The 109,653-nt window shown below is 40.6% G+C and overlaps 6 protein-coding genes and 1 long non-coding RNA gene across 12 annotated transcripts; 3 read left to right on the top strand and 4 right to left on the bottom strand.

The window, feature by feature from the left end:
• Positions 1-20,058: 20,058 nt before the first annotated feature.
• On the bottom strand, positions 20,059-54,479 carry slc27a6 (solute carrier family 27 member 6). The gene is made up of 10 exons (XM_082540118.1): positions 53,855-54,479; positions 50,587-50,796; positions 35,311-35,469; positions 33,565-33,689; positions 31,197-31,391; positions 23,395-23,485; positions 23,098-23,296; positions 20,919-21,016; positions 20,580-20,710; positions 20,059-20,506 (listed from the first exon to the last, which is right to left on the bottom strand). The coding sequence occupies exons 1-10, from the start codon at positions 54,339-54,341 to the stop codon at positions 20,330-20,332; spliced, it is 1,872 nt and encodes a 623-aa protein (XP_082396244.1). The 5' UTR covers positions 54,342-54,479; the 3' UTR covers positions 20,059-20,329.
• On the bottom strand, positions 35,558-40,200 carry LOC309710541. The gene is made up of 2 exons (XR_014277733.1): positions 37,356-40,200; positions 35,558-37,188 (listed from the first exon to the last, which is right to left on the bottom strand). It is a non-coding gene; the product is annotated as an uncharacterized lncRNA (long non-coding RNA).
• A 545-nt stretch (positions 54,480-55,024) lies between the features above and the next one.
• Positions 55,025-80,457, top strand: prrc1 (proline-rich coiled-coil 1). Of its 3 annotated transcripts, none has more exons than XM_082539596.1 (9): positions 55,025-55,600; positions 71,988-72,120; positions 73,620-74,003; positions 75,532-75,677; positions 75,893-75,995; positions 76,086-76,249; positions 76,827-76,930; positions 77,302-77,404; positions 78,907-80,457. In XM_082539596.1, the coding sequence occupies exons 2-9, from the start codon at positions 72,027-72,029 to the stop codon at positions 79,120-79,122; spliced, it is 1,314 nt and encodes a 437-aa protein (XP_082395722.1). In that variant the 5' UTR covers positions 55,025-55,600; positions 71,988-72,026; the 3' UTR covers positions 79,123-80,457. The 3 variants fall into 3 exon arrangements, with proteins under 3 accessions (XP_082395722.1, XP_082395721.1, XP_082395723.1); XM_082539595.1 differs by lacking the exon at positions 55,025-55,600 and adding an exon at positions 69,617-69,721; XM_082539597.1 differs by lacking the exon at positions 55,025-55,600 and adding an exon at positions 69,779-69,862.
• Positions 80,458-81,852: 1,395 nt separating this feature from the next.
• On the top strand, positions 81,853-85,267 carry lage3 (L antigen family member 3). Its single transcript, XM_082541488.1, has 3 exons — positions 81,853-81,935; positions 84,442-84,570; positions 84,667-85,267. Exons 1-3 carry the CDS (start codon positions 81,889-81,891, stop codon positions 84,779-84,781), a joined length of 291 nt encoding a protein of 96 aa, XP_082397614.1. The 5' UTR covers positions 81,853-81,888; the 3' UTR covers positions 84,782-85,267.
• A 1,138-nt stretch (positions 85,268-86,405) lies between these two features.
• Positions 86,406-91,932, bottom strand: wdr45 (WD repeat domain 45). Its single transcript, XM_082539604.1, has 12 exons — positions 91,908-91,932; positions 91,655-91,799; positions 91,393-91,479; positions 90,042-90,116; positions 89,614-89,718; positions 89,336-89,441; positions 89,163-89,257; positions 89,001-89,080; positions 88,701-88,909; positions 87,929-88,030; positions 87,680-87,825; positions 86,406-86,812 (listed from the first exon to the last, which is right to left on the bottom strand). Exons 3-12 carry the CDS (start codon positions 91,439-91,441, stop codon positions 86,703-86,705), a joined length of 1,077 nt encoding a protein of 358 aa, XP_082395730.1. The 5' UTR covers positions 91,442-91,479; positions 91,655-91,799; positions 91,908-91,932; the 3' UTR covers positions 86,406-86,702.
• Positions 91,933-92,196: 264 nt separating this feature from the next.
• LOC309710286 (hatching enzyme 1.2) lies at positions 92,197-97,936 on the bottom strand. 2 transcript variants are annotated; one of them, XM_082539606.1, is made up of 10 exons: positions 97,796-97,936; positions 97,668-97,700; positions 97,502-97,567; positions 97,033-97,082; positions 96,509-96,578; positions 96,327-96,441; positions 95,612-95,784; positions 95,237-95,318; positions 95,029-95,150; positions 92,197-92,527 (listed from the first exon to the last, which is right to left on the bottom strand). In XM_082539606.1, exons 1-10 carry the CDS (start codon positions 97,845-97,847, stop codon positions 92,478-92,480), a joined length of 813 nt encoding a protein of 270 aa, XP_082395732.1. In that variant the 5' UTR covers positions 97,848-97,936; the 3' UTR covers positions 92,197-92,477. The 2 variants fall into 2 exon arrangements, with proteins under 2 accessions (XP_082395732.1, XP_082395733.1); XM_082539607.1 differs by having other exon boundaries at positions 97,789-97,863.
• Positions 97,937-98,427: 491 nt separating this feature from the next.
• Positions 98,428-103,594, top strand: zcchc9 (zinc finger, CCHC domain containing 9). 3 transcript variants are annotated; one of them, XM_082539427.1, is made up of 6 exons: positions 98,428-98,492; positions 99,817-100,231; positions 101,925-102,075; positions 102,161-102,253; positions 102,667-102,735; positions 103,005-103,594. In XM_082539427.1, exons 2-6 carry the CDS (start codon positions 99,833-99,835, stop codon positions 103,115-103,117), a joined length of 825 nt encoding a protein of 274 aa, XP_082395553.1. In that variant the 5' UTR covers positions 98,428-98,492; positions 99,817-99,832; the 3' UTR covers positions 103,118-103,594. The 3 variants fall into 3 exon arrangements, with proteins under 3 accessions (XP_082395553.1, XP_082395552.1, XP_082395551.1); XM_082539426.1 differs by lacking the exon at positions 98,428-98,492 and adding an exon at positions 98,531-98,568; XM_082539425.1 differs by lacking the exon at positions 98,428-98,492 and adding an exon at positions 98,578-99,006.
• The last annotated feature ends 6,059 nt before the right edge of the window (positions 103,595-109,653 follow it).

The following is a 109,653-nucleotide window of genomic DNA, read 5'->3' as shown; positions in this document are numbered from 1 at the left end:
GTATGTTAAAAATGGATTCGATTAAAATGATTATCCCCTCCATGAATTGCTACCGTTTTTGTGATGAAGGGATTTGTGTGTCCCAGGGATCCTAAATTCATCCTGGGTGAGGGACCAGACAAAGAGTGATTCAGAAGATAAACATGAGTGTAACATCAGGGGAGCACGTCATCCTGCCTGGGATAGGGTTACTGGGGCCCAGCCCTGGATCCAGACCTTGCTCCATCGTGCCCAAGGAAGAGCGCCTGGTGGCCAGGCCCCATGGGTTACCTGAGCACTCAAAGCGCTTTATACAACTTGCCCCATTAATACACCCATTAATATAAGCATTTGTGAACACATAGGGACTCACACAGTGATCTGATTGCTTTTTCTTTAGTGTTTATGCACACAGTGCTTCTGATTCGGCACTGATGTTCTCCAAGCGTCCTCAGCTTTCCAGCTGACTGCCCTCACCTGTCGGGCAGATTTTGCTCCATGGTAGGATCTCTCATGCCAAATTGGTCCTGAGTGAGGGACTAGAGTAAGTATTTCAGAAGACCCTTATGAGTACAAGACCAAGGGAACAGTTCACCCTGCCCAGGATAGGGTTACCAGGGCCCCGTCCTAGAGCCAGGCCCGGGGAGGGCGGCCAGTGAGCACCTGATGGCCATGTCTTAGGCCATGGGGCCTGGCTGGGCACACCCTCCTGTAGGCTCACCAGCCGCCAGAGGCACCGAAGCGCTTAGGTGCAGCGTTTGCTGGGTGGCAGCCAAAGACAGAGACCTTTTCAAACCGATCCCTGGTTACCAAGACTGACAACTGCTACATTGAACATCACCTTTCTGCACCTTTTGGTCAGGGAAGGGGTCCTCACTGTCATCTGCGCTTATGCACAGAATGACAGTTCAGGGTACCTGGCCTTCTTGGAATCTCTGAGATTCTTTTAGAGATTTTAACAAAAATCCTTTTTGTAATGTCAAGTTAAGTAACATTTTTTGTAGCTTCTTATATTTGACTTAAAAAAGAAAAGAAAAGAAACAAAAGTGTATAGATACTGTTACAGTTATGTAGAACTTGTCCCTTTCAAGACAACATTAATTAATTAAAAAAAAAGTCACCTGTAACCTCAGGTAGCTAAAGATAGAACAAACAATACTAACCAGTACTTCATTACCTGTGATCTGTCTGCTGAGTGGTTTGTAGTGATTTAATTAATCACAAATAGTTAAAAACCAGGCAGCCTAAGGCTGTTTTTACTGAGTTTGAGCTTGTGACTGTCTCCAATTTAGAGGATGTGATTCGCCATATTAAGCCTGCAGGTTCCCCCCGGGATCCTATCCCTCCACAATTTTTAAAAGAAATTTTTCCTAGTATAGGGCATTCTGCCCCTGCCATTATTAACAGTAGTCTGTCCTCTTGTGTGGTTCCTGCAACCTTGAAACATGCAGTAGTGCAGCCACTGCTTAAGAAACCTGGTCTTGTTCACACAGTTTTAGCTAATTATAGGCCTATTTCCAAGCTACCTTTACTTTCCAAGGTTTTAGAGAAAACTGTTTTTTGTCAGCTGAAAGATTTTCTAGATAATAATGGCATCCTTAAGATTTTTCAGTCAGGTTTAAAAACACTTCATAGCACAGAATCTGCATTATTAAGGGTCTTTAATGACATCCTTCTGGCATGTGAGTCTGATAACCACATTGTTCTGGTCTTGCTTGACCTAACTGCTGCCTTTGACACAGTAGACCACAGCATCTAATATCTCGATTAGATGATCTAGTGGATATTGGTGGCACTGCATTTAATTGGTTTAGGTCTTATGTGGCAAATAGAACTTTCTCTGATAGCCTTCTCAGTTCCGAATCATCTAATTCTTCAATTTTAGGGCCACTGCTCTTTTTACTGTATTTATTGTCTCTGGGCTCCATCCTTAGAAGGCGTGGGATCTCTTTTCATTGTTATGCTGATGACTGCCAAATGTATTTGCCACTAAAGCAGAAGGTTGGCATCTCCATAAGACCTCTCTTGACATGTCTAGACATTAAAGCTTGGTTGGCTTTAAACCTTTTTAATTTTAATGAAAAGAAAACAGAGGTCTTGGTGTTTAGACCTGATGGTCCCTGTGAGTCCTCCTCTGTTGACTTGGGACCCCTGGAAGTTTATTTTAAACCTGTTATTACTGACCTTGGTTTTAAATTGACAGTGATTTTTAATTGGAAAGAAAATTAGAGCAGTGCAGAAGTCCAGCTTTTATCATTTAAAGCGTCTGGCAAGAGTGAATTCCTTTCTTTCCAGGGAGCACTTTGAAACAGTGGTCCATGCTTTTATTTCTTCCCGTCTGGACTACTGTAACTCACTTTATGTGGGGTTAGTCAGTTGTTGCTCTCACGTCTGCAGCAGGTTAAAAGCAGGTTGTAAAAGAGAGCATATAACCTCTGTGCTGGCCGGCTGCACTGACTACCTATGTCTTTTAGAGTTTTTCTTTTTTTTCTTCTTTTTTTAAATTTTTTATGTTTGTTTTTGAATGCTTTCACAATCTTGCCGAGCCTTACCTGTCTGAGCTTCTTCTAAATTATGGAATAACTTGCCCTTGCGCATTAGAGAGGCCCCTTCATTGCCCACTTTTAAAACACGTCTTAAGACCCATTTTTATTCTTTGGCTTTTGTGAGTCATAATAAGTTATTTCATCACAATTACACAGAAACTAACAAACTAATTAATTATTTTATATTTTATATTTATATCTTATGTAATTTTATTATTTAGTTCCAATGTACAGCACTTTGAGTCAGCTGTGGTTGTTTTAAAGTGCTTTATAAATAAAGATGATGATGATAATGATGATGATGATGAACATTTGACATCACAATGGGAACACACAGTGTTATTTAGTATGTAAATAATTCTTATTTGTGTAACAACAAACATCTCCTCTCTGGTTAAGGAGCTGTTGTTTCTGTTACAGAGAGGACTGAGGGCAAGTCTGCCGTCACCTTACTTAGTAGCTACTCATGAGTGAGCATTATTTTTACATCAACAATCCACAAGCAGCCTATTCTGACGTGGGTGTGGGCAGTGACACAACTTGTAATTAAAAAAAGTGTTGCAACTTAGTCTCAGTAATATACTTTCAGTGAAATATAAATCAAGAGAATGAACCAACAGCTTGTGATAATTAATAGTAAAATAATGAGCCATTTCATGTCAGTTATAGACTTATGTTACTTATGTATTCTATGATTGTACATATGTGTGTGTGGGTGGCTGTGTATCTGAGCACTCGTCTACAGGCACCTTCAGGCCTGGTGGGTGTGGCCCTGCTAGGGGACTGGCCACACCCGAAACCACACACCTGCTGCTGATCAGGGCTCGTCGGAGGAGCTAATTGAGAGTGTGGTGAGACATTGCATGAGACTCCACGAGAGGTGTGGAGTGCCAGACAGCACCCAGCACGGGGAGTGCTGAGACACGGGAGCGGAGAGCACAAACACTGGGAGAAGACACAACACGGGAGTTTGGGGAAAGAACAAGATTCTCTTCATATTATGTCCAAAATGTGTGATGGCGTTTTCTCTAATTTTGTCCAATACATAATTTATGAAATAGTTGTAAGCAGAGCAAAAATGTCCTAATTTAGCAGCTCACTAACGCAGATATCTAATCAGCCAATCACATAATAGCAGTATTTAGGTATGTAGACATAGTTCAGAGTGTTAGATTGAGTTATAAGTAGGAGATGGATGGATAGAATAACTCCAGTAAAACATGCCAATGAAGGTTATTTAAGCAAAGAAATAAAAGCATATACAAGACACTGTTCTAGGGTTCAGCCTGACCTTGTTGTAAGCACTAGGAACACTGCAGTTTAGAGGGTCTGCCTGGAGGCCAGTAGCAGAAGCAAAGCAAGTCGGGAGGCTGGCTGGGTGGCCAGCGATGGAAACAAACCAAATCACGGAGCCAGCTGGGAGGCCATCCGGGAGGCTATGGACAGAACTGCCCTGGAGTGGCCAGGAGTTTGAAGGTAAATATGTTGCAAAGTGTGAGAGCTCGTAGAATAAAAAATGAGAATGTGAATAACAATTTGAACTTGTATTTTGAAATTTCCACTTGTAAAAATGTTTCCTTTCATTTTTTTGCTGTTTCCTGTTTTGTTGTGGTAGTTGTTAAGTACTCATTTCCTGTTTTGTTTTACTAAATTCTAATAAAACATTTTACTAAATCTGTCTGTTCATCATTATTTGTATTTATGATGTCTTTCTGTGTCTCTAATCATTTCTTTTCTTTAAAGCCACACCCTGGTGTTCAAACATTATTTTACAAGAAGAAACAAGAAATGTAATACTTGAAGAGTAATTTGTTTATTTCATCTACACTGTTTGATGGATGAGTAATGTTACCATAACTTTCAAGCTGGAGTGGTGGAGTATAATATATCATCAGTGTTTGGTTTATTTTGTCTATATTTGTGGCCTTTCAGTTAACAGGGTAGTGTGACGTTCAGTGAGGACAGCCTTACTTTATATGCCAAACACACTCAACTTATTCATGGAAAGGTGACTGTTAAGCCCCGTCATGTATGTTTATGTGGAGGGAAATAAATGTCAACATTCTATATGAACATGACATTTTTAAAAATGTCCACAGACTAATGTCATTGTCATGTTAAGTGTAAAATGTCATGTCTAGAGTACATTTTTAGTCTGTTTAGTAGACTAATGTCAACAGACATTTCATGTTTAACATAAATACATGCAATATTTAACTTTTGTAATGTGGGACGTATCATGTCAATAATTTACAGGTTTGAAATGAATGTAGTTCTAGCTGTGGTTAATTAAGTTAGAGCTGGAAATATATTGCGTGGATGGTGAGATAAGTGTAAGCGTGTTTGTATTTGTGTTTGAAATTATTAAACAACAGTTCAAGCTGGCTTGTATTTTGCAAACTCGTGTGATATTAGTTAGACATAAACAAAGGAACTTGGAAAGAAAGACACTTGACTTTTTCATTTCTTAAACCTAAAGGTGGAGAGCACCAGGTAATTAAACCCTGGGGGGGGGGGGGGATCCTTTAAGAGGGTTGTTGATGCACCATCAATCATGTGTGTCAACACATGAGCCAAAGTGTGAAAAGAGGTTTTTTGTAAAACCACTGTAATACCTTGCCTCACTCTATTGAGGTCCCCTCTTGCAAGATGTGAGTGGGGGTTGAGGCGCCTGGGAAGAGATCTAAAAACTCCATTGTAGGTGGCTGATAGCTGGTGTCGTAAGCCACCACCTCTGTCCAATAATGTTTATTTGTAATGGCCTCTTTTACTCCTCTTTCAAACTATCTATCTTTTGGTCCAAAAATGTGACCACTGACATCCTTTAACAAGTGACCTTTATCCTTCAGTTGCAGGATTCACCAATAACGTCTGCAAACTTACGTTGAATCCAGATGAAAGAATAGGGTCATTTCATGTGGTCTCACTCTTTACTTTTATCCCATCAACTAAGGCAGTTTAGAATGTCAGAAATTGACTACAATGTTAGAACTCGGTCTTATCCCCAAGTATTTTACAGCAAGGATTTCTACAGACAAAAGGTATGGAACGCCAGGACTGCCATAATGAATTAATTAAATACACCATTAAATAATTAATTAAATGTGGCAATAATTAATTAAAATTGGAATTAATTAATTAAATAAATAGTTATGACACATGTAATTAATTAATTATTGACACATTTAATTAATTATTTATGTATTTCACATTTTAATTAATTATTGACACATTTAATTAATTAATTATTGACACATTTAATTAATTATTTATGTATTTCACATTTTAATTAATTATTGACACATTTAATTAATTATTGACACATTTAATTAATTATTTAATGATATATTTATTTATTTCATTTTGGCAGTCCTGACGCCTGGCTCTCGTCATGAAATAATTTTATCTGTCAGCCTCACCCATCAAACTCAGGGGGCGGGGTTAACGCTGCCCATGCAGCTTCTCTAACATTTGATTGGTTGCCGTGCAAAGTAAGTCAAAACAGGTCGATCCTAGATAATCGATTGCTTGTGCAGACTTGGGGCAGCCAGTTATCCCAGAATGCAGATCAAATCACAGGCCGTTTTTCTGTCACCAGCTACACTTTTAACAGTGTTTTAGCCGCGAATGTCGCGCCGTATGTCTGGTCAGGTTGTCAACATAGAACATGTTTGCAAAAGTGCTCAGATGTTTTCAGAGATTTCACTAGCTCTGCTAACAGTTAGCATGCAGAGTGCACCGAGGGGGTTACGTTAACCGGTTTGTTTACATATTCCACTCTCCGTGTTCCACATGTTGCATTCGCAGATTCTCATTTTCACCGAACGATCGTCTCTTTCCGCCTGGTCTTGTGTCTCTGTGCTTCTGTAACATAAAGAACGAGCTGACATTTTTCTCACGAAACCAGCGATCAGCTCAGCAGACCCTCAGTTTACCTGCATGCATCCTCCTCCTCATCTGTCAGCTGTTTAACACCTGCTGCTAATTCAAGAAACACGCCTAGTTACCTGGTGATAGTCACAGTTTAACTGCACAAGATAAGTAAATATAGTATTTTCCCCGAGCGCAGAGCTGCTGGAGCTCGTTTCCTTACAGAGCACTTTATAGGCGAACAGCTTTATCAGCGGCTGATGTCCAATCACCAGCACACAGCTTTCAAACCTCAGCTGAGTTTTAGCTCTCAGTGGTTAAACGCTGGACTTCATTCACTCAGGTTCTGTCTGTCGGGTCACGTTTACTTCGCTGTTTTATTTACAACTGAGCAAATCGGTTTGGCTGAGGTTAAAGTTACGTTTCATAACTGCATAGTTTCACAGACGTTTAATGGTTCACTGGCACATGTGTTAGACTGAACTATCATCTAAATATCATCTGTTTTTAAATAGTTATTCAACTGTATTCTAAGCACCAGCTGTCTGTTAGAATGTGATTTTTTTTCTCTCTCTGTTGGCAGAGGTATAAAAATGCGCAGGAAAATCTGACATGCATGGCGAACTTCACCGACGATATTTAGGGAGGAATAAACACACATCAAACATAAATGAACCATTTGCCTGTCTCCATAATTGAGAGCATTTTCTCTTCTTATGTCAACACTCTCTCTCTCTCTCTCTCTTTTTTTTTTTTTTTTGCTTGCTTTTTCGGTCATGTTATGTTTACCTGTCAAAGGCTTGTTACAAACTATGAAACACATTGTGCAGACTTCTGGATGTTAGAAGAAAACGAATACTGCTCATGAATGAGACTAAAGGCAGGAAGGTGTCCTTTAAAACTAAACATGTTAATAGGACCTCCCTGTTTATATCATAGTTTATGATATAGCACGTGTATTTCAGTAATAGCCTGCTGAGGCCACTATACGTGCTGGCCTCATATCAAATGTGAAGGCAGACTGAGTCTATGTTTGACGTTTGTTTATATCTAATCTTCCTTTTCAAACATTTAAACAGCAGCGAGTCTGCAGCTGAGGGAATACAAATTCAAATTGTCGGAACAGGTTTGCTCGTTTCTTGGATTCATTTGGTGATTTATTAAATGTATAACTGTGTGGTGGGGCGTGGTCTGCGGTGCCGTGCAGGGAGGGCGGACGCACCTGCACGGCATCCTTAATCACGCCCGCCTAGTTAAAAACACGGGGACTGAGGGGTTTGGGGGTGTTGTGGTGTGGTGAGATGTAAATAAAGATGACTCTGAACGTTGCTCCGTGGTTCCGCCGTGTCTTATTCACGCCACATTGGTGCCGAAACCCAGGAGGCAGCACGGCGGGTCCATATCGGAGCCAGGGAATGGAGGAGCTGGCCCAGAGGGTGGCCGAAATGGCGGCCGCCCAGCGGGAGCAGGCGGCGGAGGTGCGTCGCCAGCAGGAAGAGCTGCAGGACCAGTCCGAGCGGCACCTGGAAAGGATTGGGGAGCTGGCGGCGCTGCTCTGGGCCTGGGCGCCACCCCCACAGGTGTGTCCCGAGGACAGTGAAGCGGTGGAGGAGCCGCGTGAGGCACCTCAGCAGCCGGAGGTGGCAGACGAGGCGCGCGGGGATCTGCGCCTGCCGGAGGAGGGGGAACAGCCAGGTGAAGGGCTGCTCCTGCCGGGAGTGGTGGATGAGCAATGGCGTGTCCAGCGGGGTGGCCTGGGGGGGCACAGGCCACCCCCCAAACCAGACTGGCCACCCCAGGTGCCACCCCAAAGGCAAAACAATAAAATTCAATCAAATATCAAATGTCCGATTATGTTTTCACGGTGACGCTCAGATATCCGAGTGTAAGTGAATGCAGCATCGCTTCTGCGCTATGCGCATCACGTTAGCAAAGGTAGGAGAGCCAAGCGCGAAAGACGGCACTGCAGGAAACAATTTTTCGGTGAAAGAAAATGAGGACAGAATAAATGTCCCGGTAAGTAATATTAAGTTTGTTGAGTTTAGTAAACTTCGGTGAAATTAGAATACCAAGGAAAAAAATAACACTTAAAGAATTATTGCAGCTGTGGAATATTTCAGACAGTATGCTACTGAGGGCAGCTAACATAAGAGTTATGCGTTATAAGATATCATCTAAGTCGTAACATTGCTGTATGGAGCTGCAGATTTGGTTGCAGGTTAACATAGCTGGACTGGCCATCGGGCATACCGGGCATATCCCCAGTGACTTATTTTTTATTTTTTTTGTAATGGCATGAACAATGAGAGGTGGTGGATTGGCCAGATGCAGGTCGATGTGTAGAAATAACTCCGTTGTTTGGTGGTGACTATGACGGGGCTTCCACAGAGGCAACAGGTGGATGAGGGAAGGGGAGGCAGGAGGAGAGACCCGAAGCAGCCACCAGTCCGAGTGTCAGGTGAACTGAACTTCAGGTAAGAAGTTATGACCTGCAGTCTATCTGGGTCAGATATGAACCAAGTTTAGGTGGAGTTTATTTTCATGTTGCTGACTTTTTACTGTCAGTTGCAATAACTCATACTGCGTTCTAGCCAGTTTGACGGAGTTTTTATACAGCTGGGTGGTGCTATGATGTTACTGATAGTGAACTTTATTTTATTCATAAGGTTAGTAGAGTTGCCAACGGCTCCTTAAAAAATGGAATGGTCCCTCATTCAGAGAAAATATTACGCGTTTCGTATTGAGCTGAGAAGAGACGCAGTTTGTCCCGGACTTTAGCTAGAATGGAAAAAAGGCACAAAGCTGGATTTATTCTGTCTTTATGCTGCACAGCTGCCTCTTCTTCTCTCATTCTCTCCCCCTCCCTCTCCTGTTGCTACTTCAATCATGAAACTGATCAATGATCAGCTGATCGGCTTTTCTCTCTTGTTTATCGCCCACTTTGCGCCAGAAAGAGGAAACCAGCAGATGTTGCGCTAAACAACAGCAGCACGTTTAAGCTTGATCAGCTGTTGTTAGAATGTATTTAATATTAATTTCTAGTATCAGCTGATGTTTGCTGGAGCCACAGCTGTAAAGCTGCTGGTCATGATGTCTGTTTAGATATGTGGTGAGAGGGAAACATGAAGATGAAACCAGGAGATGTCCTTACTGAACCATCAGAGCTGAACAGGTGATGGAGAAACAGGTTTACCTTTTAGGTGACATGAATGAGTTGAAGGGAAGTTATGAACTGTTTCTGAGAGACAAATAACACCAGGATCCTTTTTTATGTAGCAGACAGCTGGTAACTGTGCAGGGGCGGGTCTAGCAAAGTTTTGCCAGGGGGCCAGGTAGGGCATTAACAGGGAAAGGTGGGCACAAAGAAATACTTTTCTTTCTTATTCTCATTTAAAATACCTAGTTTTTATTAAATAATTATCTAAATCTTACAACCAAAGTTTTTATCTGACGTAAAATGTATAGAAATCATACATATACCAACAAGACTGTACATCACTGTCACAACAGCATTTGTTTTCAGTCAAAGTCTTTATGGCTTTACTACCTGGTGGGTCGGTCTGTAGTAAAAATGCCCAATTTTTTTGTCCCAGTCCAGCCCTGCAGGTTAATACTGGCAGTGTCACCATGCCAGCTGACTGTATTTTATCATCAGCCAGTGTTGTTCTTTATCAATATTACCAAAGTTTACGATAAGGCAGCATAGAAAGTATTTACTTGCTTTCAGGTTTCATTCAAATGTTAGTCTTTTCAGTTGTTTCCCCACTTTTTTCCTGTTTCAAAATCAAACACCAGTTTGTGAGAAGATTATCTTCTTTTTTTAACAGGCAGATAAAGTTTTGCATTGGCATTGGCTAATTTGTCAATTGTTTGTTACAAATGTTCGTATTTTAATTTTCAAAAATGTTTTTGCCCAAAACATATGTGCACTATATGTCAGTAAAAATACTATGCAAATATTGATGTCCTTGAATGCTGAGTAAACACTGACAAAGCACTGATTGTATCTCTTGTACTTTATCAACGCAGTATCTAAAAACTTTGCACCGTAGTGGTTAAAATCTCATTCTAATAAGAGTTAAAAGTGCATTTGGTTATTAGGTTTATAGGATTATTGAATTATGGTTAAGGGTTGGTAGAATTTTTTTTTAAAACATTATCTGCCAATTAAATCTGCCACCCTTCTCCAAATCTGTGCCCCTACCTGGCCCCCCCAACAAAAATTTTCTAGACACGCCACTGTGGATGAGCCGCTCCAACCGGAGGCGGCAGACGAGGTGCGCGAGGGTCTGCGCCGGTTGGAGAAAGAGGAGCTGCACGAGGGGCTGCTCGAGCCGGGAGTGGCGGCGGAGGGAGCAGTAGTGACGGAGGAGTCGCGCTATGGGCTGCTCCAGCAGGGAGCGACAGCGGTGACGGAGGGGCCGCGCAAGGAGCTGGAGGTCCCAGTGCCAGGGGAGCTTGCTCGAGTGGAACTGGCGAGCGAGGCGGGCGCCACGCTTGAGATCGCCGTGCTCGCCAGACCGGCCTCACCACCACCAGAGGCCTGTACACGCCACACCTCTGCCCAGCCACCTGTGAGCTGGGGCTCACGCTTGTGCCGGCCGCGCCGGGTGCACCTGTCACGTGTCCGACTTCCGAACCAGCTTTGCCTGCGCCGCTGGATTCGCGGGCGGCCGCCTGAACTCGCACCTCCCCGTCGCTTGGCCGGGGCCTGGGGGTGCCAGCTGTCCGGGCTGATTCCCTCTCCCACTGGCGGTGGGGGAGTAGGTTCGGCCGGATGGCTCCCCGGCCTCAATCGGGCGATGGGGGTATGTGGTGGGGCGTGGTCTGCGGTGCCGTGCAGGGAGGGCGGACGCACCTGCACGGCATCCTTAATCACGCCCGCCTAGTTAAAAACACGGGGACTGAGGGGTTTGGGGGTGTTGTGGTGTGGTGAGATGTAAATAAAGATGACTCTGAACGTTGCTCCGTGGTCCCGCCGTGTCTTATTCACGCCACAAACTGTTATTCTAATCTGCTGCTGAGTCTCTTACACTTTTCTTTATGCTGTATATTTTCACGTCTCTGGAATAGTTGGCAGTTAGTCAGCTGGGAAACTTTGTGTTAACTCATGGAGCTGAGGATATCGTGGATATGCTGACCTCGCTGCGTGGTGTACAGAGCGAGGTCAGCATGATTAATATTCACAATAAAAATATTAGCCGAACATCATGAAGTCTGTATGTGTTTCATAGTGTCGAACAACCTTTGTACAGTTAAAGCCAGCAGTTACTACATGACGGAAACACCAACGTTATCTCTTTTATGTGTTTATACACAGGTCACGCTGATTACTGAACAAAAACCCAAAGATCAGATGTTAAACAGATTTATTTGCTCTCTCTCCTCCTTAAACATGTTTTTAATGTTAGTTATAATTCAGAATTGGCGACTGAAACACGTAGGACACATAAGAACATCAGGAAATAAAACACCGATAAATATAACCTCAGTAAAAGAAGTCAGCGGGGGTTACTACAGCTGTGTACCGGGGCCTGCGCTTTGTCGGTGGGATTGCTTGCGAGGCGAGCGGGTCTATCCCACGCTTTGCCGTGAGACTGGGACGACATCTCCGAAATCATCGAAACACTTTTGCAAAGAGGCTGTATCTTGACAAACCGACCAGACACATGAAGATTAAACCACTACATTCTCGGCTAAAAAAATATTAAAACGGTATTTGGTAACACACAAACAGGGTTTTTCAAAGCTCAGTTCTGTTAGCTTCCACATGCCGGTTGTTGTGTGCTAGAAACAATGGCCACCAGGCCAAAGCAATGGTTTTGACTCGATCAGCGTTAACCCCGCCCCCTGAGTTTGATGGGTGAGGCTGACAGATAAAATTATTTCATGATGAGAGCCAGGCGTCAGGACTGCCAAAATGAAATAAATAAATATATCATTAAATAATTAATTAAATGTGTCAATAATTAATTAAATGTGTCAATAATTAATTAAAATGTGAAATACATAAATAATTAATTAAATATGTCAATAATTAATTAATTAAATGTGTCAATAATTAATTAAAACGTGAAATACATAAATAATTAATTAAATGTGTCAATAATTAATTAATTACATGTGTCATAACTATTTATTTAATTAATTAATTCCAATTTTAATTAATTATTGCCACATTTAATTAATTATTTAATGGTGTATTTAATTAATTCATTATGGCAGTCCTGGCGTTCCATAAAAAGGATGGCTGTGTCATGTTATCTCCAGAATTAACCATTATAGCCAAGTAAAACTCTTAGCTCTTTCAGAGGGGTAGCACTTAGTCCTTGTTACAGATGTGTGAATAGCACCTGCATCAAAATCACTACAAACCAGTGTTAAAACCTCCCAATTCTTTCGATCTTTGGGCTGAAGGAAGGACAATACTCGGTGTATAAATGCTCAATCAACTATCATTTATTCCATACAATTCAACACTTTATGAGCATAAACCATCCAGATGGGGAGACATGCATGCAGAGGGACACAGCAAATCTCCAACTGGTGGAGGGTTACTCAAGCTCTTGTAGCCTCTAGTGGCCCCCACCTAGTAGGGCTGAACGATATATCGCATTTGCGATAATATCGCGACATGATCAAGTGCAATTTTCTAACCGCAAAGGCTGCGATTATACTCTGGACATGTCCAAATTCATGGGCTGCATCCTCCTGAGGCCGCATTTGTAGACCGATTACGTCACAGCGACGCGCCGAAGGCTGTCCAAATTACTACCATATCCCAGAATTCATAGCGCGGCCCAGCCAAACTCCAGTTTCCAGCAATGGCGGCCGCTACTAAGTTTTAAAATTACTCATACTAATCTTTCTGGGTCACAAAATAAACTTTTAACATATTTTCAGGCGAGAAAGTAGTTGTGTAAACATCAAATATCTGCTCGGTTTATCAAGATATCCCATATTTGCAAAAGTGCTTCGACGTTTTCAGAGGCGTCTGCTACCCACCAGCTCGACAGCTAGCCGGGAGCTCGAGGGTTACTGATGCGGCCGAGAACGGCACAACTCCCGGCACATCATTTTCAGATCACCGCGGAGTTTCGCTGCTCGGGTTAAACGTAATATATAAGTCACTTAGACAACCTAAAAATGTTATTGTTGGGCTTTTTTCAGTGAGTTTCAGTTTGTTCGTGAGTAAATCGGTTTGGCTGAGATTAAAGTTATTAGATTAGATAAAATAAAACTTTATTAATCCCCCGGGTGGGTTCCTCCTTGGTTTTCACACAGCTGACTAAACGTCAAACAGAAAACTTATTAAACAGAAGTATGAGACAGTCGAGAATTTACACCAGTGTCTGGTTATATTTTAGATAGCAAGAAGCAGACGGCCGAGTTTATTAAACTCCACCGAGACAGCGGTGACGCTAATCAGAACTAGACCGTCCAATTTCACGCCTTTAAACTTTAAAGGCGTGTTTGTGTGTGTGTTTATACAATTGCTATTATGTTTGCACTTTATGTGTAATGTTACTGACTGCAGAGATCAGTAAGATGTGTGTATTTTTTATTTATTAGTTTTATTTATTTAATATTATTTTTTAATTTAATGACTGTATAGTAGTTCACAGATGTTGAAAAACTGAGTGTGGTAAAGCCACTGATTTTTTTTATGTATATTTCTGCAATCTGCACATTGTACTGACTTTCATTTTAATGTTTACACCAGGGTTCCTTGTCAGCACTTTATGCTCAGATGTTTGTAAGCTAAAAATAAACTATTGTGTATGTTCAAATATACTGTTGTGATTGAAGAAGTTAAATAAAAATGTCAGTCATCAATTCATGCATCACCTCATGTCATCATAACAGAGGTCTGTCTTCCAGGAAAGAACAGTTTAAAATTAATGTAATATAGTATTGGCCATACTATATGATGTATTGCTTGTCTTTGTTTAATAATACAGAAGACAAAGACCTTAAAAAATAATCGCATCGCAATCGCAATATTGGGGCAAAAAATCGCAATTAGATTATTTTCCATAATCGTTCAGCCCTACCACCTAGTCATAAAAAGCCTAAACTTACGTACCCTCTAACTCTCAGTGAGCCTGTGTTATGACCTTGGCTCCCTGCCTATCTGCTTCCAACAAGGGGGTGAAGCTCCTGTTGAATGTGCTTTGTGCTCTCTGCACACAGTATTCTCTTCTTAACTCAGCAGTATGAAATGTCATGAAACAGTGTAACTCACTCACAGTAAATCAACAGTATAGGATAATACAAACCTATCTAATGAATCTAATGATTTTCACATTCTTTTGTAATTCAGAAGCATAATGCAAACTAGAACTACAGCTACAAACTAATACTCTCTATAATAAGGAGTATGGTGTGGCTTACAGCAGTATAATGATTCACTCATTTCGATTATAGACATAGGATAGGATAATCTCACAATTCCCCCTTTGATCTCTTTTTAAAGAGATCACCAGTAAATCAGAACTACGCTAAACATGAGACAATGTGACCGGTAACATAGAAATACTAAGGGGTTTAATATGCAGGATGACGAGAGGATGGGCAACAGGTGGAAACGCAGCTGGAACAAATCTGTCTAATGAAACAGGGGAAGCAAAACTAAACATCTACACAGGGTAAGAGACTATCACAATAAAACAGGAAACAGACATCGACGACTCAGGTACCATCACAACTATAGTAAAAAACAAAACAAAGCATTAATAACATTAACACTTCAATGGAAAGTCAGAATTTAAGCCCCGTCCCCCAAATGAATAAATAAATAAAATAAAAAAATCGGGTCACGATAGCTGGGGTTTGTTAGTGAAGAAGGTCGAAAAGTTAGGAGTGAGAGTCATTTGGACTGGAACTGGAATTTAGAGTTCCAATTCCAAAAATGCAAATAAAACAAGTGTTGAACGCAACACAACAAATCTCAAAAAAAGTTGAGACAGGATTGTGTTTATGAGTGTTTATCATCCCCTCTTCTTTTAATAACACTCCTTAAATGTCTCATAAATGAAGAGGCAAGTCGCTAAACTGTTGATCAAGGAATGCTGTCTGATGTAGGATTCATTCTGCTTTTCTGTATTTCTCTTAAATCAGATTGAGCGGATCGGGGATGATGTGATCAACAGTACAAAAAAATGAGATGCAGAAGTTTTGGACTTACTTTATTGTAGTTTTAACTATATGGCCAATCGGGATGCAGTTTGGAGCATGGAGAAATTATTTTAAACATGAGTTGTTTTAGGACTTTATTCTAAAATTTTTTTATTCATAATAAAAAAAAACCATTGATTTTTATTTTGGAACAATCTACAAGACTCTTTGATCATCCTTCAAGAAAATGGCACACTGTGTTTCTCTGATATCTAATTAACAAATTCAGCTGCTATTGAGTTTTACCTCTCGCTTTCTGCCCAGATGCTCTGCTACACAAAAAACAAGTGGGTTGCCATTACAAACATCATGCAGGTGAAAATATTTTTCTATACACACTCTGAGCAGATGTAAAACCCAGCATTTAACAGCATTACTAACAAGTAACATATCAGAGCTCACTGCATCAACCTGATGGGAAGAACGTGAAAATTTATGATGGAAAAAAAGTGTTTTTTCTAACAGTGACTATTTCAAAATGAATAAAATATATATATTTATAATATATTTATACATACATGCTGGTATTGACAGCAGCCATCGCTAGTGATTTTTAATCTGTATTTTTAGCACCTTATTTTGCCCCCCCCCCCCCCCAAACAAAAAAACAAAACAAAAAACAAATACAAAAACAACCCCTTGTCATTCAAGAGCATAAGACAAACTATAGTTGTACAAAACACCGGAATACAGTAATGAAGTGCAATACTAAGAGTGGTTTTCAGTGTCGGGGTGGAAGAAAACCTGGGCATTAAGTGTCAGTGTGACCTCTCAAAGCGGTGTCAGACTATTAGCACATAGCTGGTCTCTGGAGCCACGGCACCAACCGCCTTCAAGTCATTCAGTTGTGAAATTTAATAAGTAACACAGTTCAAACAACACATTTTTATCAAAGGATGCCAATGCCTCCATCCTGCACTTCACACTGACACATCTGGATAAAACTAAAGTTCTGGACACTACTCTCTGAACGCTGTTTGTGGACTTCTCATCGTTGTACCATCCAAGCTGATGGCCACACATCTGGGCATCAGCACTTCACTTTGCAACTTAACTCTGGGATTTCCAACCAACAGACTCCAGTCTGTTAGGTTAGATAGCCACATTTCCTCTGCCTTGATGTTTAGTATGAGGGTACCACAAGGCTGCATAGTCAATTCACTCCTCTAGTCACTGTTCATTTACAACTACATGAATCAAATAAATTGTGAAGTTTTCAAATGACATCAAGGCTTACAGGAAAGAAGTGGAAAATCTAGATTCTTGTTGGGGGACAAAAGAATCTGACCCTTAACAGCAGAAAGATGAAGGAGCTCATTGAATGAAGCTCACTCGTGTGAGTCTCAGTACCGTACTTCTGTATGATTAGTTTTGGTGATAAGCCATGTCTTGCAGACTTCTGACAGTCCACATTGAATATAGTCCGGTTGGTCATGAAGTCATGAAGTTGTTCAAAAGTCTGCACTGGTCACACTTGTATTGTTCTAGTGAGTGGTTTAACCATGTTAATAACTTGTCTGTATGTTGGAATAAAAAACAGAGATCTGTTCAAATAGTCCGAGATGGGAGAGAGGTGAAGCCTTGAAACCAGTGTTACTATTATTGTGGTCAAGTGTGTTGTTTCCTTGATGGATATGCTAATAAAATTTGGGCAAGGGAGTTTTAAAAAAATGACTCTTTTGTCATCACCCATTACAAAAACTGTCGGGATCGGCCCTCTGTTGTTTACTAATAGTATGTCTGTGAAGGTTCTCAGTCATCCAGGTCATTGTAGTCAAAGGAGCTAGCAAAGAAAAGCGTCTGGACTTCTTTAAGTTGCTTGAAGACGTTTCACCTCTCATCCGAGAAGCTTCTTCAGTTCTAAGGTCAAATGGTGGAGAGTCCCAGATATAAACCTAGTGGGAGTAACCCCCCACAGAGGGACAAAAGGACCCCCTGATGATCCTCTAATCGCCTGAGCCAAGGTGTGAAACTGGGTGTGGGTCCCAATCAGCCAGAGTTTCGGGTGTGTTCATTGTGAAACCTGGCCCCACCTTATCATGCGAATTCCTGAGGTCAGATTCACATTTTGGACAGAGAGGACAGATGGTTTGAAAGAGGAGTGAAAGAAGCCATCTATGTCCACTGTGAGCGACCATCTTTGAACAGAGGCGGGGGTTTACGACACCAACTCTCTGCCATCTATAATCCAGTTTTGAGATCCCTTCCCAGACGCCTTAACGCCCACTCACATCCTGGGCCATCTGATCTCAGGAATTCGCATGATAAGGTGGGGCCAGGTTTCACAACGAACACACCCGAAACTCTGGCTGATTGGGACCCACACCCAGTTTCACACCTTGGCTCAGGCGATTAGAGGATCATCAGGGGGTCCTTTTGTCCCTCTGTGGGGGGTTACTCCCACTAGGTTTATATCTGGGACTCTCCACCATTTGACCTTAGAACTGAAGAAGCTTCCCGGATGAGAGGTGAAACGTCTTCAAGTAATTTAAAGAAGTCCAGACGCTTTTCTTTGCAAGCTCCTTTGACTTTACTAATAGTATTTAGCAAGTAGTCCAAAGCTGCTGTGATGTTAGCATCCAGGGTTAAGTAAGAACAGGAGCCTTTATGACAACTGTAAACTCTCATTGCAGATAGAACTGGCAACACTTAACTGTTACATACTCCAGTGACACCAGTTGTTTTTAATATAAACACAGAGCTCCCCTCCTCTGCTCTTACCGGTGTCCATCACCCTGTCCACTCATTTATGTGCGCTGCACTTGCTGTAACACTGCTTTAGACAGTTAAAAATATTTACTGTACCAAAACTATTCATGAACTAAAAGCTATGTTTAGTGTTGGTTTTCTAGGTTCCTCCAGGTTCATGCATCCCCCGTGTTTTGCAGTCAAGTCACATCTCCATGTCTCAGTTTCAAGTCTGTCTTTGTGAATGTCTCGTTTCCTGTTTTACTTTGATAGTCTTGTGTCCTTTGCTAATGTTTCCAGTTTTGCTTCCTTCCCGTCTCACTATGTGTAATTTCTCCCAGCTGTGCTCTCCTCTTGTGTCTCATTCCCTTGTTTTCCATCTGTGTATTTAAGCCTTTTTGTCTTCCTCTGTTTGTTGCCGGATTATCTGTGCATCACTTGCTGCATTTTTCCGTGTTCCATGTCTCTACTGTTGGCCAAATGGCGCTTTCTGAAGCACTGAAGCTTGTATTGAAAAACGGTTCATTACGCAAAGCTTTTCAAAAGTCATCTTTGGTGACATCTGGTGGCCAAAAATATGAAGCGCAGCTCAAATCTACAACTTAGAATGAACTGCTTCATTATGATTGCCCACACTGAAGAGCTGAATTGACAGCTTCTGTTTGATATCATGTGACAGTTTTTTCTGATATCGTGTTTTAAAGTTTTTTCCAGTTTAGGTTTTTCTAGTTTAGTCATTCTGTTCTTTGCATTTGTTTGTATTTTTCTTGGCCGTCATAAATGCTCACTTTCATTTTAAGTCTGTCACCATCTGTATTTGGGTCCACACTCTCTCCACTCTGCCCAGTTCAACTGAGCCCTTGTCTCATGCCTGCCACAAATATTCAAAATATTACCCAGAAGTTACAATAAACCATATTAAATTGTTGCATTATCTAATTTAGAGAGCTGCTAACTCTCTTAGAGTGGACCAGCTTCCATGAAGGTCTTTCTGTGAGTCATGCAATGTGCTGACATCCAGTGGCTATGACATGAACTGCATCACAAAAAGAAAATGTGAAAGAGCTTATTTGATTGTTTATGCGATCACTTTGCTGAGGTAAGGGAGTGACAGGCTCAGGTTATCACTGCTACACTGTTGTCTAATGAGATCGAAGACAAACAACAATGCTCCACCAGCTTGTAGAGTGTTATTAACTCACTATAATTAAGCATTTCTTTTCGCACATGAACTGCAGCCCTGGTAAGAAAAACATAAATTGACTGTTCATGTTCAGGCCATGACCAGGGACATCTACAGGTTGATCTATACAGAAATGCAGAAGAAATGTGTATGGGCATAGACATAGAGAGACAGGTAACTTCATTGTGTTGATTCTGGAATATTCTGGATTACTGCAATAGGACGGGGCTGCACAGCGTCAACGTGTTAGCACGGTTAGCTCGTTAACACGTTGACGCTGTCCAGCCCCATGCACGGGGCCATCTGCCGGTAACTCGTTAACGGAGGTTTGCTGAGTTAATGCAGTTATGGCGTTAACATCATTTTAACAAGATTAACGCTGACAGCACTAACTAAAATCAACCAACTGGCAAAACAAGAGCTGAGGAAATCTAGTATATTTGTCAGTGAGCTTAAAAATCCTATCCATCAAAAAAAATGTGCTTCCAAAACAATGACAGTAGTCATTTTATACATTTTCTGACAGAAAATCCGGTTGAGGAGTTCCATGAAAAAGAGGGTGCAGGCACAGTGAGATATGATTGGGGAAAAATCTGACCAGAATTACACACAGAATGATGTAAAAAGGTATAATTTATTGTCTGAATTCTTCCAAAATTGCATTTATTATTACTACTAATATCTACAGTGTCATCAAATCCAAAAGATCTGAAGATCTTTTCTAGTTTTCCATTTGAAGTATTTCATTAGGCTTAGTCATTGGATTGCTGTGACATAGTAACACATTCAGGTTCATATTATGTGTCAGATGTTTAATATTCATTAAACATTTTCAAACTCTTGTGCACTATTTAAAACTGTATAGTCACACTCATACTTGTGAGTTCTATAGCTTGTGCTCTCCAGCACTGATGCTCTGGTAGATCGTGTCTGTCAGAGGAATGTAGCTCTTTTGCTTGTAGTCCAACACATAGAGAGGATCAACGACTTTTGAGGGGTTGAAACCACTCTGCACCAGATGGAACTTTTGCTGTTTGAAGGTACTTGTCGTTTCCATGACCTCCTGAGAGGAAAAAACAATCTGAGTTACTTCAGAGTAGCAGGATGTTTAAACTGATTTTAGTAACATATTTTACCTGAAGCCTTATGAAAAGTGGACGAGCGTATCCTGGTAGATCCCTCACTACATGCTCAAACAGCTTCTTTCCATCAAATATGAAGCCCGGTCTTACAATGATTGATGCCATTCCTCCTCTGCCCTCGTGTCCTGTGAACAACATGGATCAATGTTAAGGGATACTGTTTTTCACTGATGCCACATGGACATCCTGCTTGTGTTTAATTGGCTAAGGACAGCAAAAATGTAGCACTTGGCGAAGTAGATATTGTGGATATTTAAAAAAAGAAAACATCTATACTGCAAGTTCTCACAGTCTTAGTAACTGCATTAATAATTAAGCATGGCGACATGATACCTGGTACTTGCACTCCATACACGTTGACTTCTTGGATAAAATCTACCAGCCCAAGAATCTCTGTCACCTCTGTCGTGGATACATTTTCACCCTTCCACCTGAAATTGGGGGGGAAAAAATTAATTGGTAGAAGCATAGTCTGTGTCAGACCAGGCTTTACACTCGTATGGTAACAACCTGTGTTACTGCTGGCATCTGTCCTTTTTAATTTTTTTATTTTTTGTTTAATCCTTATTCAGTGTGGGCCTTTGGCAAGTCTTTCCCAAGGGTAAACTGATCTCTTGTTTTTCCTTGCTTCGTAGGAGTTGCCAGGGCCTTGTCACTGATTCTGTTCATATTTTTTTAAAAGCTAAAGGTAGCCAAATAGTGGATGATTTACACTCTGTTGTTCTCAAGATCTCACATCTGCTTTTTTCTCATAATGTGGTTCAGGTGGCTTCATCAAATGACCTACAGCTTGCCTTCAAGTCTTAACTAGAAAAGAAGTGGACTGACCACACTGGCCAATGACAAGTTACTGCCCCAAGCAGAGGAGTTCAAGTTCACGAGTGAACAAGAAAACCAAGCCTACCTCATCATAGAAGCAAGAGAGAGAGATAACTAAAGCCATAGTGGCTCAGACGTCACCTGGATTGATAAGGTCCGTGTCACAAATTGAGGAACCAGGACACACAGATAAGTAGTGGGCTACTGGAAAAAGCAGGTACAAGTGAGCAAGGGATGAGAACAGGGCCTGTTAAATGGACTTCTTATATAGCTCTTATCTACTCTAAGCACTCAAAGCTTTTTACACAACTTACCTCATTCACTAATTCACACAAGCACTTTTTTTCTAAGCTGTTGGAACGCTACTATGCAAGTAACCCCAGCAAAAGTGGTTACATGAAGAGGATGTGGGACCTATGGAATCCTCAATACCCAACATCTAGACTGACGGCAAAACAACTGGTAGCTCAGTGTTCCGACATTCAGAAGCAACTGGTATCACAACTGGACAATGATGAGGTACGACACAAATGCTATGGGAAGAGGGAGCCAGGACATTTCTTTTGGCTGTAGTACTCACGATTGGGCACCAAGCCCAAAAGTACACCTGGTGTGTTGAAGGCACTGAGTGTAAGAACAGCTGACCTGAGCAATAGGATCATGGCTAAGCTGGAAAACTGAACCCCTAGTGGCCAAATACCAGAACTATGTGAAGAACCCTTCGAAGGTCTACTAGAAGATGTGCATGCAGCATCCAACAGTCCCTGCTGCGACGATCACTGAAAGCAGCAGCTGATCTACTGACTGCAGTCACTGAGCATCTGGCTAACTGAAGGCCGGACTGTCCTGTTCGAGGACATCATCAGATAGACCAAGTGGCTGACATCCAGAAATCCTACCAGTGGCTGGACAAAGCTGGACTGAAAGACACTAATCGTGGCAGCGCAGGAACAAGCTCTGAGCACACGATCCATACAGGCTGGGGTCTACCACACCCGGGAAGACTGCAGTTGCAAGCTGTGCAAAGATGCCACTGATGCCACAATCTAGCACCTAACAGCAGGGTGCAAGATGCTAGCAGACAGGGCATACATGGAATGCCATAACCAGGTGGCTTGCATAATACACAGGAACATCTGCGCCTAGTAACTCCCAAGGCTAAATGGGACATGCCCCCATTCAGAATGACTGAGCTAAGATCCTGTGGGACTTCCAGACAGACAAACTGATGATGACTAACCAATATTGAAACGGTGGAGGAAGATGGCTGTAGTGATAGATGTAGCTATACAGAGTAATAAGCTAACTACACTTTCGAGAGGCGCAAGAAGTGTCAAGGGCTGAGAGAGAAACTCAAGAAGAGGTGGAGCGTAAAGGCCACTGTGGCAATCAGAGCACTTATGGCAATGAAGCCTAAGCTGGGCAAGTGGCTTCAACAGATCCCAGGACCAACATCCAAGATCTCTGTCCAGAAGAGCGTAGTCGTAGAAGCAACAAAGATACTGTACAGGACTCTCAAGCTCCTAGGCCTCTGGTAGAAGACCCGAGCTCGAAGGACATGAGCTTGAAGGATCAAGAGCATATGGTCTTGATCCTTCAAGCTCAGGTCTTTTACCAGAGGCTACATAGAAGTCTATATAGAAAATGTATGCAAATCAAATCTAAGAACATCGTAAACATCTTATCTAAGTACCTGAATGTGTCTCCGACTCGGTCTCTAAAGAAAATGAAGCCCTCATGGTCTTCCGCCATGAGATCGCCTGTGTTAAAGTAGGCATCACCCTTGACAAACACATTTCTCATCAGCTTCTTTTCAGTCAGTTCCTTGCTTCCAGCGTAGCCAAAGAATGGGCTAATAGCGCTGACCTTGGAAAGTAAAAGCCCCATCTCACCTAAGAATAACAGAAGTTCAAAATCAATACAAATACTTGTTCAAAACGTTCAAGTTTAAAAGGGAAGAATAAGAAATGAATTTGTATTCCAACCTTACCCTTGTCCACTCGCCGGCAGAAACCATACTGATCTTTCACTGGTTCATCTTTCACAATGTCATACTTCACCAAATCATACTTAAACAGGAGCTACACAAAATGTCAAAAGGAAATAGTGTTATGGTGGGTAACTGATGAACAGAGTAATCAACTATGAGGATTGGAACACCATGTGGATTGAGAGAAGTATCTAAGCAGCTTTAAAGTCCTGAAAAAAAAATCAATACCTTTTGTAGTCACTGTCAAAAAAACAAAACAAAAAAAACTTTATACATAATTTCTACATCTTAGCAGATGGCATTAACTCACTGTAGACATTAAAATGTGCTAGTTTCAATAAGAATAGCTAATTAGCCCACAGATCTGCTTAATGCTAAATGTCTTTAAGGGCATTTAAACATATACATTTGCATTAATATGTAAAGCCAGCACACACCACTTCTAAACAATAGTGCAACAGTGGAAATGGTCTGTAGCACCAAGTTCCTGGAAGTACAGAAAACAGACACTCAGTGATGCAGATCAGAGCTCTTCCTAAGACAGTTCTGCATCGCCTGCACTTCTTTGCAGCGGTTGAGGAGAGCTCACCCACCCTCTCCTATCCTTAACACTTTCTATGTGCATATCTGTTTGCTTGGGAGCTCGCAGTGCCACAAACTGGAAATCTGTAGAGAGGGTGGGGACAGCAGAGAAGATCAATGTGTGTTCACTTTCCCCCATCCAGGACATTCTGCAGAAACGCTATCTGACCAGAGCAAACAAAATCCTACAGAAACCCTCTCATCCCCAACATGGTCTGTTCTCTCTCCTGACATCTCGGAAGAGGTTCTGCAGCATTCGTACCAGAACAGCAAGATTCTGCAGCTTGTACCTTTCCTGCTGTATTCAGAGCCAGGCAGGTATTTTTGTTGTAATGTACAGTGTTGGTGTATAGAAGGAATGACAAAAGTCAGTCAGTCAGTCAAGCTTTTGTTAACCAATAGGTAATGAAACTAAATGCTAAATAATTAATGGATTGGTTCTTACAATTTAGCCCAATGATTTTCACAACTACAGAGGAAATGCTCACATACAAATTATAAACAATATGGAAAACTAGATACAATGAAACTATGAAAACTGTATGAATAAACCCTTGTTTCTTCATATGTTGTTTTTAAGGAGCCAGACTAACTTAGCCAGACTATTCTTCCCTTGGTTCTGAAGGACAAGCTGGAGAACTCTGGAGTGGACCATCACCTCACTACCTGGATCCTGGACTACCTCACCGACCGACCACAGTATGTGAGGACTCAGGGCTGTGTGTCGGACAGGGTCGTCTGCAGTACGGGGGCCCCACAGGGAACGGTTCTGGCTCCGTTCCTCTTCACCATCTACACTGCAGACTTCTCCCACAATTCCACCCAGTGCTTCCTGCAGAAGTTCTCTGATGACTCTGCAATAGTCGGCCTCATCACTGATGGGGACGACAAGGAGTACAGAGGTCTGACCCAAGACTTTGTGGACTGGTGCCAGCTGAACTACCTCCAGATCAACGCCAGTAAAACCAAGGAGCTGGTGGTAGACTTCCGCAGGCACAAGCATTCTCCACTGCAACCACTGAACATCCAGGGTATGGACATTGAGGCTGTGGACAGCTACAGGTACCTTGGTGTTCATCTGAACAATAGACTGGACTGGACTCATAACTCAGACGCCCTCTACAGGAAAGGGCAGAGCAGGCTGTACCTGCTGTGGAGACTCAGGTCGTTTGGAGTGGAGGGCCCACTCCTGAAGAAATTCTATGACTCTGTGGTGGCTTCTGCTATCTTTTATGGTGTGGTCTGCTGGGGCGGCAGCATCTCTGCTGGGGACAGGAAGAGACTGAACAGGGTGATCCGAAGGGCCAGCTCTGTTCTAGGATGCCCTCTGGACCCAGTGGAGGTGGTGAGTGACAGGAGAACGGCGGCTAAGCTGTCATCCCTGATGGACAACATCTCCCACCCCATGCAGCAGACTGTGACAGCACTGAGCAGCTCCTTCAGTGGGAGACTGCGGCACCCACGGTGTGGGACGGAGAGATTTCGCAGGTCTTTCCTCCCCACTGCTGTCAGACTCCATAATAAAGACTTTAACTGATCAAGCACACACATCCATACATATGCAATAATACTAAGTGCAATAATCCTTTCTGTCATCGTTGTATTTTTACTCAGTTGTATATAGTATTTGTATTTGTATTCTATTTTTATCTTATTGTATATTTATTTTTATTTTATTCTACTGTATATAGTATTTTATTCTATTCTGTACAGTTGTGTACTGTATTTATTCTTATTGTATTCTAATTTTTGCGTCATAACTTTTGCACTGTCCACTTCCTGCTGTGACAAAACAAATTTCCCACGTGTGGGACTAATAAAGGTTATCTTATCTTATCTTATCTTATCTTAACATATAACAACCAGTGTTGTGTCTACACTTACACATCCTCAAGAGTAATTAGCTGAAAATTTGAAAACTATTAAAAGAAATTTCAAGAAAGCTTGCCTAAGAGATTTCAGATGTGTTGACGAACAATAGTGTTGATGCCGACTATTGACCTTCAGGTCCATTAGAATTGTAAAAACTCTGCTTTGCTTTGTACATTGTATTTACATGTTTGTATATGTTTCAGTTGACAGCTGGACACATTTAGCATTTTCCTAGCAAAATATAAAGAAACTAGAGAATGCATTTACTAAAGAAAATGCAGTGTAAATTGCTAAAAGCTGAATGACTTGAGCTGAATTGTTGAAATATTTGGGAAAATTGTTGAAGCTGCTAAAACACAATTTTCCTGAAAGCCAAAGTGCAGAACTGTTGAAAGCTGAATCACACAACAATGCAGAAGTGTCACATTTAATCTGCATTTCATGGGAAAAACACAAACAGTACATTGCTAAATATGAAAAATGCCAGCAAAGCATGATGACGTACATGCTCAGCCGAAAGATTAAGGAGAATGATAATACGGAATGTTTTAGGACAAATTAAAATGCGTGTAAAACATTTTGAGTATCTATTAAATAAACATTAGAAACAAAATGACTGATATAAGAAAAGCAGATTTATGGTCAGAAGAATTCAGAATAAATAACAAAGCTCACATACTCTGAATCACTTCAAGACCTCAATCATGTTTTTAAATGTCTAAACTCAAGAATATCACATCAAAAGGTTTAATATTTACTGAGCAAATGTAAGCTGCTCTGTGTGTGTGTGTGTGTGTGTGTGTGTGTGTGTGTGTGTGTGTGTGTGTGTGTGTGTGTGTGTGTGTGTGTGTGTGTCAGGGAGGGTGAGGATGCAACAGAAAATGATGACTGACTATTGAATTGACCTCAAATGTATCTAAATGTATCTAAATGTATTGAATTGGAATTAACAGATTTTCATATTCTGCTTTTGCATTTGTTCTCTGTATTAATTAGCCTTAAGGTTTGTGTTTTCTAGCGCTATCTTGTTTGTCCTAGTTTCTCACTAATAAAAAGTGGCTTCAGGCTTTGCACAGAACAGGTATGATACATAAATATGTAAACTACTCCCCACTTTTAGACAAATAACTGAAGGTACTATTAATAATTTCAATAGAATATTTACTTTTATAGATGGGTCTAAAAGTACATGAGTCTTTGTTTTTGTTTAATACAAGACATTTGATTGACAAGTTATGTGATCAGATGGACATCTATGCCACCTACAAAGACTTACTTTCAAGACTTATATTTTTCAAAGTATATTAAATTAATAAAAAAACAAATATGGTTATTTTCCTTTTATATATACTCATAATACAGCCACTTTATTAGATACATCTGTTCAGCTGCTTATTAACACACATACAGTATGTTAAATGGACAAGTTCCTAGGATAGTGCTTTTCTATCCCACCTGAGAACTCAAAGTGCTTATCTAATCAGCCAATCACACGCCAACAACTCAGTGCATTTATGTTTTTAGGTATAATCAAGATGACAAACTAAAGCTGAAATTGAGCACCAGAATAGTTAAGAAAGGGGATTTAAGTCACTTTTAATGTAGCATAGTTGTTAGTGCCAACAACACAAAAGAGACAACTCGTCAGGCCAGGACTCTACAGTCCATCTACACCTACAGTGTACTCTTACAACGATGAGGATGTACACATGGGACAGGGAGGGAAGCTGGTTTGAGCGGGGACAGATGAAAAGGGAAAGACCATCTCTCAATCTCTGAATGGAAGCGGGAGTCATCTTTCAACATCTTACAATGCTGTGATTGCAGCCATTCCCCAACCTTCTGTGAATGGTACTCATGGCCTTGATCAATGGTCAAGGTAATTCGCATTTTAGTGATCTAGAAACTGAATGTAATTAGGGCAGTTATAAAATGTATAAAGAAGGTCCAATCTAATACACTTTATATTAATAGACACTCATTATTCCATAACGTTTTCATAATTGTAGACCAACAAAAGAAATCTAAACAATACATTTTAACTGCATGTTACAGAACTGACACTACTTTTAACCATATGTTTTATAACTTCACTTTTACAACTTCTTTTATAACATTGTGGGTCAAATGAAAAGTCACCTGGACACATCTAAGAATAGCTGAAGTCAGAGATTAGAGCCAAATACATGGATCCACTCTTATGTAAGTCCACTGATTAACAACAGCCAGCATTAATACCTACCAAAGCCACAGTAAAGCAACTTCACTACTCATTCTTCTCCACAGTCACAACAGACTTACAGTACATGTATAACTATGTAAGAAGTTGTTTAATAATCTGACATTAGTATTACATGTATGACATATTCAATGTATGACAAGTTTTTAGTTTGTGTAATATCACCTTGATGAGGGTGCTGTGTATTCTACTGGGTTGAGATGATGCGACAGACTTGACACTGAATAATATCCCATATCCTAAATATATCCTTGGGCTACCTTTGCAATACAGTGTTGGTCATTATTTATTAGCACTGTGAAGTGCTGTCCAATCAGTTTTGAATCTGAACCTGAGCAGGTTCTAAACTACTTGCACAAAGGCGGTTGTTTGATTGTTGGGTTTTTCTCTTTATTATTGTAGTCTTTCCTTTATAATATGACTTTGTAAATAAAGCTGAACTGAATCAGTAAATACTAGCGGCAGTCATGGGTAATCCAGTATGTTAAAGATCATGAAGGAGTTCTCTCCATGCCCGTACTTTTATGTTCCTCTCAATTTGTTAAGTTCATCTTGGTTTCATCAGGCCTTGAGAGAGGACTTTCAGACCTTGAAAATTTATCTTTTCAAGAGTTCTTGAGTTAGATGGTGCAAAGCTGCTTTTCTTAATCACAGAAATAATTATACCATCATGCACTTTAGATTTAGACTGACATTTTGCACTGGAATAATAGTGGCAATTGATTCAGTGAGCTGTTAAAAATGACCATCAACTGTGCCAGGGGTGGTGGGCATTCAGTTCAATTTAGTTTTACTTACATAGCTCCAACTGTAGATGGGGCTGATGAAACTACCTGTGAGCCCATTATCTACATTTTTGAACCTCTGAAAATGTATGTAAATGGCTGTGACTCCTAAAAAGTTAATGCAGTACTTCTGTAAAACTCCTTGAATGAAAGCTGTCTGAACATTAATCCCGTATTGACTGTTTGCTTTAAAATCCATCTGCAGTGGTTTAGAAAGGCAATATTATTAAAATGATCTTTGCCCAACAAATAATAGACCCAACTGTATTCATGGATGGGCAGAAGTGTAGTAAAGCAACAGGGTTATGTGAAGAACATTGTTAAGAAATGTCAACATCCGCTCGCTTACGAAAAAGGGACATTTCGTCCAGAATCTCCTCACAGACCATAAGTTTGACTTTTTCTGTTTGACTGAGACGTGGCAACAGCCCAATGACTTTTCGCAGCTCAACAACTCCACTCCTGGGTTTGTTTACACCTGCCAGCCTCGTGAGTCCGGCCGTGGTGGAGGTATCACGGTAATCTATCGCAAGATCTTTCTTTCAATGTCAAAATAACCTTTTCTATGCCCAAGAACCCTTGTACCATTTCTTTTCAGAATTTTAAGAAAACCCATCCTGACACCCTTTCTTTTGCTTTCTCTACTTATTTGCATTTTCATAACCTGCTCACCCAAGAGGACTTGGTTTCCTATTATAACTCTAGTCTCAATAATATTCTAAACTCTGTTGCCACACTCTAAACCAAACCTGTATCATTCCCTCAGTCAGCACCCTGCTGAGAGAGTTTACAGCTGAACTCAGGCTTCTGAAAGCAAAAGGCCGACGGCTTGAACGCCTCTATAATAAGAAAACTGGTCTTACTATTCATAAGGAAATGTTTAATAATCATGTTTTGTATTATAAAGAGTGTATTAATCAAACAATATCTGCTTATTACTCCACCATGGTCTGTGCAAATGATGATTCAACCAAGACACCGTTTTCACTGTTCAACTCTTCTTTCAGGTCACCAGATTTTTACCTGCTCATCCAAGACCTGGTTTGTTCCACGTAGCGCTTCCTTTGCATTTCCACTCCCATCACACTCTTTTTCTGCTTTCCAACTTCCCTCTGTCACTGATATTTCAGAACTCATCTGTAAGTCAAAACCTGGTCAAGGCCTGTTTACCCTCTTTGCTTCCCCTCATATCTGCTATCATTTATTCTTCACTTACTACTGGAACTGTTCCTGCTTCCTTCAAAGTTGCTGCCATCGCCCCAATATTGAAAACAAAAACAAAACGCAAAACAAAGCAAAACAAAACAAAGTCTAGATCCCAATAACTTTGATAATTTTTGTCTTATTTCCAATCTACCATTCCTCTCAAAAATTCTTGAGAAGATAGTTGCCACACAACTCCACTCATACTTAACTAATAATAATCTGTATGAACAGTTCCAGTCTGGTTTTCGCCCCTCCCATAGCACTGAAACAGCGCTTATAAAAATAACCAGTGATCTTCTTATGGCAGCTGACTACAGTTTACTTTCCATTCTTATTCTCCTCGATCTGAGTGCTGCTTTTGACACCATCTCTCACTCCATTCTCCTTAGTAGGTTAGTCTCCATCGGTCTCTCCCATACTCCACTAGCCTGGTTGTGGAGTATGTCTCATCGCACTCCGTTTATTCGACTCAAATCCTTCACCTCTCAGCCCTTTCGTCTGGTCACTGGCATATCAAAGCAACCTGGAATCGTCAGTTTTTACCTCCTCGAGCCATTGCTCGTTGATGCAGTAATTCATTTTATATTTGTAATATTTATATTTAATTTCATATTTGCCTTGAGGCTTAACAACACAAAAAATTAGATTTACTGAGGTTCGACTTAGGGCACTACATGCAATAGTTACTATGACAATAATAACATGAATAATAAAACTCACATGTTTTACACAAGAATTGTGGACAAATTCCAAAGCAGAATCTGTCTTTAGTCTTGTATTAAACAAAAATGTTTTTAATCATTTTATTTGATGTTTCAGTGTTTTAAGACCAGCAAGTAAGACTTTAGACTTATTTAAGAGCTTGATGTCATTAGAAATGCAGCTTCCCTTAATGAGCATTCCTTATAAAGAAATTATTTTGTTATGATGGTGAAGTGAATCTGTGCAGTTCTACTGACATGTCAAATTACTTGACATTATAACATGATTTATTATAATCATTTACTTTTGTCTACCTTCTCTTATGAAAGCACACACCAAGGTAGTGCTCGTTTACTAGAGAGTAGCGTGTAGGCTTGGTCACACACACATGGAATAGCTTATTTCCATGCACTTACCCTGTAAAAGAAGTTGGAGCGGCCTACTGATCCAATCTTGCCAATGTGGTTCATGAAACACAGATTTCCTTCAGTGGAGCCATATACTTCACACATTTTGATTTTCCCAAAGCGACTTTGGAACTCCTGCCACACATCCTGATGCAGCCCATTTCCCACTCCCATCCGCACCTTATGAACTTTATCAAGCTCTGTCTGATGGAGAGAAAAATACAAATACATCAGCACAAGATTTCTGAAAAGTATTACGAAATCATTTATTTAAAAAACTGTTAAGTGGGAAATAATTTCCACTTAATAAATGTCTCTGATTATTACACTGACAGGGTGGCATATAAATAGGAAAAGGCTATGTTATGTAATGTGTTTTAAAGAAATGTTTAAGTGCATGTTCAGTTTATTTCATTTTATTTATACAGCGCCAAATCACAACAACAGTGGGAAGGAAAAACACCCTTTTAACAGGAAGAAACCTCAGGGAGAACCAGATTCTGGGGAGGGGCAGCCATCTGCCCATCTGCCCAGGGAATCTCCCAGCAGCCGACACCTATTGCAGCATAACTAAGGGAGGATTCAGGATCACCTGATCCAGCCCTAACTACATGCTTTAGCAAGAAGGAATGTTTTAAGCCTAATTTTAAAAGTAGAGATAGCGTCTGTCTCCTGAATCCAAACTGGAAGCTGGTTCCACAGAAGAGGGGCCTGAAATCTCAAGGTTCCCCCTCCCATTCTACTTTTAAATACTCGAGGAACAACAAGCCCGCAGTGCGAGAGTGAAGTGCTCTAATGGGGTGATGTGGTACTATAAGGTCATTAAGATAAGACGGGGCCTGATTATTGATATATGAAGGGAAACCAATACAGGAGAAATATGCTCTCTCGTTCTAGTCTCTGTCAGGACTCTTGCTGCAGCATTTTGGATTAACTAAAGGTTTTTCAGGGAGTTTTTAGGACAACCTAATAATAATGAATTACAATAGTCCAGCCTAGAAGTAATAAATCCATGAACTAGTTTTTCCAGCCACTCTGAGACAGGATATTTCTAATTGTAGAGATATTGCACAAATGGAAGAAAGCAGTCCTACATATATTTTAAGGAGGAAGTAATTACTGAGGTTAACTCAGAAAGCTCAATTGAAGAAAAAGACTAAATGCATTTCAATGGTACTGAAAGCAGCTGTAGATAATGGTCTAATAATGATGGTGCATATGTTCCAGGTACTCATGTTTTAGGGGACTATATCTATTAACTTTGTCCTCCTTACTTAGAATGTGCATTTCTAGGGCATGTTGCAAGGTTTATAATTTACACTGTGTAGAAACACAGTATAAGTGTCACAAATATGACCGCCATAAATAATTAAGAATTGTATAAAGAGGATATACAAATAGGGATATCCTTTGTAGACTAGCTACAGTTAGCTAACTGGTCCTAGTCTAGAGTCCTAGTCTCTATGGAATTTGGAGCCAAATATCCAGTGCGATATGAAGACATCTATGGTATTTGCTTAGCTGGTGGTATTTGCTTTGCATAATCAAAGTGCAGAACAGGACATTGAGTAATTAGTATCCATCCTTGTCAGCACATATTTTGTGAAAAGGTTCTTGTGTCTTGTGTACGTTTCATTTACCAATCACTGGCGGCCAACCTTTCACCCACACAGCCAAATGACACAGAACATGGACAAAGAGGACTTTGAATTCATGAATGGATGAGCTTGGCCCTGACACTGTGTGTGCGTGCATTTCTACATGATGTAAGGAGGGCAGGAACAGTAAACAATGGTCCTGCTTATTTTTCTGTCACAGTTGTGAACAGTATTACTTGAATGACTCAGTGGAGCAGTTACAATGACAACTTCCATTAAAAATAATAAAAGAAAAATACTTATTGACATAAACTCTAACAATAACATAGTAATATTATAAGAACATCTAACAGAACATTTTAGGTACATCTATAATTTTGTCTGCTTCTCCTTATTTAGTCCCTTTGCTCTGTCAACCATTACTATATGCAGATTATCTGGACCCTTTTCTAACCTCATGGTTTAGTAACATATTTAGACGGATGAAAATTGTGATGAGATATTAACAGAAAAAAATGTCTGTGTCATTTCCAGCTGAGCCTAGGTGAGAAGAGCAAGTAATTGTTGCATGCACTTTCTGTATGTCACCCCACGCCAAAGCCAAACATATTGCCAGGAGTGAGAATGCATCTGACACAACATCTGTCCTGCCCTGATCTACTTATATTATCTAGAGCTGTTAAAAAGTTTGAATTTCAAATGACGATGGTTTTACACCATAATGTAACAAGAATAAACTAATTTAGGGTAGTGAGTGGGTCCAGCCAGCAACAGGTTACCTTTGTCTGGTTGCAGAGGTACCTGCAGAGTTCACCAATATACTGGAAAATAGTAACATCATGTTTTCTGCAGTCATTCCAGAACTGAGAGGCTGAGAACTTCTTCTTCAAGACTAAGGTTGCACCTATGGTAGAATAGACAACAATGCAGTTAATAACACTGTTATGGGATGAAATTAGAATTATTCCTCTTTTTAATACATCTGTTAAGCTCTGTTTTATTATACTGGCCCACAGAAAGACAAGTACAAAACATAATGCAGTAGTGACATGCAAACTGGGAGCTGCCTGAGAGCTGAAGTCTCTGCATTCCATTGTACTATCCACAAGAAAGCCTACATCATGACAGTCAAGTGCTCAGTGGGTATAATATGATACTATGAGGTTTTTAAAATAACAGAGTTCGTGATCGTTCTTGATTGGATTTAACATGGAGGCGGCTAAGAGAAGCTAACGTAAGAGACATTAAAGTTCTATTTCTAGTCCCTGTTAGTATTCTCATAGCATTTTGGACCCTCTGAAGGTTGGTACTAGAGGCCAAGGTAATGCCATCAAGATTAAGGATATACTAACCTGATTTTTGGATTGGCTATAGGCCCAACCCTTACCCCCCAAAAATCAGATATCACTGTCAATTCTTTCCTTGGTTAGAAAAAACCCCAAAAACAAACACAACAACAAAAAAAACCCAGCCTTCGCAACATCTAGCCAACCCAATAACACTTTTGAGGACTTCAGTATAAAAGTCTACAATCAACAGACCCCATCATAATTGATTTTTAAGAAAGTTTGCAAATGGTGCAAACCACTGATTCCACTCAATAACAGAAAAACCAGATCAGATTTTGCCCTATAATTTCCTTCTTTTAAATTCAGATAACACTGAGGTCATTTGTACTTGGCCCTAAAAATCTTAGACATATGGGATCTAACCCAATGCTTAGTCTGCATGGCATTGATTTTGATCAGGATATGTGCATATTAACTATCAGGGCATTAGCTTTACCAAGGATTGTTTTCAGAACTTGTCAAGATGTTGATCTCAGAATGTGAAGGATTCAGCATCACTAACTTTGGCATAGATGGAACAGATCCGCAAAGCAGTTAATCATCAATACTATGAAACAACAAACAAAAACTCCTCGAAATTACTCCATAAGCAGAAGAGAATGAACCGACTGATGAATTCAAAAACATACGAGATTACTTTTATGTTCAAACTGCAGAAACAGTTTTCAGTGTACTTAACAACAATAATATTCCCATCTGAGAATCTTGCAGCATAAAATAAAGCTGCTTGTTAAAGTGAAACATGAGATCTTCAAAGAGGTTTGGTAGTTACATTGTGCTGAGTAGACAATGTCTGCAGCTCTGAAAAACAGCCAATATTCAATATTCAATGCCAATAGAACCAACTCTCTGAAGCATGGAACTTAAATCATAAAAGCAGCAAAAGCAAGTTGCTGGGTGTCATAAGAACACGTCTCTGTGTAATCTTATCATCTTGAATTATAAAACAGTCCAAGATAAATCTTGCTTACATCCTTAAACAATAATGTCAATAGGGCTCATTTACTAATATTTGCATGGAAACATCTTAACCTGTGCAAAAAGTTCACATGCAAAATTACCATCGATTACCATATCTTTTTTTTCTCACAGCTATACTTACTACAGCAAGTATAGCTATACTGTCAGACCCTAATCGTGAAGGGATTAGCAATGCAGAGATATTTGTAGACCTACCTAGCTCTATAGTTCCACCTACACCAATCAGGGATGCTGCGCTGTGATAGAGTGGCAAGGTGACATAAATTACATCATCTTCAGTTGCCCCAAATGCCCAAAAACCTGCTGCTGCCTTCAGGCTCTGGAGGTGAGAGATCACTGCAGCCTTAGGAAGACCTGTGGGGAAATAACCGCATAACGTTATATTTGGGACGTGTTACGTCTGGTTCGGTTTGGGTAAGACGGAAAAACAGCCGAGTCCGTGTAGGTGACAAACATAGTGATTTTATTGCACACTTCTAAGACAGAAGCATGGGAAGACAAGCGTACAGCCACAGATCTCCAAAGAGTGGACCGCTCCCCATCCTTATATAACCCATGATCCCATGATGACGTAACACAGTCAGACCTTACTGGAAATGATAACAGTTTTGGGCCTGTTCAGAGAGTTTACCTAATATGGACATCAACTGCTAGTTGTTAGAGAAAACAAGTGTGTATTACATTCGTGCCTTTTGTGAAAGTATATCTGTCAGAAAACTGTCCTCAGACAACCCTCCTATTCTTACTAAGGGTGTGTGTACACATTCATGTGTTGTATAAGAGCGTGCATGTACTTTCAAGGCCTGTGTACGTGCAGAACGGAACATGGAACCAAGGCAGGGTCCAGCAGGCCCCACAGGCTTCTGAGTAATTACAGAACTGTGAAACAGCTTTAAGCAAATAACATGAATAGTACAGAACAACAATAGACTGATTAGAGTACTGATAATCTGTGTAGATTAATGTTAACCTAGATATGGTTCAAAGATTATTCTGTCAACTGGTTCAACAATGGTAAATGATTAATGATCGATACTTCTGATTATAACCGTGATCATAAGAATACAAAATGAAATATCTCCTGGTCACATTCCTCCTCTTTGGGCTGGCTTGCCAGCCCAACTCACACCAGGATTTATTTCCAAACCAAACAAACACATTATGACACTTATCAATCCCAACACCTCCGTTGTTTTCCAATTTTCCCACAACCCAGCTGTTCTTTTAGCTTCAGACTCGAGTTTCAGCCTGACACGCTTCAGGCCCCTTTACCACCTCCTCTTGGAGTGAAGAAACGCCCTCGGATTCTTCTTTCTTTGACTTCCGGGGTTAGACCACCCTTCAGTCGCTACACAGATCTGTGTGTTTGTTGTCCGTTGTGACCGCCGTGTCCCCCTTTTTGCCAAAAGCCTCTCGAACCACGTTGGTCTCTGGTGTTCCTAGGTTTCGCCAACCCCTTCCTGGTTATCGCTTGTGGTTATGGGATCCATCTTATCAAGGAGCCCCAAGGCCATGACACTTGACCCCAGTTGCTGTGAAGGGTCCCCATATCTCCGTGTCCCCGTCTGGTGTCTGTTCCCTTCTCTGCAAGAGACAGAAAGCCAACACCTCTCCTGCGCTGGCTCTCCTAACCTAATGTTGTTGACTTTGTTTATTCCAATCCTATGCCATGCTTATGTGTGTAAGCGTGCATGCATTTAACCCTCTGCACGTGAAGTCAATAGCTCCAATATATCAATCCGATCCGTTGTCGGATGAAGCTTTTGACCTTCCCAGACTACGTGCCAGCTCCTTATAAGCACATTTGCAAGGTGTGTATAAAAACGAACAACAGACCTCAAACAAATTGGGCATTCTCAATTCTAACATGAGTGTAGTACTCAGTTTCTGATCATCTAATTATGCTTCTCACTCGTTCCCTAAATTGTCTAGAAACCTTTAATTTTGCCATACCTAAATTATTAAAACACAGACCAAATGATAGACCCCCTATATAGCTTTTGGCCTTTATGAGCACACTTCAATAATGAGCAACAACCTGCAATCTGTACCAAAAAATCTTCATGGTCCCACCTGCAATTAAAGATCAGATGCATTTTATACCTGTTTTAATTCCTCCTTATATAGAACCTCCTCAGTTTCAGGTTAGTAGCGATTAGTCTCAATCAATCGTTCTAGTTGTATTTTGCAATTCAGCTAAAAAGCAAACCTGTTAAAGTAAACAGCTTATTTACAACCACCTGCAAATCATAAGAGTAATAAACGGTTCAGCACAACAGACAAGTATCATGTTCAGGTTTCCCCAATCATTAAACCACTATTATTGCCAGAATTTGCTTTATTCACCCTTTGGGCAATGTTATTCCAAGAGAGAGAGCCCCTAATGGCCAGTTAGTGGGCTCTAGGTCAAACTGTCCCCAAATTTGTTATTTGTTATTATTACTTGTTTTCATGTCACTTGTCTGTTTTCTACTGCACCCTTCTCACCAAAGCAAAGCAAACATTAGCAGCACATTGACCGTAGTCAGGCATCCTCATCCCATAGGTGCTATAAAACATTTCCTGTAAAAGAATCACAGTTTTCAAGACAGGGTGTGTCTCCCCCAACACTCTCACCAGAATACAGTGTAATAGCATCCCCCACTCCTAACCCATAAACACCGTTTCTTCACACATCCGCCCAGAAATCCTGTAATAGAAAAACATTAAAACTGTAACCCTGTAGGGAAGAAAATGTAAATGGTCACGCTGCGCAGTTACCTCTGTAAACAACACAAGACACAAAAATGGCATTTAAAGGTTCACTCATCCTCGAATATTTTGTCATCCTTCTACTCCTGTAAAAGAAACACACATAAATTCATCCACCCTTTTATCCTATCTAGGTGGAGGTGGTTAACCTTGAGTCATGGTCAAGTCTTGTCATCTTTTACCAGTCAGTCCGTTTGTTTTTGTTTCCAGTCTTTCATCCATTCATCCATTCTTTGCTGATAGTGAAACCTGTCGTCGCATTTAGTTTCCACACTCAGCAAAATGACGTCATCTCAAAAAGAAACAAGAACTTGAGTTTGGATTACCTCGCTGAATCCTTTTTTAAACAGGGACTCTCGTTTCTAATTGTCCCCACAAGTGTTTCCTCCAGAACCCATTTCAATGCGGAGAAACTCACTTACAACAATTTTCTCGCCGACGTGTAATGCTTGTAATTTCCGATATGCAGATCTGCTTAAAGAAAAGATTCACAAACAAAAATCAGTAAATATAAAACAAAATAAAATGAAAAATAACAAAAACAAAATGCAGACGCCCGGGTCTTAGGACTTGTCACTGAATATTCTTCCCATCAATAAAAATACCAACCTAAACCTACACAGAGTCAAATCAACACCACCTCAACCTTTTCATATTCATAAACCTATATGTTTTGCGTTCGTGAAACAAAATTGAACCATTAAGTAAGTTGAGCTCTTGAAATGTTTTAATTCTCTTAATTCTGCCAGTTTATTTCAACACTTATTCAATGACTTTTATTCAACTGCTACTTGGTCACTCGACTTTTACCTGTTCAAATTGCCTAGGGTTCAACAAAGTCTAGATCCCCGTTATCATGAAACTTGAACGGTGTACGATGATTTACTTTCAGTAATTTAGAATCATCACTCAACCTAGCTCTACTACTGGCACTGCGTGACTTTTCTCACACTGGAAACCAGAATTTAGTACAGAACTTTAATGCCTCAGGCAATCGTGCTCAAAGGCTGTCCCCCTTCTCTTCTTCTTTGTCCGTGTGTTCCTCCTTTATTAAATCTCCATCACAATGACGTGGCGCTCTGAAATAAAACTCACACTGTTAGTTCCTCGTTTTCACTCTGCACCACTGCTCAGAGGGTTTTCTTTTCTTTTTAGTGTACAGTAAACAATTAAGTCGAGGCCTTAAGCCCCAGATATCTCGCACGGGCATCGTTTTCATAACCAAACCGCTCCGGACTCGGCTCCCCAGACCACACAAATGCCCTCTGGGCTTATTATTATAGCAAATTCTGTATTTGACGTTGTCGTGTGCAGCATTGAGCCTTTGTCAGTAAAGCATTCTTCATTGCAGCAGCTGGGGCATTGTGTGTCACTTCTTAGTAAATTAAATCAACATTTTGATTTTAGTGCATGGGTATGTATCAGTTTTTACTCCCTTAGCGAGTGCATAAGTGTTCATGTGTGTGTTTCTCTTCATTCTAAGTCGGCGCATGCAGAAGTGTGTATTCGTGTGTTGGTGTATGTTTGTGTTCATCACCTTCCTGTTCTGTAGTTTAGGTAAACCAGCGGCCTGACGCATGGCCTAGGGTCCTCCCCTCCTCTTTGGGTCTGTTTTCATCCGTTGTTGCAGCTGCCTGCATCTTCTCCTTGTACCTTGACCCTTTTGCTTCTGTATGGTCTTTCAGGGTTTACTCCTGCTGTTGGAGCTTTGCGTCAAGTCTGACGACCTCCTGCTCCAGCAAGCTTCCGCCTGATTACAAGTCCTGTACGTGAAGCTCCACATCTGACTGATGAGTTCCATTAGCAGCCAGCTCCTCCGGAGCCATGCTCAGTTTCTGCTCTGATGCCTTAAGCTCTTACTGAGGACAAAAACCTCAGAGTCTTTCCTTCCACGTCAGATTGGAGTCTGTTTATGTTGTCCTTACTTTGCTCCACGGCCTTCTGCAGCTCTTCCGTTCGGCTCTTCTCAGAGGTCAGCATTCTTTTGCTCACCGCCCCTTTTCCTCCGGGCTTAATGCGCGTCTCGTCACAGCTCTGTCAGCTGACGCAGCCTGGGAATTTCCCCCGTGTAGTGAAACGGGCTTTAGGTTTAGTGCTCTCCGTCTCTGCTGCATGAGATCACTCTTTTGCAGCACTGTTGACATCCTCAAGTTGTTGTTGTGAGTCCAGCTGCTGTGGCCTTCAGGGGTCAAAGGGTCAAAGATGGCCGCGGAGAGGGCAACGATGGTAGAGGGGAGGGTAGGAGTCCAGGTCAGCTTCGGCTTTCAGAAAAAACAAAAACAAAACAAAACAGGCGAACAGGAAAATGATGTTGTGTTGGCTGAGATCTCGTCTCCCCCCTTTTTTTGTTTTTTTTTTTTTTCCCATATAATCAACTCATAACCCCTCAAGTTGACAGGACAACACAGGTACGTGTTAAAATTCTTAAGATCCTGTTTAGAAACCTAAAAAGGAATTTCCTATCATTCAGTAGTCATTTGTCTTAAACAATCAACAAAAACATGTCCCAAGTCGACCCTTTTAACCACTAAATTTGTCGTGTCCTCACTTAATCCTCAGACCAGTGTCTTTGTCTTTTGACGTTACGTTGTTGTCCTGCAACCCAAAGCGTTTATTTGTCAGTAATGTATAAACTATATCATTTAAAAACAGGTGTATGTTAAGTGTCGCTACTTTAACCTTGCATGTACGTGCACATGTATGTAAGCTGTTTCTTCATTGCATGTATGGGTGCGTCTGTATATGGGTTAATTTAACTTTTTCTCAAACGAGGCATTTCTCTAACACGCACATGTGTCTGTTCCACACACTTCTCATACCTTTCTCTGGTTGTGTGTGGTTTTATTTGTTTCAGTGATTTACCAGGAACATCTTTTCCTTTTCTCCATGTCTTCCGCCAGAGGTTAACACTGGTGAGATTCAGGGACACAGCACCCAGAGCAGTTCAGCGAGAAAAACCTGCCCCAAACTACATTCTCTCTTTTTTATTTTTCCGGGAGGGGTGAGGACAACTCTGGTGTCCAGCTGTGAATTTTAGCCAAAGCTTGGCCTGTCTTCTGCTGCCGTACTCAGGTTTCCAGGTTAAGAAAAAACACCTGTATGAAGACACTAAACATACATTTAGTATTTGTATAAACATAACTGCCTAAATCATTGAACTCTTGAGGAGGGTGGATTTCAGAATCAGAATCAAAATCAAAAACTTTATTGTCATTGTCATGAGACCAACGAAATTAAGAATGGTCCCCGATCATTGCATCATCCCTAGCAATATCAAATACAAACAAAACAATAAAATTCAATAAATAAAATAGATAGAATACTTAACATACTAAGTATTCCCACAGTCATGCTCCAGACCGTGCATAGATTAACACAAGAGTGGCATGGTGGACATTTTTGTAGTATTCAGATGTGTTATTGCAGTTAGATAACAGCTGTGTTTGAGTCTATTAGTCCTTGCTCTGATTGCCCTGTACCGTCTGCCTTAGGGCAACAGTTCGAACAGGGAGTGGCCAGGATGTGAGGTGTCTTTTATGATGTTTTGGGCCTTTTTAAAACAGTGGGCGTTGTTTGACTCTTTACTAACTTTAAACCCCACCATAACAATTTCTCCCTGACAAACTTCTGTGCATCCATTTAATCATGCGAAGCCAGCACAAAATCACACACATACCCCTACAGCAAAGCTTTAACATAACCACAATGCAACTCCTCCCTTAAACGGGAGAAATCACCCTAATTCAACCAACTCTATATAAAACGTCAAACAAAGATAAACCACAAACATTTCTACACTTCTGTGTCTTCCACGCAGCACAATAGGCAGAAAAACACCGATTACTCACAGTCTACAACAAAAGAAAAACCTGCTCTTTTCACAACTCTCACAGCTAAAGTCAAAACTCTTACCCAGTGCCTCTGAAATAATAAAAAATCACCAAATACTCGGTTACTCTTTTCACTCGCACCCTCTCACTCCCTTCTTCCTCATACAGCATACACGCTCGCTCCCGCGGACCCGCTCGGCCCCGCGGGCTCACTCGGCCCCCACCTTTTTTCTCTCACAGAGACAGAGAGAGAGACCCTTTTCCTTTTTTTTTTTTATTTCTCCAGCACACATACACACACAGAATCCCAACTGAGAGAAAGAGGGAGAGAAGAGAAAAGAGTTGTAGAGAGGAAGTTTTTTAGCAGGAGTTTCAAATCTAACAGATTTATACAACTTATTTACACACACCGGTAATTTATAATCTATATACACACGGGCCCGCATAGACGTCATACCAGAAGAGGTTACACCTAACTTTTTTGACTAATTTAAAAGCACCTATAGCCCAGGCCTAGCCTTGCTGGTCAATACACGCCTCGGGAACGCCCTCCCGATAGCGCTCGAATTCCTAAGAAAACACCATATGCCAGAACAACTTTATCTCACTTCTCTATTTCTCTGCTGGTGTTGCTAAATTTTTGACTAATTTAAAAGCATCTTTCAGCCCAGAGCCCGGCTCTTGCTGATCAATTACCGTTTCAAGTACGCCGCCTTGAAAACGGCCTCATTACTAAGTTCTAGTACTTTAAAACTGCTTCCCCGCCCGGACACCCGGAACTCCACCAGCTGCGTGAAAGGCAATGAAATCCTGGCTCACGCTTTTGGCTATACTTAAAGTTCACAAGCTCCTGACGTTTAAATAGGAGGCAGCCAGGTCTAACCTTCTTAATCAATCAATGCAGTAGAAGGCAATCACTCATAGATTACCTGGCCAATTAACCGGGAGTCCCAAGTCCCCAGCGGGAGGCCAAAACCGGGCTAGAACCTAACCACGCGTCCGGGGTCAGGGGTCAGCGCCACCTGCTGAACAAACTGCATTCTTAGAGAGCCTAGCTTCTCAGTCCTAAACGAATTTACTTGTTTAAAAGCCTCACGGTGAGCTCTGAGCCCCCCCGTTTAATTATCTGAAGCCCGAGACCGTCTCTGCTACCCTATTAAAACCAAATTAACCCTACACTACCGATTGACTGGCTGGCATCCCAGTCAACCCACAGATAAACCTCTTAAACCGTATTTATTTGTTTCCACACACCTTAAACCGTATTAACTCAAACACATAACTTCTTAACTCAAAATTCACCCCCAAAATGAACAACAATGAATTTAGTCAGACTACTATGCCCTATTTTACAACTAATTAGTCAAGATCACTATGGACCAACGCCAGAAGCCCAGACTGAGTGAATATTATTTAATTAAATTTAGTTTTAACTTCCAATATAGCGCCTTTGGATAAAAATCAACAGGTGGCACTCACCTTTTCTTATGACGCCTGGCGTCACTCAGACAGGCTGCTGGCCTCCGCCCCTGTTTGTCACCCACACGATAGCTGCAAGCTCCCCTCCTCTCCAACCGGAGTTTCGGCACCAAGTTGTTACGTCTGGTTCGGTTTGGGTAAGACGGAAAAACAGCCGAGTCCGTGTAGGTGACAAACATAGTGATTTTATTGCACACTTCTAAGACAGAAGCATGGGAAGACAAGCGTACAGCCACAGATCTCCAAAGAGTGGACCGCTCCCCATCCTTATATAACCCATGATCCCATGATGACGTAACACAGTCAGACCTTACTGGAAATGATAACAGTTTTGGGCCTGTTCAGAGAGTTTACCTAATATGGACATCAACTGCTAGTTGTTAGAGAAAACAAGTGTGTATTACATTCGTGCCTTTTGTGAAAGTATATCTGTCAGAAAACTGTCCTCAGACAACCCTCCTATTCTTACTAAGGGTGTGTGTACACATTCATGTGTTGTATAAGAGCGTGCATGTACTTTCAAGGCCTGTGTACGTGCAGAACGGAACATGGAACCAAGGCAGGGTCCAGCAGGCCCCACAGGCTTCTGAGTAATTACAGAACTGTGAAACAGCTTTAAGCAAATAACATGAATAGTACAGAACAACAATAGACTGATTAGAGTACTGATAATCTGTGTAGATTAATGTTAACCTAGATATGGTTCAAAGATTATTCTGTCAACTGGTTCAACAATGGTAAATGATTAATGATCGATACTTCTGATTATAACCGTGATCATAAGAATACAAAATGAAATATCTCCTGGTCACAGACGCTACATTTACAAAATAGCAAATAGCATGCTTTTGATTGAATAAGCGGCCATCTGAAGAACAATTCAAGCTTGAATTCTGCATAAATGAAGTGAACACCTTTTTGGGATGCGAAGCTCTCGGTCCAATAATGAAAGAGGAGGGTATACCATAGATGCAATAATGCCAGTCACCAACCTTTCAACCTTTCCCACTCTGTGCTGTCCCTGTTTTAAAAGCCCATCCCTACCTCTGACCTTGAAGTCGAGGTTTCTGAGATTTGAACTGTCTGAGTAAGTAAATGCATCTATGCCGTCAAGTTGAAAATCCTACATTGCCTAGTTCTCGAGTTATGGCACTCACAAACTCGGGTGTCCATGCCACCTGCGTGTCCCGCCAGGGTGGCAGCAATACCTCAACTTTTATGGCTTAAGGGATAGAAATCATTGTCCCCACTGTATAGATGGGACAAACCCTGTGTTGAACCAGTTTCTGTGTTCATGTGACAAAGAAAAACACAATATGACAAAACTATACATAGATAGTTGTACTTTATTAAGCAAACTGTGTAACCTTTCATAGTGCAGGCTGGTAAAAGTAAATTAATGTTAAACTTAGTAACTAGTAAAAACATCCATCAGGCAGTTTGAGCAATGACAAGGAAATTAGGATCATTTGTCCTTCAAAATCTTTTCAGTTCACCAGTATTTCTGGCCTAATTTAAACACAAGCAGCAGTTTATTCTTCAGTATCACATTTATGTTAAGATCATAACTCTGACTCAGCCATTCCAATAAGCCAATCTCTTTTAAACATCAGTATATGGATATCCCCAAATTATTATGTTCCCCTGACTATCCTTCACACATGGGATGATGGAATAATGAGTCTGGTGTGTGGTGTGCACCGGCTTTCTTGCTCCAAACATTTCAATGTTTTCACTAACTTGTTGTGCAACTTTAGATCATGTAAATCACAAATACAGTTTCCATGTCAAATACTGTAGAATGTATGAATGAGTAATTTAAACTGTATTAAAAATGAAAACAGAATTTTATCACCTTCATGCTCCCCCAACCGACACAACCATCCTGCCCAAATACAGGCTTGAGATTTTAGGCTCTCTTTTCTAGGCAACTGCTTCTGATCTCATCCACAATGCTCGACACCAACACATGAAGCGCTTTTTTAATAATATAATATAATATTCTTTGTGAGTACTGAACTGGTCATCACACTTTCATCAGTTTGCTTCTCAAACCCTCAAACCACCCTGCTTATAAACCACTTGCACAGCTATATAACAAGAGTATATCAGATAGAGTAACATTACACTTTACAGACTGCATAAAATAGAACATCCACTCTTCAAGAGTAATTTTATCGAAAACAATGGACAACACCAATACTTCTTAGCCAACAGGCTTCAGTTCATCTCAGAATGGTTAAAACATACCTTCTTAGTTGAGCCCTGGCTAGATGTTGAACAGGCACTATGCAAGGATCTAGAGATTCCAGACCTACCATTTATTAGCTCAAACATCAAAAGACATGAATGCTTTAAAAGTATCAACATCAGCTTTTCTCTGACAGCATGGTGGGAGTTTCTAAAAATAACGGCGTCTTCATTAATCCCATGCAAACGTACACCTATCTGGAATAACCCTGACATATTACAAAACAATAATATGATTAATTTCCCAGAATGGAGTTGTAAAGGAATTAAATACTTAGAACATATATTAGAGGGAACAGAATTTATTCCATTTGACAGACTAGTTGCACAATATGGGATCAACAAGAAAAGATTTTTAGAATATCAACAAATTAAATCCATAGTAAAAAAGAAATTTAACCTCAGTCAAGTTGAATTACAAACACCACTAAGTGCGGCACATTTTCTTACTCTTAAATCCCCCAAATTATTATCTAAAATATACAGAACACTTTCTAAATTAGATGAATCAATATCCCTTCCTATTGCAAAGTGGGAAGCAGATTTATCAGTCAGCTTAGACCAAAACTTCTGGTCTCAGATTTGCTTAAAAACCTTTAAATTAATTAAAAATCCCAGTCTGCAATTAATACAATACAAAATACTACATAGAGTGCACTATACAGGTCATCGGATGTTCAAGATGGGCTTTACATCTTCCAACAACTGCTCACACTGTCAAGGCAATACACCAGACAATTACATCCACGCTCTTTGGTTCTGTCCACCAGTGCAAAAGTTTTGGCGCGAGATATGTGAAGACTTATCAAAGTGTCTGAAATGTAACATTCCAACTTCCCCCTCAGTGTGTTTGTTGGGCAGCTTAGATAATGTCACTTCAGAAAAGAATATCGCCCATATGGTTTTCACTGCCCTATGCATAGCCAAGAAAACAGTCCTCATGAACTGGAAAAATAAAAATAATCTTAATTCTAACCAATATAGAAATTATCTATTAGATTACATTAGTCTTGATACAGCCTCTGCCACCACATCAGATCAATTGCTCTGGACTCCTTTTATCAGCTCCATCACCTAGTGGGGGTGGGGGGTCATAGTTTGGTCCTGCCTTCACTGTTGTGATTGGTATGGGGGTAGGGACAGGCTTAGGGCGTCGGGGGGTTCCCCGGAGGCATCTTCCTTGGGGGGCTCAACCCGGGGTAGCGGTCATGTCCGGTTGGGGGCTCTGTTGGCTCTCAGGTGACTGTTTCCTCGCGGCTGCGTGCAGCGGGGCTAGGGGAGGGTCTGTGCTGACGGACGTGGGTTACTGACCTGGTAGCCTGGCTGGCCCTGGGTGGGTCCGGGATGGGCGTGAGGTTCTGGGGGCGCTCCGTCTCTGGGCTGGGGCCCGGGCCGGGCCTCGGGGGCTTGGATCCTGGTTGGTGTGTTGCCGGGGTTGTGGGCGGGTGGGTGCATGGGGGCCCGGCCCTGGAGCAGGGTGCCGCCGGTGCGTCGAACCACCTGGGGGGCTCTTCAACTGGTGGGGGAGATGGTCACATCTTGCAGGAGCTTTCCTCTCTTCAGGAACTCTCTCTGCAGGAGGGGGAGATACAGGAGAGGTGGAGGAAGATCTCAGCCTGGGCGTTTACTGTCTTATGTAGTCTGGAAGATGAGTGGATGGTGGGGTGGGTGCAGTTTTCTCTGTGGTGGGGTTGGGTGGACTGTCCCGGGCTCTGTGGGGCCGGGAGGCGCTGCTGCACTGGGCCCCGGTCTGGATGGGCCTGGGCCCCCTTTCCCTGGCGGGTCGCGGAGTGTGGGAGTGCCTACTGGGGTCAGCGGGGGAGCTGGCCCCAGGGAGGGGTTACCTGCCCCTCCCTTCCTTCCCTCCCCATCTCCAGCTGCCTCCCTCTTCCCGCTCCACCACAACCACCCACACATGCAGGGCCTTGGAGTGGGGGTATGTCACCAGGGTGCAGAGGAGGCTACCCCCCCTCTGTCCCCTTCTGGCTGCCTCTGCCTCAATTTTATCCCACAACTTAGACATTCACATTATTCACACTCTCATTACACATACATATAGGATCTTGGGGGTGGGCACAATCACGGAGTCCAAATTACCATCAGGGTGTACACCTCACCCCTGGCGTCGTTGCCCACCTCTCAATTTTAAATACACTTAGACATTGAGGGCTATCAGGAGGGACTATGCGCTTACCTGCTGCTCCTTGGCAGGTAGCTCCATGCCCTCCTGGGTTTTAATTGCACCTTAGAACACACATGCATCAACACTACAATGAGCGGGTGGAGGGAGGTTTGGAGTCTTCTCCCACCCCCATTCTCTGCGGCCTGCTGGAGCGGGAGGGCTAGGTGGAGTTGGCCGTCCGACTGCGGTCTGGAGTGTGGGGCCTCCCTGCTGCTACGGAGTCGGGGTGGTCTGCCTCTCCCCACCGCAGGGAAAAGGGTAACACCACCTGGGTCTGGGTGCAGTTCCCCCCTCCAGGGGCAAGGGTACCTAGACCCGGTTTGTAGAGTACGCTTGGGGAGTGTGATCGTGTGTACAGCGTCTCTTTATGTCTGTCTCCACGTTGGTTGAGTGTGGAGTGAGTGCATATGAGAGCATGAGGGGGGGAATGGATGTTTGTGTCTGTGTGTGCCTGTATGTCTGTGTCTATATGTCAGGCTGGGTATCAGACGCCACCTCTCTGGGGACACCTCAGGCCCTCCAAGGTTTGGAGGCCTATCTCCACCTACCACCACTTCCCCTGCCGGTGGCGGACTCCCTCAGGTGTCGGTGCGTTGGTGGTTCTTTGTGTCCGGGGATGGGCGTCCAGGTACACACCGGCTCATTCCTTGGCGGCCGCTTATCGGGGCCTGGAGCCTGGGGCTCGCTCGGGCCCCTTCGGGGGTGGGGTGCCCCCGGCCTCTCGGCCTGGGGCTCGGTCACTCAGGCACAGCTGGCGGCCGGCGGAGCTCACGGGCGCGTCACTGCAACCCCCCCTGGCTTCTGCTCCGCGGCTGCTGAGTGAACCCTCATCTGGGACTCTCCTCAGCTCTTACTGGAACAGTGGCGCGGCTGCCCCTCTGTTGGTCTTCCATGGTCTCTTGTGTTCTGGGGGCCTCTGGATGTCTGGAGTTTTGATCTCCTCCATACCTGCTTCATACCCTGGAGGACGGGGCTGTGGCCCCCCCACACTCCCTAGCAGATCGTTACATGGAGAAACCTTTGGAATACAAGCGCGCTGATCCACACAGGTATGCACACGGGTGTTCACTGCTCGTAGACCCAAATTACACCTTTCTTGGCTGCTACTTCGAAGCACATCTGTCCTGCGTGCTGCACAACAACATTGAATATTTAGTATTTACTGCTGTTTACACTTAGCTAGATTAATGCGATGGTGTTGTGTTTAGTATGTTGCTTTGTTGGTTTTTTTTTTTTGTCTTTTTTTGCTTGTTTTTTATTCTTCTCTCAACAGGTGATCCAGGAGATTTTTATTTTTTTTCTCCCCCCTTTCTCACTGTCCCTCTCCCCTTCTGTTTTTCCTTTCCTTCCTCTTTCTTTCTCCCTTTCCTATCTCTCACTCATGTCTGTCCCGTCTGTAACATCTGAAAATAAAATATAATAAATAATAAAAACAAAGATCGACCAAATGGACCAATACGGCAATGCCACGATGATCCATTTGGCAAAGTAAATCCATTGGGTATCCTTGTTGGTCTTCAGACAACAATTCTGATGGCTAAAGAACCAAATGGGACAGGCGAGAAGAGAAAAAAAAAAAAAGAAAAAAGAAAAAAAAAGAAAACAATGGACAACTGGTACAATTTGTCCCAACATATAAATAAGCACCACTCATTAATTAATAATTGGGGGTCACTGCACCTAGTGCTCCGATTATCCCTGGGACCACTGTTACCTTCACCCTTTACACACTCGAGCTCTTCTCTAAGCCCTTGGTATTTCTTAAGCTTCTCATGTTCCTTATTCCTGATGTTGCTGTCATTCGGTATTCCTACGTCTATCACTACGGCCGTCTTCTTCTGCTTCTTGACCACCATTTTGTCCGTCTGTATCTGGAAGTCCCACGGGATCTTAGCTCGGTCATTCTCGGCCAACCTAGGGGCCGTCTCCCATTTTGATCAATTTCTGTAATGTTGCCTTCTGGTAGTGTGATCCCCCTCAGTTCGGACTACTGTCCCTCTCTTTGTTATCATCTAACTACACTTCTCCAGTCTGAATGACATTCCAATGTCGTTGCTGTATATCCTGGTGGTGTGGATCAGTGAACCGATGTCTCATTTACTCTTGGCACACAGCTTAATGTCATCCATGTAGAGGATTGCTCCATTCACTCTGGCAGTCTTGGCTGACTGTTTGGTCTACCAGTAGCTGGGGTTTTGGGCCTCTGGTACTCTTGCTAATTCCTTTCTGTGCCCCACTCATGTATTGAGCCATGTGCCTGTTCATCTTACTGGACCCTGTTCAGGGAGGTTGCTGTGGTCTGCTCTGAGACCGACTAACCAGTAAGCATTGCCGTTATGGGTTGCGTCCTTATCCCATATGCTCTTCCAGTATTACACTGTCTTCAGCCTTGGTGCTGCTCTTCTCATATTGCTCTACCAATGAGAGCGCACCTTGGCTGGTGCCGTGGAGAACAGCTGGTTTATTCTCCTGCCTGGTGTACCTCTTCAAGTGGCAGGCCAAGGCTGTGAGTTTTTGCTTGGCAGTTTCCAAAGCCTCTGGTATGGACAGCTTGCTTCTTAGGCACCTTCTTCTGAAGATTCGATAGTTAGCTAACCTCCCTCCGTGCTACTTTGATCTTGGTCTCTAGTCTCCTTCTCCAGGTAGGGTACTGCTTCTCATGGCTGTTCAACTTGTAGTCAAGAATCTCACTGCTGTAGTGTACATCAGATGGTTAGCCTCGGTAATGGTTGCAGCAGGTATTGCCCGTAGCTACGCAGGATCCAGGTGTCAAGCTTCGCCATGATCCCATCTCTCAGGTCATTTCCTCTCGCACTCAATGATCCTTCTTCCAGCGCGCTTGGGGCTTGGTACCCAATCTCGGATGCGGGTGACGATACACCCCCCCCCCCCCCCATGACCTGTCGTCCTGGCTCCCCCTTGCTGTAGCATTTGTGTTGTACCTTGTCAATCTCTAACCATATATATATATACACTCACCAGTTGTTCCTGACGTAAAGATGTAGAGTGTAGGAGTTTTGAGAGAAGTGGCAGCATGCAGTGCTGCTGGTACAGGCTTCTCAGATGCAGATTCAAGCTTATCCAGCAGAGAGTGCACCTCCGTGTGTTTGGTCCAGCTCCTCATTGCCCACACCTGGATGTTGTCCAACAGCAGACTGTTTAGGATGCCATCCAGGTCTTCCACTAAGTCTAAGACATAGAGACACTTATATCATAAAAGGTTACCTTGACTTTGCTTACTCCTGTAAACTAAATTGATCCTAAAACTGAAAATTTAGGTTTAGGAAGGTTTGATTGCAAACGTACATGTACAAATGTGTTTTCTCAGTGAGACGTAGAAGCATCTTGCAAACAGGAAGCCAATTATATACCATGACACTTAATCTCACAGAATAAAACGTTTAATTGTAGTTTATGGATCATTATGTGCCTTTTTTTTTTTTTACCTACAGTGCAAGTAGTGACTGTAGGTGAAAATGGAACTGCATCAGTGTTTGCAAATATCTTTCTGTATGACTGACCTTAAAATTCCTGCAGGAAGTTTTTGTCAGGTACCTGAACGGAAAGGACTTAAGTCACACATGTAATGGTTTCTTCACAGTGAAGCTGTCTATGTATTCCATTATTCAGAAGACAGAATTATAGAAATAGTAGAAGCAAAACAATATTTCTAATAATTGCAAACATAATTTGTAATTATGTTAGCATAGCAGCCATTTCTTCAGCATAAGAGAAAGTTGGTAATTAGTTTTGTTTTTTTAACCTATACACTACGTGTCATGAATTTAAAGAAAGAAAGAAAGAAACAGGAATCCTTGGACACTGCTCGCATAATAGACAGGTTTTTGACGGGGCTCCCACAGAAATGCAAAGCAGAAGGTGAAGCATCGGCAAATATGCTTCCAATAAGAAGATTTTACTGTAAAAACAAAGGCGGGGCCTAGCAAAAAAAAGTCTGGGTTCACAATTTAAAGCTGTTCTACGGCAATGGAGGTTGATCAAGCCTTGAAAGCTGGTGCTGCTGGATTACTAACAACCCCCTCTGTCTGTATAAAAGCAGCATTGGCACCCACTGTGTGGTACCATACCCGAGTGAGCATCAGCTGAACAGTACTTTACAGCAGAAAGTGGTGTGTTGCTACAAACATGCTGAGATTGTAGAAAGATTGCCAAGGGTGTGCTCAGCTGTTAAAGCTGCCACAAGGTGGCTACTTTGATGTGTCAAAGGTTTAGAATACATTTTGGTATATAAATTGATATAAATTGATTCTCTGATTTATTTTTTAACTCCAACTACTTATTTGTATTTTGCTTTCATTTCAGAATCCAATGAGGCATTAAACTGCACGATTTTCAATAAAAAACTTGAAAAACTGGGGTGTGTAAACTCTAAAAACTAACCACGGTTGTAGTGAGGACAGCATTTCTGACAACATCATGTTTGTCTGGTTGAGCAATCTGTCACTCTGTCACATGATTACGACATGGTTAATCCAATTACATGTACAAACAGGAAACTTTCAGTGAAACTTAATTTGTATTAAACATATATTTGCTTATCACCAATTTTTTTGATCCATCCATTGAATTTCTGAATAAATTCCATCCCAAAGCAGATTTGTGGATTTGTGGAATGATCTATATTTAAATTGCAGCTAACATTACACAAACTTATAATAATCTTACAAGGGATCAGCAAGTTACAAGATTTTAATGAGGAGCTATTAAGTTCATCAAATTTTATTTTGTCATCTATTATTCATGTGTTACTCACAGGTGTTGGTTCACTTGTGAGTTCAGGGAAGTAACTAAGTACACTGAGTCAAGTAATATGCATAAGTAGCATTAAGTACATATGATTTTCACTTAAGGCTACTTAAGGGAAAAGTTAATTAATCATGACATCCATAAGTGAAAGTAAGCCAGGTTTGATACCTGCAGTTCAGAACATGAAAGTTGTCAAAGATGTGCCTGACTATCAGAACTGGGAAAAGTTACAATTACACCAAAACTGCATGCACGTTTTAAAACGTATATCTGCCATTAATAAATCCGCACTTTAGTGTTGCGGCTTCATTACTTGGCCAATTAAACTTTAAAGAGGCCTAATATGAAACATTATTCGCAGTACTTGAGAGGTTTTACACTGCTTAACAAATTCATTAGCTCGCCTGTCGTAAAAACAAAGAAAAGGAAACAAATATTTTACAAATTTGTCCAAACTTGAAACTGAATTCATGTTTTTATACCAAAATTTGAGTAGTCAGAAATGAATCAACCATAACTTCAGGTGCTATTTTTATGTTCAGAAATGCAAGTATATAAATGAAATGTAAAATTCATGAACAATAACAATAATTATATTTTTGCATAAACTATATCATATAATGACTTTTCCTGTGACTGTTTTTGATTTCAGTACGTTTTTACAGGGAATACATTGTAAAGACAGACAAAGCTCTGGTGGAGGGTACCAGGTTACTTGTGGCTGGTGGTATAGCCAGTCAGGAGAAGATAGCCAAGACTGCCCAGTCCCCAGTGTCCACCCTTACCTAACTGGAAAATGTGGTAAAACTGGTAACAGCCAGCCTGGGTTCTGAAGATGCAGAAACCCTGGTGGACAGCATACCTGTTTGTTTCTATACTGGCAAATATCTGCTACTTTATTTGTGTAAATTTGCTTCTTATGTAAATCTACAGTGCTTAACAAACGTATTAGATCACTTCTCCTAATAAGAAGAAAACAAATATTTTGGAAATATGTCAAAAACGTGTTTAAAACAACAACAAATTCACATTTTAGACCCGAATTTCAGTCTGCAGAAATTAGTCAAGCATTACAGTCAACCACTAAAACGTTTTTTCCCTGTTCAGGAAAGCAAGTAAAATATAATAATAAATAATAATAATAATGAATAGTAATAAAATGTAAATAAAATACCATTTAAACTAATGGACGATAGAAATGATATTTTAGCATTAATATATCATTTTGAACTTGTACCTACTAGTGGATTAACTTAATTATAGAAACACACACAAAGCTTACTGGCAGAATAAGCTCCTGTGCTACATTGCAAGGACAAATTTGAGACAAAAATAAAAGATATTGCGTAATATATATAGAGAAAACTATCAATACACAATATTAAAATATCGAGAAAGAATGTTGAATGCTGTACATGAAGATAAAACTGTTTCTAGAGCCACTGTGGTGTATACCGCTTCAATGAAATGAGACTTTTACCTGAACCAACTATTAGAGTTTTAGCTCCACAGGAGTTAAAGCAGTGCAACAGAGACTTGGACTTGATGTTAGTGTTGAGGAAAGCAACCGAGCAGCCGACCTTCGCTAACCCGAACCAAACGCACAAAAAGTCGGGCTCGTTGTTCATGAGCAAGGCAACGCAGTCTCCTTTCCTCAAGTTGGCTTTCTCCAGGAACACATTTGCCAGTCTATTGCTACGCCGATCAATGTCCCGGTAGGTGTGGACGTTCCCGTCGTAGATTACAAACGGTTTGTCCGGGATGCGCTGTACCTGCTGGAGGAACCTGTCCAGGACCGTGCGCACGCTGGAAGTCAGCTTGAATACCTCCAGTTTCACACCGTATCTGACGACTTTCTGCAGAAAAAGAAGATCTCTCCAAAAGTATGGGAAGCAGAGTTTTTGCAGAACATAAACTGATAAAGCAAGAGCCACGAGAACGGACAGACATCCCAGACACAGAGTCATGCTCACGGCTAAGGACCACGAGAGGAGAGGAATGTCACACTGAAAGGTAGCCACTGCGCGCACTTCAACGTCCCAGGTAATAAACACGGTGTGGCAAGTGGCGTAACAGGGACCGTCCAGAAATGTCAATTTCCGCAACATAAGAGTAGAAGATCACAAATGCTGCCTTCAAAATAAAAGGTGATTAACTTACAAAACATCACCTGTGGCGGTTTGCTTTTTCAAATGATCTCTCACGCATGCATGGTGTTAGATGGAAAGAAATTAAGATGCATGTGAAGATTGTGAGACAGGAAGCCCTGAATGCATGTGTAAGACCTTGGTGTCAGCAGATATTTTATATTAAAGCACTCTGTTCACAAGTGGCATCCCCATCTTTAATCAGGATTTGTGAACTTCCATCTAAAATCATACCGCCAATAACCAGGATAACTGTTATTTAAATAACTAAAGCTACTGTGCAGTACAAAAGGAAAATATGCTCAAGACAAATGTATTTAGCCTGAAACTGTTCAAGACAGAAGCCCCGAATCGCATTTTATTTTGAAGGGCAAACTTAAATATTTCCTGTTTTACTGCCTACTAAAATCAACATGACCGCGTGTTTGTGGAAGTGAAATCATGTGACAGTTGTTGTGGAGATGAGTGGGAGGGCATGCTGAGCCTCACCCCTTATTTAAAAAGATAATAGAACGACTGTATTCTGGAAGTAAATAGTGAGAAGCGGCTGGTACATTCTGTCTGCAATGATATAGCACAGCTGAAAGTAGTAGGGAAGTAAGGAAACCAAAGACAATGAGTTATTTTGACCTTCCGCTGCAAATAGCCTCATGTGTCTAAACTCCACAATATTGAACAAAACATCAGTTATTTGGTATATTAAGTAAGACCACTTTTAAAAGATATCACTAAATTTAACTACTGTAATCGTCTCCGCGAGAGGTGGATAAAAGAGGCTATGTTAACAGCAGTGTTGGGACTAACCCGTTATTAAGTAACGCGTTACAGTAATTACGTTATTATTGTGGTAACGAGCACGGTAACTAGTTATTATGCCAAAACCGGGAACGCGTTACTCGTTACTGGGATTTAAATAGGCTCGTTATTCGTTACTTCGTGTGGCGGCATCGCGGAGCTTCCACAGATTCAGTAACATTAGCAAGTGGTGGAGGCCAGCAGGTGGATGAAGGAAAAGGGAGGCAGGAGCAGAGACCCGAAGCAGCCGCTGGTCCGAGAGTGTCAGGTGAACTGAACTTCAGGTAAGAAGTTATAACCTGCAGTCCATCTGGGTCAGATATGAACCAAGTTTAGTTGGAGTTTATTTTCGTTATGCTGACTTTTTCGTACTTCGTGCTAGCTAGCATGACGGAGTTTCTATACAGCTGGGTGGTGCTATGTTACTGATGTTGAACTTTATTTTGTTCATAAGGTTAATTATTAGAGATGCCAACCGTCCCATAAAAAACAGAATCGTCTCGTATTCAGAGAAAATATCATGTATTTCGTATTTAGGTGAAAAGGAACAGTTTGTCCTGGACTTCAGCTACAATGAAAAAGACACAAAGCTGCAGTTATTCTGTGTTTACGCTGCACAGCTGCCTCTTCTTCTCTCATCCTCTCACCCTCTCTCTCTCCTGATTCTACTTCAATCATGAAACTGATCAATGATCAGCTGATCGGCTTTTCTCTCTTGTTTGTTTATCGCCCACTTTGCGCCAGAAAGAGGAAACCAGCGGATGTCGCGCTAAACAACAGCTGCACTTTTAAGCTTGATCAGCTGTTGTTAGAATTTATTTAATATTAATTTCTACTATCAGCTGATGTTTGCTGGAGCCACAGCTGTAAACCTGCTGGTCATGATATGGTTTGGTTATCTGGTGAGAGGGAAACATGAAGATGAAACCAGGAGATGTCCTTACTGGATCATCAGAGCTGTGATGGAGAAACAGGTTTACCTTTTAGGTGACATGAATGAGTTGAAGGGAAGTTATGAACTGTTTCTGAGAGACAAATAACACCAGGATCCTTTTCTAAGTAGCTGACAGCTGGTAACTGTGCAGGGGCGGGTCTAGCAAAGTGTTGCCAGGGGGCCAGGTAGGGCATTAACAGGGAAAGTGGGGCACAAAGAAATACTTTCTTATTCTCATTTAAAATGTCTCACTTGTAAAAAAATAATTATCTGAGTCTTGCAACAAACAATTGATAAATTGATACATATATATACCATCAGAACAGTGTACATCACTGTCACAACAGTGTTTATTTTTATTCAAAGGCTTTATGATTTTTCCTATAATGGCGGCCGGTCTCTAGTCAAAATGCCCGGGACGATTTTTCTGTCCCAGTCCAGCCCTGTAAGCAGCTCATCTGCAGTCTGGTGTTACCTACATCTTCCTATTCAGAAGGCAGAATTTCCGAGTTCTGAGTACAATCGAAAGCACCTCGACTGCAGTTTTTGTGTTGGATGTAAAAAGCAGGCTAGGATAGAATCAGGCGTGGGATTTCTCTCGTGGAAATGTGCACATTATTTTTTCCTTTCTATTGGTAGGTGGCACAGTGCACTTGTGGCAAGTAAGCAAGCTAGAAGACTGCAAAGTTATGGAAGAAACACATTAACAAGAGAATTCTGAGTAAAACCAAAGTTACTTTCCCTAGTAACTAGTTACTCTGAAAGTAACGAGTAACTTGAAGTAACTGAGTTACTTTTGATAGAAGTAACTAGTAATGTAACTAAGTTACTAATTTAAAGTAACTTACCCAACACTGGTTAACAGCCTCTCTGATCTATTACTGCACAGCTCAATAGGGAAATTGAGTAGAAAGCCACACTAATGGCCAAATTATCTGTTCAAACTGTAAGAAGACAGAGCTCAGTATTAAGGTAAGCGGCTTAAGCAAAGTTTGCCACTCTGTTTATTTAAAATAACCAGAAATAATTATATGATAGGGTGTTTTTTTCCGTTTTTGTGTGTGCTGCTCCTTCTTGATGATTGCACTGTCCTTGTTAGGTTCACCTCTATTATTAACTGATAATTTCCATATGTTTTTTTGAATTAATCTACATCTTTCATTCCTTTGTGACTTGTCATGTGTCCTGTGTATTCCTAGAATTCAATTCTCTACCATTTCTTTTCTGGAATTTCTCCTTCTGCTGGTTTCAATCTGTATTATTTGGACCCTTTTGTTATACAGTACTTTGCAAAAGTCTCCGAATTTCTTTAAATTGTGCTAGTAACTAGTAGTGGTGTGATGTGCTGTGTTGAGAAATCCAGGAAGTCTTTTATGTAACGTACAACAAGGATTGCTTCCTTTATAAAAGCGCCCCCAAGCCAGTAGAAGCAAGACAGAATACACTTGTCTGGATAATAGGGAGATAGGTGGAGAAGTGAATTTTCAAAGAGTAAAGATAGTGAAAGTAAATAAGTTTAAATGCCTGAGGTCAGCCATCCAAAACAACACACATTGTACAAGAGAGTAAAGGCATTTTGGAGTGGGTGGAGATTACTGTCAGGGGTAATATGGAAAAGTGGTAGTAACAAAACACAGGAGGCACAGCAGGAGGTAGAAGGGTAGAGGATGTTAAGATTTTCATTGGTACTGAACAAGGATGGATGTGATTAGAAATCAGTATATAACAGGAATAGTAAATATATTGGAGAAAGGATGTTGAATATGAAGCTGCAGACAGGAGGAAAAGAGGAAGACCTCAGAGTAGGTTCGTGGATGTAGTGAAGCAGTACATGCAGATTGTTGGTAAGCTGGCACCACTGATGTGACACCGAATTTCTTCAGGAACTATAACCAGAGGGTGACTCTGGAGGCCAAGGCCACTCAGGTCAAGAGTGGTGTTAGTTTATGGTTACTATGCAGAAATTATCTTCTGTTTAACTTTTGCTATGGTAAAAATATTTACTGTTGTTTGATAGAGCTCTGGGTTTTCCCCAGGAGGCAACCTCTTTAAAGGTTCACCAGCAGTCACATTAAATTAAAATTTCTGTAGCTTAGAAGAATACGAATGAAACAGAGACCAGAGACCTACTTATACAGCCCGAGAGTCACCTTATTTGGGCCCTATCACTATTTAAATGTTTATAATAATAAGAGAGGGGCTAATAATATATTTAGAGAATATTTGTTCATAGTAGTCAAAAACTAACTTTTGATAGTGGATATATTTAAATGTGGAAACATATCATTATCTACAGCCTTATTCTATACATATACATAAAAACATAGATATAGTCCATACATTACTACAAACATACATACATTTAGTGGTCGCCAAGCTTTATCAAAATCGTTGGTTTTTGGACACTGGTTACTTTATAAATCTTTTTTAGTCTAGTCCTTGTGCAGAAGAAAGTTTTTTGTTTGTTTATTGAGTCACTTAACAATGAGCTATGAAACATTCAAAAATGACACCTAACAACAGGTTTTATAAACAGACGGAGGTCAGTAGAGAGACAACAGGGAGTGTCTACAGCCATCAACAAAAACAGTGGAAGATCTGTCATGGATTGGAGGTCCATTTGTTGTTATGTTGGAAACTGAAGCAGTGTCGTTGTAATAATCAATGGAGATATCGAAAGGCAGCCAACATTCAAATGAGAGCTTTACAAATCCTTCGGAAGCCTGGAGAACTACTTCCTGAAGACTACAACTACAAGAAGAAGAATTACAAGAAAGCTATAGTTCAGGCTGTGTTGGAGAAAAAAGGTGGTAATGCCAATGACTGATTTTCAAAATCTGTTTTAACCATGCAAATTAAAGTGTATTAGATGGATTAACCTGATGGATATGGCTGGGCATGTAAGGCAGATCTGCAAATGGGCGACAGGACTGAGCGCGACAAACAAAGTGGCCGCATGATCCCTTTATTAGAAAATTAGGAGACTACTACCCCCCCCCCCCCCCCCCCCCCAAAAAAAAAAAAAAGGCTGCTTAGACTAGTATACAAATTGTCATGGGCCTCGGTGTGCGGCTGGAATTTTCTATCAGAGTCCTGAGCCTACCTGGAATCCACTCCTGGCCAGTTCCTCTCACCTGGAGCTGAACCCATGTTGGTAGCTGGTTTTCATATTTCAAGCTCTCTTTGTGATTTTCCTTGCTGACCATAATTTTTTTGTGCTACAGTTCCTGGATTCACCTTGTCTCAACCCTCTGGCTTACGCTCCTCTCTCAGACTCAGGATACCAAACCACCATTTTGGAAATCACACTGAGCCTCACCTGCCTGCTGTCCTGCCACCACACTCCATCAGGAACCTCCAGATCCCCGAGCCACGTTACCCAGGTCACGCCACTTCACGCCACATCAAGTTCTGTGTTTCGTTGTGTTTTGTCCTTGCCTCTTAGTCTAACCAATAAATATATTGTAAAACCACCTGCTGTCTCTGTTCTGGGTTTCTGCACCTGAGTCCAGTTTTGGTACTGACCACTCTGTCCTGTGACACAAATTCCCTAAATTTAAGGTTTTCCTACTTAATTTTCAGTTTTTGTTCAGTTTCTTGCTTTTTTAACTGACAGTTTCTCTTGAGAGTACGTGCTCTAACAATTGCCCCAAAAGTTCACTCTTGCTTATCTTTACTAAGATAACAAGAGTGAAATGCACTACAAAACAGCATTAACCTATATTAACCTCTCCAGGCTTCTGAAGGATATCTAAAGATCTCGTTTGAATGTTGTCTGCCTTTCAATGTCTCCATTCGTTATAGTCATAAAATTCTACCTTGTAATTAACTTGGGCATCATCTGGGAAGTTTATGTACTGTCTTCTCAATACACAAATGGCCTTGAACACTCTGTGAAAGACTTTACACGCTGTTGGGTCACTAACTCCACATAAATCCCCAGTTTCTTGGTGAAAGGTGCCATCACCAGTGTGTGAATGTGTGTGTGAATGGGTGAATGACTGAATGTAGTGTAAAGCGCTTTGGGGTCCTATGGGCTAGAAAAGCGCTATACAAATGCAGGCCATTTACATGCCGAAAAAAATAAGGTTATGAGCACCTGCAGACTTATTGGAACAGGCAGTCCTCTTTGGTTAACAGATGAAAGACTGGGTTCCAAAAGGGAAATGATCCCCCCAGCATTTACTTTATGCATTCAAAAACAGTCTCAAACTGATGTTTTGTAGTGGGTCACTTCTGTCAGCAAGAATTTGTCTAGCAGGTGGTATTCAGTGACCATCACTGAGATACTCCAAGTAATCCATGTGTCCTCTTCAGCAAACAGCACTAATGTAAAGTTAGACCTGCCTGCTGGGAGCTTTTATTTAAACCTCAATTTATGCCTGTATTAGCTCTAATCCTCCTTCAGGAAACAAGTTTGTTAGTTAGGAAAAGGCTTAGTCTAGTACTGTTTTATACTTTGACTGAGGAAACAGAGTTCTGTTAGTCTGCATTTAACGGTTGTTTAAATCTAGGACTAACTTTAATCTCTGTCTGGGAAACTCTCCCTTATTGATTAAATTTATACCCGATTATGTTCTGATCAGTATGAATTATGGTTCTGTGTCTACTACAACATTTAGAATCAGAGAGACTTTATTAATCCCAGAGGGAAATTGAGTTGTCATAGCAGCAAATATACAACAAACATCAAGCACTCATATAAAGTGAGTGTAAAAACAGAGATTTTGATAGATAAATATTAAGATAAATAGATAAACAGATATAGGTATAAATATACATATAAATTTAAGTATGTGCGCAAATAAATGTCGTGGTGTATAAAAGTGACAGGGTGCATTGATGTGTGATTAATTCTGTTCCACATGTGTGAACCTGACCCAAGTGGATGAATTAAAGAGTGTGATAGCAGATTCTTCATATCATGTGTTTGTGTACACACTTGTATTTACATATCGGAAAATATCGGGCATTAAAGAAATAATATTATATTTTAAATATGCCAAAGCACGGTGATCAAGTCAGTTATCTCCTTAGCTGAAATTTGATTTTGAAGTGGTTTACAGAGTCACATGTGGATTTGCTAATATGTTGGTCAGTCTCTTCAGTCATGCACCAAATGTGTAACTGAAACTCACCCTGCCTTTCTACACAACTTATTTCATTCTGATTGGATCTTGTGTCAAGAGCGGGGTCTGCAGCAGTTTGAGTTTATTTTGTAGTTTTGATTCCTTTTGTTATATTGAAATATGTTAAGTTCATGTGGTATTATTGAAGTTTAGTCTAGTTGTGTTATCACCTATGTCTCTGTGTTTGTGAGGCTTTTCCTGTCTTGTGTGTCAGTCTAACATATGTTTCTTGTCTGTTTCATGTTGTCAAGCTTGTGCTATCATGTCTACCGATTTTTCCATTTTTATTCTGATTTTCCTGTGGCATCATGTTCATTTGTGTCAGCTGTGTCTCCCCAGGTGTTTCCACTTCCCTCATTACCCTCTTGCGTATTTAACCAAACAAGGAAGAAGAAAATGATCAGAGATGTAGTCTATCAGAATAAAAACTAACAAAAATGAACAACTGTCAACAACTGGAGCTTTTATTCTTTCAAGGGAGTGAAAACATCAAATACAAGGTTTCATGCAAGTTCCTCGAACGGTGAACATTCCATAACATATTATTTCCATCATTTCCCTCCTGTTTATGCAATCATGCTTTAAAATAAAGCATGACACAACACACATTATAGATAAAAGTATATATGCATATACAGTCATTTAATCAAGGCTAAGTTGTGTCTCTTCTGATTTTCAATGTGCTCGTCCTAAGTGCTTTACACTTCAGCTACTGCCTTTATGCCTTCATAATCTCTGTTCTCCAGCTCATGATAATACTGGTCCATGTGTGGATTTGGTGATAGGTACGTCTTCGCCACAGCAGTCTCTATCAGCCTTTGGGCCTATTTTTATTATGTTTTATCAATCCCACCCTCCTTTGTCTTAAAACTGTCACACAATGACACATTTCCTTCTATTGGCTTCTCAAAAAACAGTGATGAGTCTTTGGGCCGGTCCCCTCAGACACGGGATGCAACAGCACCTGCAACTGCTACAGAGACTAACACAGAACAGATTAGAGTGCTCCATCTCGTCTAATGGATTGTCTGCCCCCTGAGTTTTCAGCTCCTCTGTTAGTGTAGTTAATCCCACCAATGCTCTTGTCATAGATCCATCAGGAGTAGTATTGCTAGGTATGACAGTTCAACAGCTAGATCTGAACATTTTACTTACTCTATTAGCATATCTAATGCCATTCTGTTTTGCCATGTTATCAGAGAGGTTGCTTGCAGCTGTTCTGAAAACCCCTCTACTGTGATTCAAGGATCTTTGTTGATTATAATGAGGTAATTTATCCAATCAACATTTTTATTAATAGTCACTGTAAAAGGCATAACAAGATAAGCTATGGCACATGTACCTTTCCACTCCGCAGGTAGTTTAGCGCGCAGCTTCTTATTCCCACACAGCCACCAAATATCTGCTCTGCCAGTGGCATAGTTTAAAAACCAGCATCCCTTATAGAAATTGGCGTCAGAGGTTATGTTTATGGCAGTGTTGCACCACTCTAGCTTACCCAAGTTCCTACCTTCACCGGCCCTTGTGAAGGAAGTCTAGTTTCCAGACTACATGAGTGCATCAGGAGGGACTTGTGGTTTAACTGCAGGAAATAAATAGTGGTGAGTGTGACAAGCAGTGTCATTAGGCAGTGAGGAGTTTGGGAACAGCTGCAGAACATACTTTAGGCTTTTTGGGTTGTTATTTCTATTAAGTCTAAATGGCACATTGCCGAGGTGTGGTCTTGCTGGAACACAGGGCACACAGGCTGAAACCACAGATTGCTGGGCTGTCTAGAACATCCAATCTTGCTATACATTCTTATCAGAGTAACCAGTTTCTATTTCTAATACTTTCTCTGGATCTTGTTTTTATTTTGTTTTACCTGCCTCAGAGTTTTCTGTAGTGTGGTTAGTGGTTAGTTAGTAGTCATGTTTTGGTTAGTGTCAGTAATCTGTGTATTTGTTTCTGAAGCTTCAGGGGCGAGATCAATACTGTTGCTACAGAAAAGAAACCGTTAGTTAAGTCTATCACTGAAAAGCATTCAGATTCTCCAGCACACAGGACAGTATTGTTTAGTGGTTGGAGGCCCTACACTGGCTGCCATCTGTGTGATGGGGGTGCTTTCTTTACAGGAAACAAAGGTGTATTGCACAGGGAATCTGGACACTCTCTTTTTAACCCTGCCTTCCTTAAACCTTCAACTATTGGTTTTATACCTTCTCTTATAAGCTTCTTTTTTTAGTGGGTACTGTCTTTGGTGAGGCCAATAAAATGCTTTGGGGTATGGCTTGAATGATTATTTTTACTGGTTCATTTGTATGGCCTAGGGTCCATTCAAATCAGATTGATTCAAATATACAGAAAGCAGCATTCAGGAAACCAAAAACCAAAAACTGGGTCATGTAAAAGCCAACGGTGAGGTAAATATGATGATTTGGTGAATTTGAGTAAATTAAATGAAGTCTGACGCGTGTCTTTCTCCCCAAGTTGTATGACTTAGTCTCAGTGTGTTTTTCTCATACTTCCTGTTTTATTCTGATAGTCACTTGTCCTGTGTGCATCATGTTCAGATTTGCTTCCCTGTCTCAATTAGATCATGTATATATAATGTCTGCATTTCCTCCTGCTCCTCATCGTTATTTTTCTCTAGCTGCGTGTTCCACCTGTTTGTATATCTGGGGCCCTGCCAGTGAAGTTACAGTGGTCCCTCGCTATAACGCGATTCATCTTTCACGGCCTTTGAGCAATTTTACATGCTTTTTGTGTGTGTGTTGTTTTTTTTTACAGTGCATTATATTCTGTGTCGTGATTGGCTGTAGACCATTGTCAATCAATCTCGTGCTACGGTCCTGTACAGTACAGAATGCGTAAAGCTTGTCAACTTTACATAAATCTTTGATCGCTAGCAGTGTGACTCTGAAGGGCTGTACTGTATGTTTGTAAGTTTTCTCCCCAACAAACACAACAATGTTGATGAAACGTTTTTCACAGTCAAAGGCATCTGTGGGTGCCTTTGGTTTCATTCTGTAATACTGGACTTATTTTTCTACCAAGGTTTGAACTTTGAGAGTTTGAGAGAGTCATGCCTGTCTGAGACAAGTGTATAAAGTGTGTAAAGTTGGCTACTTTGCAGATTTAACCTATCGCGGGTTATTTTTTAGAACGTAACTACCACGATAAACGAGCGACCACTGTATTCATATTTACCAGCAAAATAAAGCTGTTTTGAGCTCAGTCCTGTCTCTGAGTCTCCATATTGGGTCCGCAACTCTGCCTGCCATACACAGCATAACCTAACAGGTGATTTAACTTCCCATATTTCTGTCCGTCACTATGCTTTGAAGTCAGGGAAGGAAAAGACAAATTCATTTTCATTAACATCAAGTAATCCACTGATTTGATTTGATTTGATTTGGTATTTGCCTATAAATGGTTTGTTCTAAAAGAAACTGCTAATAGCTCAGGGCCAGAATCAGGATCATTTTATGATTAGTTTGCCAAAATATAATAAAATTTTCTTTTTTTATGCTGGTAACTATGTCCTATAGGAATAAAACTGCTTGCCACAATTTCACATTTCTGAATAAAAATGGCAAACAAAGCATTTACCTTAATTGTCTTCTGCCAGTATAATTTCACTCAACATGTATCTCTTTGAATGAAGCATATTTAACAGGGTAGATTTTACTTGCCTGTTTAATGAAGTGCTGCTGTTCAGCAGCTTTATGACTCCCTTCATATGTCGTGTCCACTGTAGTGTCCACTGGTATACTTCAAGGTGGTTCTAGATCCCAAGCTGTTTGCTGAGTAGAGCCAAACCATATCTAGCTCAACCTCATGCACTAGCTCAGTTTCCTTCTGTGGTGGCAGATTTCTTTTCTCATGCATTAATCACATATTTTAATCATATCACTTTAGAATAGCAAGAGCACTCCTGTCACTTAGTTGTATGCATGTGCACTACAAGTGGGCCTTATGCTCCACACACACAGTGAGGCCATTGTAATGGGAGACATAAAACAGATAGTGAGACGCCTTCTACTTATCAGGGATTTAAATCCTTAGGTGATGGCTAAGCAGAAAACAAGGTCATAATTCTCTCTCTGAGGGAGAAGGTTTTAAGGATAGGACTGAAGATATAGACATGTTGTTTGTTTGAGAGTGTTCTGGAAAGGTATAAAAGAGTCCAGGGCGGTGTCCATCCTCATAAAAATGTTTGGCGTTTGATCTGAACGATTTCTCCACATTGCAATGTGTTAAAAGTAAAAAATAAAGTATACATTATTATTATTATTATTATTATTATTATTATTATTATTATTATTATTATTATTATTATTATTATTATTATTACATTAATACATTACTTGTCAGTTGCAGGTTATTGTTAAAATTTCCACAACACTTCCTCGCCAGAAAGGTGTAGTTCCATGTCTCAAGAGCTAATTTCAGCAGCCAAGGATTGGATCACCAGGGCTACTACCTTTGACTGCCGCCTGACTCACAATTTTGTAAACCAGTTTTACACTGTGTGTATGTCATTAATGCTTTTTATAACAAGATGTTTCTGCTAGGGATAAATATAAATAAACACAAATAATTAACTGAATCGTCAGAAACCTTGAAAGCTTTTTAGAGTGACTAGAGATTTGAGACTTTGAGATTCATCATGTGAAGCTACCTGCTGTGGTGACTCCTTGTGTGTAAGGGGTCAACCAAAAGTAACTTTTTCACTGTGACAGCACAATGATGTATTAGTTAGCACTTCACAGCAAGAAGGTTCTGAATTCAAAAAGTCTTTTTATGTAGACTTGGTTGCATGTTTTCCTTGTGCCTGTATGAATTATTTCCAGGTACTCTGACTTCCTCCTAGGAGCCGAAGGACACACATACTTGAATGTTTCACTCTTTGTCAGGAGTGCCATGCTGGTGACTTGTCCACACGGTGACTGCTATGATAGGCTCCAGCTCACTGACTGAAAGTGCAGATGTTTTGTTATAATGTAGATGACATTTTGTAAGGTATAGAAATTAGGGATGTCCGAGCTTAGTAGATTTGCCAAATAATCATTGCTATTGGCACCAGATGTACTAATACTAATCTAATTGTTTTACATTTTAATTGATACCCAATGTTTTTTTAAATAATTTTGTCCTAACCAGATGGAGCATGGCTGGTGAAAAAACAACTTAAATTCGTTAATCTTGGCCTGATCTTTTTATTGACATTGTTATTGCTAGTTCTTTTAAAGGCTAAAAAAATTTAGCTTTCTCTAAAAGTTGCATGGACTTTCCCTTAGCAACAGGGTGAAGAGTTCAGTCACTCAGGACGGACTCTGAGTAGAGTCAAAAGGAGCCAGTACAGGCAGACACCTCCAGGTTTGGCAAGGTGTCCCAACCAATCATGTCCTATTGTAGTGTAAAGCGCTTTGGGGTCCTTAGGGACTAAGTAAAGCGTTATACAAATACAGGCCATTTACCGTTGGCAGGAGGCCCTGGCACAGACCTGGGACTCACTGGAGAGAATATATCTAGCCTTCATGTTTCCCCAGATAATCTGAAGGAGGTGGCGAGGGCGGTCTGGGCTTCCCTGCTTAGGCTGCTGCCCCAACAACCCGAGTTCTGGTAAGCAGAAGAAAATGGATGGATGATTAATCATTTTGTAATATTAGATTTTGATCTTTTATTGAAGTGGATGTCATGAATTTTCAACCAGCGTGCATCGTTAATATTGCACAGCGCAACACATCACACTTTTCAGTCGCAGTTTATTTGTTTTTCGGATGTTTATTTCAGGCATTTTTCTTTCACTGTAACACGTAATGTTAATGTTGTTAATGCATGATGCGAAGTGCCGTACAGTTAAATGGCATGATCCATTATTGAAGAATCCGATTAATGGTTTAAAATGCCTTTGTTTAGTGAGCTTTTGACATTAAATGGTTTTTAAATTTAGCTTGTCGGTTAGTCAAATTTATTTTAAAGAAATAAAAGCATGAATAATCATGAAGATGTCCAAAAATCTTTTGTATATATTTAGCTTGCATATTCTAGCATGCTAAAAAAAAAAAAAAAGCAAAAGAAGGCCAAGGGAAAAGAAAAATGTAATTATTGCCTCAACAACAGCATTAGTCCTCAAGTCTTTAACAATTAAAATGTGTTTATTTTTCAGCTTGTACAGTTTTGTAGTTTATGATTAACAGCAGTAGAAGGACACTATATATCACAGAGATCGTCTAAATTATTGGTATATATGTCTTCTTTCACCTATCATAGTGATGTGCAAACGGGTGTAAAACTGCATCACCACAAACATGTGTTTGCTCACTCAGTTGATGATCAGACAGCCAAGACGTGGTTTGTGACACATCATACACAAGAAAAAGTACATTAAAACACAGAATATGATGATGAGTTTATCATGAGGCGAGCTGAAGGAGAAGTACAGCCTGCTGCTAGGGCAAGACAAACATCAATCGCAGAGTCCTTTGGTGTTGCAGGCAGATACTGTTGCAGAATTTTGGAAAGCGACTTATGTCTAGACTTAGGTTTTTGTGTCTATGTTTAAAAGACGAGAATTCACCACATCCTTAGAATTACAGAATCCCATTTGTTCACATTTTAGCGCACCTAAAGTGGATTATATAGACTATCCTGTATCTTTAAACATATATAGCATACTTACAGTAAAACAGCAACAGCAAGGGGTTATATAACAAATAATAAAATGACAACGCCACTTAGGGGAATTTCACCCCCAAGAACTATAAAGTCTTCTTAAAAACCAGAAAAGGTCGCACAGGTTTAGGGATGCACAACTGAGGCAGATTGGGTCCAATATTGATATGTCTTTAATTAAGCTTATAAAAATAAAAAAAGAATAAGACAATAGAAGTTGACTGTGGTATAGCTTATTCTATAACAGTGTCCTGGATTACATAAAACCATACACTGAACTGGACTTAGGAAGGCCTGAGAATTGCTGGGAATATGTAGTGGCCACCAGCTGCGTAACGACACCAGGTATCCGTACGGCTCGTGGCCCGCACACCTTGACAGTGCCTACAGGGTCCTCTGGCACTTGGTCAGCAGACTGGTGACACTGATGCAGGGCCTCCAAAACTGGCCCTGGTGCCTGGGACACGGAAGGTGAATTAAACAAAGACCCACCATATGCCCCAAACAGCTCTTGATAAGAGCGGTCACATTCATCCCTAAAATGCCAAGAACAGAGGGCATGGCAGCAGGAGTGTCTCTCAGTACAAGGATCCAACAAGAGGACATTTCCTTTCCACACAGGAGTACACTGAGCTCTAAATAACCAATAAAACGAATGGAGAGCCCATTAGCAGCCCAAAGCTGCAACCAATGGCATGAATGAAGGCATTCTTGTCCCCAAGGTGCAAAATGTGTCAAAAAGAAACTCTCTGTGATGGTGGAAACCATAGACCCAGTATCCACCAAGCACGGGACAGTCACCCCATTTATCAAACCATCAATCTCAACAGACAGCAACTTAGGGACTTGGTAGGGACTGCACTACCAAGTCCAATATTGATATGTCTAACCCTAACCCTTTTATAAATTTATAAAAATAAAAAAAGAATAAAACAATAAAAGCTAAGTGTGGTATAGCCTATTCTATAACAATGTCCTGGATTACATAAAACCATACATTGATCTGGACTTAGGAAGTGTGGAAAATAACCCACCACCAAAGGTTCCACGGCTACTGGTGTGTCCTCGCTTCACTGTAATAAAAACACAACACAACACGTTAAAAGTCAAAGAAAAACTCTAAAAGAGCACCAAGTTCGTTGCGCACAGTCAGGAGACAGTGTACATTTTAATAAAACAAGAAACCAGTCACACGCACAACCCTTTAAAACAAAATACAGAATACACAGACTGAATAGCTTGCACCACACGAGTAAATAGTGGCCTGTACTCCGGCTACAGAGACAACTAAAATGTTTCTCAGCTTTGTTATAATTTTCAATTCAGTCACATTTTAAATGCAGGTATTACATTTTCAGGGTTTTTTTTATTCCTTGTATGATCACTCTTCATAAGTAAGAAGTCTGATGGCTTGTATACATTATTATGGTATAGTTTGAAATACACTACTTGTGATTTAAATTTTCCAAACACACAGTTTCACACAGCCGATTCCAGCCTGAATTTTACTTGGAATCAGATCGGAAAGGGAAATCAGTAGCCTCTCACATCACTAGTTTCGTAAGCCACGTAAGACGGCGGCAGGCGTCACGCTGGAGCAGACGTGGCAAAGCACCACGTCATCACTGTGGGTCGGCGCTTTATTATTATTTATGGGTGTATTGTGTTAGTACCGCCAGCAGGTGAGTAGTTAAGTTACTTGTTCTGTAGAGATTATCATAATAGTGGCACGTGTCATGCTGAGTCTTTTTTAGAGAATTAGATAAAGATGTGTATGGTACTTTGTCCGTTTTGCTGTTTTTCTTTGGGGTTGTGAGGCACGTGTAAGTTGTGAACAGTCTTAAAAAACGCTACACTGCATTCATTTGGATCTCCTGTCGTTCTGTGGCGTGGCAGACACGGAACAAACCTTGTGTGTCCGCGTCAGACGATATAGATCCGCTTTGTTTCAGAGCACAGCGCTTGCCTCTTCGTGTGCGAAACTTAAGGTTTAACCCTGGGTTTTTGTACTACGAAGGTGGTTCATGTCTTACTGGGGTAAATCGCTGTAGTAGGTTGTGCTGCAAAGCCTGACCTGCAGCAGTCTAGATTCCAGATTAGAAAGGACCATGCGTGAATTCATGGTCTGCTGATCAATCAGAAAATATGATCACGCTTCCTGGAAGACCTCTGTGGAGACCGTAAGAGGGTCTTCTGTTTGTTTCTGTTGGGATCAAACAATTTTATTACTATATGCTCCTAAAACAGCGCATCTGATAACCTGCTCCCAGCATGTTATCTTCTGAGTTTTGGATTAAAATGCGTTGCAATACAGATTATTTTCTCTGGGAATATGTTTTACATGCGCAGCTTAATGCCCAAGTTTAACAGGGAATCTATGTGGGAACCTATGACGTCACTGTAAACTCCTGACGTACCATGTAACCTGAGGTGCACCTCCCGAGAATGTAATTACACAGTGGGTCAGTGCAGACTGCAGCTGTTATGATTGGTTTGTTCAACGCGCTTGAATCCTTATTTGCATTTCTGGCTACTTTTTCACCACAGTTGTTTTTTTGTTGTTTTTATTTAACAATAAGAGAAAATCACTGCCTCAGAATGATCCATCTAAGGACTCACAAATCTACAAAACCAGTCAAAACTTTGGACACACCTTCTCATTTAATATTTTTTAAACTTTATTTTCATGACTATTTGCATTGTAGATTCTCACTGAAGGCACCAAAAAATAAATGGACACATATGGAATTATGTAGTAAACGAAAACTTGTTTTAGGCTCTTCAAAATAGCCTCCCTTTGCTTTGATTACTGCTTTGCACACGCTTGGCGTTCTCTCGATGAGCTTCGTGAGGTCGTCACCTGAAATGGTTTTCCAACAGTCTCGAAGGAGTTCAGAGATACTGAGCACTTGTTGGCCCTTTTGGCTTCACTCTGCGGTCCATCTCATCCCAGACCATCTCAATTTGGAATGGTTGTAATTAGGTTTAGGTCAGGTGATTGTGGAGGCCAGGCCATCTGATGCAGCACTCCATCACTCTCCTTCTTGATCAACTAGCCCTTACACAGGCTGGAGGTGTGTTTGGGGTCATTGTCATGTTGGAAAAATAAATGATCAACTAAATCCATTGGGATGGCGTTTTGCTGCAGTATGCATACTGACATAGGAGGGTGCAGCCATGCTGATTCTGTGTGCACTACACACAGGCATAAATGTGGGCAACAACACTTTTGTTTTCATAGGCTCCTCGAATCCTCAAAGGTTCTCTGCAGAAGTCTAAATCAGGCACAAGTCTACCTTACTTAAGCCAATAAATGAGGCTCAAACTGTGCGATGCATTGTCACAGGAAGGTGCATGTATCAATTTGTTGATTTAGAAAACCGAGGATACCTGTTCAATCAATAAAAAGAAGTTCACAATAATCTGCACTGGACGGCAGGCAGGCCAGTTCAGCACCCTTACTCTTTTAATACAAAGACATGCTCTTGTAATAGATGCAGTGTGTGATTCAGCATTGTCTTGCTTAAATATGCAAGGCCTCGACATCATCTGAATGGGAGCATATGTTTCTTTAAAATCTGTATATACCTTTTAGTATTGATGGAGCTGGTCTACCTGCAAACAACCATGGCATCACCAGTGCAATACTTTAGTTTATATCCACTAACTTAAAGCTGAAAGTCAGTACTAAAATATTGATTGTTTGATAGACAAAAAACATTGGTAGTGTGCAAAAAAAAAAAAAATAGAAAATTGTGTCTGTGTTCATATACTTATAGATTTAACTTGAGAAATTTCTAAATTTCTTCCTTGGTGTGAAAAAAGGTTTAATAAACATTATTGTCAGTCAAACTTTATGTGCTATAGTTCCCAGAGTGTACATGCAGGAAATGAACAATCGACCGACAAGTTGAACACAATATAATTCATCACAACATCTTATTGCAGCAATTCTGGGCTGAAGTTAAAATAAATACTACAGAGAATATGATGGAAGAAAGTGGGATTGAGACTACACCTCCTGCCAGCCCCACCCCTCTGACTGTGGGTGGCCCAGTCGGAAGCCTGCCCACCACTGCTGGTAAGACATTTGATGTGCAAATCAACATTCCCTTTGCTTGTAGCTTAGCTGAGTCGAGATTTTAAATGTCATTTGCTACAGTTCACATTGTTGATACAAATTCAAGATTGGTAATACGTGTAAATAAATTTTAATTGTGTTGATGTGGACATTATGGATACAACATCTATCAATTTTCTACCACTTATCCAGAGCTGGGTTGCAGGGAAGTAACAATAACAGAGAAGCTCAGCCATGTGGCTCCGCTTAGAAATTCTGTTCATAACAGAATCAATGACAAAGTGCATCCCTGATGAAGTCCAACATCCTCTGGAAACAAGTCCAACTTGTTGCTGGCAATGCTAATTAAGCACTCGCTGTGGTTGTACAGGGACTGAATGGCTTGTAATATTAAAACTGGAAAATTAATATTCAATTAAGACACTCACTTGCAACAGTATTGATACCGATTGTGCTGTCTTTGCCTTCTTCAGCTGGTAAGGCAAGGCAAGGCAAGTTTATTTGTATAGCACAATTCAACAACAAGGTGATTCAAAGTGCTTTACAGAGACATTAGAAACAAGAACAAATAAAAAGCATGATTTAAAATTGATTAAAACAAGCAAATAAACTAACTAACTAATTAACAAACAAACAAACAAACAAACAAACAAACAAACAACAGTATATAAAATCAAAACAGATAAAATCAGAACAGTAGATAAAATCAGTAGTTAAATGTAAGTTTTGAAATTTAAGCTTAAAGTGTGGATTTGGTGCTTTATTCAAATGCAGCTGAGAACAGGTGAGTCTTCAACCTGGATTTAAATAAACTGAGTGTTTCAGCTGATCTGAGGCTTTCTGGGAGTTTGTTCCAGATATAAGGAGCATAAAAGCTGAATGCAGCTTCTCCGTGTCTGGTTCTGACTCTGGGAACTGATAAAAGACCGGATCCAGATGACCTGAGGGATCTGGATGGTTCATACTGGGTCAGGAGGTCATTGATGTATTTTGGTCCTAAACCATTCAGAGCTTTATAGGCCAGCATCAGAACTTTAAAGTCTATCCTCTGACGGACAGGCAGCCAGTGTAAAGACCTCAGAGCTGGACTGATGTGGCACACAACATGACAGCCAAACATGGCTCCTCCTTTCCTCAAAAGCTATAGTAGTTAACATTCATAACTCTAAATAGCAGTTTAGGAGTAAGAAGAGTAAGAAGTAAAACTCTCATTTCAGCAATATCAAAGTATTACACAGTTATCATAAATATTTACCTGTGCGGTGTGAATGTTAATATTAGCAATTTTACTTCTAGCAGTTACCTAATAGCGAGATGTTGCAAGGTAACCCGAGCAGAGAGTCTAGAGAACTAATTCAAGCAAATAAAGAGTGAAATCAGACGGGTTTCAGGCCTAAAGAGCAGAGCTGAGGATATAAAGACCTGCAGAGTGAGAAAATGGCAAGCAGATGAGTAGAGGGAAAGCTCTCTCTGATTGGATGTTTCTCTTTGTTTTTCAGGTCTGTCCACTTCGCTCCCTCTCCCAGGAACAATCAGTTCCCCCTCAGTCTCGACTTCTCTCCCCAGTGTCCCACCACTTCCTGCCTTCAGCAGCCCTCTGGCTGCACCGCTTTCCCTTTCTTCCCAATTTCCCCCCGCCTCAACACTGGCCTCACCTTTCACCAGCAGCTCTCCCGTCCCTCCTGCTGCCTCCTTCTCTTTGCCTCCTCAGGCCTCTTCCATCAGACCTCCTTCTACTGCTTCCAGCATGTTGCCCCCTCCTGTAGGTCCACCTGTATCGAGCTTCTCCGTGGGTGCAGGATATGACATCACACGGGGTCATGCTGGTCGAACCCCACAGACACCGCTGATGCCAACATTTTCCAGTCCTGCTTCTATACCAGGTCAGAGTGAAAAATGTGAAGCTCGGGTGAAATTTTCGAATCTGATAAACACATTTATGCTCTTTTAAAAACTGGAACCAAATCAGTTTGACACCCAGAATACCCACATACTAGCCAACACTAAATATTACTATCAAATTAGATACTCATTTGCAACAGTATTGATACCAACAGAGGCATCTTTGCCTTCTCCAGTTGAAAAACACCTTCACGTTATACCTGAACAGGCAAGCACACCTCGCTTGACTAGCTGTCATTCACAACACTGAACAACCCTTTTGAAAGCAATTTTGGAAGGTCCGTGAAACTCCAGTTTCTACACCACTGGCACTTAACGTTTAGTTAAGTTATCATTAAGGATGCGGCTCGTGGTTATGGCTAATAACAAATCAAAAACATCAATGTGGGAGCAATGCTATCAGAACTGCCCATCTATATTATTATAATGGACCTAAGAACTGTTGTTTCTTATGAAGTCCCAGTAAAGTCAGCGGTCGAGTAGCAAGCCCCAAGTATGACTGGAGGTGCATTGAGTGTGAGAGAAGCTGACCTGAGAGAGAGGATCATGGTGAAGCTGGAAACCTGAACCCTTCATGGCCGATTACCAAGACAAATGTGAAGTACCCTCTGAAAGTCTGCTAGACGATGTGAATGCAGCATTATGGACAATCCATTACTGGGATGATTAGGAAACTAACCAGCCGATCTACATTATGACAGTAGTGATCACAGAGATGTTTGGCCACCAGATGAACAGCCACAAGGAGCAGTGCCCTCCATGGAGAAGGAGACTGGAGGCCAAGATCAAGGCAGTGTGGAAGGAAGTCAGCCAACTATTGGAGCTGCAGAAAGGTGCAATGAGGAAAGGGGTACCCAAGAAGTACAGCAAACTGTCCATACCTGAGGCCTGGGAAACTGCCATGCAAGGACTCACAGCCCTGGCCACATGCTTGAAGAGGTGTTCCAGAGAGATATGAGGCAGAAGAATAAACCAGAAGTTCTCCACAGAACCATCCAAGATGTACTCTAGGTGGCAGGTGACCAATATGAGACGGCACAGAGGCACTAATCATGGCAGCACAGGAACAAGCTTTAAGTACAAGATAGACGCCCGATAGTGTGGTACCACACCTGGGAAGACCTCATGTGCAGGTTTAGGGCCCCTGAGACACATAACAACAGGGTGTTGAAAGCTGAAATGAATGTCCCTTAACTTAGAAGTAAGACATAAGGGTAATAAATCATATTTTTTACAGTAGTCCTCAAACTCACAGCAGATTTCCAGAGCAGAGAAAGATCTAGCGTTGTTAGCTGAATTCCAAGACGACTGTGTAGTTAAAGTCTGTCAGACTACAGAATCAGAGACTGGAGAAGCAACTGCATGGGCTACCGCAGCAGCAACCTCACAATCTAGCCAATAGGGAAGCGCAAAACAGAACAGCAGCAGATGCTCAGAGGACATTCTGTAAACAATTGATTTATTTAAAAAAAAAAGTACAACTTGTTAAAAAATGTTCCATATTTTCAGGTGTGGTGTCCAACCCCATGCTTCAGCAGTCAGTCATTAGAGGAGGATTAGATACTGGATCTTCAATCACGTTCCCGGAGGAACAGGAGGATCCCAGAGTGTCTGGAGACACCAACAGTGGTGGAGGCATCTGGGGCTTTTTTAAGGTAGAATACAAATGTGTGAAAGGGGACTTTTGAAGCTTGATGTTCCCTATAGCTTTTTTGCGATATGGTTGGACATATTTTTCAAACATAAAAAGTCTTTACAATGATGAAGTTCTTCTTTAATTAAAGTTAATAGGAACAGTTGGTTAAGTGTGGTGTGTGTGTGTATATATATTTTTGGGTAGTCTTATTCTGTGTGTATTGTGTCCCCTCAGGGAGTAGCAGGAAACGCTGTAGTAAAGACAGTCTTAGACAAAACCAAACACTCTGTGGAGTCCATGATCACTACTCTTGATCCTGGCATGGCCCCATACATCAGTAAGTTACCCTGTTTTACCCAATTTAAAAAAAAAATGTACAAAACATTCAAATGTTCTTAATAAATGTTTCTGTGTTGTTCATCCTCAGAGTCTGGTGGGGACATTGACATCGTTGTGACTTCAGATAAGGAGATGAATGTGGGGGCAGTTAGAGATGCTTTCCAGGAGGTTTTTGGGCTGGCCATGGTCACCGGAGAGTCTGGTCAGTCAAACATTGCTCCACAGCCTGTGGGCTATGCCGCCGGTGTCAAGGTCAGTGGACTTCGCTTTTACGTTACTTCATTTCTTTCTCGTTCAACTTTTTTCAAGCATCAAATGTTTGTTTTCCTTGAATAGGTTTTATAGCTTATTTATTTATAAATGACATGGCTTTTAAGACCATCACGTGTGAAGATAAAAATGTATATAAATCATGCAGTGCTAGATTTGTTAAGAGGAAATATTTTGAGAACTGAGTCTTAATATTGTGGGAAAAACGAAACACAAAATAGGTTGCTTCTGAAAAATTGTGTGTAACCTTTTAATCATAATAACTGGATTGCATAGAGAGTTCCACATTTTATGAGTCAAGGCTCATTTTAGTTAATATCTCTACGCACAGTAAAAGAGAAAAATGTTAATTATGATGATGTATTAGTTTATTAAAATATCAGTCTGGTCATTTTTAAGTTTACTTATTTTTTTCTTAGTTCAAAATAAAATGCTGAAATATCCCAGTTACATAAGTATTACTAGTGTCTGAGTTTGTTTCAGTTTAGTTCTTGACAGCACTGATGTTTGCAGCTTCAGTCATACATGTGTGTGTCTGTCTGTCCCTGCGTGTCTGCAGGGGGCTCAGGAGCGCATTGACAGTCTGCGTCGAGCTGGTGTGATCCACGAGAGACAGCCAGTGGTCTCTTTAGAAAACTTCATTGCTGAACTTTTTCCTGACAAGTAAGAAGGTTTTGACTGACTTCTGAAAAGAAAGCACACACATTCTTAGAGGCCTAGCGGACTTTCTATCTCACAAACAGTGCACAGTACTGCTGTAAACAGCTTGGAGCATCCCATAAAAAACAAAAAAATGTGTGGATGCTGGGCTACAACAATTTTCATCTACAACAGGACAGAAATGCTTTTTGACATTTCTATTCACCTTTCATCTTCCATTATTTACTTTATAATTAGTCATGTGTTGAATAAAATGCAAGCCAAATATTCACATGTTTGATGCAGTTTGATGTTTTTTTGTGGCAACAAACAAAAGCGTTAACATTTAGTTAAAAGCTCTAAAAACAACAACAAAACCTTCTTTTTGTTTCCAGGTGGTTTGACATCGGATGTTTGATCCTCGAGGACCCTGGTCAGAACATTCACATCGAGCTCTTCACTCAGGCGACCCCTGTAGCATTAGAGCACGTCCAGCAGGTATCATTTGGTTTACAAAGGAAGAGCTTTTCTGGTTGAAGTTTAAATATTTAAAAAAAATGTTCAGGAAAAAGAAACTTTTACAATTTATAAAACCAAACAGAAGTAAAACTGTGCGGGTGAGGGTGGCGTGGAGTTTTTTGGCTGTGTATACTGTATGTATGGTTGCTCCTGGGGCCTTGTATCTGTACGTGGAAAAAATGGTGGTCATGGGGAATGTTGAAATGAAGCCCTGCCTGCTTAAAAAGGCCTGTTACCTTCTGTAGTCAAGCTAAACCAACACTGCTTGAGTAAGTATTGTAGGTTTCCCTTAGTTTTTGATTTGTTATACAGTGGTCCGTCGTTATATCGCGGTTCAGTTTTCACGGCCCCGCTGTTTTTTTGTTTTGTTTTGTTTGTTTTTTTGTTTTGTCACAGTGCGTTGTGTTCTGCGTCCTGATCAACTGTAGACCATTTTCAATCAATTACATCGTGCCGTGTCTCCTGTACAGTACAGTTGCGTCCAGCTTGTCAAATTTACATAAATCTTCGCTAGCAGAAGACAACAAACACAAAAGGATTATAAGGAGCATTAAGTGAAACCAAAATGTCCGATAAGTCAAACTTTACTGAACTCATTCTTCTTGCTTCCTCTACTTCCGTACCATTGATTCATTAATGTTGAATTCTCTCGCAGCTGCTCTGTGCCCATGTTCTGGACCTGAAAACAGGGTTTGATCTTTGGTTTCATTCGATAATGCTGGACTTATTTTCGAAGATTTGAAGTTTGAGAGTGTTTAAACAAGAGAGAAACGTGTGAAAATGTCGATCCCCTTTCTGAGAAATGTGTATAAAGTGTGTAGTGAGGGGTTTTACAGCCTTAAACCATCTATAATAATTGTAAAAAATAAAGTTCGCTACTTTGCGGATTTCACCTATCTCGGGTTATTTTTTGAACGTAACACCCGCGATAAACGAGGGAACACTGTACACTCTACTGACAAAAGTATTGGCTTGCCTGGTTTTACACTCAAACAAATTTGAGTAGCATCCCATTGTTTATCCACAGACTTGAATATGTTGTCCGCCCAACCTTTACAGCTGTAATTCTTCTGGGAAGGCTTTCCACAAGGCAGGTAATGTGTTAGTGGGAAGGTCATGAAACTGGCAAACATATCTTGGGATGCTAGAACTAAACCCAACTCCTGAGCAAATAAGAGGGACCCATTGACAAATGTTTTTAAAAGCAATCTTCACGCCTAAGTGTTTGATTTTTATACACCTTAAAGTGATTGGAATCCCTGAATTTAATGATTTGGAAGGGTGAGCAAATACTTTTGGCAATATCCTGTCATGCTGGTAGAAGATAAAGTTTCCCACCTTTTTCAGGCTCTACAGTTTTCTCTTGACTTTTTGTCTTTGAACAAAAAATGTCAGGTTGTACCGTAGAATTATTTTATTCAAAATCTCCCATGTAGAAACCTGCTACAACTCACAGTGTTTTTGTAACCTTCCCCATATAGGCTCAGTCCATGACCCCTCCTGACTACAGCCTGCGCTGGTCAGGTCTGAGTGTTACCGTGGGTGAGGTCCTGGAGCAAAGCCTTCCCAACATCAACAGAACAGACTGGCACCAGGCCATGACAGGCCTAACCCAACGCCAGATGATCCACAGTGCTTCCAAAGCTCTGGCTGGTATCTACAAACAGCAGTTGCTTCCCAGGACTACGTCAGGCTGAGTGCGTCAAGTTTCTGTGACATACTGAGAGGAGGTGGACAGTAAACTAGCTGATGGGACATGAAGGTTCCACGTACCTCCCTCCATCCGTCTGTCCTGCACAACAAAGCCAACTGCACATTTCGTTAAAGATGTTTGTGCCCACAGACGTTTTGCTGGCATTCTCGTGTATTTTAATGGGTTTTACTGAAAATTTAGATTCCATTTTGTTACGATCAAGCTATAATGCATTATGATCCTCTCCATCCTTTTTAAAATGTTTATCAGTATAAGCACATATTAAGGCAAAGTTTAGTGTTTTATTTAGGCATTCTTATTGTTTGTCCCATTTGTACTTTTCTGTACCCTAAGTCCAGTTTAGAAGGAGTAATGCAGCAACTACCTGATGTGATTAGGCTGAGTGCAACATCAAGAAGCCCTACAATATAGGAAAAAATCTTTTTTAGGGGGGAGAATTTTCTACCATGCCCTAGGGCCAGTATTACCAGCTACTCCCTATACAATGTACTAACTGCATGCCAACATTGCAGTTATCAAACATTAATTGTTATGATTTACTTTTATTTGTTGATACAATGCTCAATTAATACAAAAATAAATATATGTGACCATTTAACCCAAACAAAAAAAAGAGCCATGTCATTACAACATATCTATACATAAAAATCTTAATTTCACATATTGTTACCTTGATAAGTGTGACCTAAATTAACTTTGTAGCAAACAGCCGACATCTTCCTGATGCTACTGACCTCCATCAGCAGGATAGTACATCCTTCAGCATCACAAAAACTGCTAATGGATGGCTCAAGGACTGTAGCATGGAGTGTTGAGATTGGCCCAAGCCTTCCCTGATATAAATCCAGTGGAGGGCCACGAGTCATATTTGCAGATTCATTGGATAGCCACCCAATTAGTGAAGTATTTTGATTTCTTGTCCTACATAAAGACCATGACTGACGTGAATGCTAATACAAATTTATACATAAAGTGTTTCTGTCCCATGCAGCTAAACCATAACAATGATTTACTTAATTTATTTCTTAGGGCTTCAAGTGGTAAGAAACTGTCAGAAACACTAGATCTAACTTTCTGTCAGTTACAGTTGGGTGTAAAGAATATTCTTATGCATATCTTGTGCTGTGCCTTTTTACATAAATCACTTTTTAATGCTGATTTGGATGCCCCCCTCCTTAACCAAAGGATATATCACTGCTATATAATACTGTGCAGAATTCTTAAGGAACATTGGAGTTTCCTGAGAAGTCCAGCATAACATTCAACTCCAAAAACATTTTTTCTGTTCATTACTGGAAATAAATGACTATCAACAGTCTGGAAGTGTGTTTGGGGTTATTCTCCTGTTGAAAAATAAATGATATCCAACTAAATGCAAACTGGATGGGATGGCGCTGCAGGATGCTGTGGTAGCCGTGCTGATTCAGTGTGTCTTCAATTTTGAATAAATCCCCAACAGCGTCACCAGCAGACCACATTATCACACGTCCTCCACGTGTTTCACGATGGGAACCATGCATGTAGAGACAGTCTATTCACCTTTTCTGCATCACACAAAGACAAGGCAGGTGGAACCGAAGATCTCAAATTTGGAGATAGTTAAAATATCAATACTACAGTCTAAATATCAGGAGAGCAAATCAATATGCTTTCAGATGTGTGGCTACATGTTGTTGGAACTCTGTGTGGCATTTATCTGGGCTCTAATCTGAGGTGCTGTCAACTTGCTATTTCTGAGGCTGGTGACGCAGATTAACTTATTCTCAGCAGCAAAGGTGACTCTTGGCTTTGTTTCCTGGGGCGGTCCTCATGTGAGACAGTTTTGTTGTAGCGCTTGATGGGTTTTTGCAACTGCACTTGGGGACACATTCAAAGGGACACATTCACATTCTCTGCATTATTGTAGAGTCTTTGCCTTGTGAAGACCATTGAGGCAACTGTTGTTGTGATGTGGAGCTATATAAATAAAATTGAACTGAACTGAATACCATCATAATGAAGCCATGATGGCTTCAGGAAGATATGAACAAAGCAGTTATTAGTTGTATTAGTTGCTTTTAAACACAAAAAAGAAACCACCTTGAGGCATTCCAAATAGATTTGACTGGCGGTTCTATCCATACAGTTTTATGTAGTGATGAAACGTGAAATTAACGTATTGGTATTATTGCGTATTGCCCAATACCCAATCCCAATACCTCAAAGTAGCTGCCCAAGTGCCAGGAGGTGTTTCAGGTTGGGTGCAGGTTGGAAGACTTTGATTAGAAATTTGGAATTAGTGGCTGCTAATTTTATAGCAGAAAAGTTACACTTCACATTTCTTTTGCAAAAAGTTTCCTTTTCAAAATAAATAAATGAAAACGTCAAAGAAGTCACAACCAGGCTACCTTTTTGACATGTTTTTGACATGTGACGTGTATTTTCTCCATAATTTCTTAAAAATGTATTTTTCATTTCAAATTTCTGTTGTCTTTTCGGTTGGATTTCATCCATTTTGAGTTAGTATACTGTTGTTATTATTATTATTATTGCAAAAATCTATTTTTCGTTTATATTAGTGAATTTAAATGTTATTCACACCAATTTTTGTTAATTTTTAGTGTATTTTCAGTTCACTAAAAATATTTATTTCTATTGTTGTGCAGTATTCACTGTTGTAATACTGCATTCTGCCACTGGGGACAGCTGTCCTTTTCCTCATACATGGAAAGCGTTTCCGTTTCCGGTTCGTTTCAGCACAACAATCGCAATGGCGGCAGCTGGAGAAGCTAACGGAGGAACAGGCAAACTGGAGTTGTATCCTTTATTGTTGTCAATATTTACCACTGAGGTCTATGAAAACTTTAATGATATTTTCTACTAGCGAAGGGCAAAGCGAGGCTTCTTGAAACAACGAAACATTCGAAGTATTTGTGCCGGTAATTGTATCGAGGTTTCGAAATAACCTGAATCTGAATCTGGGCTCTTTCTGTTTGGGTGTGTTAGGTTGACTTTTAAGCTTAATAGGAGTTTGTGTCATCAGGTTTGTTCTACACTGTCAAGCGAAGCTAGAAGCTGGCATAGAGTTTGAAGTTTAAACATTTTTAAATCATCCTCTAAAGAAACTTTCCTTAAATTTATTTACTACTCACCGATGACTATAACTACTGTGGATGTTGTAACATTATGTTTGAGTCTGGAGTTTTGGTTATAGTTAGGGTTGCCAACTCCCTGAAAAATAAATAAGGGACACCTCGTGGCCAGGGCCGGGCGACCCAGTTGTCTTCACCCTTCCCAGTGTGGTGAATTTTCTAGCTCTTTTTTTGTGTGTGAAATTATTTTTTTAACCATTTGACTTGAATTTGATTTAAGTAGATGTGTATTCTTTGTGATATGAACACATGTGAAACAAATGATCATTTAGCCATTTATTTTTAGCTCAAAATGACAACATTAACACAATAAAACAGGTCTCTTTCTTAAACAGAAGCCTGTCATGCTTAACTTTTGAGAATATAAGTAAATCTTTCTTTAACTCTGTCCTGCTTAACTTAAAATAATATAAAACAATAGAAAGAAAAACATTCTTGTAACAGTGCACATTTAGTGCATTTAGTACAATTGGCTTCAGTTGAGGTATTATTTCAGCTTTTCTAATGCTAATCAGCTGCTCCTGTTTGTAAACCCGCTTGTTCCCATGATTACGCATCTTAACTCATCATCATTATTCATCTATGTATTACTTTTATGTATTATTCATCTATTTGTTGTAATCATCTATCCTTGCAGTTGTTTATTACACAAAATAAATTATATTATCACACTTCTGGCCACATAGCGCTGATATTCACTGCACATGCCCATATTAACTTTTTCCAGCCAGGTGTTTTCCTTTTCCCATTCTTCCCTTTCTCTGAGGGGAACAAACATTGCTGCTCTAATGCTGGGCTCACACTGTGCGGTTTTAGGCCCATTTTGAGCCGATTTTTGAGTGATCGGACCGATTTTGGCCTTCATCGTGCATCGTGTAGTATACGTGGGGTAACGAGAAGTGATTAACACCTCACGACCAGCTCCCGATCAATCAATCGCTCGTGAGGGTCTCACCACAGCCGCTCACACTGCTCGCGCGCAAACACGTAAACGTTGGTGTAAAAAATGGAGCAGCACAGCTGATCTGGACACAAGCGATGGAGGCACAACTTGTAGAACTTTGGAAAGCTCATCCGAGCCTTTTCGATGTGGCATCACAAAATTATCACGACCACAACAACCGTGAAAATAGTTGGATTTACATTGCTGCCCAATCACAGCTGCCTGAACAATGTTTTTCATTAGCAATTTAGCAAAGTTGATGGTGGTGGTGTGTCTGTGTGAGTGTAAGACGGAGAGAGAGAGCGCAACAGATTTTCTGTTATAACCTTCATTTTATGGAGGCACAGTGTGAGCACTCAGGTCAGGCATCAGAGCATCGGGCGGAATAGTGTGAGACCTGCATCGTGACCTACCAACTTCTAACCCCTGCGAGTCAATCATGCAGTTTGAGCAGGAGCTGAATATCGCGACTGAAAAAATCGCAGTGTCTGCCCAGCTTTAGGTGTACTGTCGTCCGAGACTTGCACCGCAGTGTCGGCGTTTGTTTCCCTGTTGGCCATGCTTCTTGTTGTGGTCATCTGTTGTCTTCCGGTATTTTCTCCGCAAGCGACCTTTCCTCGACCAATGAGATGAGCGGTAATCTGAATTGTCATACTCGAATTGTCATAAGTGTGCTGTCAGCTCATTGGTCACAAAGCAGGAGAGGGGCTGGGAATTATGTTTTCAAACAAAGCGTTAATTCCATTAAAAGTTATAGGCTACTTTTGATTCTCACTGTATTACGGGACAAAGTGCGTCCCTTATTAGCTCAATACGGGACGTGTACTTTTGTTTCGAAATACGGGACGATTCCGTATTTTAAGGGACGGTTGGCAACCCTAGTTATAGTGAACCTGCACCTTCCTGTTGTTTAAGAGATATTTGCACAAGAAGAGTCAGTGAGAATAAAGAAAAGGGGTGAAAAAAAATGTTAAGAAATAGGTCGCTTGTAATAAATGGGTGTGTTTTTCAAGCTTTTATTTTTAAAGCATAAATATATTCCTTATGGTGGGGCAGTGTGTCAGTAACAGATTATAGTAAGGATGAAGCCTTTTTAATGCAGCAAATAGCATTTTCCATTGCAAGTAGGGCAAAATGAGAGAACAGAGTCAGAGATGAAAAACCCGGCCTCTTTTATTTTTCTCTTTTGTCTCAGCCATGTCCTCAGTCTTCCTTGACCCTCGTGCAGCTCTCTGGATGTTCCCTTCCCATCATCTCGTGAGGCCACCATCGCTCTGCGGTCGCTCTCCCCGGACAAAGAGCCCCGGAAAGGCGGCATAAGCAAACTGATTACAGTGTCTGGAAGCACGCTTTCTGTGTGAGATTATCTTCCTTGGCTCCTTCATAGCCTGTATCAAACTGAGCCCTAACATCTGTGTCCTTTTTGTACTAAAAATCCTTCGCTGTGTTTCAGGAGGTGGAGCGCTGATGAAGCACGAATCCTCAGAGTGTCTGTGAACTCGTTTCTCGATCATCTATCCCTTGTTATGGAGACCATGGAGATGTTTGGTCCACCTGTTGCCGTATGATGTATAACAAGTGATTCTGGACTCTGTTTTTGATGCTTGGAACTAACTGAGGTCCTACAGACTGGACTGAAGTTTGATTAAGTCACTGGCACCTTCGAACACAGTAAAAGGTGGTTGATGAAGTGGAACTGAGGGGGAGATCATGACACTGGCTCAGTGCTCAGTTGAATAATTTCTACAGCTGTGATTGAAATAGATTCACAGAATGTATCTGATGGGGGTATAACCATAATAATTCTTTTCAAAAATAAAAATGTATGATTATACAAATATTTAAAACTGAGGTTAGTTTTAAATATTAGTAAGTTCAGTCTTGCTTTATTTGGCTACAGCTTCTAGATGCCTTTTAATTTTGTTTTGCCGGCAATCATAAAGTTACCATTTTGGACAGCTAAAAAGATACTCTCACTGAATGTGTATGTGTTCAGATGAAGACTTCTCATCCAAACAATTCAGCAACAAATTCGAATAACTCTATTATTAAAAAAATTCAACACACATTCTTTGCCCCGATGCTTCATTTAGTAGATGGCTCTGTAGCGTGCCATTGTCACCATGGAAATGTGAGTGTTTTACCCACATTTGCGATTAAAAACATACTTGCAATAGACACTAACTTAGGAGCAAGTTGTGGACCTAAGAGCAGACCACAGTAACCTCCTTGAACAGGGTCCAGTAACCATCACAGTGGCAGATATCTAATAAAGGGTCTCCAGTATGAAGAGTTGGACAGCAGCAGGTCCCGACATGCTTCATGCATACTGACTGAAGAAGCTGATTCCACGAGCATATGGCAGCACAAATGAACCAGCTGCTAATCGTTGAGAAACACCCAGAATTGCTAACTGAAGGTCCCATCAAACTACAAGCCAATAACCTGCCTGAGCACCACATGGAAACTCCCATCAGGAATCATAGTGGCGAAGATGAACAAGCATATGGCTAAATACATGAGTGGGGAACAGAAGAGAATAGGCAGGAACACCAGAGGAGCGAAACACCAGCTACTGACTACAAGACCACCTGTGATTTAGTGCCCCACACCTGGATCCCAGAATGCCTAGAATTGTACAAGATCATTAGGACCCTAAGACCCTTCATCGAGAACTCAATGGGGATGTGGCGTACAACGCTAGGGGCAAACTTCAAGCCCATAGCACTGTAGCTCTGTCCCCACTGCTGTTCTGCTTAGGCCTGAACCCCCTCAAGTCAGATCATTGACAGGAGTGTCTACGGATACTGACTATGGAATGGAGCAATCATCTGCCACCTCCTCCATGTAATAAGCTCAATGCCTTTTATCCATTACCTGCTCCTACATGACGTTTGTGCAATCAGAGTAAACTTCTGTCATGCTACTCTTATCTAATTTTTACTGCACTACCAACTTCTTAACCATGTTTAAAAAGAACAAAATATACATAAAATAAGTACATGTTCTTTAAAAGGAAATACTCCCCAGAGAGTGGCAGCTCTGGAGGTTTGTGATCTGCTACAGCAGCATGACAAAGCAACATTTCCACGTAAGTGCTTTTTGTTTATGCCATGAAATGTGCACCATACATTCACTAATGTAACAGGCAAATAACAGGGCTTCATGTTCTGCTTTCTTAGCAAAAGTGAATTCAAATTTTAGTATCATTTTAATTCAATATTAGTTTCCAAGACATACAACATATACATTCCTGTTTTTGTTATATAACATGAACTTTTCAGAGTGATGGTTAACAGCCCAATAGAAAACTTTATATTCACACTGCTATACACTGTAAGTAAAACTGATTACATAAAACTTCATATAACAGACTCTTTGCATTAAGTCTGTGCTCCTCAGATTCACAGCAGGAGATAATTCATTAAAATCAGTCTTTTTCCATTCATAATCCTCATGTTCATCTAGAACTTGTTTCTCTGTGTGGCCTTAAAAGTCGTCATCATCACATATGTCCAGATACACATCGAAGGCCTCTCGATTGCAGTTTCCATCAGGGGTGAACACATACTTATGGAAGGTCCCGTCCACACATATGGCTGCAGGAGACAAAACAGAACTACAATGACAATTTTCTTTTTTAAAGACACAGAGTGTAGCACTGTGGCTACAAAAAAATAAAAAAAAGGCACAATGACACAAATTCTTGTTCTTCTTAAAATATCAGATGCCATATGTAAATACAAGTGAACTCATGCTAAGTGTAAAACATGCGTCCATGGTGCATACAGTGCAGAATGGTCATTATGGGAGTTTTCTGGACTACTTTTTTTTTTTAAACCACAAAGGCCGACACACACATGATCCAGGGCTGCAGCTACCGATTGTTTTAGTAATCCAGCAATCCACTGAATATTCAAGCTATAAAGTTTGTTTTTCTTCACATGCCACTATCGTATTTTTTTTTTTTTTAATAATTGCAGACATGGGTAAAATGTTTGTGTTTACATCCTTAAAACGCATTAAAAACAGCATCAAAGCAAAGAATCTTATGAATTTTGGTAAAACTCCCATCACTATCAAATCCTAACCAATAAAGAAAACGGGATCAGCTGTTTGAGAGTCTATAGGTTGGTGTGCTTCCAGTGTGGCTCTCTCCCCTCCCCATCTTGACTCTCGGGATGTTACACTGTGACCGACTTCTTTTTCAGATTCCCGATAAGCATTATTTCGCCGCACATCTCCTCCTTTATTGTTGAGCCCCAATAGCAGGGTCTCTGGTGCTATGCTACCATGTCCTCACGCCGGAAGTCCCGGCTCTTCCTTCTTTGTTTAGCAGTGAACGAGCCAACCATAACATGCTAGGTGTGAATTTATGGTTATGTCACTGTAACAACCAATGCAGTCATGTTGCTGTGTTGTGTATATGACAAAAGACAACATTTATATTTTGACGTTTCCCTCACCAATGACTGAGTTGACGTTCTTGGAAGTATTCTTTCCAAAAGCACAGATACAGGCACACTCAGCAGGCACAGTAAAGCTGGCCAATGACCATTGGCTGTCCACATACTGACCAATCACAGGACCCACCTTCCCAACACGTGCCAGCCTGTGGGATGAAGAGGAGCAGAGGCGTGAGGATCACGATGGTGGGTGTGTGTGTGTGTGTGTGTGTGTGTTAAAAGGACTCAATTAGCAGAAAGTGGTCTTACGCAGAGCGACGGTTGAGTTTGGTGTCTTTGAGTGCAAAGATGTGAACTGTGCCTTTGTCACTGGATGCGCACAAGAAGGATGAGTCATGGCTGAAGTTGATGCTGGAAAGAAAAACCACAAATATCATTTTACAACTGCCAAATGTAATGTAACCGAGCTACAGGCCATTCTGTAGCTCGGTTACATTAAAACCCTCACCTCATATTTCATGACTTTTCCTAAAATCAGTTTATTCATCATGCAGAATAAATATGGAATAAGAAGGCCTTTTTCTTTGTCTTTAATTTCTCTGATCTTGATGGAGGAACAGAATTAATGTATTGTTCTATTGCCAAAAAAAAAAGAATCCTAGTTTTTAAGATGTAAGATATATATTAGTTTAGACTATTGTAATTCATTTAATTAATTAAAGAAATTACCAGAGAACATAATGTGCCCATTAACACATAATGGGCCAGATTCAGCAACCCCTGTTGATGTTACAACGTATGGTTAATATCAACTGAAGCTGTGCAGTGGTGATCTTTTTTTGAATGAAATGTGTAGACAGATATTTTTGTAACTGGCTCTATTCATATACATTCATAGGAGTTTTAGGAAGAGGGCGTTTATTTATTTATTTTTGATTTATTGGGTGAAGGATCTCTGTAACGCTAAGTGTGCTCCTTGCTGCATGCACTGAGGTCTGATTCTGAGAGGTTTTGAAGACACAGGAACATTGAAATATTCTGGAACATCGGTGCACTACCCATTTACTACTTGAGTGTTTACCAGTAAAGAGTGGCAGGGTCTGTTCCTCTGCGCAGCTCCACCAGTTTGTCCCTGGTCGTTGTGTCGAACAGGCGGATGAGGGTTCCTTTACGAGAGGCTGAAGCTGCCACGCTGCCGGGCTGGTTGAGTGCCACACAGGCAATCTCGCTCTGATGGGCGTTGATAGTAAAAGGGGCAGATGATGTTCCAGGTTTGGTGTTGGACAGGTCCTGAATAAAAAGCAACATGTTAGACTACGACTTTTACGACACAGACATTTTCTTCAGGAGAAATAAAACGTCCTGTTTGTTTGTGACTTACAACCAGCTGCAGGCTGCCACATTTGTGACCTGGGAAGACCAGAAGCTGTTTCTCCAAACTGGGACACAAATCACAAAGACCTGAAAGAAAGAATTCACTGTATTCAAAATGCTAAGCAGGATGTTGCAATGGAAAAACAGCTCTACACAAGTAGTATGATACCTTTGGGGTTATCTCTGGTGTCAAACTCAAAAAGCTTGACAGGGTTGTCTGGAAAACTGTACACATAGATCCTGTTCTTCAGCACAATGATGATCCTAGAGGGAGCAAAGGCAACTATCATTTTGACAGTTCAGTGGCAATAAACAGCATGTGTGAGGTGATGTAAAACTCACTTGTCGTGTCTCATGCGGACAGCCAGAACAGGCTTGGTGAAGGTGAATTCCAGCACCAGTTTGTCCTTAGGATCCCGTGACTCCCGAGCATCGTCCCAAATCAACACTGAGACATTGACATTGTTTTGTTAAAAACTTATTTTTCCATCATGTTTTTAAGGTGCACTCACATATCTTGGGTATAGCAAACACCTCTCATAATAATGACTCCCCCACACACACACACACACACACCGGTCAAAGCTGTACAATGCACGTCCTACTTTAAACCAACTCACCAGATATTTCTGAGAATTTAGGATTGACTCCACCTCCAATTATGGCCAGCAGGTTAGAGCGATGCAGCATGGAGCACAGGGCTACACTGCCAACCTGCTCATGGTCTGCAAATGACACAAACACATATTCAAGTCCTTTTTAGGGAAAGGTGCACAAGAACAATGTTTTCCTTGTATTCTCGTTATGAAAGTCATCGTTTTCCCAGCATTTCAGCCACTTGAGGTACCACGAAAAACATTTAAATACACTAATAAAAGTCTGAAAAGTATTAACATCTATAAACACATAACATGTCTGAAATATTCATGAAACATTTGAAAATAATTACCAAAATGTCTTGAAAAATATTGGTAGCATGTCTAGAAATAATGAATGAGCTCTCTCTCAGGCACTGCTCTACATGTGAAAGCCGGGTCAGAGGACTCACCCAGGTGGCCCTTCTCCATCAGCGGCTCCACGTTGTAAATCCTGACCCCCGTCTCCATAGCGCAGCAGAAACAGCCTGGTGATGATTAGAGGACAGAGAAGATTTAAACCTATGAATCATTCTTATTCAGCTTTGGCAAATCTAACATGTTAGCTGCCTGGAGCCGTTTACAGCCCAGTAATAATCCTCCAAACTGAACCAGGTGCTGGGGACATCAGGGGCTTTTTCATTGTGTTGCCTCCATAGTTCTCTGTAATATTCTGGATATTTATAATTGAGCTACTTGTATATATTAAAGTTATTTCTTATATTTTGTAACTTTGTAATCTATTTTATTATCTAATTTAGTTCAGTCTGTTGCTGTTCCTATCGTCTTGGAGCAACTGTAAACACATAATTTCCTTAGGAATTAATAAAGTATTCTGACTCTGATTCAAGTGCTACATCATAGTGCTAGCAACAGCAACAGTAACAGACTCATCAGACTGATTTTGCTATTATATACTAGTTTAATATATTCTTTCTAAATAATGCTGTTTATCTTCTATATTATCTGCACATGTCCAAAACACGCCTCTCTAACTCTGTCTCCAAACTACTCAACCCACACCTTCCCTCTGATCTACACATTCATCAACATATTGCAATACATTTTCAGTTTAGACAGAAGATAAGTCTCAGCGCTGCCTTGTTGGGGGAAGGCTGTGCTCACCAAGCAGTGACCAGGTCAGAAAAACAAGTAATCACTGGTAGTTAATGAACGTGTGGATGGATATCAGGAGAATAACTGAAGGTACATATAGATTTTCCTTTATCACACATTTGCCTGGTTCTGTATTTCTTACTAATTCTGTTTTTGTATATGTAATATGTTTAACCACAACCAGCTTAATACATGTAGTTTCTGTCTGGCGGTTAGCTCGTAAATCGTTCTGGGTTTTTCACAGCAGTGTTCAGTTTCATCTATGTGTATTATTCTAATATCATAATTTACCAAATTTTCAGAGAGCGACTTGTAAGTTAAAAGACATAAGAAATCTTACATGGATTATTTCCGAGACAACTTTATGTTGAAAAGCTCTGAAAAGAATGTAGTTACAGAACAAAGCCATTTCCCTTGAAGGCCTTCCCTTTGTGTAGCCAGAGAACGTGCCACCGTTCTCACACCACTTTCTCTAGTTTCATTGTACCCATTGTTATCTTGTTCTTTTGGGTGTGCATTTTCCCCTTTGACGTTAATATGAATAAAATTTTCGAGCCTCTGTAAATCTGCCAGGTTTCTCCTCAGTAACTCAACTTAGTTTGGTTCTAAAACGTGCACCAACTCAGTTCATGAACAAAGGCAACTTACTTTGGTCCTGATTGAACTGCAGGCTGTTTACTCCTCTCTGCTGGGCCATGGCTCTCAAACAAGCTATTACCGGTAAACTGCAGCAACCTGAGAAAGATGGGACAAAAGAATAGGACGGATCTTCAGCCCACAGTCTTCGTTTTTCTCTGGATGCTTTAAGCTGAGCAACACAAGCTGGCAGAGGCAGCTAGCCACATTAGCAGGAGGCAGAAGCGATCATTTGTTGGTTTTCTCTGGATTTAAATACATATGCAAGTCTTACCATAAGGCGCACACCAAAAACGAGACGAACGATTTCAGGCGCTGATCAAACGTCGACTGAAAACAGAAATATTGCAACACACAGGTTTGTTTTTGTTTTTCAAGGAAGACGTCACCGACACGTGCTTCCGGTTAGGTTCCGCTTCCTGTTAAAAACAAGTAAACAAAAGAATTTCTATTAAACGTTAAAAGACTAATTGCATAATCTGAGTTCATAATTGTAATAAACATATTCATATCAATTATTAGCCAACCAGTTTATTTTCATCAGAATAAGTGGTCCTTCAAACTGGAATACTCACACTGGTTTCTGTGGGGCCTTCTATCTTTTTATACCGGTTGCCAAACACCTTCAGGTGCATTACCGCCACCTTCTGGACTGGAGTGTGGATCAGAACAGCTTTTACACCCATGCTCTCGTGAGAATATGGGTGTTGCTCTTTAAAACCCAAATATCGCACTATAAACTACATCACCTGTATTCCTTTGTGATATTTCTTTTACCCTTAATTGAAGTCTATTTTTCTAAAATTCAGAACATCTGATCATCAAGCCTACCATTTCTTCCCCCAGAAGCCAAAAAAAGTGCAAACAATAAAGTCTTAACAAATTCTGGTTAGAGAGAAACAAAGTATTTTGGTTTATTGAACAGTGGAGATGAATCCACCAGATCCTGGCCAGCATATTTTCATTAATAGATGTGTCAGTGATGACAACTAGTTTGTTTGCTGACTGCTAGTGTCATTGTTCAGGTGCTGGAGTAGGCAGATAGAACCACAATGCTAGTAATCTGGTTCTCATAGCCTCCATCGGTGGCACCGAGATCAGACATCATCCCAGTCATGGCTTTCCTTCTCAGTTTGTTTAAGGGAATCTTGGAAAAATGAGAAACAAGCAAAGATTAAAAACAGCATTTTTTTAAACTCATTGAGTCTGCATGTATAGAATTACTAGTTAACTTTGACTTTTTAAAAATATAATAAATGGTTGTCTAATAAATGGTTTTAATAAGCTTTTAAATCTCTGGAAGTTAAACTGCTGCTATCATCTTCGTTGTACATCCAAATGCATCCTCAATAATCGAGGCAAGGAAAACCCAGAAAGGACATTCTGGGATCATCAGGTCATCGCTTTTTTTTTTTTTTTTTTTTTTAATTTTAATTTTGCAAACTCCAGATGAACAGAATCAGCTTTCAAGGGCATCTTTGTTGTCAGTTCAACATCATTTGACTGCCATGTCTCGGTCAGACATCTTTTCTTTGTTTGACATTTTTCCCTCTGTAGTTGGTTTGCATCTTTTCAGTCCTTAATTTCTGAGACTTTAGCAGTTTCTTTAACACAGCCCCCCTCTGGCATTTTGTAATCTGTTCATTCGGGTCTTAAAGTCTATATTCTGCCACACTAGTGTTTTGGCCATTTCTGCTGGCTGACTTACATTGTGAGTCTGTTCAGAGTGAGACTTATTATTAGGTCTTTAGTTTCCTTCAGTTATTCTTATACTTGCTATTGAGGCCAGAGCTCAGGTATCTATTCCAGCTTTCAACTGTTGAATGCGGTAAGTAACAAATTACAAAGCCCACCCTATATTTCCTTACAGATTTTCCTTTATGTTGGTATTATATTGGACGGCTTACAGAGTGGTTCAGACTTTAACCAGATGTGCTACAAATTCTGGGTAAACACAAAGGTAACTGCTGATGTCCTTTGCCAATACATTTCATTGGCATATTTTATACAGTTAGGTCCATAAATATTTGTACAGAGAACTTTTTTTTTTTCTAATTTTGGATCTGCACACTACCATAATGAATTTTAAATTGAAATGCGGTTGAAGTGCAGACTTTCAGCTTTAATTCAGTGAGTTACATAAAGATTGCATGTACGTAATCCCTTAATTTCAGAGTGCAAAAGTATTTGGACAAATGGAATAACTGAAAATAAAATATTCATATCTAATACTTGGTTGAAAACCCTTTGTTGCCAATGAAAGCCTGAAGTCTTGAACTGATGGGCATCACCAGATGCTGGGTTTCCTCCTTTTTAATGCTCTGCCAGACCTTTACTGCAGCAGCTTTCAGTTTCCGTTTGTGGGCCTGTCTCAGGTTTTCAACAAATGAAATTCATGCTCAATTGGCCATTCAAGAATACGCCACTTATTTGCTTTAATAAACTCCTGGATTGCTTTGGCTGCATGTTTTGGGCCATTATCCATCTGTATAATGAAACACCACCCAATCGATTTGACTACATTTAGCTGGATATGAGCTGACAGCATGTCTATGAACACCTCAGAATTCACTGGGCTGCTTTTGTCCTGTGTCACATCACCAATGAACGCTAGTATCCCAGTGCCACTGGCACCCATGCACGACCAAGCAATGACACTGCCTGTGCCATGTTTTACAGGTGATGTGGTATACCATCATTCTGGTAGAATCTGTCCAAAGAATCCAAATCTTTTTGCATTGCTGAGTTCACTAGTACTTTCCTTCTTTCTCAGGATGTACCAAATTGTACATTTAGCCACTCCTAATATTGTAGCAATTTCTATGATTTTTTTTTTGTGTTTCCGTTTTCACAGCTTCACCTGCACAGAAAATGTCTTTTACCGCATGGTTCACAGCAAAATCTTCCAAATGCAAGCGCCACATCTCAAATCAACTCTAGGCCTACTATCTTCTTAATCAATAATGGGATAATGAAGGAATTGTCCACACCTGCTCAGGAAATAGCCTTTAAGTCAATTGTCCAATTACTTTTGGTCCCTTTAAAAAAATAAATAGCGTAGCACATGTTAAAGAACTAAAACATCTAAATCCTTCATCCAATTTGAATGTGGATACCCTCAAATGAAAGCTGAGAGTCTACACATTATGTCCATGTCAACAATATGAATATGTTTTAGTAAACAGGCAAAACCTGTGTCAGTGTCTAAATATATATACACATACGGCCCTAACTGTATATATAAATCATATGTACATATAAAATGATTAAAAATGCAAAATGGTTGTCACAAGGAAACTCACTTTTGCCACTTGGAGGGAAAACAAAAGTCCTATATTAGGCTGGGGTGCTCTTTTTAGCTAATGGATCTTTACAACTCACTTGGTTTTGGGTAAGACTTGAATTCAGAGGCATGGCTACTTTGACAGGCAGCTTGGCTGACAACTTTTTGATGGACAATCCCAGACATTTTGTTGGATCACTTTCTCCACATTAGCACCAAACAGCGCCTCGGTGCACCTTGCTAAGATTCCACATGCGATCACTTCTGGTTCCAACAAAAATATGGTGGCCACACTAACTTTAAAGCTTCAAAATGTGGAGACCACAAATGAAATTTATGTGCAGTGAGCAGAGTTGAGAATATACCACAGCTGTAGAGACGTCGAACCCTTTCAATGTCAGTCTTTGTCAGTTTATCTCTCTGTCCCATTTCCTTCACATCTTTCTTTGGGAAGATGGTGGGCAGGCCGGTCGCTGAAAAAAAATCCCTGACACAAGAGTAATCACCTTGAAGTACCACATAACCTTTACAGAGAAACGGTTTGTTATGCATTTGTCATTTTGGGTACTGTACCTTCCATAGTGCATGATGGAGGTAGCGTCATATGGAAGAGAAAAGGTCTCGCCATCTTGCATTCTGAAGTTTTTCTCCATCCCTGAAAGACATGTGATACTTTCCCTGAGTGTAAACAATCAATAACCCCCAAAAAGTTTTGGTAAATGCACAATGTGCAGTAAACTGTGGTGAAGCTCATCTTCCAAGATGAGAGCTGTGTTTGCCTCACACATGTAAACAGGTTCATTTTTTTATGTCAAATAAAGGGAAAGCTGGAGTTTGAAAAACACATACATACAAAACACTTTCTTATTGTACAAGTTCCAAGCATTATGACCATTTAGCTACCATAGCGTTTAAACAGTACAGATAATATTTGAGGAGAACCCTTACCTGGCATAATGTTGCTGTGAATAACGGTGATGTGCTGTTCACGGTCCATCCTTGTGTGTTCATGGTGGAAACCCAGAGCATGAAGAATCTCATGTGCAATGTTACCTACCATGCACTGGGGCCCAACAAAAACAGGCTGCTCGCCACCCTTTAAGCCCACAAATGACGCACAGCTAGAACAAAACTGCAGGTTAGTGTCCTGTTTTTTTTTTTTCTTTTAAATGAGACATCCATCTTTAAACATTAATATCTGAAAAATAAAAAGCAGTTGTTGCTGTACTTAATCTTGCCAGCAGTGAGGAGAGTCTTTTTCTTTTTAAACCAGCGTTATGTGCCTTGGTCAGGGTGCTTAAACTCACTTTCAACTGATCCATTTCCATCCTCACAGTCATGAGCTCTGAGGCATGACTGAAGTACCAAATTCACCATTTTTTCTTTTGTAGACTGACATTGCTGAGTGATTCTCTGTTACGTGATAGCAGTTACTAGATTTAGTGAAGCCTGATATAGGTTCTGAGTATGCTGACCTGCAGTACAGGCCAGAGGTTTCTGCAGCCAGGATGTCATATTGTCATGTTAAGATACAGAAACTGAATATTTCAGAAACCCAATCAGAACACTAAGTGCTGCAGAAAACTTGGGGTGTTCAGCATACAATCTGAGCTCCAACTGCAGTTCAAACAGAGTTTAGACTGAGCTTCAGAAAACTACATACCCTGTACTGGTTTTGAAGAGCAGGTAGTTTTGCTCGATGGTTCGCTTGTGGAAGGATACACAGGTGTGTTTGGACACCATCTCCATAGCAGAGAGAATATCATCTGTGCGACTAGCTGAAAAACAAAGTGGCAGTAAGACAGACTTCTCAAAGATCCAATGAAATGCACATACTGTGCTTACCTAAATCTGGGCTAATGATATAGGGTATCTCCAGAGTTGGCCAGCTACTGCTCACTGCATTCCTGTCATTCTGCAGAAGAAATGAAATACTTAGAGTGTTCACCGACTGCCTAGTCCACATCACATCTTTGCTCAGTGTTATGAAGCTTAAATGACCTCAATGAACTTTTTCCTACGATTTTCTGGTCTTAACTGCCATGTTCATGCCCTTCTGAATTTGTTTTGTAAATTATGGTTCACATTAGACTCAAAGGAGGCAAGGCCCCACCTTGTTGTTAGTTTCTGTCATTCTGATCATGTTTGGATTCAGAACACTAGAATTATGGTGGCAAAAATGCTCAGCTGGAAGTTTACCACAGGTCCCACTAACATGGCTGTGGTTATGTCCATAATTTACAAAGAGTACGATTCTTGCAAACTTTTTTCCTAAACTCAATGTGCAGACATTTCAAACCAAATTTTGTGTAGAAGTCTGTCTGTGGATCTGTTGCCTCAGTTTTGGCATGTGTTCTCAGGTAACTCACCAACAGCACCATGTCTCCTTCTGCCAAAGCATAGTTTTTGTCCATCAGCTCTAACAGAACGACAAGAGGAGATCAGCATGAAGCTACAAAGTGCTACTACAAAGTTGTATTGTTCAATCACATTCACTTATTTTCTACCATTAGTTCATGTGATAACTTTAAGGTTTCCAGTGCTTGTTTTGAAAAGGTTTGACTATTAACTACAAATGATATCCTAAAAACTTCATAAATAACGGCTGATAAAACATTTATCAGCCACACCCTTGAGGTGCTTCCTAGTTAGCCAAAATGATCTGATCCATTAATAATCAAACTCCATCTAGAAGAATTAACTCAGCCCATATGACTAACTAACACTGAATAAACCTAGGTAGCTTGTGGCTCCTGGTTGCGCACAACTGACTGTGCGCAGTGAGGTACAGCATCATGTATGAAGAAAAAATATGACCAAAACACTGTTAGGGCTCACCTTCTAAAGTTTCTGGGTTTTCCTCCATGTAATGCACCGCCTTGATTAGCCAGTCATCTTTAAGAGCTGTAAAAACACATTTACACAGCATAACGCTCAAGAGTGTTCTGATATTTAAAATACCAGGATACTCATCCCTCCAGGCTTAAACGTGAACACATTATACCTCGTTTGGCTTCTTGTAGAGGACTGCAGTACACTGAAACACAACAGGAGAGAAAAACACCCGCTTGCTTATTTAAAGAGGAAAAATGTAATTTAAAAAAATAATCATGTTAGATGCTGACTTTTTACCGTCTTTCAGATATTCTGCACACACAAGAGCAACACAGAGTATTTGCAGCATGTTGTTTAAGGTCAGGACACAAGTGAGGCTTCCAGCTCCTCATCCTCATTAATTGCACTAAATAAAATCAGCTGTGAGCTGATGCTGCTTCCTCCTTCAGTCCTGTGAGGCTCATAGGAGGAGGTTTCACAGTTTTAATAAGGCAATACATAAATACATTTTAATATGCTAGTTTATGGTGTAGGGTTTCACACATCTATTCAAATTTTTCTGTTGTTTTTTTTTTTAAGATATCACCAAATCACAACAACAGTTACCTCAGAGTGTTTTATAGTGAAGGTAAAGGCCCTATAATAATACAGAGAAAACAGAGGAAACCACAACAGTCAGACGGCCCCCTTTTTCCTAAATTATTAATATTTATACTATATTAATATTTTATTATCAGCAGTGGAGAAAGTATAACTTTCCAAATTACACAATACACACACACACACACACACACACACATTTATATATATTTAGTTTTTTTAATGTATTTTTTATTTTTTAATTTCTTTATTTTTTATTATTGCGCTCATATGCAGTAATGACTCCACACCAAAGGGTGGCAGACCTGCGCCATACACATGCACACAAATCACCATTAAGAAAAAGAAAGTATTTCCGGTTTAAAAACCAAACACGGGCTGAAGACGTGGGGAGGTAACGCTATTTAGCCGAAGTTTCTTGACATTTGTAAAGACACTTTTATCAAAATGTCGAGCAGACAGGGGGTTTGGTACGTGCTCAGTGGTCGTTGACGATAGAAGAGAATAGGCTGCGGTAGTGATGCATGTTAATGTGTTAATGAGCATGTGGTTCAGCTCTACATGCGCTGGTTTGAAGCTTTGACTGATTTGGAAATGCTACACGTTCACTGCTGCGTTTAAACAACGATGAGCGGTGGAGGGGACATTAGAAACTACGCATCCTCCTTCGAAAACTTTGTACCTTGGACTGATTTGTTTTTGGACTGGCACTTTGTATTGTAAGGTTAAGCCCCAACAGCAATACGGAGAAACCCCAAACATCAGATGGCCCCTATGAGGGGAGGAAGACAGGAAGCAGACATGCAGTGGAAGAGAGCAAGAGATGAATAATAATTCATAATTAAATGCAGAGAGGTGTATTAATGTATGGTTAGTGACGATGCAACCAGTGCATCATGGGAATTCTGGTAAGATACCATATTTCTAATATGTTTATGGCTGAGTAGAAAAGTCTTAATTTTCTCTGAAGTGAGGTGACTGATTGGAATCTTTGCTGCTGTTTCATTCATTATGAGGAGACTTGGAATGTTCAGTGTTTCCTCCCTGCTTCATGGTGCTGGGAGAGATCTTCAGTTGCTAGAACTCACAGACTTTAAAATCATACCTCCAACACTGTGATGTTAAAATGTCTGTCATCTCACGTCACAAAACAAAACTGTCTGAAATCTAACAGGACAACACATTTAACACTAGAGCCAGGAGGGATCATTTTAACTCCTACCTGCAATAACAGCAGTAATGATGAAGTTGTTCATTTTCATCTAATTTCTGTTCCAATTTTAAGTGGGATTTGACAATATCAGTATTTAAGATTACTTTATAAGGTTATTATGATCATTTTACAACAGCCTTCATGTCAAAAGGTGTCCAAATAACAAGGGCTACGTAACCAGGTTTACTAGTGGGGCAGCCTATTACTAGTTTAGCATTAATCTCTACGGGGTCAAAATGAGGTAGGGGTGACGCCTACTGTTGCTTTAGAAGTCATGGCTGCTATAATTGCAGCTGACCAATAGATGTTACTGGTAGGATCCATCTTTGAGGGTTTTAAGCTTCAAATCATTTTTCAGTACAACCAGGAAGTAACCTCAAAAGCTTACCAAGGCTTTATTCACCCATCTATATCTGAATGCTTTTATGAAGACGTTTGGAAATATTCCTGTTGATGAAGTGTATGTCACCACGTTTCCTTTGAAATCCTTCTTCTTGTGCTTCAGTGTTTTGTTTGCAGTCATGACGAGGTGGGCGAGAGCTAACAACGTCCACAAACACAAACCAGCGGAGGCCACCCCCTGGAGTCAGCTGAGAACAAGACGACCACCAGGAGCCGGAGGAGGCGACGGTGGCAGCAGCAGCACTGCTGGCGTTAAAGGAGTAGCTGAGAGGAATCCTCTGAGAAAGACACAGCCCAGTGGGTCTGCTATAAAGAAACCCAACGGCAAGAAAAAGCAGTACGTCAGCGAGGATGTAAACGGCTTCCTGGAGTATCTCCAGCAAACGGGGCAGCACCTGGCTAAAAAAAGTCAGGAGGGAGAGCATGAGCTCAGAGAGGAGGTGCAAAATGCTCTAAAGAAGGACAAGAAGAGGGAGGACAGGAGGATAAAAAGACAGACCAATAAGAAGAACAAAATGGTGAGTTGTTGAAAGTCTGAAACATTTTCCCAACTAAGACTTTTGGAAACTCCCAACATGTTCACAGTAGTGAAGTAGTGGTAGTAATAGTAGTAGTTCACAGTTCATTGAATTAGAATACCTACATTTGGTCTGAAAAAATAAAGTAGACACAAAAAGTGAAGAAAATTGTGTTTGGTCCATTATTTCTTTGTTTCAACAATATGTAAATCTTATACAACTGGAAAGCTTGTATTTGTAAGGAAATTCCATTTGTGATTTGAGCTGTAATCGTCTTACATCAGTTTAATGTTGTAAGGTAAAGATCCCACATAGTGCTCTCAGTACTCTTGCTGATAGATGGAAAAAAACCTAAGTTTTATCAGTTTATACATGTAATGTAAACGGAATTGGTCCTAGTATGGAAACCTGCGGAACTCCACAAGGTTAACTTGCATGAACAAATTGGAGTCTATTAGATATGATATAAACCACTGCAGCGCAGTACCTGTAATACCTACAGCATGTTCTAATACAATGTTATCATCATTTGTAACCTTCACTAAAGCCGTTTCTGTGCTGGGATGAGCTCTGAAACCTGACTGAAACTCTTCAAATAAGCCATTCCTCTGCAGGTGATCTGTTAGCTGTTTAACAACTGCTCTTTCAAGGATTTTTAAGATGACAGGAAGGTTGGAGATTGGCCTATAATTACCTCAGACAGCTGGGTCAAGAGATGGCTTTTTAAGCAGTGGTTTAACTACTGCTACCTTGAAAAACTACAGTACATAGATTAATAGAGATTGGTTCGTCATATTTAAGTTTGAACATTAATTAATGGTAGGACTTCTTTGAGCAGTTATGAACAGCACGCAAAGGTGATCCTACAAGTGTTCTATGGGTTTAAGGTGAGGACTGCAGGCAGGCCATTCTATCCACTCCTGAATTCTGGGGTTAGTCTCTGATAAACCACGCTGTTTGAAGGCAAACATGTTCATGTTGGAGGATGGAGTTCGGTCTTAGACTGTGGAAAGTTAGTTAGCTGGTGAGCTATAGTTCAATAAAGATAGGGCAGGAGTGTGAGATACTGCCACCCGTGGTCATTTGGGGAGCACTGCAGTTGTTGAAATCTGCCACCACAGCCGTGAACATCACACCTGTCAGGAGGCTTCATGGTGGCTACACCTGATCTGGAAGTGACACTTTGTTCTCATTTCTTTAGCCGTAGTTGTCCAGGCTTTCTGAAGCTCCTTCAAAGTTTCAGTTTGGACGTTGGCTGCTTTTTCACTCTGCTTTAGTGTAGTTCGTGTTCCTGGCATTTTGACAGGAATCTATTAAGCCACTTCACACTGACGAACCAGTGTTGTGCCTACATGTAACTTTAGGCACAGCTTTGTTACCAGCAGCTCATCACAAAAACACACCACACTGTTTCTTTAGTTGAATCTATGAAAAAATCCTAGGATAACTAAAATAAGATAAACAAAAACAGTAAATCTCTGTGATCAATTTGGGAAGCTGTGAGTTGACATATAAATATTGAGCTCACACACTTTTCAATGAAAGTGTTCAGTGCGCATCAAACTGGTATATTTTAAAACGTTTTTAGAAGTTGTGATGTTTTTTTAAATCTTCGTGAACTTATAGAAATTCTGTTGACCCTGATGTGATCTATGATGCTCCTCTGAATCCTCACTCACGTGTCTCTTCTCAGTTCTGTTTTAACTGCAGGAAGCCCGGTCACGGGTTGGCAGACTGTCCAGAGGCTGACAGAGATGAGGAGATGGGCCGAGGCATCTGCTTCCGCTGTGGCTCCACTGAACATGAAATCTACAAATGCAAAGCTAAAGTGGACCCTGCTCTGGGTGAGGAATAAACACAGAGACTAACACCTGAACAGCTGTATCAGATTTGCCTGTAACACTGCTGTAACCATGCTGCTTCTCTCAGGTGATTACCCATATGCAAAGTGCTTTATCTGTGGTCAGACTGGACATCTGTCACGATCCTGCCCTGATAATCCCAAAGGACTTTATGCTCAAGGTAAAAAGACAGATATTCATACATCATGTCCTCGATAAGTAATTTCACACTCGCATGAGAGAGGATAGCTGGTTCCATGTTGGCAGTTTACTCAGTCTTTAAGCTACAATGGCAGGAGGTCTTCATCTAACCTTTTAGCTCTCTGAGGTAGTTTTAATCAGAAAGGAGAACATTAGCATTCAAGTGTTTGTGTTTTAAAGCGCCTTGAGGCAACTGTTACTGTGATTTGGTCCTATATAAATAAAATTGACCCAGCATGTTTTTATGCATCCGGTTCCTAAATCTGTAAAGCAGACCTATTGTGCTCATTTCTAGTTTTATATTTGTATTTTTGGAAGCTAGCTTTGCACCATTGAATGTTTAAAATAACCCTTTACGATGACAGAACTGCATCTGCATCTTGTGTTTTGCAGGAGGTTGCTGTCATATTTGTGGCTCAGTGGAACATTTTCAGAAGGACTGTCCAGAGCACCAGACTCCAAGTGAGTACCTTTGGAATTAAACGTTTGCTTTTGGGATTTCAGTGCACCTGAAAAATGATCCATTTTAGATTAGTTTGCAAAATCACTCAGAAGTCTGATATTAATTAGAGAACATCTTTGGCTTAGGAAGCTGAAAATGTAAAGGTCTGTAGGTCTATAACAAATGTGTTTCTAGCCTGTGGTGTGGTGGGTAGCTAGAAATAATGGGAAAGGATTTGGGCGGGGCATGGCTGATGTTTCTTATTCTTTCCCTCTTCATATGCTTCCAGATAATCATGTGACAGTGGGCTGGTTGTCCAACAACATGAGTGCAGACCATGAGGAAGTGCACATTCCAGTAAAGAAAGCCAAACCCAAGCAGCCTAAAGTGGTGAAGTTCTAATCACAGAACTGAGCAGTGCTAATGTGTGTCCCTCGTTGTACTTCTCTGACCCACCTCAGCTTCTGGACTTCATAAATGGACAGGTTACCCACTAACAGGGAATGAAGTCTTGTATACCACTGTATATGAATGAGATCTTTTTAATAAAAAGTTTTCCACAGCTACTTTTGATATGCTATAGTTAAGAATTCTTGTTGCAGGAAGTAGTCATAAGTGGACACAGACTAAGGCCCCTGCAATTTCCCTCAGCATATGGATTGCCCGCTCAAACAGTGGATTGTAAATTAAACAATCAGGATGTGATTGAAGGGAATTTTTATTTCACCAAGAATTTTACAGTCATCCACTGGGTTGTCTTCAGTTGTCCAATTACTTTTGAGCCTCTGAAAATCACAGGGTGTATAAAAATGGCCTAAATGGCTTGTGCAATACCTTTGTTATTAAAGCTGTCATTAAATAAAAAGTCTTTGTACAGCGGCTGTTACTTAAGGACTGTATGTGTGGATGTGGACTCCACTTGCTGCATAATCAGCACATGTGTGGTTGTGATGCTTTGTGGAGCTGCAATGTGGAAGCACGGCCACTCAGAGGCAGTACTAAGTCTTTCTAAGCTTCTGTTATGGACCAGTTAAGCTTTGGCCTGCAAAATGTAGAGAACTTATAGTCAGTAGGCTGCAGGCCTTCCTCTAAAAAATTGTGTCTTTGATTCTCACAGCGCTGAAAGTCCTGTTTTTGTTTTGCATAAAAATCTGGTACAGTGTCAACAACCAACATCTTTTTCTCTTTAAGGGGTGTTTTAAAGCTGCAAGGAAAATTTCCTTCTCATAGGCATAAGGGAATAATGTGATAATATTGCAGTGTGTTTTCAGTTTTCACAGCTCACCAGGGGGGCTTATATGACTGATCAATAAGAATGTCAGCAGTCCGACTTGATAATAAACTGAACCTCAAACATTATACACTGGCAGCTACAGAGAGGAGGCTCACAGGAAGCTTGAGGAATAACAGATCATTTTTTTGGACTTTACTCAAATGTTCACTCCAGACTTTTTCTTTCAAGATGAAGATAAATCTTTGTTTTCAGTGGAACAGCAAGGGCCTGTGTTGCACTGAAAACCTCCCCTGAGAGCACGAAGAAAAGAAATTACATCATTGATGATGCAAAAGGTTTCTTGGAAATCCAGTGCAGTCCTCGGCAGACAAAACTGCTTTAGTTGATGAGAAAAATAGTGGCTATCAATGCTGACCTGATGTAGTGCTGGCCTAGAAAGATCTTTCTTCTTGAGTTTATTTATATTAAAAAGAAAACGCTTTACATATCAGAACATAATAATCATCTACTCAACAATGAATTACAGTACTCCAGCCTAGAAGTAATAAATACATAAACTAGTTTTTCAACATCGGGATGTTTCTAATTTTAGAGATATTGTGCAAATGGAACAAAGCACTCCTACATATCTGTTTAATATGTGCATTGAAGGATATATCCTGGTCAAATACAAGCCCAAGAAAAACATCAGCAATCTAATTACTCTGGAAAGAGTTACAAAGCTCTATCCGAACAATCTAAAGTCCATCATTGTAGCCCAAGAAAAATTCTTCACGAGTGGAAAACAATTAAGACCCAAAGGTCTGACTGTGCAATGTTCAGAGAAACTGCAACAACCCTTCTTGATCTTGGACTCATTACACTACAACTTGCAAAGGTTTGTGCAATTATGACTTCTAAAAGCAACATGTCAGCACAGAATCAGAATACTTTATTAATCCCTAAGGAAATTATGTAAAAGCACAGTGTAGCTTTGCAGAGCTGCATCTAAACAAAACATTAAAAACTTCTGGAACAATAAAACCAAAGAGATGTTTGTCCATAGTAACAGCAGCACGTTTGGAGTAATGGCACAAACACCTCAGACCAGCTGTGAACACAGTGGTGGAGGATGATTTGGGCACCTTGCAGTCACTGAGCGGAGCATGAACCAAAGTTTTCTAGAGTCAAATGTGAGGCCATCTGTATGAAACTGGGTCATCTACAGGGCAGTAAATGCAAGCACAGCAGCAAATCTACAAAAGAATAACTGAAAAAAGAAAGAATCAGTGCTGCAGTGGTCCAGTCAAAGTCCAGACCTCAAACACGCCCGTACGCCTGAAAGGCTGTGATGGGACCTTCATTGAGCTGTGTATGAACAAATGCCCACAAACCTCAATGAAAAGAAGCAACACACTTACATTAAGTAGTGGAGCACAATGATGACATTGACTCGTCCCCATGCAGTTCAGTTCAATATTATTTAAATAGTGACAACAGTTGCCTCAAGTCGTTTTATGTTGTAAAGACCCTACAGTAATACACTAATGCACGGTTGAATTGTGGCTCGTGTCTAAGATAATGCAACCACAGTCTTACGTTCATATGCATTAGTCAGTTGTAACTAATCACAATTGTATGTTAAACTGATTTCATGAATTAGATCATAAAGTCCTCTGTTTCTCCATCTTCATCAGCCACATCTCTGCTTTACCTGGATGTGTTGTGTTCCTCTTCTTTCTCTGCCATTTCTCTCACCTATTCACAGCTATGGTTTTGGTTAAACCTGGATCATGCAGTCTGAGTTGGTCTCTCTCTGTGACAATAATGGACTTTAATGCCTCTGTGGAACAGATTTGGCTGGTACTCCACATGTTGTTTATGTTAGGGTTAGGTTAACATCTTGGCTTCACTTCCAAAAGAGTTAATCAAAGAAAAGTCTTACACAGGAAATTATGACAAATGTATATTTGTTTTATATGCTTGCATGTTAATGATAGTATATTTTTCACACAGTTGCTCATAGGAAGGATAGTTTCTGGAAATTGTGACGCAGTAAATCATAGCAGAGTGAGTGGGGGAGAGTGGCTACCCTCATAAGACCCCCCCCCCTCCCCCAAACACACACACACAGTCTGCACACAGCTGGATTCTTTCTCATGGAGGCAAAGTGAAACTGCAGCCAGACAGCTCCTGCACTGTGCCAGCTCGCAGCCCACAGTGGAGGATTACACAACTTACCAAAAAGTTTTCATCCACAGGAGAGTGTGCCTTATAACAAAAGCACAGAGGCTTCATTCTCTTATGTCTCCTGGTTCCAATTTCAGAGAAACTGAAAGGGGGCCTTTCCTCCAAGTATTGTTTTTATGATTTTGAATTGCCCAACATCTTGCCTCAGTCCTGTTCTCCTCTGAGCATGCATACATACGTAAATCTTCAGAACCTCAAGGTCATATCCCTAACTACCATAATGATGGCACCATTAAAAGTAATCATACACTACTCTTTTCGATATATTAGCAACATGGCTCAAGCATCGATGGTACAAACAGCTATCAGATGCTAATGGCTTTTTGTACATTTTTTTTGTAGTTGTTTTGTGTTTCTTTGCTGTAGTGCTGTGATATTTTGCACTCTGTACTTTTTATGCATTTCTTTGCTGTTGTATTCTTCCTCCTTTGAGTTTCTTTTTATCTATCTTCGTGTCTTATTTTATTTTTTCTGCCTCTTTTGTGTCTTTTTGGAGTCTTTCTGTCTGCTAATAATTGCGTGACTTTTTGATTTTGTGTCTCTTTGTAATCACTTTATATTTTTTTGTGCAGATTGAAGCCAGTGGTCCTTTTTGTCTTTCATTTTAAAGTTAATGCTAACCACTAACACTAACCGTGTTAGTGCAATTCTATGGATAAATGCACGTGAAATTTGTGCTGAATTTATAAGATGGTAAAAAAAAACATGGGCTAGTAATTATATAGCACTATTCTACTCTGAGTACTCAAAGCCTCATTCACCCAATGACTCACACATTCATACAATAACTTTTTTTCTATACCTTGTCTGACATTCTCACACATTTAGACTCTGATGAATACTTCAGGGACAACTCAGGGTTCAGTATCTTGCCAAAGGACACTTTGACTTGTGAGGAGGAGGCGAGCCACTCTACTCCCACTCTTCCTTAAAATTGAGCTTTAAAACATGTGTTTACTGTTATTAATTTAACCCAACCTATGATCTGTTTCTGACCCAAGTCATGTTCTCCTTCTGTCTGCTCCTTCTAGCATAGAATCTACCTCCATCTCCCCCTATTCCAGCATAATGGCCTCCTTCACTACATCCATGAATCTTTTCTGTTTCTTTGTCTTTTTATGTCTCTCTAACTTTGTCTCCAAACTGCTAAATTGAGGCAGGCAGCCAGTGGAGTGAAGCTAGAACAGGGGTTATATGCTCTCTTTGAAGAGTTCCTGTTAAAAGTCATGCAGTATTTTGTCTCCAGAGGGTTTTGGAGTAGTCACCCAATGTGTTTGTTCAATATTCAGCTCTGTAGCCAGGTGAATCCCCATTGTGTCTTGTAGAAGCTTCTTCACAAAATCCCTCCATTCCTTCAGGAATAGTGAATATTCTTATTCTTTAAAGATCTCCCTTCTTGGTCAAGTAGTTGGTTTTCCTGATATTTCATCATTTTTATCATCTTATACTGTTCCACATTTTGAACAAAATCTTCCATCTTTTCAGTTCGTATCTCAGCCTCAGCTATTTGTCTGACTGATGTTAGTGAATCCTGATTGAAAACCATTTAGCTGTTATTTTTAAAGTTTTGTATCGACTCCAGTTAAACTTCCAGTTTCATTTACATTCATTTTAGTTTAATTTTCATTTACATTTGCCATCTTGTGCCATCGGTTCTTAGTGGTGCTTTTTTTGTTTCTTCCCATTGTCACTCCTCTTATAAGTTCAAATATTAACCAAGAGTTTTGAGAACAGCGGTTTAACATGACAAGATATGTGGGATTGGTTACTTTATGCTTTTAATTAATAAAAACATATAACCTTATAATTAACATAATAATTAGTAGATGACCTGCTTAACCCCCTCACATACAGACATCCCAAGTCTTAAAGACAAACTGGAGGACTTCTAATTCTCTGATGTTTAACGGACACAATAAGCACAGTTTTCTTTATAGTTAAATAATTTCAAGCGAATTGAAATGTAGACCTTACCACAAAACAGGGATTTAAGTTTGGTAAGCAGTTATTTCAAGAATAATGGCTTTGAGAGGCTGTCCTTTCACTGATGTTCTTTCTACTATGTTAAAGCACATAGAAGTACACACAAAAGCCCACAACAGCTGGTTTTTTGTAGTGATTTACTAAAAGTGTGATCAGAAGTTCAGAGATGTATGTATGACAGATTTGATTTGGAGTAACCTGTACAGTTTCAGTTCTGATCTTGACGTTCATAACTACATGAATGGGACTGTGCTAAAAAAAAAAAAAAGACAACCATGGTTTCCAAACGGACAGGAAATGAGTGTATGCTAAATCCCTCCCAAAACACTGTCTAATTAAACTTTCATAGCTATAACAAGGTCAGACCCAAATGCTCTCGGTTTAGTATCAGCAAAAGGCTATCCATAAAGTTTTTCTTGCAGTTGGTAATTAAGTTCCTGTGGGACTAAAACTGTTCCAGTAGCAAACTACACAAGGTCAGACACAAATACATCTGAAGCAGTGTACAGTCCAGCCTGATCTCTTTTATTCTTTCAGCCTCAGTGGGATCCATTGTTTTCTTTGCTTTTTTTATTACTTGGCTGCATTTCCTACCCTGAGGTGGAGCCTACTAATGTAATGGGTTCACTGTAACAGTAATCCCTTCCTGTTTATCTATTTGCATTTCCCACAAACCCTTCACACTACACACCCAAAATCACTGGGTTAAAAATGTTCCCAGTTTGGTTCACTGTTTACACACTTTTCTGACAGGATCAGATATAATTTCCTCTGTAAACCACTGTTGAATTGTTGGATGTTGTGAGTAATATATCCCAGAAAGTTGATTCTGTTCATCTGGATGTTGTGTTTTTAGTGGGAGAAACATTTCGTCACTCATTCAAGTGACTTCTTGTGTCAGTGCGCCCCAGGGTGGCTGTGGTTACAATGTAGCTTGCCATCACCAGTGTGTGAATGTGTGTGTGAATGGGTGGATGACTGGATGTGTAAAGTGCTTTGGTGTCCTTAGGGACTAATAAAGCGCTATACAAATACAGGCCATTCTTCACTCTCAGTTGACAGCAGGTTTCCCCAACCTAAACAGTACACTTGCATAATGACCAAAACTAGCATTACTGGCTAACAATGGGTCATGAACTCAGTTTCATAAACAGTAATATGCAAATTGTAATGGCCAATGATCAAGGCCATGAGTACCACTCACTGAGAGTTGGAGAATGGCTGCAGTCACAGCATTTTAAGATGGTGAAAGGTGTACCCTTACCTTTACCCTGAGATTTGATTTTCACTCAGGTGTCATACACATCCTTGAACCAATGTGCTGAATCAGTGGTGTTCCAGGATAGGATAACAGAGCCCTCTCTTCCATTTCCTCTATATACAAATTGGTCACAGTGGGGGAAATTGGGGAACCAATGGCACACCCATGTTTCTGCCTATAGTACTGGTCCTTGTGTGTGAAATATGTGGCATGAAGACACTGGATAAGCTG

Source organism: Aulonocara stuartgranti (assembly GCF_965226115.1).
Source record: "Aulonocara stuartgranti genome assembly, chromosome: 7".
Lineage (NCBI taxonomy): Eukaryota > Metazoa > Chordata > Actinopteri > Cichliformes > Cichlidae > Aulonocara > Aulonocara stuartgranti.
The sequence above is the reverse complement of the archived record's forward strand: the minus strand, read 5'-3'. Positions and strand labels throughout refer to the sequence as shown.

Coding starts and splice junctions, on each gene's coding strand:
- slc27a6 (XM_082540118.1), bottom strand. CDS start 54,341: ATGACTCTGTGTCTGGGATGTCTGTCCGTTCTCGTGGCTCTTGCTTTA. Junction 31,392..33,564: donor ACCTCTGCAACCAGACAAAG/GTAACCTGTTGC, acceptor TCTCTCCATCAG/ACAGAGCTTGATAAAGTTCA. Junction 20,507..20,579: donor CACTTTTCATAAGGCTTCAG/GTAAAATATGTT, acceptor TTTTCCTCTCAG/GAGGTCATGGAAACGACAAG.
- prrc1 (XM_082539596.1), top strand. CDS start 72,027: ATGATGGAAGAAAGTGGGATTGAGACTACACCTCCTGCCAGCCCCACC. Junction 72,121..73,619: donor AAGCCTGCCCACCACTGCTG/GTAAGACATTTG, acceptor TTTGTTTTTCAG/GTCTGTCCACTTCGCTCCCT. Junction 76,250..76,826: donor GCTATGCCGCCGGTGTCAAG/GTCAGTGGACTT, acceptor GCGTGTCTGCAG/GGGGCTCAGGAGCGCATTGA.
- lage3 (XM_082541488.1), top strand. CDS start 81,889: ATGGCGGCAGCTGGAGAAGCTAACGGAGGAACAGGCAAACTGGAGTT. Junction 81,936..84,441: donor GGAACAGGCAAACTGGAGTT/GTATCCTTTATT, acceptor ACCCTCGTGCAG/CTCTCTGGATGTTCCCTTCC. Junction 84,571..84,666: donor TCTGGAAGCACGCTTTCTGT/GTGAGATTATCT, acceptor GCTGTGTTTCAG/GAGGTGGAGCGCTGATGAAG.
- wdr45 (XM_082539604.1), bottom strand. CDS start 91,441: ATGGCCCAGCAGAGAGGAGTAAACAGCCTGCAGTTCAATCAGGACCAA. Junction 90,117..91,392: donor GCAGTTCAATCAGGACCAAA/GTAAGTTGCCTT, acceptor AATCATCACCAG/GCTGTTTCTGCTGCGCTATG. Junction 89,258..89,335: donor GTCCGCATGAGACACGACAA/GTGAGTTTTACA, acceptor TGCTCCCTCTAG/GATCATCATTGTGCTGAAGA.
- LOC309710286 (XM_082539606.1), bottom strand. CDS start 97,847: ATGCTGCAAATACTCTGTGTTGCTCTTGTGTGTGCAGAATATCTGAAA. Junction 97,701..97,795: donor TGCAGAATATCTGAAAGACG/GTAAAAAGTCAG, acceptor GTTGTGTTTCAG/TGTACTGCAGTCCTCTACAA. Junction 95,785..96,326: donor CTCTTCAAAACCAGTACAGG/GTATGTAGTTTT, acceptor GTTTTGTTCTAG/CTGTGCGTCATTTGTGGGCT.
- zcchc9 (XM_082539425.1), top strand. CDS start 98,966: ATGGTTAGTGACGATGCAACCAGTGCATCATGGGAATTCTG. Junction 99,007..99,816: donor AGTGCATCATGGGAATTCTG/GTAAGATACCAT, acceptor CTTGTGCTTCAG/TGTTTTGTTTGCAGTCATGA. Junction 102,076..102,160: donor TAAAGTGGACCCTGCTCTGG/GTGAGGAATAAA, acceptor TGCTTCTCTCAG/GTGATTACCCATATGCAAAG.